The 144,179-nt window shown below is 38.8% G+C and overlaps 1 protein-coding gene across 2 annotated transcripts; it reads left to right on the top strand.

The window, feature by feature from the left end:
• The first annotated feature begins 47,978 nt into the window (after nucleotides 1–47,978).
• LOC131678490 (epidermal growth factor receptor) lies at nucleotides 47,979–143,542 on the top strand. Of its 2 annotated transcripts, none has more exons than XM_058958670.1 (8): nucleotides 47,979–49,134; nucleotides 137,781–138,200; nucleotides 138,260–138,560; nucleotides 138,628–139,135; nucleotides 139,195–139,366; nucleotides 139,435–139,567; nucleotides 139,638–139,945; nucleotides 140,511–143,542. In XM_058958670.1, exons 1-8 carry the CDS (start codon nucleotides 48,930–48,932, stop codon nucleotides 142,769–142,771), a joined length of 4,308 nt encoding a protein of 1,435 aa, XP_058814653.1. In that variant the 5' UTR covers nucleotides 47,979–48,929; the 3' UTR covers nucleotides 142,772–143,542. The 2 variants fall into 2 exon arrangements, with proteins under 2 accessions (XP_058814653.1, XP_058814652.1); XM_058958669.1 differs by having other exon boundaries at nucleotides 138,248–138,560.
• The last annotated feature ends 637 nt before the right edge of the window (nucleotides 143,543–144,179 follow it).

Genomic DNA, 144,179 nt, shown 5'->3' with positions numbered 1-144,179 from the left:
TTATCTATCTATTATTTTTCCTTGTTTGTTCCATATTTATTTTTTTGTTAATCTCTCTCCTTAAATTCTACCTCCATTGAATGGTCTTTTTGCTATTTTTAAAAAAAAATATTGCGTTTCTATTATGCTCTGCTGCTAGTATGTTTTCGCAATTTGCTCAAGTTTGTAATTGTGAGTTTTTTTTAATAATATTGTACCAATAAATAATTGAAGGACTCGCACAAATCAGTTTTTCCCGAAACCGAAAAAAGTCAGCTACACTATCAAGCAAATGAAATATTGTATTTTCAGCGCTGACAATGTTGTACCGCACCGACCTGGCCGAATGTGTTTTTCATTAAAGAATTCTAGGTGAAATTAGTCAGAAATGCGAACAAATCCATGCAATACCGACACCTGGATAAATTCGAATTAGGGGACGAACATAGCGTAGTTGGTAAATCGATTGTCTTGTACGCAGCTTACTTGGGTTCGGTTCCCAACCCCGCACATAAGGTTAGAAATTTTTCAAAGATATTTTTCTAACCACTAACTATAGAAAATAATAAAAAAAAATTCGAATTATTGGTAAATCGGTTCCTTTCAAAACTACTTCAAATGTCTTAGAGATATTTACAAGGTTTTGCGATTAAACTTTGGTCGACTCAAACTTGTCGCATGTCTTTGTACGATTTTCAAAAAATCTGAAAAACCCTCATTCGCTTGCATGCAGAAAGCTGCCACTTGTTTGATTTTGACATTTGCCCTTCATTCATAAAAGTGTCGTTCAGGCGAGATGCACAACACTGCGCAATTTAGCTCGATTTTGTTATCGCCTGAATCCAAACTACAGGCACACCGAATTAGCGAAAACGTTAAAAGTAGCGAAATCAACTCCCACCAGTATAATGTCAACCAAAAAGGAAAAGTGGGCGATTTTTTGAAGCATTTGAAGCTATCGAAGTTCACACAGAAATGTCTGGTTTGGCAGGCTTTCTGTGTTTGCGGTTTGAACAGTGACATTTTCATTGCAATCTAGCCATTCAACTAGAAAACTTACGTGAAAGAGTGCATGACAAAACGTTGCTAACCTTCATGAAGCAGCACGATCGTTTTATGCTATTTTGGCCGGATTTTGAATCTTGCCATTACGGAAAAAAGACATGTAGTTGTATGCCGCCAACAAAATTCAGGTGGCGCCCAAGGACAAGAACCCTCCCTACACACTAGAGCACGACCCAATCGAGGACTATAAGTCCATCGTCAAGTGGAAGAAGATGACCCAACACCTTTTAAGTAAATTGCCTGTGGCGAACATAGTCGAGGTCGCTCAACCGAAGGCTCAACTGAATTTTTTCTGTATTTTATACTAATTGAACTTACGAAAAAAAAGATTTTATAATAAAAAAATATGGGACAGTAGATGAGTAGTAAGCGTGAATGTCACTTAGCCCAGTGGGTCCGGGTTCAACTCCACCCGAGGTCGGTGAGATTTTCTGAGTTGAAAACTCTGTGTCACGTCTTCCTTCACAAGGGAAGTAGCGTCGTTGGTTTCGGTCCAAGTGTTGATGAACCGATATCTGGTTATACATTCACCTTTCTGGCGTTGGTCAGGGTGGACAGAGACCGACGAAAAATAAACGAAAAAAATGACAGTGTAATAATGTAAATTCTATTACAGTTCGGCCACAAAAGTTTATATGCACTAAACATAAAGCAGAGAACTATCTTTTCAATAGATTTCGAGTTTAACCGTTTCAGTGTTCGAAAAATCTACAATGATGGAAGGGGCCCCTATGCTGAAACCCCGGGCCCGTAATTTCTCTCTACAACCTTGAGTGACGGCTAAATATTTGCCTACAATACCACCAAACGAAAGCTATGATTGAACAACGATTTTCGGAGAGGTCATTCAGGCATCATATTTCATCCTCCGGCTAGCAATGACCGTCAAATGGACCGTCCAGTTTCGGCATCCCTGCAAAACCGAGAAGCAGCCGGGAAGCCTCCACACTCTTTTTTCCTCTCTATATTCCTCCCAATCACCCATGGTCACTGGGATCATTAATTTGAAGCGTGAAAACAGCATTTGCTGGTCTATAGAGGGCACATCAACCAACCAACCAACCACAGCCAGCCAGCCAACCCGATCTCAAAGCAGGCCGTGTCGGGCCTTTTAAAATATTGGCAGCAACAACAACAACAAAAAAATCATGCTGATTGGAAGCGATAAGAGTCCAGTTTTAATTAAGGTGGCTTGCTGCTATCGAAGCGTGTTATTTTTCGCTCGGTTTCAGAATTTGGCATGTGGCGAAAATGATCGCGCGTGAGGGTCGAATTACGCCAGCAGAGGAGCGAAAATTTATCAGCCTGCCATACACAGGATATTCGGAATCTCTGGCCGTCGGGTCGTGCGCAGTCACGCTGTGTGATGTACGATGTGCTATCGGCCAAAGGTGCGCAAATTTTCCAAACCGATTTGGGTGGAGTAACGGGATTCCAATAATTATAGGATTGCGCGCGGTTTTATGCTGAAAGTGTTGTGTCAGTCAGTTGTTTAGCACAGCAAATTTCTACGTACCGTCGTGGTGTCGCGTAAAGGTTCGCCAATATATGTATAGTAATTGTCAGGTGTGCACTGAGTGCTGACAACGTTTCATAACATCCGGCGCGGTTTGCTTGTTATTAGTTTTTTACTTGAAAATTGCAAAGCTTGCTCTCGCCTGGCCTGGTGTCGACGGTGTGTGGCGCGTTGCAAAGCGAAATGTTTTTATTTCTGCCCCGATCCAAATATTTCTTCAGTTTCTTCAGATACCCGCATGTTACCTACTTGAGATTCAGCACGAAATAGTGACTGTTATCAGTCGCTTGAGCTAAATCCTTTCTGGATCGTATAATTTTCCTCGCTTCGTTAGCGACTAATTAGTCTCAAGCAAGTGTTTATTTTACAGCACACTTCTTGTAATTGCCGTAACACCCTGGCTCTACCGTTCAGGTCTACTGGCGCGGCATGGAAGGAGTCACCAACAGAAAACCTTTTATTACTTGCTTCTTCCATCAGCAGCAAGGCTCCAAAATTTTCTCGTCACCTTATTCGCTACACCGGTTGTAAAAGTTTATGAACCCTACTTGCGAGTTTTTCTCCGAACTGCAGGATTCTTTGTTAGACAACTATTGTCGAGTTTGTAAAATTTGCATCTTCCACATTTGTCTCCGCAATAAAATCACCTGTTTCGTATAGTTTAATTGCACTATTATTACCCTACCTGTCGCTGTTTCCATCCTAAAGACATTTTCAATTGTCGTTACAGAACAAAACTTAAAAGCATCTGCTATTACTCGGAATGCAAACCGAACCCTCTATTTAGTAAAAAAAAATCACAATAGCCTTCCATCGCCGTCCAGCACCGTTTTTATTTGGCATCACAAAAAAGCAACTCAATTAGCCTAATTACACCGGTACATTTTTTTTTTGGAATGCTATTGTGTACATACTAAGTTGAGCAATTAAAAAGATACCGACCGATATTGGGACCCAGCGAGACGTTGCGTCGATGGAGAAATCGATACGAAATGCCTTTGGTCGTAGATTGGAGAGGTTTTTTGGAATGTTTGTTTTCGACTTGCGTACTAACCAGGATTAGTTAACTAATCTTATTCGTTTTCTTTTTTAATTTCAGGTAAGCGGTACATACAATTCTCGATGTTCTTCTTTGATGGTCAAATATCAAACACGCTAAGGTTACGTAAGTATCCTAATATTAAATGCGGTGATCGTCGAAAATTAGTTGTAGGAGACAGATAACTTTTGGATTTAGTTCAATGTACTTTTTTTCTTCCTTCCTGTGCGGAATTTAGTCGCTCGATGCAGCTCTAGAAGCTCTACTTTTACACTATTGTAATGTTAAAATTGGAGAAAAGTAGACAAAAATTAAAGTGTTTTGTACAGTCTAGCTTCTCATCTGGCGTATCACAAATTCTAGAAATTTCTCCCTGCAATTGATAATAGTAAAACAAGTTATCAATTCTTTTTGCCACTTTTTTACTTATCCACTACACAAATAGTATTGTTTTGGAGCCTTTGGTTGGTTTGGTTGCGCAGTGAAATAATTCCGACACAGGTAATGAATTACGAAAAAAGGCAATTTTGATCGACTTTAAGGGGTAATATACAAGGTTGTGGGAAAAAGTGAACTTAGTTCGGGTTTTTTGAACGGTTTTATACAAATTTTATTTGAAAAAAAAAAAAACGAAAGACAATTTGTTGGTAGTACCATCGAAAAAGAAAAAAACAAATTGAATAAAAAAATATAATAAATATTGTCGGAGTTATGGTCCCTTCCTCGAAGCGCGTTTTGTTTTCAGAGGCTTGCGTTGAACTCCAAAAAGTAACATATTGATGAAAAATGTATTGTGGTGTGCTTGAACGGTTCGGTATCCCAAAAAAAAAATCGATTAAAAAACTATTTTGACAAAAACAAAATCGTTCTTTGGGATGTTTAAAAATTAAAACAAAATGTTAGGAACAGAAAATGAAAAATGAAAAAGATGAAAATGAAACGGTTACGAAAAGATAAAATGGAGCATAATGCTTAGGAAGTGATTCAATTACAGCTACACAGCGTCTATAATTGTGTACCAATAACGTTTAACCACGATAGAAAACAAAATTGCCAAGAACAACATGCAACACGGCATTGAATGTGACAATGTTGAAGCCAGTAGACTGTAATATATGAATGATGAAAAATTTTAATTACGTCTACACGATTTAGCACCGCCCACTAAATTAGGTCACGTCAATAAAGGTATGTCAAAATACAGAGAAGTGGAAACCATTACGAAGGATACTTTTTCTTGGTTCTTGCAATGGCACAAAGTGGTTCCAAAGAGGGTTAAAAGTATTTACTGGTTTTCCGTTTATGTGCTTAGGTGTCTCTTTCAAAGTTTCATAAACTTGACAACGTATCTGAATCGGTTAGCCTTAGCACCAAAAATATTCAAGAGGGCCTTTGGATCCAAAATAGCAAGGTTGGTCCAAGCAATAAAAATACGTTTTCTTCAACAACCTTATGTAACATCTAACATTTCTGGTGACGGGCATAGCGTAGTTGGTAAATCGATTGCCTCGTACACAGCTCACCTGGGTTCGATTCCCAACCCCGCACATAGGGTTAGAGATTTCTCCCAAAAAAGATTTCTCTAACCCGAAAAGAGGCGAATGACCCTAAGGTTAAAACCTCGACAATCAAAATAAAAAATAACATTTCTTTGTTTTTAGTAAATCAAATCTGTTAACTTATTCTTCTAGTCCCTAGATGTAGCCTCATAACCTCTTCTTATCATTTAGTATAAATTTTTCTTCTTCCGGAGCTATGTTTAAATGAAATAATTTTTTTATTTGAATATTTAAGATGAGAAAAAAATATCCTCCTGGAAAGATTACTAGCATTGTACTTGGTTCATCTGCTAGAGCCAACCAATTTTCATATTAGGTTGACGAAATCGGATCAAAAAGCTGACGAGATAGGCGGTAGACAAAATCGGGGGCGGATGAAATTGGGTCATCACTGTAATTGTTAGGATCGTTGAAAATTGGTTGGATACAGACAACTTTCGGATTTTTTTTCCTCCATCTTGCTGTGTGGAACACAATCGTCGTTATGTTGTAGGTAGATGTCGAAGTTTTGTAGTGGAAAAAAGCATACAAAAATAGACAATTCATACAGTATACATTCTCATTCGCATGGAGCTCCGCTATAGCTATTTGAATAGTAAACAATACATTGTAACTACCGTTTTGTTACCTAATCACTGCACAAACAGTACAGTTGGAACATGACACATGTCAGGCCACTTTAATGATGTACTATGGAACAACACAATTTTGTTTGGTTTCAAGCAAACTCGTCTTGGACATTCCGTACATAAAGTTGAACAGTTATTAAAAGTGAACATGGAGCTTAATCTAGAGGAAGTACATACCGCTAAACCACGTCCGTAACTCAGACAGAAAACTTTATCATGAAGAATAACGTGATGCAGGGTGTCGAATACGATAGTAGTAAAACCAATATCCCTTATTTATGACGATAAAAATGAAGTTCGTATTCACGACTTAGCACGTCACACTAAATTATACCCCAGTAACAAAAAATCATTTCAAAATACGGATAAATTTGTTTACTTAGCGTATCAATGAGATACAAGTTTGTTAAAGTCGTTAAGATGCATGTTTTTAGGCTAAGCTCTGTCATCTTGCATGCTTATTTTATAATAACATTTTTTGTTTGTTTCAGTCTATTCTAAAAAAAATCGGAGAGATGGCTTTTTTGCCCTAGGCCCTGTTCCGAGGCTACCTGCCTGTCCAGGTTGATATCTCTCCAGGTACGAGTCAATGTTTTTCTTAGTCTTTCTGTACTCAACTGACGTTCAGTACAGGTCTTGGCCTGCATGACACGCAGCACTGAACATTCCGATGCATTTAAATCGGCAACATCACCTACGACGGGCGATGTTTCTGCAAATACTTCTGAGTGCGGATCCAGGTGTGGCACGGAACATCATCTAGTTGAAGTACCACGTTCGGCTTCGATCTATATTGCTCTTTAATCCACGGAAGGACATACTTAAAATGGAAATGTACACGGCTGTCTTCAATTTGACCACCGTATCCATATTTTTTTGCCATCCGTAACCACTAACACAACTACGGCTGGTCGTGGGTCATGTCCCGCAAGTACAGAAGTTCTGATTTCTGGCGAGATTTCAGTGAAATCGAATTCATTACACTCTCGTTTCTTGAATTTATGATTCACAAGATGTCGGTGTTAAGTCAGACCGGACTAAGTCGCAAAACATCAACAAATGAGATAATTATAGCATTGGATAAAAAATTTCATCAGCTTCATTCGACTCTTGTCAGATTTGAAATATGTAATAATAAACAAGAACTATGGCAAAAATTAATTTCCAATCATAATGTAAAGGATGCTGCGATTCAAACTTTAAACTCGTTTTTCTCGAAATCAATATTTTGTCACTTAGTCCGGTCTGACTTAACGCCGACCAAGTGTTAACCTGGCGTCTTCCTCGTGGATGGTGTTGGCTGTTGATTTGGCGATACGGAACGCAGCTGTTGCAGTTCTTATTAGTTTCAAATGATTCCATTGTTGAATGTGTATCGTGTTGGATTCCGATGATAAGATTTTCCTAGGGGGAGCTTCTCCTGTAAACGGGGTTTTTGCGACTTATTTTTGTACGTGGTGAAAAAAAACTATACACTGCCAAAGTATGATAAGTGAAACTTATCATAGTTATTATACTTTAGTAGACAAAACTACAGTGTAAATTCCATTATAAAATATTCAGTTATTCCTGAAATATGATTGCCCAAAGTGGAATCTGTCGCTTTTGCTGAGACAAAAAAGGTTAGTACTTTGTCCATCCTCAGGAATTTATCCTGGAACAAAAAGTGTTGTTTGTCTGTTCATAACTCCCCTGTAGAATGACGTTTGGGGTTTTTCAAAAAAGAAAAGAATTTTTATTATTTTTGTCGAATTTATTTTGAAAAAGTATAATATTTCATGCATTTTTCTTTATCAAAGAACTTTATTAATTTTTCTTTGATATGTGTAAAGCGTAATGGTAGCTCTTTGTGCTTTTGTATTATATGGACCGGTAGGAAGGAATAGTTCGATCTATCAGTCTTCTCACCACAAAACATCATTGGGAATGAAAAGAAAAATGTTCTCCTTTTATCCTTCGTAACGGTTTGCTTTTCTCAGTATTGCGGAATGATTTATTCATGGCTACTTCGACAGTAGGCGGAGTTTTTCGTTACCGACACAATCAAACAAGGAAGATTACCGTAAGGAGGGTTTGTAAAAGTGATTACAACTTTCTATCAGACGGGTTGACGTTAGTATATTGTTTTTGTTCGATTCAAATTCATGTGATTATTTATTTTTGGAGGAATCTTACAAGCTAAAATTTGAATTCGTGATAATCAGGACACGTTTAAAATATCTAAAATATCATTCATCATCGCAATCTTTTACTCTATCATTGCTTGTGGCCTGTACTTAAAAAAACACTTTCATAGCTTTAGATATTTCATGCGCAGTGCTAATGAATGCGATGAATGATAGATACGAACGCGAATGCATTGTGTATATCCATAATGAATATACTAACCTAATCGAAGACGCTACTGTGCTTATTTGACAATGTGTCCATGTGTCGTTATGAACGATGAGTCTTACAGGTAAGGAGTATCCAACGCACCATTTGAACATTACCGGACAAAAAAAGAACTCCCTCCAAAAAAACTTAGTGTGGCAAGCAGTATGCACAAGTAGCAAGAATAGGCTAACTTTAGTAGAGACGATCAACAAAGGAATTTATCATAAGGAGAGTTTCTAAAAATGATTGCAACCTACTATCAAAAGTTTGTACTTTTCTCTGGTCCGATTCGGCTGGATGTGATTATCTCAAAACAGTTTATTCTCCTAATACCAATGCGGCAATTATATTCTGATATTATAACCATACCTGAGTAGTTATAAGGGGCATCTAAGAGCGCAGACTGTCGTTAAGAAGCTGTGACATTCTTCTTTCCCATCAATCGATTGATCGGTTGCTAAATTGAAAAATAATAAAAGTTTACTCAAATAACTCATTTTGTCATTATTTTACTACTAACAAAATACAAACAATTCTATTATGATTGGCAAAAAAATTATTGGAGCTGACCATCTCGAAATTTTGAGGCGTTTAATTTTTCGATTGACCTTACAAACTATACTTTTTAAAGATTGTTTTAGGACTTGTGGATGTGTTAAAAAATTCTTATCTTGCGGACTAGAAAAAAAATTTGAGCTTAGGAAAATGGAATCGATATGTATGTACTTCCGGAATCATACTAACCCGTTAGATACAAATCTCTCAAAACGCCATAATCCAAACCGGTGAACAGTTGCAAATCCCTTTCGCTGGAATTATTGGACGATATGTTTACTTGCCCTATCAGTTCTTAAATCGCACCACCAATTTCGTTCCGCAAAAATCCCGCCAAGCGCACCGAAGCTAGAAGAAGCTTTCCCCAGTGGTAATCCAAGGTGACAAACAACGTGTGCAACCTTCTGGGACGACTGCGATAGCGCAAACTGTCGTAAGCAATTCCCCCACTCCACTTACGATTCCCACCAAGCTTCTACGTCAACTAATCTTCCGGTGAGCGTTTGTTGTGCCATTTAATCGAACTGCTTGCTCTAGCTCGCCGCCGCGGCCCGGTTTGTTTGGTTCGTAGCAATGGCAATATGTACGTACCTATATGCGCAAAGCCACTATGCAAATATTTGTGATTTATTTCTTCCAAGCCGCAGTCGCAGTTTGATAAAAAAAATGTGTGCTGTGATAAAAACACATTCTAGGCTCCCCTCCGGTTCTGGGACATGCATTAGAGGAATTGAATATAGCTAATACCATGACTGATGATTTTGCAATGGGTTAAAAAATGGTGTCCTAATGTAGTGGTACTGAGGTAAAGCCTAGCTGTGATGAGTTCGATTCCCAATTTGAAAGTTGAATCGTTGCACTGAGCTTACAATTACGATTTCTGTTGATAATAAGATCAAATTCCGCATCGAAATGTAGTATTCTAAGGCTTTGAACTGATAAATAAAGGCAGATCAGTGTCTCTAAATTATTGAGTGGTACAGCTGTGCTTGAGAAAAACAAAAATTCCCTAACTCTGCTGGTAGCTCCATAACGACGCTCGTCGGTGACGAATCCGGTTAATTGGCGTGTGGTAATTTGTTTGGTTAATCTTTCGCGGAATTGCCCGGTGGATTTCTCGTGACTTAATATTGGAAAGACATGTGGTGGTCGTCCGTGGGAACGTCACATTCGACCTTTATTTACTTTTATTGATTTTTTCGGATTCTGGTTCGGTAAATTTGTTTTCAATTATTGAAAGTACGCTTTATCTACGTGGAAAGTTTATGCATTACCATTCCGATCAAAAGGGGGCCGAAAATATTGCACAAGAGGATACAACACCTAACCTCCAAAAGTTGGATTTGAATGTTTCGTGTTCCACTCGTCAGTAACTGGCACCTACATGCTGACAGTTATGTATCCAAACAAAATCAAATTGGCGTCAATCACACATCAAATTGGCGTCAATTAGATACTAAATTCAAACATTTCATTAAGTTGGGTACTAGTTTAGATACAGCGTCTCACTAAACACCCAGTTGGTGCTAGTTACTGACGAGATGAATTCGAAACACAAAAATCAAATTTAATCATACTGTGTTAGAAAAATGGCAGCATGCACGTGAAAGGCATTCCCAAAAAATCACGTTTTCACTTCGATTTGGAGACGATGAATACTTTCAGTTTTTTACAATTTTTTAAATTTCCTTTGAATTTGCATAATTAAGGTTGTTTTTCATCATTTTCCTTCCAGCTTCCTTTTCCTTTTTCAATACGACTTTCTAACAATAATTATTTATACATGGAAATGGCCCTCTTATCTTGACTAATACAACAATACAGCAGAAGTTCTATAGCATACCATGGACACAAACTGGATGAGCGGGACATTCACTTAGATAGGATAAAGTTCATTCGTGAATTAGGAGGACCTCGTTATTTTGTAGCTTGCTAGATAAACACATAGGTAGTTTTGCTGACTTGATAATACAGTTTAGGTTAAAAACTATTGAAAATAACACCCCTTGCAGACCCCCAGATTTACGATTTCTTCACCCAAAAGACACAGAGGATGAAATACACCGATAAAACATTGAGCAGAATATACACATAAGTCGGAAAGATTTTAATGTTCATGCAATTTCGAAGCATGTATGAAATTTGTAAATAAAATGCGGGAACTAATTCTTAGAGTATTCAGAAATTAAATCCCATTTTTGGAATCTTTGATCTACTGCTCTTTTTGCTATTTGTTAACGGTAGCATCTTGCCACGCGTTGAGAAAAGCTGGGTTTTGTTTGGTTGTACTGTATATCTCGAATAAGCTAAGCATTGTCATATCCTATCCAAAGCAAGCAAATCACATTACTGACGACAAGTATTTTATAAAGGACTACCGTATCTACAGCCCCACTCACAAAGTAAAGATTGACTGCGTGATCGCTGACTAAGTTCAGTTGCAATTGTTTCAAAGCCGCTTTTGTCACATTATAGGGCTGAATTACTACCTTGCCATTAAAAGGCTTTTTACTGCTGTTGTCCATTCAACATGCTATTTACCAAAAAACAGTTTTTAAATAGAATTTTGAATGCTGATTACCGACAGTTAAGCATACAAAATGCTAAGATACTGCAAGAAACATATGGAAAGCCAGTAATATGCTACTTAACAGCATATAATAATGCTTAGAGGTTACCTGCGTGTGAAATGCTACAAAACGAGCCTATTGTGAGGAAAGTACACATGATCTATTACCTATTACCATGTTCAAGCAGTGACCAGATATTCTGAAGCGTTCCCTTAAAAACAACTGAAGAGAGCTACACCAATCACCACGAAAATGAACGAAATATTATAATTTTTTGGTTCAGGAAGAGTGCAACTCTAAAATCCTCTGGTTACTGCGCCTAAAATCTACAGGCAGTTGAGATTCCTCGAAAAGGTTAACAATTTTCTCTTGAAGAGCAACCAAATATAGCAGCTCGAGCAGGCGGAGATACAAAACTCGAGCGAACTGCCTCTGATCTTAATGAAACGAGAAGTTTCTAGCGCTTCCAGGAACACTAAAAACTCAAGTGGCATGACATTTCAACCACAGATTCAACTTGGCACAGGACTGAATGGGTTTATGTTGAGTACCGGCCCCTTTTTGTTATTGTGGAACTCTTCCCGACACGAAGGAGACTTCATTTCTCACGGTATGGCATGGAGTTATCTTCGCGATTCTTTTTATTTCGATTAAAGAAGTTTTAACTTTAGGATAATTCACTTCTTCTTTCGGGTTAAAAAAACTTAAGCAAAATCTCTACTACAAGCAATCTTATCAGAGTCAATAACGTATAATTCTCTGTCGTTGCAAATGACGTAGCTTTTTTACAATTCCTTTCACCATTTGGTTCCGTCCAGTGCGATTGCCATTGGAAATCTTCGCTCACTAGAGCAAGCGGTCCTTGAAACAGCCAACTTCGTGCTTCAGTAGATCCACGCATGGCAAACGTGAATCGTTGACTACACCGTCGATCTCAACTTTATTAGCTAGCATGTAGATACGGTAGTCTTTCATATAGGGTTTATCTGAAGTAACGTAATTTGTTTGCTCCGACCGAGTTCAATGTATGATTTTAAACAGGAAGGCGTAGTCTTCGATGACGGATCTTATTCGACTACCATTTTATCACCAGGTTGGGTTTTTTTTCTAAAACGGATTATTTTTGTGCGGGTTTGGAACCCGCCACGAAGTGATAATTTAAAGAATATGAAAGAAGAGACATAATTTACGGGCAATATATTAAATTGAAAGATAAGTCAAAGATCGATAAAGCAAAAATGTTTTCAGCTGTTCACTTAATGTTTAACACCCGCTGGTGTCCTAACACGATTTCGCTAGATTTTTAAAGCAGCGTGCGCTCAGTGCACTAGCGCGACTGCCAAAAGTTTAACTGAATGTAAAAGTGTAAAAACCTTTACCAGCAATAGATCATAAAAACATCTTTGTTTCACTCGCGTGTACAAAAACGTCAATAATGCCTGGGACATAATCGAAACATCGTGACGACGCTTGGACTGGCAATTCAAATCTAATGGTATGCAGAGTAGTCCACAACTCATCATCCAGGTCACAGTTCTTAAAAAATTGTCTCCTCAGTAATATACTGGTCTTCATATCAGTTATCCCGACACAAAACATGAGTTTAATTGAACACGACCAAGAGGCTGCGTAAAAAGTTTTCACCCTTGCAAAAACACTAAACCTTTTGAAATTTTAAAAATCAGATTCGTATTTATGATGCCAAATATTTCCGAATGTCATGAAATGTGGAGATTTGGTATAACTCCGAACGAAATTATTTTTGAAAAAAGCTGCCTTTCTGGAACTTATTTCTATTATTTATTCCTAAGACGTTTGACATCAAAAAAATTAAATGCATTTTTTTCAAACATTACTCAAAAAATTGCCAAGTCTTATAAAGGCAATCTTAAATCAAAAAATAAACAGAGACACAACTTCAGTTCCTTAGTGGAGAAAAATAGTCGGATTTTTATGGGAGTCGTAACGAAATTTCTGTAGCCAATTTAGTTATAGGTCTTGTGCCCTTTAGGCGCAAATATGCTTAATTTTCTACTGGGTGGAGTATAATAGTTTCACCCAATGTTTCCTCATGGAGAAATAAACCGTAATGGACAATATGAGAAAAAATATTATTGTTCAGCTCGGTTCAGCTTAACGCTGGTCAAATTAGGGACAAAAACTCTTATTGCTTTCTTCTTACTGCACAGTCAGATGGTGCGCAACGACCATTCGACTAGCGAACGATGAATGGATCACAAAAATGCATGTGGTCTTACATAACTTCCCAATATTCAATTAAGTCTCTTGGGTATTCAATATTTACGGCACTGCCTGTAACAAACTGGACAATTTCGGATTTCCGCGTTGCTTCCGAAAGATTTTATGAAAACCGGTTTTTTTTTTATTTAATTCGTTTATTTGACACGGCTCATAGCGGTAGCTTAACGGAGCCGTGGATCTTTTATACGTTTACAATACATGTAAAAATAAAAATAAGAAAACAACAACAAGAATTAATTAATTGGATCTCGTGCGCGCAACTTTTTATTGCGAGCGGAGACCTTTTTTCGCGAGGTCTGCTGGCAAACAGCGTCAGGGGGGTCATTCAATTCTCTCTTGTTTTTCACGTCCCGGTCGAAGCTGGCTTGGTGTCCGGGATCAGATGTTCTCCCTTGCTTCTTGCACTTATTGTTGACCATTGTAAATCCGTCGTCATTGTTACTGCATTCGTTGCCGATGTTGCTTACAGTTGCTTTTGGGGTGCTTGATGATTATTTTGCGGTAGTCATTATGGTCTGAACAGCTGCCACAAAATTGGCCACCGTTTGTGGTTCAGGCATTGGTATTGAAAACTCTGTTTTAGGTTGGTTTGCCGTAGATGAGTTGGCAATCGGTTGAGATGCATTTTCCTCTGCATCTTCCGCGCAAGGTTGTCCATGATGAGCTGTCTGATTACAATACTTGCACGTAGGAGTTTGCCCCTCATGGGTGCATAGCGTAGTTTGCATAATTGTAGTTCCGTGAGTATTGAGTTTTATTGCCAAGTAGGAGGGTGTAGGCCTTTCAACCCGCATCCTCACTACAAAAACGCTGTTAGGAGTACCCGGGAAGAAGTTTCTCCAAGTATCAGGTGTAACGAATTCTACTTCTCCGTATTGCGACATGCATTTTGCAATTGGCTCAGGAGGGGTACGAGGTGATAGGTCATATAACCTTACATCAATATAATCATTCTCAATGTATACGGGAATCTTAATTCCAACGTTGTCACTTTCAACCACGTGTTTTAAGTTGTTCTTCAAAACGAAACGCTCGGCTTGTGCTAACGTGTTGAATGATATTAACACTACATTGCGAAGATGATGATACTGAAGGTACAAGACTTCCGCAAGCCTAAGTTGCATTTTTACCTTCAGAAGGTATTCCACTTCACTAAAACTCGGTCGTTTTAAACAAAATTTAAAGTCAACGACCGCAGCGTTGGGTCGGAGTAGTGCTTTTTCGTCAACTTTACTCATGATGACAAGAATAATCCGATATTTCCTTTGTTCTCGAGACAATGCACACTAGATCGAGAGGCCTGTTGTTCACTTGGCTCGATTGTACGTCTGACTGCGGCAGAAGTAGAAAGTAGACTGAAAACCGGTTTTGCGTTGTTTATAAAAGTCAATACTTGAAAATTTAATATACAGCATAGTTGTAGATTTTTTCGACTGATGCAAACATTGGGTGATTCCGTTCAGTACAATGAAAGTTAGTAACGTTCAAAAACTCTCCCTTCTTTTTCTTTCGAAATTTTGAATAAATTGATGATACTTTAGTAATCTACTAAAGTACCCATGTAGTGCAATTAATAACTATAAGAACCACCTGGCTTTAACCCATCGTTCGGAACTCTAGTGTCAATATATATATGTATAAATTCATAGACCACTTTCGCAGCACCTTTTCGCGTTTGCCAGCTATAATTTAGTGGATTTTTCTGACGCCAACCCAAACATTTCGGAAACAGCGGGAGGTTGCAGATGGAAAAATGGATGCCGACGAAAACACATGTAGCTGGGAGATGATATATTCGATCGAAAAAGGTGACAATGGCTTATTCATCGTTTTATTGATTCTTGTCTGGCCGATTGTTGTGCTAATTTCATGGAAATGTGTTTTGTTTGTAAATTAGCTTTCGTTCGCATGGTGAGATAGCAGCGCTTTTCTAGTGATCAAAGCTACTTATTTTATAGCTTGGAGCACAGTCGTCTAGATAAATGCATAGCTTTTTTCATAAACAATTAGCGAGATTTCCGGTTTGATGTGTGAAAAATAAAAAAGTAGGAAGGTTAAGGCTTAATAGTTTTTGGCAAACGTCCAATAATTTCCCTATTAAAAAGCGGATAGTCTGACAACTGTGAAATTTGAGCTTTATTGATCAAATTTTAATTAGCCGAACAAACAAACCCCGAAAATTCACTACGTTTTAGTAAAACGCCGAAGTAAACAACAAAAAAACAACTCGTTTGTCATTCGATACCACCGTGGCGTGGCGGTCAGCGAGCGAACGAGCGAGCAAGCATAAGAACCCGGTATGGATCGGCCAATAATCGTAAGTCTCTGCAGCGATGATCGCCATTTCTGTCAAAAAAGCTGCGAATCATGCCGTGGCAAAAATTCAAGACTCAATTATAAATTCATCCAGCCGCTACCATTTCTGCTCGCTTCGTTTAGTTTTCTGTCTCGCTATCAGGTTAGGACCCGGGACACCGTTTGCTCGTCCTAGTGTAGAGCATATTTATGGATGGATATGCAACGTGACTTACAGCTTCTGGTTCGTCTGATCTAACAATATCATATGCTTCAGGATAAGAACCTATTTTTACGAGGGGTTTGTTTTTGTTTTTTAAATCTTAGAATTTGTAGCAATTTGCAAATCCGGCAAACTTATTCATTTGAATTAAATGACTTCTGACACGTTATTGATAAATTATTTTGTATGTCCTGCAATCGGACGCCAGCCCCTCGTTAAGATGACCCCCCGCTCCTCACTGACAGCGATCCGGACTCCGGACCGGCTTTTGCTTGTTTTTCATAAACTGACAAACGTAACATTTAGCAAGAAATCGTTACTCAAACCTTTTTGTTTGAGGAGCCGCCGCCGTCGCCGTCATCACGATATGAGGTCGTGAACGGCACACGGTTCCGGTGAAGAAGGTGCTCGCACCTTTTGGATGTGGTTAACCATTTTTGTGCGGTTTCCACCAGCCAGAACAGCAAAAACCAGCGCATGCTAATATTAATTTCGATACTTTACTGCCGTCTTCATCGTTCAGGCTAATGAATTAATGTGTGTATGTGTGTTAGCAGCCGGCCGGCAAACGTTTCCACTCAACTTGGGGGATTTGAGCTTTTTACTCCCCCTTTCGCCCTGCATTCCGAAGGAACTGCGCCGTATCAGCATTCATCCAGCGGCGGCTGCGGCTCTCACATCGTAAAAGTTTTATTTTATTAAAGTGTTGAAATAAATTCCGCCAAGAATTTTAATTACCGTTCTCTCTGACAGCACCACCGTCGGTCCGGGATTGTGGGACCGCTCCAAGAAAGCAGCCCCGCTGTTTGGGTCAGCTTTTAAATCCCGCACGGAGCGCATCTTAAATGATTCGCAATTGATAATGATGCCATTTTTGCATGGAGTTGGGATTAGAAGGGTCGTTTAAAATGAAAGCTAAATGGGAGTTTTTTTGTTTATTTTCTTAGATATGAAGAAAATGAAGGAAAGGTCAGAAATGTGGGAAGTCAAAACATCGAATGGTCGAAAAGTTGAAAATTGATACTTGGAGAGGTCTTTACGTCGAAGAACAAAACTACTCCAAATATTGTTGTACCGATTACAATTATCCAAACATCGTCATCACATGTCTAATGATCTTTATTTAGGTGCCCTGAATTGGATATACATTATCATGACTAAACAATTCGTGTGTTCAGAATCATGACCGAATGTATTCCACACATTCAGGTTGCACGATATTAAACTGTCAATCTTCCTTAATTGCACAAAGTCAGCTAACGCGGACTCTGACCTGAAGTCGACGAGCTCTCCCGGGTTCTCTGCTGAACACAATTTTAGCTAGTATCCCAGCTAGTTAGCTTCAGGCATTCGCGCTACATGCCCAGCCCACTGTAATCGGCCCTTCTTTAACGTCATTTGTACAGTTCGTGGGTCATGGGTCTTTACTGTTTCTCACAAAAAATCGCCAAAATCATATATGATGGGCTTGAAATATCCACAAATTCCTCCGAAGGCGTCGTTGACGATTTAGGCCTAATTAATAGATCGCATGATTTCGCAAAAACCACTGTACCGTGAGGTGATCCGAGACGCTACGCTTTCTGTCAAACAACACTCCCAAGTCACGAATAGAGTCCACTCTCTCGATCACGCGGTCTTGGAGCAAGTATTCATAATGACCTAGAGTAGGCGATAGCATAAAATTTATGATCGTACATTTAGCGTCGTTAACCATGTCATGTCATTCAACTGGCACTATTGTTCAATAATAACTGTCATCTTGAAGTGCAGCAGAGTCAAGATCAAAACGAAAAATCTCCAAATCGTCAGCGTCGAATAGTTTTCCAAAATTAATACGAGTACAGAAGTCGTTATTGCATAAAATGAAAATCAACGACTCTAGGTGATTTCCTTGAGCGACTCCGGCTGGTATACCAGACAAGCTAGCTAATGGAAGCATATCGACTAGACAGATAAGCTTGAAACTATCTAGTTCCCTACGGAGGAAATCATAGTCTCTGCAGTTTCAGAAGTTGTGAAGTAGTTTACCGAATGCTTTTGAAAGATCAAACTCTATTGCATCAGTTTGTGGACATTTCTCAACGGCGGAAATTAAGATGCTAGTCCACATCATCAAATTTGAAGTAGTGGATGGTTCGATCACAGAAATTCGTCTATAATGTGAGAGGTAGTCGCGCAAAGGATGTACGGAATGAAATTGCATGACTTTCACATAGTTGTAACTTTGTTTTCCATTGGGTGTTTTCCTTTTGACATTTTGAGTGAAATTAGTTCAATGTGTATTGGAAGTGGGCGTATCGTATTGGTAAATCGATTGCCTTGTACGCAGCGCACCTGGGTTCGAGTCCCGACCCCGCACATAGGGTTAGAAATTTTTCCTAAGAGATTTTTCTAACCCGAAGAGGCGAATGACCTTAAGGTTAAAACCTCTATAATTGAAAGAAAAAAAATGTATTGTTTACATCTTGTAAGTTTCACTAGTATTTGTGAAACTGTTTCGAAAATAGATTCGAAAGAACATCGGCGGCGTTAATGACAAGTTGGCATCTCCACTCTTCCTATCAGACACGTTTACATAATTAGGTTAAATGCCAAATCGTTTATTATGCGTAATAAATATAATAAACACAACGACAATGGTTTTTGATCCATCAGCGATCCAGAAGAAGAACTGATGGGAGAAGAGCAATACTGGCAAAGACCGACCACCATATGAGCGGTTCAACCTCGAAAGAGTGACGCAGAGTACTGAACTGCATAATTTTGAAGAAAGGATCAGGATTGCGATTTTACGAACTGTTAGCTTCCGATGGTCCTACAATTTCTGATAGAGTGAAATTCAGGAGTGTTGAAATGTTTACCACTGTTTAGGAAAGCAACAGTCGTACAAAGCTATTGTCAGACCATCATGAGACCTCAAGAAGTCACTTTTGGTGGTATTTGTCAATGTAGATTTGTAGCTAAACTTGTTCCAAATTTAATAAAAAACTGGCTTATTTTGATACATCTACAGATCGCTTGCCACACAAAAAACTTTTTGTGCAATTCGATAGCTTCATCCAAAATTTCCTACTTGAAACTTTGCGTTTTTAAATACGGTTTTCAAACCAAAGCTTTGACGTGGAAGTGCCGGTATATTAATATATGCTGTTACTTAGTGTAGAATTAGACTTAATTCTTTACGGCTATTGTACAACCGTCAGAAGATTAAAATGAATAAAGACAATAAATAAAATGAATAAAATAGCAAAATGAATAAAATGAATGAAATCAACAAAATGAATAAGATGAATAAAATTAACAAAATTAATAAAATAAATAAAATGATTAGAATGGATAAAATGATTAAAACGAATTTAATTTATAAAATGAATGAATTAAAAAACGAACGAAATTTGACTTACGTTTCATCACCCATAAGAATGCATCCGTTCAATTTAGCCAGATCGTTGTATACTATGTTGTATGTTTACTTAGTAGAGAAAAATTTAGGTTTTTCTCCCTTTTTCCACCTTATGTCAATTCGAGAAAAGATCTCTTTTTTAGTTTTTACAACGAATTTCAGGAGAAAGATCTTGTAAAAAAATTGGTTTACAGCTTTGTCAACCAAATGAATATAATTATTCGTTCGTATTCTGAAATACGATCAAGTAATAATTTTTTTTACAAGAATCCTGTTTTAAGGGGTATGCCCCCAATTCAACCCTTTCGAGAAAATTTGTTTTTGTAAATCATTATGAAGTCTGAAGGTATTTATCTAGTACATTGTAGCTTATTATATCAATATCATTGATGAAGAAAACAGATACCAGTAGTCCTTAGTGGCTTCCTTGAGGAACATCTTAAATAATTTCTGTGCATGATTTGTCAAATTCTTGACAAATTTCATTCTCCACGAATGTCAGGAAACCTATTTCCGAAACTCGAAATTACATTTTCCAAACCGTGCATCAGACAGTGTGCCCTCCCGTTACCATCCAGCTGGGGCCGCCCATGCTAACAACCTTTCGTTACTTTGATTTTTAGAAATTTTGATCAATCGACATGTTGACATTTTCGATATGTTGACAATTTGTCAAATTGGCGCGCGTATTTTAAAATCCAAAATGTCGCTTTTATAAAATATGCTTAATACATGTTATTGAAAATCCCCTGCAAATTCAGTGACTTCAATGACCGCGATAGTTCTTAAGCGATGAACCTAAATTGTTAATTCATTGTTGGAATTTTCAACAAAAGATATTCGCCATTTTATTTAAAATTACTGTGTTTTTTTCATTCTATCAAAATACACGAACTGATAAGCAGGATATTCTGTGCTCAGCTTCCGTCAAACTTTTTTCGCACTGGATTCTTATAAATTCCAATCTTTATTTTTACCTTTATCCGTAACTTTTTTAAAAATTTATTTTTTTTTTTATTCAAATCGTTTATTTGATAAGGCACGTTGCGTTAGCTTAAAGGTGCCAATTTTGTTTTGTTTTACATTTTAAATTGCTTAAAACTAGGGGATTACATATTGATTTTTTAAAAATGAAACTAATGCGATTTTATAGCTATCTTATATATCTACACAAGGGGATAATATTATTTTCATAAGATTAGGGGGGTCATTTAGTTTTTGTGGCAATATGGTTTGACATTTTTATCAGTGAGATTATTGGAGCAAATAATGTTTAACTAAGGGGGACAATTTTTTACGACTAACTTAAAACTAGGAATAACTAGAGGGCATGATTGAATTTTGTAAAGATTCGTAATTATAGTTATTTTTGTGGGTAGTAGAGTTGGGCATTTTCAACGAGATTATATAATATAATAGTTAAAGCTAGAAGAGACAAGAAGAGCTAAATGCTTCGTGATATATTGGGGGGGTAGGGGTTTTACTTCTGGGTATAAGAGTCAGGGGAGGGAGGGTAGACAAAGATGGCAGGGAGAGAAAATTATTTCAGTTTCAGGCATCGTGAGATCAACGGATGGATTACAAACTCGGGTGGCCTTCATCAGGGGAATCATGTACTGGGACGCCGGGTGGTCCTCCTCAAGATGGCAGGGGTTTTTCCAGACGATTTCGTAGAACGGCTCAGATGTGGACCGGCTACATTTCGAGTTAAGCGTGTTATGTTCGTGCCGCAGGTCCCGTGTTTGTTGGCTCATTCGATAGAGATGCTTTGATACAGGTGGAAGAGAGTTCTGAGAATGATAAGGAAAATAAGAAGGGGCAGTTAGACTTGTATGTTGATGGTTTTGAGGAACGTGTATATAAGGGACATATAGAGGACATCGCGGCTTGCCAGCATATCTCGAACCGGGACGTTGGTTGGTCTTCCTCGGGCCCGCAGGGTATCCATTAGCCGAGACCTGGCGGAACTGTACTCGGTGCACGCCCAGACAATGTGCTCGATGTCGTGATAGCCGTCGCCACAAGCGCAGATACCACTATCCACGAGCCCAATACGCCGGAGATGTGCATCCAGCGTGTAATGGTTTGCCATGAGTCGCGACATCACACGAATGAAGTCACGACCCACATCCATCCCCTTGAACCAAGGTTTCGTCGATACCTTAGGGATTATCGAATGTAGCCACCTTCCCAGCTCCCCACTGCTCCATGAAGTTTGCCAACTTTCGAGGGTTCTCTGATGAGTAATACTGAAAAATTCGCTGAAGCAAATTGGTCTTTCGTAAACGTCTCCTTCTAAGGCACCCATCTTAGCTAAGGAGTCTGCCTTCTCATTGCCCGGAATGGAGCAATGAGAAGGGACCCATACCAAGGTAATCTGGAAAGAGTTGTCAGATAAAGCACTCAGTAGCTCCCGTATTTTCCCCAAAAAATACGAGGAGTGCTTTCCATGTTTCATCGAGCGAATAGCGTCAATGGAACTGAGGCTATCCGAAACGATGAAGTAATGGCCTACGGGTAATGTTTCAATGACTCCAAGGGTATACTGAATGGCAGCTAGTTCTGCGGCGTAAACTGAAGCAGGGTCACTGAGTTTGTAGGAGGCGGTGAACTTTTGATTGAAAATACCGAAGCCAGTGGACCCTTCGAGGTTTGATCCGTCAGTATAAAACATCTTAGAACAGTCGACTTCTCGGAATTTATTATAAAAAATGTTTGGAACCACTTGTGGGCGTATGCGGTCCGGGATTCCACAAATCTCGTCTTTCATGGATGTGTCGAAGAAAACAGTAGATTCAGAAGTATTTATGAAATGCACACGGTTGGGATTGTAAGAAGAAGGGTTAATATTCTGCGCCATGTAGTCAAAGTACAGGGACATGAAACGGGTCTGAGAATTGAGCTCAACAAGCCTTTCGAAATTTTCAATCACGACCGGGTTCAAGATATCGCATCGAATGAGCAATCGATATGAGAGTTCCCAAAATCGATTTTTCAACGGGAGAACGCCCGACAGCACTTCGAGACTCATCGTATGGGTCGACTGCATGCACCCTAAGGCGATACGCAAACAACGATACTGAATTCTTTCGAGTTTGATGAAATGTATGTTCGCGGCGGAGCGAAAGCAGAAGCATCCGTATTCCATTACCGACAGTATCGTTGTTTGATACAACCTAATTAGGTCTCCTGGGTGGGCACCCCACCATGTTCCGGTTATTGTACGAAGAAAGTTGATCCTTTGCTGACATTTCTGTTTCAGATACCGAATATGGCATCCCCAAGTACCTTTCGAGTCGAACCAGACCCCTAGATATTTTACTGTGAAGACCTGAGCGATAGTTTGACCCATTGATAGAAGCTGTAGTTGTGCTGGTTCACGCTTCCTTGAAAATACAACTAGCTCAGTTTTCTCCGTGGAGAATTCGATGCCCAGCTTAATAGCCCAAGCAGACAAATTGTCCAAGGTATTCTGTAATGGTCCTTGTAGATCGACAGCTTTGGGTCCCGTAACAGACACCACGCCATCGTCTGCAAGTTGCCTTAACGTGCAGGAATTGTCAAGACATTCATCAATGTCGTTGACGTAGAAATTGTATAACAGGGGGCTTAGACATGAGCCCTGGGGAAGGCCCATGTAGCTAAATCGTGATGTCGATAAGTCACCATGCGAAAAATGCATGTGCTTTTCCGACAACAAGTTTAGTAAAAAGTTGTTTAAAGTCGCTGAAAGACCATGCTGGTGCAGCTTCTCTGAAAGAATGTTGATCGAAACTGAGTCAAAAGCCCCCTTAATATCTAGGAACACTGATGCCATCTGCTCTTTGCTAGCATAGGCCATTTGAATTTCAGTTGAGAGCAACGCAAGACAATCGTTCGTCCCTTTGCCTTTGCGAAAGCCAAATTGTGTATCTGACAGTAAGCCATTTGCTTCGACCCAATTGTCGAGGCGGAATAGGATCATTTTCTCGAACAACTTCCGGATACAGGATAGCATTGCGATCGGAAGGTACGAATTGTGGTCGGAGGCTGGTTTTCCTGGTTTTTGGATGGCGATGACCTTCACTTGTCTCCAATCGAGTGGGACAATGTTAGCCTCGAGAAACTTATTAAATAAGTTCAACAAGCGTCTCTTGGCAGAGTCAGGCAGATTCTTCAACAAGTTGAATTTGATTCTGTCTGGCCCCGGAGCTTTATTGTTACACGACAAGAGAGCAAGTGAGAACTCCACCATCGAAAAAGGTGTTTCGTTCGCGCTATCGTGAGGAGACGCGGCGCGGTAAATCTTCTGTGCCGGGGCGGAATCCGGACAAACCTTCTTGGCGAAATCGAATATCCAACGGTTTGAATATTCTGCACTCTCGTTAGTACTGTTTCGGTTTCGCAAACGCCGGGCCGTGCCCCAAAGAGTGCTCATCGATGTTTCTCTCGTTAGTCCGTCAACGAACCGGCGCCAGTAACTACGTTTCTTGGCTTTCATCAAACTCTTCATTCGCGTTTCTAACGTCGCATATTGTCGATAGCTAGCAGGTAACCCGTCGTCCCGGAAGGTCTTATACGCGGCGGCCTTCTCCGCGTACACGTCTGAGCACTCTTTGTCCCACCACGGATTAGGAGAGCGTTTTTGTATGTTCGCGCCGGGTACTGGCTTAGTCTGAGCTTGATTCGCGCTGTCGAGAATCAAGCCAGCCAAAAAGCTGTACTCTTCCTCCGGAGGAAGTTCTTGGGTAGATTCGATGTTGTCGGATATCGCGGCAGCATAGCTCTTCCAATCGATATTTCGTGTGAGGTCATACGAAATATTGATTGATTTCAATGGCCTTGAACCGTTATTGATTGAGACTACAATCGGCAGATGGTCGCTGCCGTGGGGATCAGGAATTACCTTCCACGTGCAATTTAACTGCAGCGATGTTGAGCAAAGGGACAAGTCTAAGGCGCTCGGGCGCGCTGGAGGAGCAGGAATCCGTGTCATTTCACCCGTGTTTAAAATTGTCAAATTGAAGTTATCGCAAAGATCCTGAATTAAGGAAGACCGGTTATCATCATAGAGGCAACCCCATGCTGTACCGTGAGAGTTAAAGTCTCCTAAAACTAGTCGCGGTGCTGGCAGGGATTCTAAGATGTCTTGTAGCCGTCGGTGCCCAACCGCGGTGTTGGGGGGAATATATATGGAAGCTATGCAAAGGCTTTTGCCTTTGGTTGTTACTTGACAAGCGACAACTTCAATACCTGTTATCGAGGGAAGGTTAATTCTGTAGAAGGAATAGCACTTTTTGATCCCCAAAAGCACTCCTCCATAGGGGGTGTCTCGATCCAGGCGAATAATATTAAAGTCGTGGAAGTTGAGTTCTATGTCGGAAGTTAACCAAGTTTCACATAATGCAAATGCATCGCAACTCAAATTATTTATTAAAATTTTGAAGGAATCGATTTTCGGGATGATACTTCTGCAATTCCACTGTAGAACAGTGATCAAATCTGTGACCTCGTTCGATGAGTTAGCCATCGAAGGATACAATCGCTGAGAGGAGGGGCCATTTAGCAGTCAACTGCTTCAAAAATGTTCTCACTGTAGGGAGAAAAGCTAACATAAGACTTTTAATAGGATCAGTAATATTGAAAGTTTTTATTATCCAGTCCACTATGTCCGAGAGTTTTATAATTCCAGTGCTGTGATTACTCTCGAACTGAAACAAAGGAACACTTGGGATTTTTGATGTTCCTGGAAGTGCTGGGAACTCCTTCTCCGAGCTTAATCCTCCGAGACCAGGAGCTAATTGCTTCGGTTTGGTTGCAACACTTCCAATAGATGTGACTTTCGGAGCCCCGTCAAGGGACACCTTCTGGCCTTTACAAGGAACTTTACGAGAGGAAATGTTCCTCCTCTTCCTATAAATTCTAGGCACCCTAGTAGATGTTCCCTCTTGTGGGTTACCAGCCTCGCCCTCGTCAGGAGGCAAGTGAGTATAGATGTTTGCTGAGGATGGTGGCGTAGCATTCTTTAACATTTCTGCGAAAGAATGTTTGGATAGTCCCGCAAGGGAACGTTTCAGTTTATCCCCGCGTAGTTTGTACGCGGGACATGCCGAGATATCATGCAGACTCTCCGCACAGTAAGGGCACTTTTCGGCTTGCCTACTGCACGAATCATCTAGATGATTCTCCCCGCATTTTCCACAGCGGGCCTTATTGCTACAATGGGTGGCTGTGTGACCCAGTTGTTTACACTTTGTGCAATTCATGACCCGCGGCACAAACAGACGCACAGGCAGACGAACCTTGTGCAAGAGGACGAAATTTGGCAAAGCGGTACCAGCGAAGGTCACCCGATAAGAGTTTGATTGGGGGTACGTTTTTGAACCATCCCCCGCAACTACTACTGAGTGCAAACGTTTGCACTCAAGTATTTTAACTGGCTGAAGTAAGCGGTCTCTGAATCGGCCAACCCCGTACTTCAGCAGGTCCTCGCACGTCAAACTCTCATCGGTTACGACGCCTTCGGATTGTACTCTTACAGCCGGAATATACACGTTATAATCCCGCGTAAAGTGCTCACAGCAAGCAATATCGTTTGCCTGCTTTGAGTTGGCTAGCAACACCCTTATCTTGTCCGAGCGGACCTTTGAAATTTCGGTCACAGCCGAGAACCGTTCCGTCAGGTCTCTAGAAATCTGAAGAAGATTCAGTGATTTAGTCTTGGGCCGAAAGAAGACCACAAATGGACCAGTTGAGAGTTCTGGATAGCATTTGGGCCGGGGGGGAGCCTTAGAAGTTGAACCCGATTCAACTTCCATTTGACCATCCGGAGAGGGAACCATAGAAAACGTCAACGCACGGGGTCAGCGCCCGCGCAGACGGAAGAAAGCAATAAATGTGTTACAAAAGACAAAAACCACTTAGCTTTAAACTGGTGTCCAACGACGAACCGATCCAGCTTATACAGCTGGCTATTGTTTAATCCTCACACGCGAACAAAAGACTGAGGACCGAACCGAACTGGCAAAATAACCTTGAATGCGGATTAACTCTATTCTTTATCGCCTCACACAGCACTACGGACTAGAAAAAACAACCTCTGTCTCGATGGAGAGCTCGAAAACGAATGATTTTTTTTTTTAAATTTAGTTCGGTAGTGTATTTCGTAGCCATTGGAGAACCGACGTATCGCGAAAACCGCCTGACAACATCCGACAAAAAATATGTTCAAATTTTGAAATCATTTTGAATTGTTTAGAAATGTCCCGTGAATTTCTGGAAAATCATTCCGCAAAACTCTGCAAACTATACGAAAGTTCTGCGTGCTTTAGAAAAATTGTACAAACTGGAGTGAAGTTATGCTAACTCGACCGAATTTCTGAGATCTTTAGAGAAGTTCTACAAACTTCATAAAAGTTTTTCAGTTGTAAAACTTATACTGCAAGCTTCAAAAAAGTTCCGTGAATGTTATGGAAGTTTTGTTAGTTTTAGATGAATTCTGCCAGCAATTGGAAAACTTCGACAAACTTTGAGGATTTTTTCCCTAAAGTTAGATTAGCAAAACATCTCTATGTACAGTTCTTTTAGATCGATAAAACATTTCTACAGTTCGCAGAACTTTGCTCAGCTTCGTAGAATTTTTTTGAAGTTCACAGAACTTTCCTATATTTTGAACAAATTGCTTATGATTTGCATTGCTCCATCTCAAAAGTTAGCTGAGTTTCCCTGAAATTCGCAGTTTTTCACTAAAATATATAGAACTTTCCTGAACTACCTGAAATGGAGGGTTTTAGGATTCCCCTTACATTTGAACAAATTTTTTGAAAGTCGTTGAACTTCCTCATAGTCCTAAAAAATTCTCATATCATATGTTCCTTAAAATTTGCGAAATTTTGATCAAATTTTGCAAACATTCAATAAAGTTTGCAAAATTGCCCTGCAAATAACTAAACATCCTAAAACTTTAGAAAAGTTATGCGATTACTCAAAATGTTCTGAAGTTCGAGGACCATCTTACCAACTTCTCTCAAGTCCGCAAAAACACCTGAATGATGTTTGGCTTATTTTTTAGAATTTCCCTGAAGTTTACAGACCTCCTGCAAAGTTCACAATACCCACGGTAGTTCACAATTTTTTTAATGATATAATCTAAAGTTCGTAGCTCACAGAACGTCCCTGTGGTTCGCAAATCTTTCCTGCAATTCGGTTTTTTTTTATTTTGATTATAGAGGTTTTAAGCTTAAAGTCATCCGTCTCTTTTTAGGTTAGAAAAATCTCTTTTGGAGAAATCTCTAACCTTATGTGGGGGTGTTATACAGTGTTATACAGTGAGCCTATTCTTGAAGTTACACATCGTCCTTATGGGTTCGTTCTGACCGTACTCGGTGCGCTGAAAGTCGAGTCTTAAAAAGTTACGTGATCTAAGGTTTCTGGGGGGTACGTTGATGTTGATTTGTGAGAGAATATCTGGGGCATCCTTTTGGTCAATCAATATTTTCCCAAAAAATACCGCTCTGAATGTATTTTGCTTTTTTTCCAGAGTATCCATATCGATCAGACGACAGCGATCAATGTATGGTGGTAGCTCTGTTGAGTTACGCCACGGCAAAGTTCTAAGAGCAAAGCGGAGGAATCTTGCTTGTACTGCTTCAATTCTGTTAGTCCAAATGCTCGTATAAGGACACCAAATGGCTGCGGAAGCTTCCAGGACAGACCGAACAAGTGAAAAATACAATGTCCGCAGACAATATGGATCAGTAAACTCGTTGACGATTCTTATTATGAAGCTAAAGTTTCTATTTGCCTGTGCTATAACGGAGAGTAATGGTTTCTGAATGTCAGTTGCGAGTCCAGGAGTACTCCAAGTAGTACTCTGAGCAATTGGCCGACGATGTTGTAGCTCCAGAAAATTGGATTTTTTCTGTGCGTGAACGATATTATAGAACATTTGGACGTGTATGAGTTTGCACCCTGGGGGTATAACATAGCAAACGTCGTAAGATAGTACACGCCCTCGAAAAGGTTGATTCAGAAGGGTCTAGGTAAGCATACCCGGAGGGGGTGCTCTTCCAAAAAAGTTCAGGTTGGTTGTCATCACCAAATAGTAGATGTGCCGTGTTGGGTTCAAAGGAAGTTGCGATGCCAAGTGCGGAGTCTATGTGCTTCTGAATATATTCCACATCACTTGCGGAATCGGGGGGAATAAATACAACACCAACACAGAGATTAGTATAGGGACCACGAATATTTACCCAGAGTTGTTCGAGATTGTGAGTGTCATTTTTGTGTTTGGATGAGAGTCGGTTGGAGACTGCAATGAGCACACCCCCACCACGTTTCTTCCTTGCACTATTAGGATCGCGATCATTACGATATACCGAGTACCTTGAGCCAAATAATTTGAGCGAGTTGATTTGATAATTCAGTCACATTTCGGTCAGAACAATAACATTATGATCAACATCTGAAGCAGCGACGAATAGCACATAATATTTTTGTGCGCAGCCCTCTCACGTTCTGGTAGTAGATTTTAAGATGTCCCTGCATGTTTCCTCCTGACGGTTGACCGGTGGTTGATCGAGTGGTGGTGGAAGCAAACGCCTGTATTTGGGGTGGGTTTTCAACGGGGGCAGCATCTGTATGTCCTACTTCCCCGAGCAAAAGAAAATAACTTAATGATAACAAATTGTATTCTATGGTTATCACTAGTTTGATAACTAAATTTGTTATCAATTTGGTTGATTTAACAGCCAACATAACAAAAATGATAATAAAGTTTTGTACCTTGGATATAAACATAATAATAAATTAAGTTATCATTGATTCCATATTAATAACAAATTGTGTTATGAATTTTATGTTATTGAATAATTCATCCAGTTATCATTTTCATAAAAATGCTTATTGATCATAACTGGTTGTTTAAGGTGTTAGTTGTTGATAACTTTATATCCTGTAGTAGTAATAGTAGCACTTGTAGTGTGCTATAAAACTAAAAAATGATACTTGGGTATAGCCGATTTACAAATCAATCTTAAGTGTCACCATAATTCTCGACTCACTCTTTATGTCACAATATTGCTTTCGACTTGGAAACTGGAGTAAAACCGTCAAACTGTAGAAATTCCTTAAGATTTTCAATACTGGCATCAAAAACTGCAGCGATAACAAATTCTGTTATGATCCAGTTATTCGCTAATTGTGAAGATGATAACATAATATCCAAATAATAACAATGATAACAAAACATGATAGTAATATAAAATCATTATGTTATCTGCCTTTGCTCGGGTCGGAAGGACATATACATTAATTGTGTTTACCTGAGATAACGGATACAGGAATTCCATGTCCTTCGAGTTGGTCTGACTTGTTTTGAGCGTAGTTATCTGACCGGAAAAGGTCGTTGCTGTGTCCTTCAAGTTCTGTGGTAGACGGATGGGTGTCGGTGACGAAGGCGACCTGATTACGTCTGTTGGCAGGCTGCAATAGTAGAACAAACTCAGGTGTGTGCAGTATCTCGAGTAGCTTCGGGAAGGCATATACCCTCCTTAGCTTTACCTGACCGGGAAAGGTCGCTACCATAACTTCCAGGATCCATGGCAAACAGATTGGAGTCGGTGACGGAGTCAAGCTGATTCCGTTCGTTGGCATACTGCGATTGTAGACTAAATTCAGGGCGGTCAGTGTCTCGAATAGCTTCGGGAGGACATATACCCTCCTCAGCTTTACCTGACCGGGGAAAGGTCGCTGCTATAACATCTAAGTTCCGTGGCAATCATATGGGCTTCGGTGGCGGAATCGAGCTGATTACATCGGTCGGAAAACTGTGCAGTTTCACCGTGTTGCAATAGTTGCTATGTACTGTAGTCGATGATGCGGCGTGACTGCCTAAGTCGAGTTCGATACAGGGGGCAGTTTAGTTTCAATAACTTCGCTGAAGTTTGCAGAGCCTCCTAGTTCCTTCCTGGAGCTCGTAGAGAATTCATTAAGCCTACAAAACTTTATAAAGCTTTCTTTAGGCTTGTATAACATTCCTGAAGTTAGTAGAACTTTACTTTAGCGATTGGCATTCTCATCAAATGGCACTCGGATATGATTGAACCACAGGGTGTTTTACGGAACTATAGAATGTTCGAAGTAAAGATGTAAAGGCCTGGCTTGGGTTTAAAAATTCGAAGATCGTCTTAAGTTTGAAATTTACAGGAGTTGTGAAAGATTGAATCGTTACAAAAAAATAAAAATCTAAAACAGTTCAGAAGCATTTCAACAGGCATAAATTTGAAATTTAACCCAAAATCGGCCCATTTTACAAAACATCAAAATTCACCACTAGCAGGGAGCGTTTTAGCAAATTCACTCCGAAAAAGAAGGTGGTCCTAATATCCTAGTCTTTCATTTAAGAAGCGAGCCCCATGACTTTTGTAGGACATGATGTTATATTGGGATACCCTAATGAGCATGCAGCGTGCCTCATATGATGAAAGAGGGAATGTAGTCCAAGTGAGTTGAAGAGAAATTGTTTTTGGATGCCGTGTTGTGTCCGGCGGGCTGAAATCTTTTTGCACTATTTCAGCCAAAAATAGAACCTCTGGGAACTGCTCCCATGTCGTAAGAGGCGACTAACAACATGCTAGGAGTTCCTAGGTCGAGGTATTGCTCCGTACCGAAGACTTAACCTGGACGGACATTAAGGTTTTACATCATAACCTTTATCCATTCTGTATTTAGTGAATCACTGACATATAGTCACTTTTTCTGATTAGCTATTCTCGATTGTGTACCAACGTTTTAAGTTTATATATTAGCCATAAAGGACTAAATCTAATTCTACACTAAGTAACAGCATATATTAATACACCGGCTCTTCCACGCCAAGGTTTAACTTCAAAAGCTTTGGTTTAAAAAAAGTAAACTTTCATGTAGAAAATTTATTGAATTGGCCTAAGATGGAGCTGTTGAATTGCACAAAATGTTTTTTATGTTGCAAGTGATCTGTAGATGTGTTAAATTAGTTTTTTTTATTAAATCTGGAACCGTCTACCGACAAATCTATATTTACGAATACCTCCAAAAGTGACTTCTTGAGCTCTCATGAAGGCCTGACACTATCTTTATAATACTTTTGCTTTCCTAAACAGTGATAAAAATCTCAATATTTCAGAACTTTACTTTTTCAGAAAATGTAGGGCCATCAGAAGCTAAAACTTCGTAAAGTCGTTCGAATTTGCGCCGCTCATATGGTAGTCGGCATTTGCTAGTATTGCTATTCTCCCATCCATTCTTCTTCTGGATCACCGAGGGATCCCCTGTCGTAGTGTTTATTATATTTCTTACGCATAATAAACCTGTCGTTTGCAATTGGTATTTAACCCAATTATGGGAACGTGTCTGATAGGGAGAGTGGAGATGCCAACTTGTCATTAACATTTCGCAGTGAATTTTTTCACATTCATTTGGGATATCTTTTATACATTTGTACGCTTTCTTTGTACTGCAAACTTTGGAAATGATTATTGTAGTGTTAATAAGAAGCATTACTCCCGGCTGTTCGGAGTTCAAATTTTTCGTTTCGAATTCTCGAAAATTGATCGCGAGTGACTTCGACTTTGCTAAGATCATATTGTCTATAGATGAATAAACCTCTATCATATTCCACGCGGCTTTATCCTTTCATTACGTCCCACGGAAGAATAATTTTTAAAATGCCTATTTGAATGGCTTCATATTTCTACTGGAGGTCGCACACCTGAAAACTTTGATCTAAAATGAAAAGACTCACGCGCTTACTTAGCTAAATCACAATATCTACCAAGATATATCCTGATTCATCTCCCTACCTACTAACACCAATCCTATCCTGTGACACTTGTGGATGATGCAGAGAATTCCTCGGTCATAATAGTCACAAGTGTTGAACTAACATTCCTTCCCATCCCAAAATTGACCTGCATGGGCGTGGCCATCTACGTTACTGATCATACTATAATCTTAGTCTCTTTAGGTTGCACGTTGAGTATGATGAACTACTCCCAAGTATCATACAATTGGTTCAATATGCAATTTCAACGGGCTCTGATCAATCACAGGAAACTCACGGGCGGTCAACTAAGCTAAGCTAAGCTGAATAGAAGGGAAATTGTTTTTGGACTGATTCAATGCGTTCTTCATGCAGGATGGTGTATGGGCTCTATGCTATACTGAAATATTGCAGAATTGAACTGATGTATGTATTGTATAGTGATTTAATTGTGTAAGGGTTTTCAAAATTATAGCTGGAGCGCTTAATGGAACCCATACTTTATTTACTATTGTATTCTAATGTTCAACAAATGAAATTTAGGAGACTAAGATTATGCCTAAATCTCGTATAATTTGACGTTTTTGTACAAGTGGGTTTCCTCAATATATGTATATTGATTAGGAATCAGAGTTTCTGCTGAAAGCTATTGACTTACATTTTTTATGTTGAGCTATAGTATTACACTACATGTGGAATAGATTGATTTTATTTTGGAATACTTCAGCGTCGTTCATATCTTGAACTTGTGCGATTACTCCTGGCTACTACTCCGTTAACGATCTGGCCTGGCTGAAGTTACACAGGGAATCAGTAGAAAATTATGCTTGGGAATGGCAAAACATCTTTCAATGTTCAACTCCTGGTAATCCTAAAGTGTTTTTCTTGATCAATACCGGCACCGGCGCGAACTTAGATCGCGGAAGGAAAGGGAAGGAATGTTAGTCCGATACTTGCTTTTGCTAAAGGCCGTGTATACTATTGCGCATTCCACAAGTATCACGGGAGGAGCAGCTATTTGTTAGTAAGTATAGAAAAGTTGGATTTCACATCTTCTTTACCGACGCCAGAGACTTCACTATCTGGACTAGATATCGATCCATCAACTCATGGACCGGGGACCAACGGCTTTACTTCCCTTCCGAAGGAAGACGTAACCACAGATTTTTTCACCACAGAAAAATCTCAACAACCTCGGTTGGGATTGAACCCAGACCAACTGGAATGAATGGCAGTCACGCTTACCAATCAACCACCGGCGCCATCTACTTCAGCGTCGTTCACATCTTATTTTCATTAAGAGCCGATTTCTTCACCCTCGCTTAACGCTTAAGCCAGGTTTAAACGTACTGGTGAACCTGGTTTAAAAGTTAAGCGAGGGTGAAGATCGGCCCTAAGAGTTTCTGAATATATAAGCACTTTTATACGTTTAAGTGTAACAGAAACGTCGTTTATGTACAAAATAAAAAGAAGAGGGCCCGAGTGGGAACCCTGGGAGACACCGGAGGTGAGTTGAACTCAATGTCATCTACAAAATTTTCGAATCATCTCACTAGTTTTATATTGAAATATTGACATATTTTTAAGTGAACATCGCATTCCAACTTCTCAAACACCATCTTATCGGGTTTCTTTGGACAATCTTTGTGCTATTTTGGTCGCTTGTTTTTCCGTTGAACATTCCGTAGACGACATAAATTCCGACGAATTAATGTTTGCTAATGATGATACGCGGAAAGGCTCCGAGCACAAAATGAACAATCTAAAGTGCCAAAAAATCAAATTACAATGTATCCCGCCCAATCTGAAGAAACCCGTCACGATGATAATCATCGATCATGCGCAATCCAACAAGTCACATTTAATTTTGTACCGCATTCATTCCACTACCACCAGCGTTTTGTTACTTTGAACTGACTGTATATTTCAACAACAGCCTCGTTTCTCGTACGGCGTATTTGATTTCACAGAATTTTGCATCGCAATTGCACTGCCAAGCTTGGCATTTCGCAAATGTTGTGTTTGTTTCAGCTGAACCAAGCAAAATATTGTCACTTGTACTAGCTTTTCATTTACCAGCGTCGAAGCAAATCTGTTTTTTTTTGCTTGCTCTGTAAATAGGTTAACTGAAATCCAAGGGTAAGCTTGATGGAATGTATAGGTTTAAAGTTTCGATTTTAAACGCAACAATTGCGTTTCGAAATCCATGTTTTGGTACCAGTTCCAAACTGTACAATCATCCCGCTTGTACCTATCTACGTCTCTTCTTTGTGCAAATCTGAGCACTTTCCCCCGCGCACACCTAGCCCTATTCCTAGCCCAATACCTATGCCATTATTCCAATCTCCTATGCTGTCCGATTGCATTCCAATCCAGGTGAAAAACACTATACCTTGCGTCCACCTTCACCTCTTGAAACCCAGATGATGATGATGATGATGTTGATGATGGAAGAGAGCAACCCCGCGCACACGAGCCAATGTACTTAAACGTGTTGTACGGTACATGATGCTGCTGCTGCTGCTCGGTTTACTGCCAGCCAGCCAGCCAGCCAAAGACCATCAACTCTAGAAAAGTGCCAAACGGGATAAGAAAAAGAAGGTAAAAGGCTGTACGGAAAACAAAAGCAAAACAACATAAACAAGACCTCGGCCGTACATATGCTTCGGATAGCGTCTCTGGGCGAAGTGGTGTAGCTGGCGAAGAGTGCATTGCAAAATGCAACGCGCAATGTTTTGAGCGCAGGACTCCTACGAACGCTGACGATAATGGGATTCTCGATTGTCACAGTTTTCGAATCAAGCACGATCGCATTATCGAAATTCTTGCTGTTCAATGTTTAAAACGATTTTGACTGACAAGTCAAAGTTTAGGTTTCCCTATTCCGAAAAAATTAAGATAGTAAGAGTTACAAAGCAAGTAACTTGCACACGAAAGTCGCTTTTCGAGAGCAACATTTGCTGATGGCTACAAAATACGAGAGATCGCCAAGTCTCTCGAAGTCCGCGCTCGATCACGATACCGCTGTTCTTCGGGGGCTTCTACAAGATAATCGAGGACCTCCAAGCAGTTGTATGTCCGTGTATGGGTGATCGCGGGTTAGCCGGCCATCATGCCGCTACTGTGCTTTTCGTTGCACACACGCATATGACGTTGGTAAAAAAACAGCTTAAGCTTGGTTAAAGACTCACCTCACAGGTGGAAGAGTGTGTGCGCTGGTGGCGTAGTTGTGGAAGACTCGCATCACCCACACAGTGACAAAACGCAACACTAAAGCTTTCCGTGCAACGTCTGTGGTGAAGAACCGCACGAGGCATTGGATTTGCCTCTCTCTGTGGTGTACCTGGCCTGAACCCGCGTGTCTACGTTGTACAACGCCGAGCGGTGGTTTTCTTAGCGCTGATCGAGTATAAGCTGTTTGGATAGTTTTTTTTGCTGGCTTAAGCCGTACAAATATTTCTTCGTGGCTTGGATCGGGGGAACAGGGTGAGCTTATGATTCTGTTGGTTTCACGTCGAAGCGTTGATGAGATTTGTTATTTTAATTTATTTTTAATTAACTAACTTAAAATACGTATTGTTCGTAAATATCGTCGAAATGCGTTACTTGAATTATTAAAATAAAAAGTATTACATACTTGATTCGAAGGGGATTGGGACGAATTCGAGCCTGGAAAGAAGAACACTCGGAGGTTGATAACAGTCTTTTTTCGTGTGTTTTGTACCTTAAAAGTTGTCCGATTTTGATGAAAACTTCACCTTAAGATAATTTTTTTGACTCTAAACTTTAAAGTTTCTAAAGTTTGGTTCACTGGTGCACCGACAATTCAAGCCGACGATTCGCTACGCACTACTCGGAATACTCCTTGACGGTGGATCTTTCTTACTCCGACGAAGAGTTCCTCGGCAGTGGAGGATGTTCTGCAACCGATGCTCCCCGTGTAGATACCGAGGTCGATCTTGCGATTCTGTGTAACTTCCAGTTTACAGGCGCCCCCATGACTATTTGCCGTTGCTACTTCACGATCTACTTGAAGTAGCCCCCGGCGATGGGCCTAGCTTACACCGACGGAGAAATTTCCCGACATCGAAAGATCTCTCGAAATCTATGCTGGTCGGTTAGGTACTGAGGTCAGTCCTGCCATTCCGAGTTCCGGTTCACATATGCCCCAACGACCTATCATCGACGATTTGTGCGCTCAGTCTAGTCTCCGGCGATGGATCTACCCTACTTCGGTCGCGTCCGATGGTCTCCTTTATCTCTCTTCAGCAGACTGACGTGTCGAGTGCCAAGGTCGCTCCGACGTTTCCAGTTGAAATGACACTTCCGGTTCATCGGTGCTTCGGCGATCCGAGGCCCTGTACTGTTACGTTACTGGTTGTTGCACCTCTTGCAACCCTGACATGATCTGAACGACTGTACTGTTCACCGCGTCCCATTTTTCTTCGTCCGCACACATTCTTTGGACAATATTGTTCATGTTGACGTCTTCGCCGACAATGGTTCTCATTTCGTTTTGCTCGTGCTCGAATCGCTGGCATTCGAAGACCACGTGCACAGGCGTTTCTTCTGCATCATCACACGCGATGCAAAACGGCGATTTTGCGTCTCCACGCCTGTTAAGATACATCTTGAAAGAGCCATGACCAAACAAGAACTGCGTCATGTGGAAGTTCACCGTGCACTCTGTTCTCCTACACAGACAGGCATGGAATTATCCAATGGGTCCATCTGTCGTTTTCAGCGTTATTCCACTAAAGTGGCCACTTGCCTAAAGTATCAGCTCGGACTCGCTTACAGACTTCGTGCTTCGATCCCTGTAACACTCTTCTTCAAGTAGAAGGTTTATGGGAATCGTTCCAGATATCACGTAGGCTGCCACTGACGAAATAGTTCGATACGCGCTAGAAACCCGCATAGCCATCAGCCTGGACGTGCTATTGCTGAGATGTCTTCCTCTTCGACCGCAGTTCCATCACCCATGCAGGTCCTAAGTATCTGAGCACCGCTTTGGAGACACTCGCCAGGTCGCTTTTTACTGCTGCTGATCGCCGAATTGTTGGGCATGATCCAAGATCACTTTTAAGGCCCTGCGCATGCGTGATCGATGTGGGTAATAATACTTCGCAGATCGTCTATCATCATTCCTAGTTGTCTAACTTCCCGCTTTGAGTCAATGATACAACACTCTCCGATCGAAATTCTCGCCTAGTGCACTGCCTTTCGGTTGTTTATCAAAACCATCTCGGTTTTGTGATGAACTAACGCCAGATTCTTCATGAAAGTTGTATTTTTTCCAAAGGGAAGAAAATTAATTAATCAATTTGGACGTAAGGGCAAATTGAAAAGTTGAATTTTAATGTTTCTTCTTCCACTCGTCAGTAACTAACATCAACTTGCTGACAATTAGACGATGTATCAAAACAAACACCAAATTGCCGCTTCTTCTTGCTTCTTCCACAGCATCCATCGCCTCTATAGCAAGTACTTCTACTTCCTCTAGTGATTCGCCGATCACTAGGAGCCCCACGTCGTCCGAAAAACCTACACAGTCTTCACGTCCCTGGGGAGGCTCAGCTTCAAAACTCCATCATACATAGCATTCCAAAGAGTTGGACCGAGCAGGAAACTCTGTGGACTGCCCGCTGTTAAGGGTACACTTCTTTTCCCGGCGTCAGTTTCGCAGATCAGTTGCCGGGTCTGAAAGTAGCTCTTCAGGATCCTACAGAGGTACTCGGGAACTCTCAGTCTGTGCAACGAATCGGCGATTGCAGCCCAACTAGCGCTGCTGAAGACATTTTTTACGTCCATCGTAACCACTCCGCTGTAACGGTTTCCTCTTCTCTTTTTCTTCTATGCACCCATCATAGTTTCCACGAGCGTTCATATGGCGTCCACAATGGATCTACTTTCCGAAAGCTGAACTGCATATCGGATAGGCCATTCTCTCCCGTCGTGGATGTTGTAAGCATGTTAAGGATTACTATTTCAAGCTTAATTCAATGGGCATATCGGCCTGTATGCTGAAGGATCTCCAGAGGGTTTACCTTGCGTCGCCAACAACACCAGCTTTAGTCACTTCCAGATGTCGGGGAAGTTACCATGGTCGATACACTTTTGCAACGCGGTCCTTAACATATCCAAGTTCGTTGGGATTACTGTTTTCAGAGCCACGTTGGGGATACCATCTAGTCGCGGGGTCATCTTGGTTCTCAAGGCTTTTGCCACCACTATCGGTTCCTCATTGGTCACCTGAGCTTCTTCTACGTAGTCTGAACCCCGTACGTCGTGGATAGCCATCCACGTTCAAGCTGTGGAAATAGCGCTTCTACAAAGACTCATTCTCTCCGGGCACCTATCCGCTGGTACTGTCGATCAACTTATCTTCACCATGGCAACTCTATAAATCTCGTCCACCACCGAGGTGCGTACCATCTGGTGTAGAAGGTTCCGGCGGTTACAAAGCCTTCATCTGCGTGATAAGCTCCTTCCTGAAATAGATATCTTCCCGTCATCCAAATCGCTGCTGATTTTGCGTTATCTAATATCCAATTTCCATCGCTGGTCTGGATAAGGTATGACTCCGAGATGATAGCTTCATCGCATTTAGACTCTGTCACAGATAGCCGCAGCAAGTGTTGTGCTTTGTCGCAGTGGTTGAGGTTGCTTTGCATTACCTCCACTGTAACTTCGTTGCAGTCGCCTGTTTGAAGGCCGGACATCGCGGGCCTCCTGTAACGTGGTTGTCACTTTCTTTGTTTGCACAGAACAGACATCACGGAACCTGTCGGGAGTTTTTGCATAGTGGTCTTATTTCCGCACCTTCTGCATGATTTGCCCCTATCAGGTCCACTGCACTGAGAGACACTCAGTGAACATTCCGAGCAGCTAACTTTGATCTTCCCGGTTTTTAGTGGCTTGTTTGCTGTTTCGACTGGAAGCCTAACCGAAGCCACTTGCGTACCGAAAGGTCCCTTTCTCATTCGGATCGTCATCTTCTCTTCTCCAAGCTCGCACTACTGTTTCAGAGCCTCTCTTAGCTTTTCTTCCGGACATACTTCATCCAGGTCATTTACATTACAGTTCCACCGCTCCACCTATGGCATTCTCGATGAGCTCTTTATAAGCAGAGCTGTTTGACTTAGGAGCCTTTTTAAATTCCAACACCATCTCTCCGGTATGAGTGCGCATGCTTTTCTCAACGCCTGTGCCCAGTTCCTTGAGTGCCGGGTTTATCCGCATTGCTCGCAGTACCTTCTCGTACGAGTCATCATTAGCTCAGACTATGAATGTTTCGTCCCTTGAAGAGTTTTCGCCCTTCAGATCCATCCTTGTTCGCTTTCCGTCTTGTGCTGTCGACGACTTCCCAGGTAGTGTTTTACCCACGTTAGTGGTTCGCTACGTATGTATGTTTTTATAGCAAAAAGCTTCGAAAACCTGGCCTGTAGCGTATTTGCACTATGCGGGGCTCACGACTCACTCTCGTGTCTAACCACTAAAACACTCCTTACTTTTTTTTTCGCCATTCTTCCCCACGAAACTAAATCAAAGTATTACTTCATGCTGGACGCATTTTTGTGCTTTATTCGCACCTCTTTCTTCTGCTTTATCTTGGAGCCTTTAGTTCCCAGCCTTATCACAATCCACTCGGATAGTCCCCGGTGGTGAACTCACCCTACTCCGACTGAGAGTTCCGCCATGGAGGAATTTCTCCCAACATCGATACCCGCTTCCTTGAGCCGTTTAACTCCCAACTTTTTCGAGATCTACTCGGATATTATCGGGCGATGAACTACCCAAGAGTTCCCTGGTAGCGGAATTTCTCTCTGTAGCGATATATGTTTTGTGAGCCAATCAGCTCCCATTTTTGCCACGATATAGTCGGATAGTCCACGGTGGTGAATCTACACTACTGTGAATTCCCCTGCGGTAGATTTATCCCGATCCCAATGTTTTCGTAAGCCATGTAGCTCCCAGCTTCGTCCCGATCTACTCCATCCTGGCTCCATCCTCAATGGGCCAGGCAGTAGGTGTCGAGGTCTGTTTAGTGATTCTGGGTGGAGCGTAGCTTCCGGTTTACTGGCTCCCCAACGACCCGCTGCTGGTTGTTCGACACGGCCTACTAGATCTAGTCCCCAGCGGCGGATGTAGCCTACTTACGAACTGCCCGGTAGGGTGTCGAGGTCGGTCCGGTGATTCCGATCAAACCTGACGTCCGGTTCCGACGATCCGAAATCGCTCATACGTGGCGTACTATTCAACTATCTGAACCAGCGGAGAGCTCCCCGGGGCCGATTTTCCCGCCAAAACGGATATGTTGCTTCGCGGCGACTTTCTAGTCGACGACGCTACTTTATTTGTCCCTTCGCCATTTTCTCTGCAGCTCGGAGAGTATATGCTCGTCATGGTACATCTCTTCGACGATATTAGGGCATTCGAAGACCACGTGTTCCAGAGTCTCTTGCACGTTTACGCACTTCGGGCAAAGGGGTTACGAAGCATGCCCAAACCGATGTAGGTACTTCCGGAAGCATTCGTGCCTGGTCAAATACTGCGTCAAATGGAAATTCACCTCGCTTCCTATGCACCCAAGCCAGCTGGTCTACCTTCCTTTCTCCGCGTTGTCCCACTCTTGCTATCAAACGAGTCCGATCTAACCCTTCTTGCAATTAGTGTATTCCTTCGCTGGTAGCATTCCACGTCTTCAACCAGAGCAGATTGGAAGCATCCCGACAATGAAGCATACCGCCTCTGACGATATCGTTCTGTACGCGCTCGCGACGATAACAGCCATTAGGTGGAACGTGCTTGTCAACTTCGTCCAGCTCCGCTTTGAGTTCAGCACGGCAGCTCAGGTTGGTACACCATACCTCAGTATTGAGAATTAAACACCTGTTAGGAGGCATCTCATGCTGCATCTTGCTCCTCCGATGTTCGGCATGATCCTTGCCAATACGTCGATCGTCGACTATCACACCCAGATGCCTCAACGCACGTATGGATGGAATTAAGTGTCCGTCGACGCTGATCACGACACGCTGAAATTTTTTTTTCGGTTGCTGACCAGCACTAGCACCATCTTGTGGTGCGCCAGCTGCAACTTGACATCAGCCATCCAGGTTTCCACGATCTGCAAAGCCGATGATCTCAACTCCCATGGGCAGTTGTAGTGTTAACATTCCGTTGAACATTATATTCCAGAGCGTTGGGTAGAGTAAGGAGCCCTGAGGTACTCCCACCTTGACCCGTTCCCCATGTTCGTCTAATAGACCAGTAACGAAGTACCTTTTCAGAAGCTTGTATAAATAGTCCGGGAGTCGCATTCTGTACATCGCTACGGCTATAGATACTCAGCTAACACTATTGAAGGTTTTTTTCACGTCGATCGTTACCACGGAGCGATTACCCCAACTCCTTTGCTTCGACGCTTTCTCCGCGCTCGCAATGACTGTGCGGATGGCGTCTACCGTTGAGATCTCTTTCCGGTATCCGAACTATCTCTGTGATAGTCCGTTCTCATTTTCAGCGTAGTTCGTCAACCAACTGAGGATGACCCTTTATAGAAGTTTACGAAGAGTATCTAGCAACCATACAAATCGATACGATGCACTGGGACGTCTCTGGTTTTGGTAGCATCTTTCATCTATCCGGAAAGTAGCCATTGTTCAGGCATTTCTGTAGGACTATCCAGAACATGTCAGGAAATACTAGGATCGCGATCTTCAGTGCCACGTTCGCGATACCGTCCGGACCGGTAGCTTTCTTCACTTTTAGCCATTTTGCCACTTTTAGAAGCTCGTTTTTGGGGACTCGATTGTCACCAGCATTTCCACCGTCTGCAACAACGTATAGCGACTAGTTCGTGTTTCGGGAAAAGCCCCTCCACGATAATTTTTAGTGCGTCAGCGCACATTTCGTCGTTGGACTCTTGATCTTGGCCATCACAACGCGGAAGGTATTACTCCAAAAATTAGTGTCTGCTACTCTGAACACCGCCTTATAGCAGGTAGACTTACTAAGCACTATCTCGCGTTCGAAAGCGGCCCCAGCCGCCCGGGATGTCAACTTACACTCTTCTCTGACTGCCTTAGATTTTGCTCTCTGAACGCGTCTTCTGGATTTTAAGCAGGCAGCATGAAGGATGCTCCATCTTATATTGGTGTATAGGGGGGGGGGGGTGGTAATGGTGTTTCCGTGAGGGGGACAAATCTTGACGTTTCTAGCATTTCAAAGATATTTAGCATTAACAATACCAATTCGATTTCTGAAAATTCCTTTCCTCCCCCCGCGGAACATTTTTCAGATCCTGATTATATGGGATCCAGAACCGTCGTAAGTGGCCAATGTTATCAAAGTAATTTCGGTCAGTCAATAGTGATCAAGAACTGCAAATTCAAGTAATTTTGTATTCATTTTATTGAGTTTTGCATCATCTTGATATCATGGTGGTGCTAGTTTATATGGGGATTTACTGTGTGGCCGCACTCTTCAACCCGTAACTCTGGAAGTAGAACTCCGATCCACAAAAAATATAGTATTCAAAAACAACATCGATCAGTTTCGAGTTCTCGAAACCAGGCGTAAAATTTCACTAACTATGGCTACATTTCTCATAGAGCGCCAAAGGGAATGTAATTCAATGTGTCTTATTACAAAAATAATACAGTAACGACCCGTTTTATTAGTCTCTTGATGTATTTTAGGCTGACAAAATGGGGACATTGACAGAATCGGGAAATAGCTTTTTCTGTCTTTTTAATAAACCAAAGCTGTTAATCTCCAGACAGAGCCTCACAGTCCTTTCTGATTGTTTGATATAAATTTTCCTTAAAGGTGTGTTCCAGAACAAAACTTTAAAAAAAAATATTATATTGCTATATTCCGCATTTTTAAGATAAGCAAAATATGCTCGAGAAAGAATTTACTCGAATATAACTTGGTCCGTTTAGTAGTCCGGATGTTCATGTGAGGATGAAAAATCGGGGGATGTTACAATCGAGTCTTCACTGTATTCAGTACTTCGTTTTCAAAATGGCGGCAATCATCAAGTTCTAATTGCCATCCCCTTTCAAATGTCACCCATATTGATGATAATTTTCACCCTTTTGTGGTAAAACACCATCTTTCTTTTCAAAATGGTGTCAATCATCAATTCTTGTATTCTTTTGACCACCCCTTCTCAAATGACACCAACATTGACAATGACTTGCAGAGTTTTGTGATAAATAATTTCAGAGCCATTCTCTTAGTATAAAAATGGAATATTTCTTTTCTCAAAGTAAAAATAGAATATTTTTATAACCCATTTTTGTGTTAAACTAGTTTATCCCATTTTTTGCTGTTACTGGTACTTAAACCGATTCTACTTTTAATTAATCGTAAATCGTATTTGTTCAAAGAGTTTTTTACCCACTTTTCCTTTCATATATGGTAAATAGCATGAAATTAATATTTCTAGATCTAGAGAAAATTGTAAGAACTAACTGAACCAGTAGAGAAACGGTCCTGCTTGGCCTGGACAAAAATCGACATTCTCGCAGAGTTGTTGCAGCCCATACCCCAGAAAATTTGTTAGATATTTTTGTTGTTACTGAAAACCTGAGGCAAAGTCCTTCTGACACTTTCAGATGAAGTGTTATATCAAGTTTTCTTGAGTTTGCATTGGATGGGTAGTAGAAGGGTTCCTTCGAGACTGTTCTGGGGTTTTTTTTCCAACCTGAAACGGTTAGGCTAGATATCTAACTGCCCCCAATTACGTATAAACGCCTCTGGTGCAAAAACACTCAATTTTTAGATTACACAAAACCTTTCCCAATCTGGTAGATTACAGAAAACCTCATTGATAAATAAAATACTATGTATCTCACTAGTAAAATTGTCTGTGTAAAGGGATTTTTAGACTGGTTTCTTATATATCCATGTCATTTGGATATTCATGTAAAATCATAAATATTGTTATACAAAAATTTCTGGGGTAAAATGGATTGAACGAATTTGTAAATAAGGATACAACACCTAACGTAGAAAAGTTAGATGTGTGTGTGTTTCGAATTCATCTCATCAGTAACTAGTACCAAATTGGCACCAGTTAGACACTAATTCCAAACAGTTACACAGCTTGTGTGAACGCCTGAAGCACCTGGCTGGCTCCGGTGTGCTGATGAAAAAACAAAAATGAGCTCTTGTTTTTGGCATGCTTCTGTGCGTGTTTCCACACACATCACTTGAGATCAGCTGTAGACATTCACACAAGATGTGTGATTACTTGGATCTAGTGTGTAACTGGTGCCAAGTTGGTGCTAGTTACTGAGGAGATCAATTCGAAACACAAAACTTCAGCTTTTCTACGAAAATATTGTTGTCTTTTAATACTATTTACACGCATTACAGTATTAAGTTATAATTTTCCTGAAAATTTTATTTTAATTTGTCTCTCATTTCGTCAAATTTTGGTGAACCTTTCATTGTTTTATGCTATTCGGAAGACGCAATCTTGCTTTTTAAAATACACCAATAATCAATTAATTTCGGTCTTTACTCACCACTCCCTTTTAAATGACACCCATGTTCATGATGATTTGCTCTGTTTTGTGGTAATCGGAAGCCGCCATCATGGTTTTCAAAATGGCGTCAAAAATCACTTTCTGTATTCTATTGACCACCCCCTTTCTTTTTTTGGTTTTTAGTAACAGGAAGCCGCCATCTTGTTTTCGGAAACGGCGCCAAATTCTGTTTTCTACTGTCCATCTTCTTCCAAATGGCATCCATATTTATGATGGTTTTCACGATTTCTTCGAATTGAAAGCCGCCATATTGGGTTTTAAAACGGCGTCAATCATTAATTTTCGGGTTTTGCTGACCACCTCTTTTCTAATGATACCCATATTGATGATGGTTTTCACTATTTTGTGGTAACTGGAAACCGTCTTCTTGGTTTTCAATATGGCGTCAGTCATCAATTTCCGGCTTTTGCTGGCCATCCTCTTTAGCAGCCCTTAACATGTTCAATATTTTTGTCAATACACAGTCTTGACGATATTGCTTCAGTACGTCACTCCCATTTGAATGCACATCGTCAATACAACTCTTTTCCACTACACGTACAATACGTTTGTCAATACTCTCTAGTATTGACAAAAATATTGAGTGTGTATGGTCCGCTTTTCAAATGACACCCATATTGATAATGGTTTTCACTGGTTTGTTGTAACTGGAAGCCACCATCTTGGAGTTCAAAAGGGCGTCAAATGTCCCCATTTGATTCCTTCCTGAACCTGTGCCAGAATGGCGATAAGTCGAGAGAGCTGTAGGACCGTATGATCGAAAGAACTACGCATTTCATATAAATTTAGAAAAGTATGTACATTTTTTAGGTTCTCCTGGGACAGTTTCCCGGTGCCCAAGATTGATCCAATTCATGTCTATTGTGAAGGATCGATGGAAAATAGTCATATGTAATGCATTTCAAAAAATGATTATTTTAATTTATAAGACGTTTCTTCAAAACTCGCCCGTCACCCACTAGAATGCTGGATATACCCAACGGAAATTATTTCCGGATTAATTCTAAATCCTTAACCCTTTCATGCCCAACTTTTTTCTAGTGTATGTAGGATTGTAAAACTATTTTTCCTTGAAACGGTTAGGTCAAGAAACACGAAAAGTCATTTTTCATAAAGATAGTTGTTTCCTTCGCAGTGCTGGAAGCTGCTCAATTTTTACCTTCCAATGCTCAATACAATTCTCCTAGAATATTAACAATAGTCCACTTGCGTGGAAAACGTAGCCAAAGGCACTCTAAATTGATAATTTTGATCGGTTTTCTATAATATTGCAACATAACGAAGATCTATGAAGAATTCATTTTTCGTCGTCAACGGAAACTGTCCCTGGCATCACTGCTCCATTGGAACCCCATAAGACTAACTGCAATAACTTCAGTACTAGAGCTGATCCTTGTAACTGTTAGTACTCAAATGAAAGGCAATAGTCACATTTATAGGCCTTACTTGTTTTTGTGAGGAAATCTTGCCTCAATCAAAAGTTATAGCTGTATTCAAACGTTGTTGTCCACAAACAACATGGGCATGAATGGGTTAAAGACGAAATGAGAGCAAAACTAAAATAAAATTTTCAGAAATACAGTAAGGTTCCGTTTTTGTCATGCTCTATTTTTGGCAACAAAAAAGTTACGTTTTTAACGGAGTAGCAACTACGGGCGATCTCTTATGCTTTGCAAAAAAATTCTGTTTTTGGCAACAAATGGGTTCCGTGTTTGGCAACATTGTTGTTGTACATAGTTTAATTTAAATTTAAGGCACAAATCCCCGACTATGTACGGGGAACGTGCAATTTGAGCCAATATATTATGATTCCTGATAGTAAATCTTAAAAAAAAATGTTATACACATTTTGATGTAGTAATTGGTATCACTTTTGACTTTATTTTCAAACATGAGAGTCATATTTACTAAATTTTATGGGTGTGGCCATATTGAATAAAATTTAAATTTTCTGATTCCTTTCTATCATTTCATTCCATTTCACATAATCTTATATAATTAATATTCTTGGAACATTTATGATGTAACAAATTGAAAAAAAAAAGCTTCTTTTTTCACGGTTTCAGTTTTGGCAACTGAAAAAAATATTGTGGCCAAAAACGGAATCCTACTGTATTATAATCTGGTACTGGATATTTTTTGGATTCTTTGGAAAAAAAAGTTTCTAAAAATATTGTATCAGATTTTGAATTAAACTTAATTTTTTTTTTAATTTTCTTTCATTTTCAAGTTTTTATATGAAACCTTTCACAGAGTGCTCGAACTCTATCAGATTTAAAAAAATTTCGATCACTTCGAAAAAGTTGAATAGGTTATAGGTTGAATAGGTTGAATTTATATATAATTTATATTAAAATAACTGCCACCCTAATATGCATCCATGTATGCATATACGCATGCACGACGCATTTCACGTGTACTTTTCATGTTAAACCGAACTGTGGCATTTTACAGTGTACCTTAAAAACACCTTTAATATTCCTTGGCATCTAGTCTACCAAGAAAACATTAGCAGAGTTTAATCGGAAGCCTAGTTCAATAGAACAGCGATTTGCATTGGAAGTAGCATGGACCACCTTTTCCTCCGCACCCTGTACACGACCAGAAATCTCTTCAGTCCCTAGCCACACTCAGGCGGCTTTCCTTACTGCCGTGCAACCCACCTCCCTCCCCCACCAGATTCCCTTCCTACCAACGTGTCCCACAAAGACGACACACACGGGGTCCCGAAAGGTATTTTTCAACGTGTGCTTTCCATTTCCAGTTCGTATCTTATTACACCTTGCCTCATTCCACACCCTTCTCAGCGGTACTTGTGCACAGTCTGACCTGTCCGTCCAACCGCCCCCCCCCCCCCCCGCCATCCTCCCGCACGGCCCAGCATGCACACACAAGCTCTGTCTCTCTCACCTGCGTAACTGGATCGACTTGGACCAACACTAGCACAGAACGAACCACACCACCTTCGGGGGTTTTAAGTTTTCTTTCGTCGTGATCTTGGAGGAGAGTGGGCTCCTGCCTGATCAACTCACGACAACGTCGATGAACCGGAGACCCGGCGGTGTATTGGTGTTATATTTTCTTGTGTTACTGCCACAGCAAAATAGTCTTTTTCTTGTGTCAAGTTTCCTCGGAGAAGTTCGCGCAAACATTTAGCGCTGTTTAGCTTTTAGTACGAGTTACAATGTTAGATGGTGCGCAGGCGCGTCCGGATTGTTCGCTGCGCTTCCGATTGTTCTATTGTTTTTGTTTTGCTTCCGTTTATTGGTGATGCGTAGTGATCTGCCATGTTTCGGAGAAGGAAAATTTTCGCGCCGGACCGTTAGAGAGTGATTGGGTAAAAAAATCGTGAAGTCGTGATTATTTGTGTTGAAAATTTGCGCGATCTTCTAAAAAAAAAAAGGGTTGGAAGATCGAGCATCAAAACCAGAGCAATAATAACAGTGATACCTTCGTTCATTAAAACAAATGACGAATCGATTGGGCCGAACAAACGACTGATCGCGGGTTTTGTTTGGAACGTGTATTATCGGATCAGTGCATGTACGAGGCGTAATAATCGCTCCGCCAGTTGTTGGTCGTGCTTGTGTGGAAATAAAAAAAGGTCGTAAAATCAGAATCGCTTGAGTGACACGTTTAGAGCGGCTGCCCTTACCAGCAGCAGCAGTAGTAGTGGCAGCGACAAGGAAAGCGCATACGGGCAATTTTAGTGGAAGGGCACAGCTCTGAACCCGGGGATCATCGGGTGGAATCAACTAACCCGATCGACTGTGCGGTATGGCCGTGGTGTGACCAATTGGATGTTTATGTTAGCATTCGCCGTGGCCAACGCTTCAGTGATTACTTGGAAGAGTGTTGCGGTAGCGAGTATTGGTCAAAACACAGAGATGTGTAAATAATTCGTGATATTTCCTTCTAAAGTCAGAGTGCGAAAAAATCAGCTAAAAAGAGGTTATTGCGTCATACGGGTGTTAATTCGAAGAAGTGGTCGTTCACGATCTTTCCGCGTGTCTGGGGGCCAGTCTTCGGCCAGAAATTAGTAGCGAATTAATATGAGTTCTCGTGGAAGCAGCTAGAACTGTTCCAGCGGCGCGGATCGAGTGATGCGGACAGTATGAAAGGATACAACACGAGTTTAGCAGCGGGTTTGCTGCTGCCAACGATTCTGGTCATAACTGTGCTAGCCACGATATCCCACGCCCGGGAACGGACACCTGGCTACGAAGCGTACCGGAATCGGCAGCAGCGACTCCAGATGGAGCGGGAAGCCCAGCTCAAGCGGCTGGAGGAAAAGAATTCCGAGTTCGTCAAAGGCAAAAGTAAGTCCCCGTCTTGTTCTGGGAAAGGATACATTTTTTTATCAAAACAGTAAAAGCGAACAAACAGAACTGTTTAGCTATTTACTCAATCAACGTTTTTTTTCTTCAATAAAATAAAATGAAACTTGTGTCAACAAAAACACTTCTTATCACGGCGCGAAACCTGTGTGTCCCCTAAATCCTACCACTTTCCCGCCGCCACCGTGCCCAAATCGAGCCCGCTCGCGGCAGAGTGGATTTCGGCAGATCCGTCCGGCCCAGGCGAGACCGGTTGAACTGTTGTTTGTTCAGAAACTTACCTCATATCGGAGAGGGTAAACAAAAGCATATATTTTTTTGTTAAGGCAAACAAACTTCTTGGTTGCCATCGGTCGTACGTCGTCCGCGGCGATTGCACGCACGTAGGTACACGCTAAGAAAAAATTTAAATTTGACGTGAACAAAATTGCGACGTATTCTTCTGTCGGATAATGACATTTGACATGACATGTAAAATAAAATATTTGTTTCTTTAGACGTAAAACTTGGCTCAACAAGTTTTTTGTACATGTTCATGTAAATTCAAGCGACGCTCTTTTACGTGTATCTTGTGAGACGCATTTTTTTAGAGTGTACGGAAGATGGTAAACATACTGTGCCGAGAATTCAACGTACATCGGTAACGTAAATTCCGATGAAATGCCAATACAATCGATAGCGTTCAGGAGTAGTTGGGCAACGTGTAGCACACCGTTATCGTGCGTAAGCTGGAAGTTGGAAACGACCAGCAGCGGGCCTGTGGTCGGTCACTTTTCTGGCATGAACGGAGGAGCTCCGCTTGCTGGCGGGAATCGACCGTTGGTGTGTTTGTAGGGGATGGTGGGGTAGTATTGTTGAATGGGTTCGGTTCAGAGTCTGATGGAATGGGAACAAGAACGAGGCTGTTCATCGAAAATTTTAAATATGATTTCTTTCGTTAGATTTTCTATACTTCTACTTGTACAAGTATAATACCTGAATAATGCAATAATTGAATCCAGGATATCTTAATTATCTCGCCATCGTAATCATTTGTTACAAAATTAGATTGGCATTTATCCAACCATTTCATACTAGTGCAGGGAAGAAACTAGAACATTAGTTGTTCACATTGTTTGTCAATAATGGTTTACATAGCATACTACACGTGAAAATATATTTTTTCTATTAAAGTTCGACTCAAAAGAAACTCGGTCTCCGGTTGAAGAGTTGTTTCCAGAGCGCTGTAATTATTTAATCAATTTCGGAGTTGGGTTTGAGTCAAATAAACTACAAACCCGTTGCTGAATTTTAATGTTCCGTTTCGACAAACTGTGCTCAAAGCCATTTTTTTTTGCTTCTGATAATTCTTAGAAAGGAGCCATTAACTTTATAAAGTCCAGATAGAGAAGAATTCATTGATTCACGACAGTAATCCCACAATCACTATCACTTCCCTGCAAAGTATAGCGAGCAGAAAAAAAATCGCCATCCCACAATGGATTTTTCGCCAAAAACGTGCGAAAAATTATTAACGGTAAAGCGTACAGCAGTTATGTCTTCTAGGATTTTTTATGACGATCCAAGACCTTCATTTTGATGATATAGTTATAGTGATTAATTGCTCCTGAAGTGAAGTATTTGCCACATTTTTTTAAACTATGAAGAATAAGATGAAGTCTTCAGAAATGTTAGAGAACTTGTTTTTGTGAACATCTTTACTGAAGGCCAAAAATCTCTATTTATAGAACACTCGAAGTTATTGAACGTTGTTTGTGTATGACCGCTTGAAACCTTTTTTTTCAATATAACTAATTAAGTATTGTAGAAAAAGCTTGTAGTATGTTCCAGAAAGTTGTTCGTCTTGTCAAGATACAAGATACATCTTTCTTGAAGATATCATTGGTCTCTTGCAACTAATAAGTTATTGGGTAATTTTTGGCAAAATTTACAAAAATTTAAAAAATTATAATTTTTAAACGGGGAAAAACGGTCAGTCATTTCTAGTTGAAATTAGAAATGCTACATCAATATTATAAAAGTCACAAGAGTTCACTTGTTTCTCGTTGTCTCCAGTAGAGTTACAGTTCAGTCTTCCCAAATGAACATCGAACACCATGTTCGCTCTAGTTCTGTGCTCATCCTACACCATCATTTCGTGTGCAAACTCGAACGCGCTAATGCGTACCAAAACACGAGCACATGTTCGTCTGCACAACCGAACCTCATGTACGTACGCGGTGTTCGTACACACAGGTTCTTGATACTAGTTTTCTCTTTCTGTCACCCATCATCACTAGCATTGACTCATTCGGTTTTGTATGTGCCTTTCTTATGTACGCACACGGTGTACGTACACAGTGTTTAAACCTAAGTTTGCACATCGTTCGCTTGGGTGCGGTGTTCGATGCTAACCTGCACACAAAGGCAAAGCATGTTTGAGGTTGAACGCGTGCACGAAACTTTGTACACAGGTGCACACTTGTCGATGTTCATGGGAAGACTGGTTACAGATAATTTGAAAAAACTATTTTTTTTTAAATATCCAATATTTTCGAAAATACTCGACATATGAAAAATTATGCGTAAATAAAAATTGTGTATTTTGACGATTGAAATAACTTCGTAGAATATATAAAACCTGTAGGAATGATAATTAAAAAGATATTTAAAAAAATATCGATAAAATTAGTTGTCATGTAAGCCAAACCCATATTCGATTCGTAGCTAACAAGGCGACTGCAATTTGATCTTTCTTAGCACCTCTTAATAGCATCGAAACATGAGTAAATCAAACTTGCTAAAAATCGAATGCCCAGATGCCTTATTAGCAACGAATCGAATACGGGTTTGGCTTGCGTGACGAAATCTTTTTTTTTTCGATTAGACGTATAGTGATCAAAGAAAGGCATTGCATTTTCTTCTTTCGATTAATTAAAATGTTAATTAATTAAGAAACGGTTATTATTTGTTAAAGTATGCATGCATAGCTCAGTGCACCAGCTAAACGAGTTACATTAAACGTCTGTCGATACCTACAACAAAAAATCTTCCCTAGCAACAATTTGTTGAATAGAAGACTATTATTTCTATTTCAGCAACAAAGTAAGGAAGGATCGAAAATGAATTTACCACTTGAGGAATAACAGAATATCTGCACCCAAAACGAATCAGCGGGAGGGCTAATGCTTCTGTTTTTTTACTTCCGCACTGTGACCGTAAAGCTCCTAAATGATTCGTTAGTGTTCAATAGAGTGTGACTCAAATATATGGAAAAATATAAAATTTTGCTCCGAGCAACTTTCTTGGTTCCATTTAGACCAGTGGTTTTCAACCGGGGGTGAATTCACCCCCAGAGGTAAATTGGATGATTGTTGGGGGTGAATTATGCGGGACAAATTTTAACTTGTTATCCAAACATTCCCGTCGGGTATTTGTCTTTATATATTGTGCCAGTATGTCAAGAATTGAGATGCTCACTGAGAGTGCCCTGGAATAGGTTTCTTATTGTAAAATTGTGGCATTCATCTAATTGAAAATCTTTTTTACAGGGTTATAGGGTTACCACCTTTGGTAAGATTTTCACCCGGAAATTTTTATTGACCTGGAATAGGTTTTTATAGAATCACTTTGAACCTATCTGACCTACCTGCTGAGTTTAAATTAGACAAGTATAAACTCTTTCATTCTTTTTGCGACTCGTCGAAGTATGAATCACCAATATTGACTCACATTGACCGTTTGTTGTTTTGTTTTGGGAAAGCATGATGCACACCACTATTTTGAGCTTTTCTTATTAGCTGTAAATTTATCGCGTTGGTAAACCGTATTGTCCATTTAGTAGGTGTTAAATTTCACTTCCCTGGCTATCGAAAAAAAAAAATCCAAAAGCACCGGCCACTCACGCTGTGGAGGAGCAGCCGAACAACCATTGCTCTCTGCCACAGCTAAGTACCGTGAAGCAGGCAGGAAAGCGGTAGCATCTGTGAAGCGCACTGCGGTGTCTTCCGAAATTTTTGCTTGGCACAAAATATTCGGTTATTCGTCACCACAGTCGCAAGGAAGGTTCCAACAAAGTAACAATTTTTTTCTACCTGTCCAACAGTTAAGGTCCGCGTCTGGAGTAGTCAACATTAACACCGGAGAAACTTATTTTAACATATTGAGTTAAAATTATTCATCGTATCACTATATTCGGAAAAATAGACGCAAAACCCGGAGGCCATGAGATACTCTCCAAAAACTGGAGTCTCCGGGTCAAACCCGGAGGGGTAGCAACCCTACAGGGTAATGGTGGTAAACAGTTTTCAGAAAGGGGTACATCATGGGGATCAATATTCGGAAAGGGGTACATGGAGCGAAGAAGGTTGAAAACCACTGATTTAGACACTAGAATATCTGTGAATTTTTTTTTTCGTATGGGGAAATCGACAGTTTTTACGGCATTTAATTAGCAAGGGACTGGAAGGTGAAGTATATTTTTCAATATTTAGAGCCATAGTACTCAAGGGAGAGCAAGGTGTTGAAGGGAGAAAGTTTAGAAAAGCGTGGAAGGATCATATATGCAAGCTTAGAGCTCACCGGCGACTTAACCTTTTGTCTGCTACCGTAGGAGTCAGGGTCTTTTGGCATTAGAAATGCGAATCACCTGAGTCTACGGCATGTCCGGACAAGCGTAAAGTAACTTGTTACTTCATGCTGTCGGAACCGACAAAAAGTTAAGTCACGGTAAACTTCCACACTAAGCATTTGCGACGTTGAAACTCATTGAATGAGCCAGTTTTGTTTGTTCCCTCACCAATTGCCTGCCTGAGTGATTTTATTTTATCGACTATTGTGACTGTCTCAGCGTCTGTAATATATGGTCACATGTGTTGCTGATTTGCACGGTGTCGGCAGCTTTCACCCAAAGCTGCGACGATGGATCCCCATCACGGTAAGTTCTATTTTTACCATTTTTTTTTGTTAACCATTTTTGTTAACGACCTATTGAGTCAATTTGTCAACAGTCAATAGGTCGTTAACAAAAATGGTTAACAAAAAAAATGGTAAAAAAAGGGAAATCGACTTTTACAAAAAAGGTTCTTCCAAGAGTCGCCCATTGCCCTCTTAAGGGGGTCCTTTTATATAATTGTGCAAAAAAACCTAATGTTTGATATTTTTTTAAGAAGTAAAATGACTTAGACATGTGCGCTATTCTGTAAAATGTTTATTAAGGTCTATAAAATAAAAATATTCGAGTGTAAGGTGCCAAAAATGGCGTCCAAAATGGCGGCTCCAGCAAAAGGTGTTTTGAAAACCGATCTCATCTGCGGGCACGATACAAGTCGCAATTCGTCGTCTACAAGTAGCAAACCAAAACGATCTTGCAGATTACATTCCGTAGAGACGCCCGATCCTAAAAAAACATGAAAAAATCGACATAGAAACAAAATGGCGGCCACTTGAAAAAAAGTATCGTTTTTTCGTATGATTTTTCCACTTTGGCCGGGTGTAAAGAATCGTTATTGACCAAAGTATTGCGATTTTGTAGGTTACATCGCCCGAGAATGTTGTCTTCTTTTAGGCGGGCAAAATCCGAAGTTGATTGGTTGAGTGGTTCAAAAACGAGAATGCCCGCAGATTCGAAAAATCTTGTTCCGAGAAAGCCGCCATTTTTGACACCATACACTCGAAAAATTTTATTTTATAGATAAAGCCTTAGTAAACATTTTGCAGAATAGTGCACATATCTAAGTCATTTTACTGCTTCAAAAAAATATTTAAACATTAGGTACTTTTTGCCACAATTATATTTGACATAAATCGACGTGTAATTTTTATAAAAAGTTTGCCAAGGAAACAAAGTGTCGAAGACTGCGAAACGAATTGACGATTGTCGAAAAAGTTATTAAGCAAAAACCGACTGATGCTCTGAAGATTAATAAAAATTTCAATTTTCATGGCATCACTGCTTCTGACGGTCGATTTATATACACTATTATTAACAATCTGTCATTGTGTGCCCAAAAAGCCTCGACTTAACACTCAAAATTCTTATGAAGTGACCAAACTGTTCAGATCGTTGATTAAGACACAATAAGAGAAAGTCAAAACAAAATTGCGTATTATTGGACAGGCAGTGTTGCTAGATAAAATTTAATTTTTTATCAATTGTCAATCAGTTTTTGCTTAATAACTTTTTCCATAAGTGTCAGATCGTTTCGTGGTCTTCGAAACTTTATTTCTTCGTCAAAATTCCTATAAAAAATACATAATGATTTATTTTTAGGAAGACATGGGCGATTCCCGGAGAAATTATTATGTGAAAATCACTTTTCCCATGCGAAATCCCATGTAAACTTTAAACAGTTGGTGCAAAAATATAGTTTCACTGATCGAGCTAAGAATTTGCACAGTTGTTCTAGGACCCAAATGGTACTCGAAGGTTGCTCGGAGCTAGAATCTACTTTTTATCCCAACCTAGTTCAACCATCCTCTTACTTGAGCAAAATACAATATCGAACCCCATAGCCACACGTTATTGGCTACACAATGTAGAGATAATTTGAATAACACATATCATCGTCTCCATGCTGTCCCACTAGTGATCGTTCCTTTCGTTTCGTTTCACTCGAAGAGCTAGTAATCATGTGTCGATATGGCCTAGGCTGTAAAGAGGCGTTTTTAACAAGTAGATGTTTGTTGGTTCTAGACCTTATGCAAACCGATAGTATTTTTTTTCTAGTTAGGCTTAGTTTCCAACACATTAATACAAACGGGATATTAATTAAGATGGGAAATTGGTACAAAATGCGTCAGTGATGGTGATGAAAGGCTAGCAGCGGAGAGGCAAACGAAATCATGACATTCATCAAGAAAGTGAAAATTATATATGTTATATTAAGACTCAACCTGCGTGTGCCGTCATAGCACGGATAGAAAAGAGGTGTTTTTTGCGAATAGATGTTTGTCGGCTCTGATCTAGTAATTTGATGGCCGGATTTTTTTTTTCAGAAGTTTAAGGTAATGAGTTATCTATAGCAGCGGAGAAGAGAATGGACCAAAACAAAATACAGAGCAGCGATAACAAGTATGCGTATGAAGGGTGAGCTGGAATGAAAGGTGTAGAAGAAAGGGAATCGTTGTTTGCTTCGTGAGCATCAAATTGATACGAAATCAAATACTAACCAAGCCTTTTTATATGTGAGTATGTGCTATCGATTTTTGTATTGAGAGCATTATGCTCACCTCAAGCTGTATAAAAAGAGAAAGTGTGAGCACACTGTTTTGGGTATAGATTTCAAGGATTGCAAGATGCGACCATCTATTAGCAAAATGCAATGTTTAATCAAAGACAGAATGTGGCTTTTCGCTGAGTTAGAAGTCGACTGTGTCAAGTTTCATGACATCAACAACGTTCAAGTTCTCGTGTTCAAGAAGTAAACGGAATATTTTGTAAGCGTTCTACTGAAGTTCCCGCAGTCTAAAAACGAATGCATCGAAAATGAAAAATTGCTTTTAATATTCTTAATGCATCAAAAAACACCCCGCTCTTCCCTATCTAAGTTTTATTCACAGAAACTGTCACGATTATGATGCATTGATGCATCCATATCAGAATCCAACAGATAAAGAAGCTAACACGAGTATTGCCTTCATTTTTATCGCCCCAAACAGTGACTAACGGAGGTCACTATTCGAGTGCTTTTGGTAAAGCGTGTAACCAAATGCTTAATGCAATATTATGAGTATGTAATTGATGTTGATTTAATGCTATCCAATGACTTTTAATGCAACTGGAACAAATATATTTCATTTTTATCGTGAAATTGCATTTCCACAAAAAATGTGTGCCGATTGGTTTGCAGCTTTGAAATACGCAATTGCCAGTATTTGCATTTTTATACTTAATCCTGTCAGTACTTCGGCTGGCCTGAACCTTCACCTGACTTTCAGCTTGGGTCGTCAAACTTTATCGCTGTACAAGACACTCATCAAGTTGACTGCAGCTGACCATAAAAAAATTCAAACTTCTCAGAAGCTGCACATTTTAATGATTCATTTCACGATTTCTCGTGAAATTACACTCAAAGTTGCCACCAGCAGTATCAATCAAACATCATCGGCGAATCTCGCACCATTCCCGTTCACCTTATTTTTACGGCTTAAACCCGCTAAATCGCTCTCCCGCCCGAACCCCATCAGAAAGGAAGGTTAATTCATTTGGCATTAATCATCACAGCGACCACCACAGACCCCGAACTCCTTGCGAGAGCCTCGAGCACGCCAAATTCCTCGCACACACTGCGATCACCGTGACCAACCACGTCCTAACGCAAAACAACCGTTTGAATCGCTGCTATTGACTGGTTTGCGGTTTTGCGACTGGTAGACCAACGCACCGGTGTGAGGGTATTTGTGAAAAAATCCGATCGTCATGCTTCAACCTAAGCATCTGATGGTGATGCTGACTGGGAAGCAAAATATAGACCGTAACAACAACAACAACAACATTCAAAATGACGACGACAACGACGATGGTCAAAGCGACGAAGCAAAATTCATAAAAAACAACATTCCGAGGTCAGCAGCAAACCAGTGGCGAATGGTCTGTTTTGGGATGGTAGTCTACAAACGAGAGAGTGAGTGAGGGAGGCGAAAATCCGCGTAAGGCACGATACCACATTTTGCGAGCGTTGGTCACTACGCTGTGATCAGGGATCGCGAATGGTGACCGGTCTTAGATTTGAGCTGATTGTCTGATGTAATTGAAAAGATATGCCTATTGGGGTCAATTGGAGTGGTTGTTTACCTGGCCTAGACTTTTCAACTACCGAATATTCATCTGAACGAGAAATCCTACAGTTGCTCATTTTGCAAACACGGTTATACCAGCTCCTTCAACCGAAGATCGTCACAAACAAAAAACAACAACCAACAAGATCAACTTATTAACCTGTAACCGAAGCTGATCCCACTCTCTTTTATTACTCGTCCCGAAAGAAGATTAATACGCACCCAACACAACCTTCAGTGCAAATGGAACGGACTCGGTACTTGCAGCCTCCGTACAGGCAGGTACCTGAAACATCGATGAATTGCTAAGAAGACACTGCCTGGACTGCCTGCGGTCACGGAGAGAAGATTTCGAAAAGGCCGAACGGTATCTAGATGCAGCCTGCCAGTAATGAGACTTTAGTAGCGCCCAACGAAGCTACACTTCCAATATCCAAGTAGCACAAAGCTCACGTTCCTCGTAAGACAAAGAAACTCAGACAAAAGCTCCATTGTGGCGATGCGGGTACATATGGCGGCTGAGTCCTTCCTTTTCGGCAGACTTTCGGCGGGGGAACCTTTTTGGGGTCCTGAGCGAGCATCGAAGATCACGCTTGCCCGATAGCTATTTTCCACCATTCCCGTTCCTCCCCCCATCCGGCATTGTTTTGCATGACCGCGCGAGAGGTTGCCTGCCACATCAGCAGTTCACCGCAATCCGCGCTCCAATACGTGCGAATCGTGTTTAATCATGAAGATTATGTTTTATTCGAAAGGTAACAAAAGCTCCTCAGTTGGTTCGCTCGCGAATTATTTGGCCACGGCCGCGGCCGGGACTTGCTTGCTGCCGTGACTGGCGACTGGCGGAAGTGATGGCGAAAGGGAAGCCTCGAGATGCCAGATAAATTATAGGGACCGTGATGTTTGGTGTGTGTGTCTGTGTGTGTACCTTGGGCCCTGGGTCCGAGAGTCAGAGACTCCAGCGGGTTTGCGTGCGAACTCTATAATTCTAGAGTGGCTCAGTTCGGTGCAACTTTGCTCCGAGGAACTTTCGGCCGGGTTGATCGTGCTTCGCTCCAGATTAATGATACAAATTGGAAAGAAGGGAAGGAAAAAAAATAAAGGTTCCGAGAAAAAGTGGCTCATTGTGTTTTTGGATCTGCTTTTGTTTCTGGTTGCAGGGGAGTCATTTTTTATTGCATCTGGGATGGACACAATATGGGAGATGGCTGCGAGGATGATTCTCAACTGCTGATATCGGACACTGCGGACGTGCGAGAGTCCGTGGTGCACTGGGTCTGCGCGGAATAGTGAGAAACCGGGAATTATCCTACGATCCGATGCGAGGGTTATGGGGGCTGTAAAATGCTAAAATCAAATTATGCTAATAGTTTGAGCAATTTAGAATGCTAATAAGGATCAGTTGGCGCTATTGCCATAAATGGCAATTTGGTGGCATGTAATCTCAATTTTTATAACTGGCCTTATATGCAACCTTTTCCCGTTAGACTGATAGGGCCAGTCTCTAAATTAATGTGAGAAAATATGTTTTGAATTTCTAATCATTTTTACATTCATTTCAAGAAAAAAAGTTTTGAGATTTTTCGGTAGATTAGAATTGTGCCGCCAGACATTCGGGCAGCTTTTTCGTCATATCAGGCCACAGTGACATTTTTATTAACATAGCACATAATAATCCATCATTCCTTATCACTATTTTTACTGCCTACTTCCTTGCATGCGGTACTCAAAACAGACGGGGGAAATGAACTCACATTCGAAAACTTGCCTACAAAGGTGCGATTCATAGTTTCAGATAATATTAGGTAGATTGATTTCTGTTTCACTCTATCATTGAAAATCGGATTCGTAAATAAACAAAATGTTAGTCGATCGGCTGCTGAAGTGAAGGCAACTTGTACTTTAACCCCTTTATGCCCATGTTGTTTATAAACAACAACGTTTTTAAATAGCTAAAACTCTTTGTTTTGACAAGAATTGTTTACAAAAATAAGTAAGACTGATAACTGAGACTGTTATCTTTCATTTGAACACTATCAGATAACAGTATTTTCTGTAGAACTGAAGTTATTGGAATAATACTGATTGGATTTCGTTGAAGCAGTGCTGCTAGGAACAGATTCAGTTAACGGTGAAAAATAATGTTTTGATATAACTTGGAAATTATTGAAAACTGACAGAACCCATCAATTTAGAAAGCCTTTGACTATCATTTCCAAACTATTGTAAATATGTAAATGTAAATAGAAGAATTGTATTGAGCTAAGAACCGTAAAAATTGAGCGGCTTGGAACACTGCGAGAGAAGCACATAATCTTTATCAGAATGTGCTTGAAAAAGTTGGATATGAAAGGGTCAACGTTTTATTGAGAAATCATCGAAAATTTTCAAAACTCGAATGTCATTGGTAACATCGTCACAAAACACGATTATCAGCATTTTTACTATGTTCTAGACGCTTGTCTAGATTGATTTTCACAAAAAAAGTCAACGATACCATTTTCAAAGATTTTATACTAACATAATTAGAAAATGGGTGGGTAATGTCAGAGCCATAACCAAAGTGAAGTGGAATACACTTTAGGCTGTTCATTTGAAAGCAGCAATTGTTTCTATTTTCTAAAGGATTGTGTTATACTCAGATAGATTTAGATAAACCCCGTTGAAGATGGTCTCCATTTATCTATTACAAAAATCATAACTCCTTGCTACGGTTTTAATTACCAATCCATAATGGCGGTCGATTTAGTATTGTTCATAATGTTGGAACGGCCCATAGTCTAGTTTATTCGTAAGCTTGATATCAATATCCATTAGGAATGTTTCAACGTAGGATGAATTGTTCCTACTTTGCAGATAGCGTAAATGACTATTGTCAAATTAAGCTATTGACATATACGAACAGGACGATATTGGTCGCCATTATGGTACGTACGGAATTGAAAAGCAGCTGCCATTTGGAGCGACAAACGAATGCAGTATTTTGTACGGTTACCGAGTGATTTCTTTTACTAACATCAAATCAAGATTAACACGTGAAAAGAGCCTCTCTGCGTTTACTTTCTCTTTCGATTATCATAGCTTCATCATAAAACTTTCCAACATTTTTTCAGTGTATAACAAAATACTCTGATTTCGCAAAGCGTATTATGCTAAGAGTTAAGCAGCAAAGGTAAAAGCGGCCGAGTAATTGACGGAAGAGAAAGTAAACAGAGAGAGATTCTCATTTGCACTTACGCCCTTTTCACATGTTGGTCTAGAAATTACCTTTTCAGGATTACCCTATGAGAATCCAATGAATTCAATTCCGATGTATATAGAAAACCGAAATAAAAGATTTACATACAATCTTTCAGAAGATAGTACAAATTTCTTCATTCGAATCAACAGCTTAAAGAGTATTCTACTTCACTACGGTTATGTCTCTCACAAGTCACAATACTTACTAGAGTGACAAGAACAAAATCATCCCCATCGGCCTACCTTCGAGTCAATTTCTAGTCCCTCCAGGAGAGCTGGAACCAAATTTGAAACAAATTGAACAAGTCTAGCTACCGGATCAACGTGCTTGAAGGTTGTATGAAATTATTCGACGATTTAAAAACCCACCACCTCGTATTTTCATCGCTAGGTGACACTGTATTAATTAGATTATCACTGAAAGCGGAAGTGAAAAAGATAATTTAATTGTCTACAAGGCAATCTGACTACAAGGCAATCTGACGTTTTTAGAAAAAGTTATTAAACTTTTAACTCTCTTGTATTCACTTATAGCGATAATCTGATTCATACAGTACCATCTAGCGGTGAGAATGGGAGCTAGTGAGTTTTCTCCATGTAATCTGTCGAAAAATTACTTAGAAACTTCAGACACGTTGGTCCGGCAGCTAGATTTGTCTCATTTGCTTTAAATTTCGAGAAAGCTTTCCTGGTGGGACTAGAAATCGACTAAGGGGTGGGCCGATTGAGTTTTCAAAAATTCATTATTTTTCTGGATAGCTTATACCCATTATTTTTTTATTTTATAGTTAAGACGGGCTCGTCAATCTTTTGAAAAAGTCTCTCAGTTTTGTTATAAATGTTGACAATAAATATCTAGGAAAAATCGTCTTCGCTGTTTTATTGAGCATGTCCGGTAAATTCCCAAAAAAAAATTCGGTTTACAAATGGGAATAACTATTTTGTTGTTTATAAGAGATAAATAATTGTTTTGATATGATACGCCAATGAATAAGTGCTTTTTTCATTACAGAGGGATTAACCTTAGGGTCGTTCGCCTCTTTTTCGGGTTGGAAAAACTTCTTCCTTCAATTCATCACGCGAATTTAAATTCCATCGCAAACACGTATCAGGAACACGATTCTTTGGATGAACTACAAGGAAAAGGAAAAAACCTGAAACGGAAGTGATATCACTAATTAGGAAGAATAAATCAATAAATTGGCCAATAAATCGAGAACGAGTGTCGGAACGAACCAACACACAGTTGCATAAATCCGAACTTAAGTCTATACAGGGTGTTTGGTTCATGGTTAAGAACCTCTCGGGGGGTGATATACTGTCATATTTGGAGAAAAAAATTGTTATACACATACCATCAAATCTCAACCGTTACAGAGTTACTGAACTTTATGTGTAAAAAACTTATTTGTCTTAAAATACCTATAACTCAAAACATATACTTTGTATTTCAAATATTTTAGGTCCACTGGGAAGGTGAGAAAATTTCGCATAGAGTGATGCCCTCACATGTTTCAGCTAATGAGTTTAAGTAGCCTTTTCAAAGTAATTTAGTGAAAATTAAACAATTTTAATCGATTTTTCGTTCATTTCTTGAAAATCCTAATAGTTAACCTCATCATTTTAATAATCCAGATTGTTAGTCTTGAAGAGCTGCATAATTCGTTCTTTGACATGATGCACTTACCTGTTCTTATTTTCATGAGTTTGGGTTATTCAGCTTGGATATTTTTATCTCATTTTCACTAATACCAGCTCTAATTGAAAAAGTATGGCACTTATTGTACTTTTTTTTCTTTTTATTTGAAAGCCAGGAAAATTTTACAGAGAAAAATGTATTAATACCTTTCAGTTAAGTGAATTTAGTATTCTTTTAGAAGTAAATTAGTTTAAAGTTAGTGCTATTATTAGCATTTTCGTTAATTTTCTTAAAATAGTAAATAATAAACATCACCATTATTATCATGGAAATAATACATCTCAGCAGGTTCTACAGTTCTTTCTTTGACTCCATTCAATTATCTCTTTTGGTTTCGACGCAAAATCGTTTTTATCACATCGTTTCATGTGCAAACATAACGATTTCGAACCCACTACATTTGTGGCGAGGCCATGCTGTGTTAACTATTAAATAGCAGCAAAATGAAAAGAGATATAGACAAAGTGTCAAATAAAAAGTTATAGAGAACATTAAGAGACATCAAATAAACAATAGCAACGATAAATTTTGTTGATTAATAATTAGAATAATCAAAAAACTCCAAAAAACACAAATTTTGAGTTATTTCGTTAGTAAAAAATCATTTAGTACACTTAACTAAAAGATATTTGTACATACACTGATATGACATTTTCTCAGCTTTCCAATAAAATCTTGTAAATAACGATATAAAGCATATTTTTCAGATTAGAGCCTTTTAAGCACTTGCAAGTCGGTTACAGGAAAAGTATAGTAATGAAATTACAAAGAAATGAGAAGAGATAGGAATATTTCGTCCAAGAGCAAATTATGAATCGTCCTAAAACCCAACTTTTGGATAATGGATATTGCTATAATCATACTTCATTATTTCGAGAAAATTAGCAAAAACCTCCTCAAAACACTAACTTTTAACTACTTTACAGCTAAAAGGTAATTAAAACTAATTAACTAAAAGATATGAGAACACCATTGAATACGAAATTTTCTCACCTTTCGAATGTAACTAAAAGGTTTAAAATACAAAGTATACTTTTAAAGTTAGAGGTATTTTAAGACAAATAAGTTTTTTACACAAAAAGTTCAATAACTCTGTATCGGTTGAGATTTGATGGTATGTGTAAAACAATTTTTTTCTCCAAATATGACAGTCTATCACCCCCCGAGAGGTTCTTAACCATGAACAAAACACCTTGTATATGAAGGTGGCGCGTGTGTGCGCGGTGTAGCATGTGCAATGCAATCAAGCTCTATATTAACATCATAAATGCATGCATGCGAAGCTGAAATAGAGTATTATCACTTGCTCTGTATATGAAGCTGTATATAAAGCTGATATAACGCGTACATGCTTTAAGGATATGTAAATCATGTATGCTTTACATATGAATTCAGTGCCATTATAGAGCAAATATGAAAACGATATAATGCTATCGTAATGCTGTGTGCTTATTCCTTATACAATTCCCCTTGAAATTTATATTCGGCAAAATTCATTTCATTCGAACATATGCAATATAGCCTAGGCAGCAAAAGCAGCGCACTTGCCGTGTAAGCCGAGGGTAAGGTAACTTTGTTCGAGATTTACTAAAGGTAATTTTCATAAAGCTTTGTTTATATCGTGTGAAAACGAAATTCCGATAAGGATATTTATTACACTGCATTAGAAAGGGAATCAATTACTGTTCTCAACAGGATTTTAATATTTTTTTCCCTTTTTGTTCATCATACCGAAAAGGAAACATTAAAATCGATGCAAAACCATTGCAGAAAATGACTATCAATTCAAGCGTTCTAATAGCATGAGTAGTGCCAAAATCAGGCTTCCAAATTTGATATTTGTGCACTTGTGCTATATAATAGCATTACTAACGCAGGAACGGGCTGTCAACTTCTGCACAGTAATAGCACAATATTTTGCCTTTTCTGGCATAATACCGGCATTATATCAGAATAAAGGGCTTATTGGCTCTTTAAGACGGCGCTATATTTAGATCTAAAGCAGATATTAAGCTACGTTGTAATGCTTATTGGCTACTTGGGTAACTCCAATTTTCGTTTTGTGAAGAAACAATTGCTTTTATAGCTTACGTTTTTTTCGGCAAAATTATCTATTGAATAAATTATCGAGAAGAATCACCAAAAATAGGTTTCTAGTTGGTTTAATGATTGTTACGGTATCTGTTTGTCATGATATTTTTTTTTTCAAATGTGAATTTCTAATGTCATAACAAAAACGACTCACGCCATGGCACTATACTAATTCGAAAGCTTTAAATTTTCTCTTTTAAATGAGCCTATGCTAGTTTTGCGAAAAAATTCGAATAGCACTCAAAATCACAAAAAACTGTCAATGGAGACGCATGGTTTTTACTGAATTTAATAATAATTTTGAATGTTCCACATTATAGCTAGAAAAATGACAAAAATACACGTACAACTTTCAAATAACATTGAAAGGATGATCTACAAGCCTTTTTGGTAGTGAACGAAAGAGAGGAACCGCGTGGAAAGAGAGGAGCCGAATGGAAAGAGTGGGTTCTTAGATGAAGAAAGTATTGTAGAAATTTCAGCAAATATTTCAACCTTTCGAAATATGTCATTGAATGTTTCTGAAACTACTTCAGGATAACTTACGCAGTAGCTGTCAGATTTAGTAAACACAGCTTAGTTCACAAATACTTCTTATTAGTCATTTGATACCACTGTTTTGATAAGAATTCGTATTGTATTGATTCATCTTAGGGGTATGTGATATAACCCAAACAACATAAAATCATGTTTGAATTAACTACATGGGCAAAAATGCACATTAAAGTACCTTTTTTTTGTAAAATGTGAAAAAGCGTCATAAGATTCTTAAATACATTTTATTTGAACTAGTATGAAAAAATATTTGTTAACATCCCTACTGATTAGTATTTTTCATATCAAGTAACCCAGAAATGAATTCAACGCTCCTAAAAGATTCAATCACATTTTATTTGAACCTTTAAAATTAATTAATCATTTTTAAAATACCCTATTGATATGTAAATTAATTCATTTAGACATTTAAAACAAATTCAGCGTATCATATTTATTACTGAAAAAATCATTTAATCCGTAAAGACAAAATATTTATTTTTGAGCCACCCTAATTACTAATGAAGTTGATTTCAAATATATTTAAACAGGAATTCAGAACCCAAATATTTCTATGAAAAATATGAACCTTTGCGATGAAGTTATTTTATTTTTGCCACCCTAACGTGTAATAAAGGTTTTTTTTCCTAATGTCAAAAACGATTCAGCGCACACATATTACTAAACAAAAATTCTAAGAAAAATTTAGACAAAATATTTATTATTAATGTCTAATTTTTAATAAACATTTTTGAGCCAACCTATTGAAAAGTAAATATATATTCTCATTATGTTTTAATACCAAAAACGAGCTATACGTACCAAAATTACAAAAAAAACTTGTTTTAATCCACCTAGTGGTGCAATTGTGTCTTTCTCTTTTGTCCAAACTACGATTCCGTGGCCGGTTATGTTCAGTATAATGGTGGAAATGTATATTACATATTCAGTACGATTTGCACATACATACAATGGATCGACAGCCACGAACTTGAGAAGCTATGTGTCGACGCTGAAACACTTGAAACCAATGGCGGATCCAGGAGGAGGAATCGTGGGGTCCGGACCCCGCCAAAAATTTTCAACTAGTTAAGAATTTTAATTTTAATTAGATTCAATTTTTAAGTAGTTCCATACTCAAAATCATTTCAAACCAAATTTTTCACTGGATTTTATTAAATGCAGTTATTGAGTATTACGTAGTGTGTTCATTTCTAAATCGAAATTCCAGACTATGAAAGTTTATTCTGGAGGCGCTAGGAAATTTTATTCAGTGGGGGCCTTGATGGAGGAAAAGGGGTTTAGGGAAGGGTGGTGTGTGATGTGTGGGGGGGAGTGCTTACCCCTCACCGCCAACCCCTAGCTACGCTCATGTTAAAATACAGAAAACCAAAATTAGTAAAAAAAAATGGCCGGGATTAAGTTGACGATGTTCAGAGGATTGCATAACCTTTCTATAGGAGAAAGGTAAAAACATGTCATTTTAACCAAAACGACAACGGTTTGACTTTAGTCCACCTTTTGTTCTAAGCGTAGCCATTGTACAACGTAACAAGACACGGAAAAACCTGAAAATCTTTAAAAAGCAGAAAAACGCCAATCGAAGTACAGAATAAAGGCAACGTACTGCAACAAGGTCCTAGCAATTGCATTCGCAGGTTTTTTTCATTCTGCTAAACGACGAAACCTATGTGAAACAGATCTCAAAAATCCTTCCGAGAGCACAATGTTATACAGCCGTCATAGGAGAGTATGTAAATGATGCGGACAGGTCGATTCAAGTGAAGAAAGTGCTCGTATAGCAAGCAATTCGTTCCTGCAGTTTGAGGCCAACCATTTTTACACAACCTACAAAACCACAAAAAATTCTGTAATCTATCGATCTGTGAGAAATACAGTATCCTGCACTATTTTGACCGATTTTATGGCCGATGCACTAGGCCAAAACAGCTCTCGATTGGCTCATAAAAAAGACTATAGTTGAGAAAGATATCGCACCACCAAATTATCCTTAGCCTCAGCCCATCGAACGTTACTGGGCGATTGTGAAGAAGAGTCTCCACAATCGACTGGCTAAATAGTTGATACTATGAAGAAATTTTAAAAAATGTGCTATGAAGGGGCTTCAAAAATATGCCGAAGCCCCGAAAAAATGTGATGAAACACTTGTCCGGAAGTTAATAAAAATCTTTCGATCAAAATTTCGTGAATTCGTTCAGGAATAATGATTCGACTGGTTTTTGCTGCCAGCCAAATTCCTTATGCGAGCCACCGTTCTATGTCGTCTAAATGGGCGGTGCTTACGATGCAATAGTATGCTCACTCGATGGTCGAATTGTACGGATCAATGCATTAGCACAACTGACCCGGCGATCTTTTATGTAAAAATAAAAAAAAACAACAACAACATTATTTTCAATTATCTTGCTGGCGCAGTTTGTTACTGCGTGTCGAAAATTTTTCCTTGATGATGCAGATTGAAGGACATTCGGTCTGCCTTCTCTCGCGTTATCGAATTCGTCCATGTCGTCGTCGGCACTACTTTGTCGCTGTTCGCAGTCGAGTGTTCTTTTTTTCTTCTTGCTCTTATGTAAAACCATTGTACAAGCTAGTCAGGTCCATTTATCTTTGGTTCATCGTCAACTGCGGTGGAAGGTTTCCAATACCTCGAACTAGGATGTGGCGAAAAACCTGTGAAAGCTGAACTGAACACAGGTTACCGAGTAAGTAGACGGCCCTACCGATGCCTCAAATACAAACAGTGTGAAGAACTCGGGCCCATAAGCTGTATGACAAATCGCTCTCAAGCAAATCGTGGCGCTTTAATACTACAAGGCTTCTGCTCGCGACAAAGTTTCTAGAAGGTCAGGTTCTTGCAGTTCACGAAAAAAATTGGAATTTGGCAAGGGATTTATTCCTGCGGCAAGAAAACGAGCTTTTTGTGACGGATATGACTATGAATTCGGGAGTATTTCAAACCTTCATTATGTCCCACGATGATTCAGTTACGTTCTGGCCAAATCTAGCCAAAACCGAATTGGTGGCAGTAGCTTGCCAAGTATGTGCTGGCTGATGGCATCGACAGAAATTCATTAATCTTAAAAATTACAATAATCTTTGATTTTAGTTCACAACAAGAGGCCGCTGGCTTGTAGTTTTCGGAACAGACGGAAATCGCCATTTCGAATTTCACCCAGATGCTGATTTTTACGGAGTGTTCAATAATGAACGTATTTAACCATCAAAACGCGCCTTCTTATCACTCCAGAAAAAAATTATCAAAAGAAAAAAACTCTTCTTAAGAAAAGTTTTACCCATTTTGATTACTTTTACAGTGTGTGAATGCAAAGAACAATGTGTCATTTTACTGCTGAACTAAACTATACCGTAGCGGTTGATGCTAAATATTGTCGTACCCATTCGTCTGTTAGTAACGATCAAGATCCCTGAGTACAAGTGGGGTGACAAAGATTTCGCAATAAAGAGAGGTGGGATCAATTTCGTTTGAGATTTAAAAGAACCTTTAACCAGATGTTTTCAACGATATTCGAGTGATGAGAAAATGTCAAGTCCGAAACCAATAACTTACTACCTGACCACACGAACTCAAATTATAAGTACCTACTATTGCTCAGACAAAGCTGCGTACATGAGATCACCGTGAGTCAATACTGAAAGCATATCACAATGTACGATCAATATCAGTACAGTACAGAGCACTTTTAAAATATTAGCATTTTAAAGTAGGGGGAAGCAAATATCCTTTTACCAAAAAAGCTTCTGTCTGAATAAGGAGGGCACGTGTACCCCTCACGGTGTCTCTCCTTGTAGCCGCCGATTCAAAACAGTGATAAAGTCTCTCAAAACACATTTTCACAAGTTTCATTGGATACTAAGAGGAGGACTTTTCTCTTTTTACCATTGCATTACTCAGTTATGAAAACACAGTCTCTTTAAGGTGGCTGTATTCGCTTTAGACAATAAGTTAATCAGCATAAAAAATGTGGATCACTGTACCCAAAGTTCCAAATCAAATATTTTTTGCCAGATCCGAAAAAAAATCCGTTCAAATTTTGTTAATTTTTTCTTCAAGAATCAAACTCCACAATTCGTAGTGAACGGTGTTATAGCTTGTACGCAATACAACTTGCGTACAAGCTTTTTGGTATTTAATGGCATGGTACGACGAATAACATTGAATTGTCAGAAAGCATCATCATTGCCGTACGAGTTGTTATCTATAACCTAATAGACCGAGGAAACTTTATTGTGAAACGAGAAGTTAACCAGGAATTTTTCGACTCAAGTTTTCATTCCTTAACTAGATCTAAGGATTTGATGCAGGAAAATAAATAAAAATTAGTGATAATGTCCGGTCATTTCAAAGCACCCGGTCAGCAAACGATGTTCGATTACTGTTTTTCTGCTGTTTTCCTTATTGAGACTCTTACACCAGTCACGGAAACTCCAAAAAGAAAGGTTTGTCGAATTGCCTCTTATATCCCAGCTCTCAGTTCCAATCTTGACTCTAGCTTCACACGCGATTTCGGCCCATAGTGGTCGTGATCCGAAATTCACCCAGTTCACTCGGAAGCATGTAATACTCTGGCATACCGCAGCATTTACCTTGTACGAACCGATCGGAAATCGTGAGTGCCGTCAAGTACCACCAAAGTAGAGTAGAACTCGCGCTCGTGAATGCCCGCCACTTAGCGCCACGTAAAACTAGTATCCAATTATCAACCAGCCCAGGAGGTAATGGCAGGGTACCTGCCGAACCAAAAAAAATCCTTTGAAAACTTTCCAACATCCAACAACTAGTGCGCTAGCAACCGTAGTTCGATCAAACGCCTAATTGCATGTTGATGCGCCGACGACGACGACGACGATCCAGGGACGATCACGAACTCACGACTTTCCCTTCTCCGATTCCTTCCTGGACAGTCCCGGCAGATTCCACGCTCCAACTTACTCACCTTCGCTCGCCCGATCGGTCCCAAGCAAAACCGAGCGGACGCTGGACGCATCACCGAGGTCACCGTTGATTGAAAGCTGTCAAATTTCTCCTCAAAAACGTGATTTACTGATGGACACCCGGCCCAACCCAGCTCAGCTCAGCTCTATTCAATAGACTTGTGATGATAAAGCAAATCTCTTTCGCTGTCGATGCCGAAGGAGACGCGGGACTGGTGAGGACAGGAAAAGGTTCTGAAAAATAATCGCCAACAATCAGCAGACCTTGCTTATTGCCTGGTAGCCGTAGTTACGTCGAGACTTGCGCGATTGGATGACGATTGGAAAAATAGCGTTCTTTTTATGCAGGTAATTGCTTTTCAAACGAGCAAGTAAATAACAATTACACATTTTACCTTCCGTCGCGCCAGCTTCGCGGGAGATGCGACCGTCCTACCTTATTCTTCGTGATGGGATCACAACCGAATCATCGATAAACGCTGATAGTGCTGCTGGAACAGCTGCGCACCACACCAGGAAGACCTTTGCTACTGGCGGCGCGATGGAGAATATATCAGAGAAAACAGAAAAACTCGTTCCTGGCGCCTGACTGCTTTGCGCGATGACAATTACGCGCGTTGCGAACTGAATTCATTAAAACCGGCACGAGCTCACCTGGGCCGATCAGGCTCCTCCTCGGTGCAACGAAGCAACAAAATCACGCTGCCGGTTTTAGATTTTTTTGGGGACCTCAATGTCCTCGGCTGTAATTAATAATGGCGACATGTAATCTGAATGGGGTGATAATTATAATTAGTGGATCCGCCGGGAGTATGTGGTAGTGGTACGGTCATTAATTTTTATGCTTTATCGGGCGTGCATCTCGGCTGTCCTGACTTTCATGCCGAGAATAATGGTCAAGGAAACGCTGGGCTGCATATAGTGCTCATTATGCGGTGGTGCTGTTCTGCACAAGAAAGGCATAAGACACCTCAAGTGGACAGGATAGGGCAAGAAGGCACGGCACGAAATCGGAACAGGGCACGAATGGTTGGCGCGTCTTGCCTGCGGCTATGAGGGAGAGTTTTCGGTCTCAAGTATCACGATGGAGCAGCAAGATTGTGCAGTAAATCTTTCCGCTTAATGGATGTTGGACCTTTTTGCTGCGGTGGCTGCTATGGTCATTGACTTTACCGCACTTTATTTGCAACATTCTATTATATGGTGAATTTCGCACACAAAAACGGTTACCCAAACCAGGTATGAGTCTCTCTCTTTGATTGCGGTCAGCTTGAACGCCAACTCATTGCCACGATTCAAATTAGAAGAAATGCCAAATATAAATCTCATCCCAGAAACATCATCCTATAACCAAAAGAGAAAGAGATAAAAAATCACTTTGGCTGCCACCGACCTCCAGTTTGCCCGTTGGAACTCCAGAAAAGGTAGTGGGGTCAGCGGGAGGTACCTCTATCTATTCGCTTCTCGCGTGTAAATGCTTTTAAAACATAAATATAATGTTCGGAATATTAAAATCATTTCTGATGATCTGTTCATCTAGTTCGTTTTCGGTTTCTGCAGCATCATCGTGTTCTCCGGTTGGTCTTCTCGCCACACTCAGCCTGCAACCAGATCCCCGTTGGGTAGTGCTATTGTATACACAGCATATTTTCGCCTGCACTCCATCCACACGAGCATGAAACCCACACAAGCGCGAGCCTGAAGTTTTTGTTTTGAACCCAAAGCTTGGCGGTGTTGGTGCATAGCTGTACAACTATTTACCACTCTGCCGCCACGCCAGGTAAGCTTTCGAAAGGACAGGTTCCTCCCTGGCTGACTGACTGAGGCTGGCACGGTGTGTTGGTGCGAAGTGGACGAGCTTCGAACCCAATAATGGTGTATAGTCTTTTTAGCCGCGATCAGTTTTCTTCCTTCTGTTTTGATGGAACTCCTTCTTCAGCCCGTCCGTTTCTCCCGAGCCAGCAGCGATCTATTCGAACAAAAAAAACCTAAAAGGAATAGAATAAAAGGTAAATGTTACCTTTTTATGTCTGGCTTCTACGAAGCAGACTCTTGACTTTCTGCTTCGCAAGAAGAGGCAGCAGAAGAAAACTGTATGTTTTGAAAATTATACAGTTCTCCACGCGGAGCCTCGTCTAGGGGGTAACGACTGGTTCAACCCCGACACCCGGAGCATCGTAAAATGTGTGAATGTGCTACGAATGCCTCGACCCTAATTGCTGACTCGCTCGAGATTTAACACTAGGTCGTTAAATTTCTCGCACGAGGTCAGCCCTTCACGGACGCCATAAATCTCACCGGATCCACGTAACAGAGCGCGGATCGTGTACGACCAACAAGAAGCATCGGTTACGATCTGTATCCAAAACTCATCGGTTCCCCTCGCCAGGCGGCGCGGATCGAGGCTGCTGGCAGTGGTAAGCGCCAGCGTGAAAAATGAGCAACCGGAGGCTAAGCGCTGACTCGCGTAATTAGAGCCATTTGGTGGCGGTGCATTCTGGCCGATTCTGGGTAGCTGCAGTTCGTAAGCCGGATAGATCACCGGCAGCATCGTCATCGGCGCGGGACAGGCTGAGCTGATTGCAATCGATGCAATTTTATGCTGTGCGCTGCTGCAAAATTGTAATGATTATAATTTTCTTCGGCAAGCTGCCGCGACTAATCCGCGATAGGGGGCGGTGCGGCAGAGTCTTGCATTCGATCTAGATGAAGCTGTACCGATTGAAGGACTTGGAAGTTGGTTTAACGTATCCACGCTGACAGCTAGGAGATTGAATCAGAGAGTGAAATTCCACAAATGTCAGCCATTAAATGAATGACGATGAAACGACGGAGGTTTGCTCGCTGTGAGTAGCTAGCTGTCAGATTTCTATGCGGAATGGAATGTTACGCAGGAGCATATCGTGGTATGAAATCTTCGTGTTACGAGCGGATAATGACTAATTGGAAAAATGTTTGGATCGATTGCGGGTAACGGCAATGATAGCGATTTTTGTTTTATTTTTTTACTATCTTCAAGTAACGAACTTTATAAATAATCAATTTAATTGTTTGAGATTTCTTGAATGGTTTTTGAGCCAGTGAAAATTTTAACTTAAACTTACCCATTTTATGAGAAACCATTCATAAATAATGTCACGCTTTTTTGGTGGTATCCAACGGGGAAAACTAATCGAAATGGTGTATGAAGCGAAAGCAACTATGCGAAAAAATTCCCTGAGAGGCAGGATTAGAACCCGCAACCCTTGAGACTTCGGCTCAATGCAATAACCCTTATATATACCTCCAAAAAGTCTTAAATAAGGTATTGGCACTTACGTCAAAAACCAAATAAATGAATTATTAGTTTAATGTCACGCTATTAGAGGGAGAGAGTTTTACAAATTGTTACATTTTGTGAGATATGAGGGGGGAGTAAGCTGAAATGACGTAGCATGTTTTATTGATAGAAAGAAAAATCAAAAACAATTGACGTGACGTCCTACAGACATGAAGGTTAGAAAACGAAAAATAATGACAATTTGAGACTTGGAAGAGGGGGTCAATTTTTGCTTGATATGACTTATGAACGGTCCCTTAGGTGGGATATATTAATGAAGTGAGTTCTGGGTTCATTGTACACTCCCAAACGGCTTAACCGATTTCCGTAAAAATTTACACACAGTAGGTATTTGGTATGGGGCGTGTTTGTGTGCTATTAGTTGGAGATTATCTGCCCGCCAGATGGCGCTTTGGAACAAATTGTGTTTTCCTCCTATTTCGCAGAGTGTCGCAGCAACGCGCGATGGGTATTAGCTAGTGATTTATATCCAAGGTTTTTAGTCATTAGTCGTTGGATTGAGAAGTCGTTGTTGGAGCATTTTTAATCATTTATCTACTTCTCTTTCTTCCGTGCAGGTGAGCGAGACAGTTTTGTCACATTCCCAAGTTCTTTTATATAGAACGCTGTTCTTTCCGACACATTTACCGACCGAACTGTCTCCTTTACGCTTGCTCCGCCGCGCAATAAAACAACAACGACTGACCGCTGATTGCTGTTTTATTTCGACAATATTTGTATTTACTCAACACTGTTTGTTTATATGTGACAGAATAAGCTTTTCAGTGCAGCCAAATATTTCTGAAGCATGTTCCGCAAGCATGAGAAATTTATAATTGAAACTTAGTGCCAAAATTCGGCAATCACCCTTTATATTTTTGCGTTATCGGGTTGGAAATACGTGCAGCAATTATATATTCAATTTCGTATAATGTACGACTAGCATACTGTCGATTAAAGTTAAAGTTATTGAAAAATAGCAAGCCAAGACATACGCTGTTCAAAATTTACATTTTTATTGAACGTTATGGTATTTTTCTTTTTATTTTCTAAAGAAACCTGGTAGTCTTTTTGTCGTGTAATACAAACATGATAGAGAAGATAATCCAACTGAAAACTTATTTTTAACAAAACTCCATACGGAACTCTTACGCTTATATAAGTAAAAATGACGGAATGGTTTGAATGTAAGCAATAACTATTTATCTGCATTATGACTGATCCGAACCATACGACCGGCGAGCGAGCATACTATTACGTTTGAACGCACTGCCCTTTTGAACGTCTTAGAACGGTAGCGCGCATAACAAAATAGCCTGTTTGCTAATTGTGACGTGCTGAACGGAAGCCATTTTCGACGAACAGAATCACTTGGTGCTCTTGGTACACCTTTTGTCGGTTTAGATTCTTCGGTTATCTCGGGTAAAATTTAACCAAGCACTGACGACTTTTTGATTTATGCCGTTTTTGCTTGAAGCGAAACTGAGTCAGTTTCTAACACCAACTGCTGTCGAAATATATGAACTGACAGCGGTTGGGGTTAGAACCGGACTCAGTTTCGAGTTCAAGCAAAAACGCCATTAAATAACTTGGAACTGATCTAGATCAGCGCCATAGAAAGAAACTGTTTTCAATATATGTTTCGATGACACAAAACGTGTGTAGGTGGAGCCGTATGGCAATACATGATCGATACTCTTAAAAATTAATTTTGGTTATTTTTAATATCATAAATCACTTTAAAAAATATTTTATCATCTTTTTAACAGAAATAATTGTTTATCAGTTTTTCCTTTTGATAGAAGCTTCCTAGTAAAAACCTTTCTTCTGTAACGTTGTTTGTCTAGATATTGTCGACATATCGTCGCTGTTGTGCTATCTTATGACAAGCGCCATTTAGCACATTTCGAGAAAAACGATTTTTAAATTTTGAGATTGAGTAACTTGAAACTTATAAATGGTATAAACTATTCAAATAATACAATTGATGATTCTATCTATTCTGTATTAATCTCTCAAATATTACGAATATCGGTTGACAATGTTGCGAGTTTTCACTATAATTGTCAGCAAAAGTCGCACTCACACGTGTCATAGGTGTGTATTGATGACAAAATTTGTATGGCGTGTCATAATCGTGCATGGAAAATTTTCCATAGAAAAAAATCATCAATTTTTAACTTTTATTCATATCTTTGGCTTATTTGGTCTATAAACAATCGGTGAGATGCATATTGAAGGAAATGAGTCAGGGAATCTAGAAAAAATAGTTATTTTTGGTTACAGTGTTGCCAAATATGCTACATTTCCAGTTTAAAACTTAAATTGCATTTTTCTCACAATTCGTGCATTTTTATTTTGAAAATGATTGTGTTATTGTGTTTCTCAGATAGTTTTACATATAAAAACATCTTTTACATCAAAATAATTTAAGCCAATTCCTAGACACAGTCATTTGAAGTAAAAAATTAAAAATTTCTTAGCACGTTTCTCGCTATATCTCAGTAACCAAGTGGAATGTCAAAATTCTGTAAACGCCACTTTGTAGAGATTTTTCAGACAAGTAATATGGCATATCTAAATCAGTTTACCCCAAAATGGCATTTGTCATAAGATAGCACAACAGCGACTAATATGTTTAGAAGAGACTCATAGTCCATAATGTAAGTAGATTGCGTTGTGTGATATTCCATGAAAAATACGAGCGACATGATAGAAGAATGGTGTCTTCGTAGAAGTTTTAGACAATGGTATTATGAGCAACTCATCCGAAGGTATTAACTATGTAGATCCTAAAAATTTTTAGATAATAAGATTTTTTGAAAAATAACTACAGTTAATATTCACCCATAACGAACAGTATAGAATTATTCTACATTCTTCATCCGCAATCCCTTACAATTTTTTTTTATCAAATCTACGTCAATATCTACAATAATAAAGCTACTAGCTAAAAATCTATAATAATAAGCTAAGCATCAAATATTGATAATTTGAAACTAGACATTTCTCGTGAAAAAACAAAGGTTTCGTGTATTTCAAACGTCAGTAGAAAAAAGCCCCCAGTTCCCAAAACCGAAGTTGTCAGAATATTACTGAGTTTTACCTAAGATACTTTCTTGGAGACATCACCTCCAGGATACATACCCAGAGCGCTAAAGGTTTCGTTACCCAGAGCGCTAAAGGTTCCAGGGTTACAAACACAGTGCTTAAATAATTCAATTGCGATTTCTTACCGACCGCGATGTACATCTTAAACTAGCTAAAATTCAGCTCTTTTCCTTGCTGTGTGGAATGCTTTTTATGTGTTCTGCAGCCTGTTGTGGCTAAGAGTATGCAAACGCGATGCACACATGATATTTTTCGATGTACTAGGTTGGTTCGGTTTTGGATTGAAACTTTCAATTTCAAAGCGGAATTATTGAATTCATCGATCGTGTGATGGAATATAGTATTTTTATGTTTCAATTAATTCTTCAATTTCTGGGTAGCCCGGGAGATTTCCGGGTAACCTGGGAGGTTTCCGGGTAACCCGGAAGAATTTGTTAAAATTTCTAATTTCCAGATCTCATCCGGTGCGGAAATATATCGATACCCATGTTGATGATAGATTTCACTCTTTTGTGGTTACCGGAAACCGCCATCTTGAATTTCAAAATTACCTCAATCATCAATTCCCATCATCTGTTGACCAGTCCCATTCAGATGAAACTCATATAGATAGTTGTTTTTTACTATTTTGTTGGATTTCAAAATCGTCAATTTCCGCCCTCTCCTGACCACCACCTTTCAATTGACATCCATATCGATGGAGGTTTCTGCTGTTTTGTGGTAACCGAAAGCCGCCATCTTGGATTTCCAAATGGCCTCAATCATCAATTCACATCATCTGCTGACCATTCCCATTCGAATGAAGCTCATATTGATAGTTGTTCTCACTGTTTTGTTGTAATCGGTAGCCGCCATCTTGGATTTCAAAAAGGCATCAGTCGTCAATTTCCATCATCTGCTGATCAGTCGCTGTCAACTGACACCCATATTGATGGATACTTTTACTGTTTTGTGGTTACCAGAAGCGGCCATTTTGGATTTCAGAATGGCCTCAATCAATTGAATAACAAATCACAAAATCACAGGCCATAATGATGATTGCCAAAGCAGCATCAAGTACCACAGCATCAACAACCAACACCATCGGTGAGAGAATTATTGCCAATGACGACGAGTTTGGAGATCCGTAGGACCCCGTCTTCGTGATCTTTAAACGAGATCAGAAATGTCCACCAATGTACCTGTCACACTTAACTGTATTCTTACTGTACTCTTAACCTCAAACTGCGCAATTATATTCAAATTAAATGTCGTACAAGCTAAATTTGCGTAAATCTGTCGCCAACCTGTTCGAACGACTCAGTACAAAAGAAATTCTTCAAAGACAACTATTTTTTATACTTTGTGACAAAAAGCCACATAATAATTGACAAAAAGCAACGTAATTTAAAAAACGTCGACGAACAGCCAAATATACAACTGAACAACTCAAAAGTACCAATTTGCTGCCGTACACTCCACCGTAAACATTATGCGAATTTTAAATGTATAATCATTTCTCGAGTAACAATTGAGGTTTTATGGCGATATTGAAGTATCTCTAAAAACTTAAATTGTACTTGTAGAGTGCTATAAAACTTAAATTTTTACTTGGGTTTGGATGTTTATGCTTTCGCAGTACATCAAACTGATAATATTTAGACTGCTAGCAATGGATTTCTCGAATCAAGCGAAGGTTAAAAGAAATCGATGATGCCGTCCAAAATCTAATTCGGGATGATCGTCGCAGACTGGAATTGTAACCAACTAAAATGCGATAAATTGGTTATTGAATTTATGTTTCGGCTTCGACTCATCAGAATCCGACACTAACTTAGTAAAAACACTATCGACGTTTGCGAAAAAACTCCTAGTTATACGTGATGTCCCGCAAGACAAGGAGTTCTGATGAAGCCGATGAGAACTAATGAAGTCGAACCATTGTTTGGCTTAGCATACCAATGCAATATGCACTATGCTATATTTGTGCGTAGTGGAGAAAAAAATCTGGTGCTTGCTTAGTCCTGTCACTAAGTTAATGTCGGATTCTGATGAAACCAAAATCGAAACACAAATTCTATAGTTATAGGTTCTGCTCTTAACGCGCTAATGTGATTTAAAACAATTTTCTTCTTAGTGGAGAAAAAATAGTTCGAATCTAAATTTTTCTGCACTAAGAAGAAATATAGCACAGTAAAATGCATTACTTTAAAAAACAAAATTTATTAAATAAACTCTTTTAATTTTACTTATTTTTCAATGTAGTTTAATTTTACACGGATTTTTTTTTAGTGTGTTTAATGTTTTTTAATCTTTATGCAAAGCAATTCAGAAAATTCTGTAAAAGGTCTCGTAAGCGACATTGTGGAAATACATCGAAAAATTAACAAGGCGAACTACATCGAAGACCCGTTTTTATCAGCCCTTTTGGTGTAACTTTGCTTGACAAAATGGAGGCAATGACAAAACATATTTATTTATTTTCTTTTTTAAACCGAAGCTGTGAAAATATTTAACATTATTCCGTATACATAGTTTCATAACTCTGGCTGGTTAACGAAATTGGGGGTCGAAAAGCTGACAAAATTAGGGGCTGATAGAAACGCTTTTCACTGTACTGGAATCATTCCCGTCACCCAGATTTTATTTGGGGGGGGGGTATACAACTTTGAATGCATAATTGAATTAATTCTGATGACTTGATAGTCACTAAAAATTGAACGAAATTTTGATAGATTTTTAGTAAAAACAAATGACAAAAAACGAAAAAATCCTGACAATGTATTCTCAGATATTTGAAAAGCTGTAACATTTCGTAGAGATATTCATTTTGAATGTGATTACGCTAAGTGTTATTACTATGTATAATCCATAACGAACCCCAAATAAAAAATCATGAAGCGATGATTCGCTGTTCAATCGTCAGAACGTATCGTTGGTCTCCGAGTCAACGTTCTCACGAGTAGGGGAGAGGGGGTAACAATGAAACACATTTTTTATACGATTTAATTTTGATGATAATACATGTTATTTGTGTACCCAAAAGTGATACATAGTTTCACTCTGTTGTTAACTAATACATATATTTTTTCCAGCTGGTAAAATTCACGGAAAATAACTTTTTTTGGGTAATACACAGTCGGTGGTAAAATGTACCAGTGAGCCCCATGGGTAGGAACTATGAAACACGATGTCGTCTGCAGTGAAATATTCTACTTGCAAATTTCATTCTTTTGTTTTGACGAATAAAGATCCTAAAGCTTCCTATTAAAGTTATTTTGAGACGCAAATCGTTTGTTTACGCAAGATATCACTATATCATCGCGTAATATCGGACCACCATATATGCATATAAGATGCAATCCTGAAAGAAGCGATAATTTCTACAAAACTTGCCTAAATTGACAAACTTTCCATTTAATGAGTTCTATTTATTGTGGAAAATCGGAACCCATTCACATTTTAATATGAATCACAAAAACAAAAAAATTTCACTGTTACCCATATATCATCGTTTCACAGTTACCCAATGGGTCTATTTATAAAGATTGTCAAACTACACAGAACCATGACAAGTTACCAAAAAACTTTGTTCGCGGCAAATGTTGAGCATAAAATTTGCTACAAATAACAGTAGAATAAACATTTATCTGGTGAACGGTAACTCATTAAAATGGAATGATTTTTATTGCAAATTTACTCTGACTGCTATAAAACAAACAAATATCCATTAAAAGAGATAGAGTTATCTGAAGTCTTCCAAAATATAGTAACACGTGTAAAGAATTAGAAACCATGAAATATGAGGGAATGAGACGATTATGTTCATGCATTATGATTTTATTGCGATTGTTTCATAGTTCCTGCTGATCCACCGTTACCTTCTCTCCCCTAGCCTACGGATATTTGTGGACAAGTGAGCAACCAAATACTGAAGAGATGAAATCGAAATTTTAATCACAACTTACTATATTAAAGATGCAATCAGTTGCCACATTTTAGGCGCTCTCCGTAAATGTCGATTGATGTAGTTTTGCAGTTTTCAATTGGCAATTCTAGAGAGCTGGTCAACTGCTGCTGCTAGTTGAACATCTAGTTCCTCGTGTGAGCGTAGTCCGAGAGCGGAAAATTGGAAGCGAAAGTTGATAGGTTAATGATTTATTGACTTATGTATTATGGTTTTTTTGTGTAATTTAAATTTTTAGAATAAATTTTTATTTTGTGAAAAGGCACACAAAATTTTTTTCAGTGTTTATTTTTCTCGTTCGAACTGTAACTCTGAGATAGTTTTACGGTATAAAATACGGTAATCTAACAAAAAAAATTATTGCATGCCAAAACGTTTACTCCCTTTTGAAAAATTGCCCTTGTATCAAATTGTTGTAATTGTCAGAGAAAATCATCTAGATTCATAAACCGAACACAACTGCAAAGTTTTGCTCGAATCGGCGATGGTCTTATTTTGTGGTCAGCCGGTTTCTCATGGAATCCTTCTTTCCCAAAGTCATGGAAAAGCTAAGTTGTTTAGTTTAGTTGCATAGTGTTAAAATTATCACTACACTTGCGTTCTGGACCACCGTGTCTTGTCGGAAATATTTTTGCGGCATAGTCCGTGAATTTTCCGTTTATTTTGGTACTGGCTCAACTCTCGTACGCTCGATCGAAGTACAAAAGCATACACACCAAAAAATAATGAAATTTAAACGACATGTAAATCAATACGAGTGCAAACATATAAAACTTGAATCAAAAATTTGATTGAAAATTAAGTTGAATTCGATGCACTCAATAGGAGCATCAAAAATAATTAATAGAATTTTACACTTTTGTACGTTTGATATTACATGTCGTTTATTTTACAGCAATATTGGATTAAAAATACATTAAAGTGTATTGGCATCCCGTAAAATTATAACAAAATTCGTTGAAGAAAGCACAACAAGTTGCGTGTATTTGTGGTGGAACTAAACTTTACATTTATATTCATGCTCCAAATATGTGCATTAAATTAAATTTAAAATTACACAATGGTTTTTTTCTGTGTAGTACAATTTCTGCTCGAGAAGCAGATTGGGGTCCCAAAGCACAGAACTTCTGATTTTCTGATACCACGTAGTGAAATCAGGTTTTCAAGCCAATGTGATAAAATATACTGGTAAATGTTGGTTTTTTCCCTAATGCAAAACCGATACTCGAAAAATGAGCTTGGACCAATGTTCAGAGCTTTATTCAGTAGGTTGTCTCAGATGAAGCGTTTGTTAATTACAATCCATAAACAACGCCTCGTACATCACCGAGTAGCAAGCAGCCGACCCCTGTAATAAACTGTGGAGGCGCTTAGTCCGGCACAATAAACCAAGCCACCTTTCGACTGTACCTGTTCGAGGCACGAATTTATTGCCAGTGGTCGGAACAAAGAAACCGTGCTCCCATGTAAATCGATTATTCACCACCCCTGCTTATTAATACATCACATCAACATATTGTCAAAGAAGTGTGTCTCCAATAAGGATGCCCACTGCTGAAGCTGATCCCCCTCGAGCGGGTAAATCAAGTATCGGTGGTCAGCAAATCACTGGCGTCTTATATAATTGAAGAGCTTTTCAGTGTACTAACCACAAAGCTAGAAGCTGGCAAGGAAGTGGCACTACGTTATACTCGGATTACCGCACCGTACATGGTTATCTGATTTCCATAATATATAAGCCAAACACTATCATCACTGCCCTCCCCCCTTTGAACGGTTGAGGTTATGAGAAGCGGTGCGTTTGTAGCAACAGCAGGCAGTTGTACGAGGGAAAACTCCCACGCTTTCGCTGCTTTTGCTATGCCTACCGGTACTAATGAATTGTGTGTTGAAAAAAAAGCAACATGTGCCTGGAAGCTTCTTTTGTTACTACTACTACTACTACGAGTCAAGCTTGTAATTGCATACCGTTCTGAACCATCCCACAACCGAAAACAAAAACAATAAAATTTTAGTTATTCCACTCGTGTCGCGTCTACAATCTACGACAACGCACGGTGCAGACAGTCGTTCTAGAACCAGATGGCGACATCATTCTGCAACGATCTACCCGCTAGGGGCCACACACTGATTGCAGACGACATTTGTTCTTCCATCGATCGGAGCGACAAGTGAATGTCGTCTGTCGTTTACCTAATACGGAAAGGTTCTTATTTTATATGCTTTCTGATTTGCATTTCTAGTGACATCGAGCGGTTGATAAGCGACGAACCTCCTGAATTATTCTCGCAAATAGTTCACGCAGTGGTTCCAGTATATGTATTCGCATATCACAACACACACCTTTGTTTATTTACCACGATAACCGCGGCAGCGGCAGTCTTTGCGGAGCGAGCGAGTGTATTGCCAAGTGCGTGGGCGATTGTTTGGAGTTTCGCTTTCCGTTGGCGCGTACGATCGACGGCAAACTTGTTTTGCTCGCGTGCCACCCAATCCACAAACCACCCACATCCGTGCACGAGTGTTGCTCGCTTGCTTGCGCGCCTCTGCAAACCGCCTCGCATACCCCCCCTCGTGGGTGCAGGCCAAATGGGAGACAATAGTGTGAAGTGTGATGTTGGAGCAGACCGCGCTTTGCTGCACGTCTTATGACGAAAAGGGTTTTGACTAACGTTCGGGGACTGAAATCGTAGCTCTTGGCTCGACGTCATTGCAGAAGATAAAGAATCCGCTACACCCCAGCAGAACCGCTACGACAATGCGCTCTTGTTTGTCACGGGTTTTTCTGTGTTTCATTTTCACTTCGAAAACATAAAAAAGGTACGATTATTAATTTTATCTCAAAAGGACGGGATCGTGTCTGTTGTTGTCTTCGCCCACCCAAGTACCTTTCCTGCTGTTGAACACAACTGGAGACCCTCGTCCGTCGATTTTAAAGTTCATGTTTTGATTGAGTTTTGGGAGTCAAAAAAAAGCATAAAGCACATCTGTGGCGCGTGGTCTTTTGGTTCATAGCGCAGAAGAAAGAAATCAGTTTCCATTTGCGCACAGCTGTTTTTTAGGCTACCTGATGGAAAAAATACTAAATTAGTTCATCGTTTAAATCACGATTCTTCGTTAGTAGGTACGCGTGTTTCTGCGTTTTTTGCCTCTAATAACTAGCTATATTGAAAAGCTACTGCTGGTGTTCCAAAATAATTTACAAACAAATTGATTTGTTTTCCAGCAACAAACTAAAATACTCTTCCAATTGGCCCACGAACGTTTTCGGCCCTGCCCGGCTGCAAGTAAATTTGTGAGATTTTAATTTTCTCCCGTGTGTCTGTTCCCCCATTTCCATCCAGCCTAGGACCAAAGGCATCGTTATAATAATTTGATCGCTGGCTAGCTTCAGCTCCGCATCCCAGCTCCGTGGCAGTGGTTGCAGTGGATAGACCAAACGTTAAAAAAAGACATTTGAATATTTCACCTCTAGCTGTGAGAGCGAGCAGTTTACTGACGGGGATCAATTATGTATTTAAATTAAATTATGCGTTTGATTCCTTTTTTTCCCAGTTCTTATTGGTTGGGTTTTTTTCTTTTATTTATGTGAATGAATCGACTGATGACATGGCAGCTGGGGCCATTCTTTTGTGGTTGTCCCAGCGAGAGTTTTTTGTTTGTATCGAACGAACTAATCAGCAGGAGCAGGTTGTTCGGTTGGACCCCTTTTCTGTGGGGGCGGGCGTCTTAATTGTGTGCATTGAATCGAGTTGGAATTCAATTGTTCTGAAGTTCACCTCACCACAGGTGCAGAATATTTCCACAAACAACCAGTCATTAGAAAATCTTAACTTCCGTACCAACGGGGACATCATTCGCAACCACTGCATGAGTACTTTATTTATTTCTTTATTTCGGCAAACATATGTAGACTACAAAAATGATTTTACAATGTTTAGTCACTAGGAAAAAAATGGTTCCCAAATTCGTGAATAAAGTGCCATGAATTCTGGAACAATTAAGTTCTAACGTTACGAAAATAAGACCGTGAACAAAAACCACGTCTTTTATAATTATGTTTAATTTACTTAGTGGATATATTAGTTTTCGTTTTGTCAACTTCAGTCGCGGTTTACGCCATGTTATTATCAAATCGATTTTCTGTACACGAATTAGCTCACAAACGTTATGAACATTACTCATAAAAACAAAGGTTTGCTCGTGGTTTTGTTCATAGATTTAGAAACATGATTCAGATCATACGACGCGAACTAATTCATGATTTATTACATGAACATGATCTAGTTTTTGTGGTTGTGAATGAGTTCACAAAATCAACAAACATTTTCTCGTAAACTATTTCATGAAACTCGGAATATTGTTCATGAATCGTGAACTAGTTCCATGATATCCGTTCTCGTGAAATAGTTTGCAACATCATAAAATATTATTCATGTATTCGTGAACCGGTGCATGATTCCTAGTGTATTCGTGACAAATCACTATTCGTGCTCGTGAAATAGTTAACAAAATTATGAAATAATATTCATGTATTCGTGAACCGGTGCATGATTCCTAGTGTATTCGTGACAAATCACTATTCGTGCTCGTGAAATAGTTAACAAAATTATGAAATAATATTCATGTATTCGTGAACTAGTTCATGACTCCTAGTATAATAGCGAAGATTACATATTAATAAGGTTAAAGCGCCTCTATTGTAAGAAGATAGGATGTAACAGTGTATATGTGTGTATATCACTGTGGGAAGTGCCACCTTTACCCGCAAGGGGCGTTGCTGTTACTGTCCCCATATTCTGGAAAAAGTTGCCAGTCCTCTTGATATGCAGTCTTCGATAATATTCGTGCTCGTGAAATAGTTGACAAAGTCGGAAAATATTCGTATACGTGAACTGATTCATGATTCCTAGCGAATTAGTCACGACTGACTATTCGCAAAATCATAAAATATTACTTATGTATTCTGGAAGTGGTTCATTATTCCTAGTACATTAGTCAATTCGTGCTTGTTAATTAGTTCATAAAATCATAAAATTTTATTCACGGATCTGGATCATGATTCCTAGTACTTGTTTCACGATCTATTCTGAGTGCTTGTGATGTTTATAAGATATCCTCAATCATGTTCAATTCCATACACCTCTGAACATGGCCATGAAATTTTCACGTGAACTATTTCACAAAATTTGAGTTTTTCATGAAATAGTTATATCCAGCTTATAGCGCCTAAAACTAGGTGAAAGTAGCAGCACTATTAGGAACTCGAACAGCGTTATTTATTTGAAAAGCTTCAATGGTATGCTCGGACACAAACCGAAAACTTCGCTGAGCACCAAAAAACATTATAGATCCACAAATCGTGTCCGTGATACAGTTCACAAACGAATACCGCAAATCAGTCACACTTTCATGATCCAGTACTCCACCTGTCAAATTCGAAGGTGAGTTCAACAATAAAATATTACGGTAACGTGCGTATGATTTATGAAACTTGTGACTAAGATCCTGAAATCATGAACAAAAATCACACTACTCGAGACTGTAATATCAAAAATAGTGATTAAGATGCTGAAATCATGAACACATATCACAACACGTATAACTAAAATATCACGATAACGTGCATAGATATTTCGGAAATCGTGACTAAGATCCTGAAACCATTAGCATAAATCACACTACTTTACCAGGAAAATTCGATACGAAACATATGAATAAAATATCACGATTACGAGAATACAAATTTCGAAAATCGGGACTAATGTCCCGAAATCATGAACATAAATCGCCCATAAAAATCCGATATTAAACTCACGAATAAAATGTCACGATAACGTGATCATAAATTACGAAAAATGTCCCAAAAAAATGTAGCATCAAATCATTTAGGCAGAAAGTATTTATATTCTTTAAACCGAATATCGCCCAATTTTCCATTCTTTATTTCATGAGCTGTTCTCTACTGAAAATAGTTTCCAGCACAATAGCGACTTATGTGTATGTATTATCGGATTTAAACACACCGGCTATTTTCGTAATTTTTAAATGCAATTGACATTGATTTAAAACCCGGGGTATTGTGCCAGTTACAGTCATATTTGTATAGTAACCACACCCATTTAAGCATTTTAGAGAGGGTCTGCTATTTCTATTTAGTGCATTAGCTTGAATAGGACAACGAGAAGTGTGACACTCGATTTGATGCTTTGCCTGTCTTTATCACGGGAGTTAACAAGTTTAATCTGTATTTTATTAGTTCGAAATTTTGACACGGCTGAATGCATTAGATTAACGATACCGTGGGCTTCTTATATATTCACCGAATGAGGCTTTTAATGGCCACTTTGCTGATAAATGATGCCAGATCATGTAGTCGAACCAATTTTTTGTTAATGTGCAAACACGGAATAAAATAATAGTAATTGTTTTCGTTTTCGTGTACAAATTGCCATGCAGTCTGTAACAATCACCTCTTAATGTAGCTTGAGCTTGAGCTTGTGCGTACACCCCTGGCTGCTACTCCGTTATCGATCTGGACTAGCTGAAGCTGCACAGAGAATCAGTAGATAATTATGCTTGGGAGTAGCGAAACAATTCTTTCAATGTGCAACTCCTGGTAATCCTAAAGTGTTTATTGGTCAATACCGGCGCCGGCCAGGCCCGAACGTAGATCGCGAAAGGAAAGGGAAGGGATGTTAGTCCGATACTTGCTTTTGCTAAAGGCCGTATATACTACTGCGCACTCCACAAGTATCACGGGAGGAGGAATTTGTTTGTAAGTATAGAAATTGGATTCTACTTCTTCTTTACCGACGCCAGAGAGGTGACTCTACTATCTGGTCTAGATTATCGATCCATCAACTCATGGATCGAGGACCAACGGCTTTACTTCCCTTCCGAAGGAAGACGTGACCACAGATTTTTCACCTCAAAAAAATCTCACTAAACTACCGGCGCCGCCAGTAACAATCACCTCTTAATATATTACAAAAACAGGACCCTAAACGAAGATCATGTGTTTTATGGTTTCTTTAGGCAACACATGAAAAAATCTAAACCGAATTTCTAAAAATCGGGAGTGACCGGCTGTACGAAGCAACTTACTGCGTGATTGTTGGGATCTTCTGGGTGGAAGAAGAAACACCTTTGGATTGGTTGGATGGCCGTATGCTTTTTCTTGAAGTCAAACTCGAGTTTATTATATAAATCAAGGCATAACGATCCTCAATACCACCTACCTCTCGTGTTTTCAGCGTCATCAAACCGGGTTTCGAGAAGGTCGATCAACGTCAAATTCCGGATAAATTCCGAAAATACAATTTGCGGACTCACTACCCGTTGGTGAATTTCAATGCAGCGACCGATTCAGTGAAACGAAACGAACTGTGACAGATAAAGCTTGATGCGTGGCGTCAAATAGAATAGAAAAGACACCAGGCGGTTTTGTGACATTAGATGGATTAAGGGGTTTTACCACTGTAGAAATTAAAAAAAACGAAATTTTGGTTTAAAATGTGCTTTAGCATCCAAAAAATGATATACCAAAGAAATGGAAGACGACAATAATAGCTGAATGTTTGAATTTTCAATCGTGCCGTAACGCCTCCTATGTATAACGCGAGCGTATTGAAAACTTTAGCCGCGTTTTCATCGAAATCACATTTTTGGAGCTGACCGTAAGCGTAACTCCAACAAATCGCTGCGAAATTTTTAATCGTTGTGACATTTTCACACTACATTAAAAATTTATTTGTCCAGCGATGTACGTAAGATTTTAATTGTTTATTGCCTATTTTTTTCAATAAACCATTTTGTGCCGATTTTTATAACATTTTCAGCGTTTTTTCCACTAAACAGGGCGCCATTTCGCGTAAGATCAAAATATCGAAAACTAAAATCCTACGATGCTTACTATCATTATAAGGAATCACGAGATCACCCCTCTCTTAGGTTGATGGGTTTGACATCATCAAGCATATTTGTACATCAGTTTGCATGACGTCTCGATAGTGGCGCATCGAGGACACCGAGAGGGCTTATGGGCATTTTTGTTTTGTTTTGTGTTTTTTCATACTCTGCACCAGCCCAAACTAACGGCCAGCCAACAGCCTGTGCACACTAGCGTGACCGACTGGCGTGACGACGTTGATTGACTTTTGCTGGTGGTCCGTGTTTGCAAATATTGTTCCGCAGCTTAATAGTCGACTTCATCATCGTGCACAGGCTAATGAAAGAACTGTGTGAGTAGAAGCCTATTAGTGTTAATGTAGTAATGATTGTAGTTTTTAGCACTAGTGTACAATTGTTATGTTCTAGTCGTATGTCTATCAGTGTATGTGTTCGTCTGAGTGTTTGCGACAGCGGGGTCAGGATATGGATTCAGAACTGGCGCATATGATAGAATAGTGGGTAATCCCTCTTGGATTCGTTGGTCTTTTCTTGCCGGTATTCAATTCGTGTATTTGATTCGATTCGTTCGGGAGGATTGTATTGGATACATTAAAGTAGGATTAATTTACCGACTCACTTGAATCAGCCATTCCCGGTCAGCATAGCATGATAAAATTGTAACAGAATGCAATTGTCGTTAATGGAAAATAAATATCATTTTCTGGCATTCAGACGAGTTCATGTAGTTTGATTGCATGTTTCATGTGCTCTTTTCTTCCACTTCATTAGTCTGTTTTGGTTGTACTTCTATTAGTTTGCTTTTCCACTACTCTTGTGTATCGGTAAATTTATACACTTCTAATTAATCTCTATGTATCTATTTTCATTCGGCATATTATGTTTATTTTTATTACTATATTTTAAATAAGATTCATACTCTAACACAACCAATTGCCTATTCTCTCATATACACTCACAATCTCTCCCATTCCAAATGTACAAACGCTCGTGGCCTTCGCGATAACACAAACCTGCTTACAAACGCGAAAATGAAATTGCTTGATGATAATGGTCCTACCTCATACTCTCACAAAGGTGTGAGCTGAACGATTTATCTTAAAAATAATTATTATTTTGATTCATAACAGAACTAGTTTACAAAAAAAAACGGACTGGTTCATTTTGCAGACATAGCCTTTCCTTCAAAAAAAACGTAACCAGATACATTTCGAATATTTCACTAACAACCAGGGTCCATCAAGAAAATTTCTATTCCGGGAAGATACTTGATTGAATCGAGAATTGAACCCCATAGCTTACCAGCCCAGTAGCAATGCAGAGTCCGGTCGAGTTATATCATTGCAATCATTCACACATGCTTACGCCCGCGATAACGCAATAAAACACCCCGGTTATTGAGTGAACGTTTTAGCAACTATAAATTTACAAACCTGATCTCAACCATTAACCCATTGCTCGTGCGAGCATCGGTAACGTCCGGAAATCTCTTCGCACCTAGCAGTCTAGACTCATGAGTTCAGCTGGATCAATACAAAAAAATTACGATAATTTTCACTAGACAACACATTCCATGACGACATGAGCGGCTACTCTAGTGATATGAGGAAACTTACTTTCTTCTAGAACCTGTATCATACACTAAAAACAACGCACGGTCCGCGCGCGATCATTCAAAAATTCACGCGGATATGCGAGTGACCACTTGGTTATTAAATCGAATTTATACACGCGAAGTTACATGCACACTAGCGCAAGCGACAAAAGCGTTAACATGCAAACGCTCGAGGCCTTCTCGATCATCCACGCACACCTACGCCCGCGATCTTGCAAACAGAATAACACTCCGGTGGCTAAGTGAATGTTTAAGCACTTATAAATCTACAAACGCAGTCTTAAGAATGAACCTTCAAACGCCCGTGTTCGCGCGATCATGAATCGATTAGATTCGGAAGTCCACACTCTCGGCCCTAGCAGTCTGGTCCATGTCTTCAGTTGGATCAATAAAAAAATAACGCTTATATCCACTAGACAACACGTTCCATAGCGACATGACCGGGAACTTTAGTGATATTGAAGACCTCGCTCTCTTCTAGCATCTCAACTGTACACCGAAAATTAAGTGCCAAATTCATGGTCCGCGCGCGATCGTCCAATAACACACGCAACTGTGCAAATGGACACATGATTATAATAACGAATTTATACACGTAAAGTTACATGCACACTAGCCCACGCGACATACAAACGCCCACGCGACCGAACACGTTAACGTATAAACGCTCTAGCGCTTCGCGATGATACATGATACTGATCTTAACGTTGAGCACATATGTCGGTTGCTAAGCATTGCGTGTATCCAATGCGTGATATATGAAGGTACTCCATGACCTCGGTCTGCTTCCAAAATAAATGGGTTTGAAGGACACATTGTCAAAGGCACCTAAAATATCGCGAAAAACTCCTAAACTTGATTGCTTTTTGTGAAAAAGCTTTATCAATATTGTAGACAACATTGTGTAACAGGATGGTAGTAAATTCCCTACGATCGCATCTATCTGGACCGTACACTCAATATCACAACCAGAATAACGGCCCGCTGTAATTGGTCTTAAACAGTGTTTTAGTGGGTGGCATTTCCCATCTCGTCTGCAATTATTAATTTGAGTGATTCTGGCGGAGAGCCTTTCCGAGACCCTAGCTCTACAACTCCAATCGGACATCTCTCGAAAAAATTTAGAAAACGGTTTGCAAACCAAATTCAAAAATTCCAACAAAAGTGACGCATAAAGTCACAGCAGCCATCGAGCTACCTGTTCCCATTTGAAAACTGTGCGTACTCCAAACCAAACCGACTGTGGCTTAAAATTAATCTACTTAAATGAAACCCGATACAACGCATAAGGCAGCGCCCCAAGGAATTATAATCCCAGCACGGTGTTCGGCTCGTGAAGCTTAAACTTGTTATTCTTCTTTTGCGTCCACTTCTCTAACTGGAAAAGGCCTCCCTTGGCGATGAATTTGGGCAGGCTGATTATCGCGTGGCCGAATCTATGTTTGAAATTTTTCTGATAGAAGATAAAAATATCAACTGCCGCCAGCTTCGCATATTAAATATTTATGCGCTAGCAGTCTTTATGTGCTATTTCGGTAAACGAAATTCTTTTAGCAATGCGACCCGGAAGTTGCTTTCATTCTTAACCTACTTGAAGGTCACAATTTCCTCCCATTGAATATAATTTCGACAGCAGCTCACAGGAAGTTTCGATGGCCACCATTTTCAATGGACTATGATAAGAGCATGTGTTTTTTTGATCTTCGACCGTCATAAAACCGAAAACATTCATACTTCCGATAAAATCAGAAAACAAGTCGCCGCCCGTTTAGTGTACCCTAAATGAAACCAAAAAAAAAAAAAATCGAACAGCACAAACAAAACGAGCAAACATGTAGATCGAAAACAAATGGAAAGGAAATGAGACATCCTTTTGGACCCTGTCCGACGATGGCGACGGCGGCGGTTGGGGTTAGTCGCTTATGTACCTGGGTGACGACCGACGCCGCGTCGGTGCGATGATTATTGATAAAACAAAACAAAAAAATAAGTGCACATCAGTTGATCGTCACAGGAACCAGTATACTTTAATTGCAGCAGCAAAGCAACGGTACTACTGGAACCCAGAGGGAGTGGTTTCCTGTTTCCTTTCCTGTACGGTTCGTCCGGAATGCCGACACACGATTGGCGCCTGATAGCGATGCAATGAGATGCTCGCGTCAATTGCATGTACCTACAGATATGACAGATCCGTATGAATATACATACCATGGGGCAACCTTGGCATATCGATAATGACTTGGGCAGCCTGCCGGTGTGTTATTATTTATATCCGGAGTTTGAATTGTACGGTAGCCGCGCGTCGGCGATGGTAGATCGATTGCGCGCTGCTGCTTGGAAGTGGTTCGACAAGACACTGAAGTGGTCAGAAATTCGAGTCACCCCTTTCTCTCCGGGCGGTGGACGGACACCCAGCAATATAAACCTGCTGCTGCGGCTGCTGCAGGACAAGGGAGGCAAATAATTAGCGACTGGTTCTAGTATGCGGGGACCAGATTGAGCTGTAATTACATCAATTTGAAATATCACTCCGGCTTTTCAGTGAAAAGGCTTCGAGTGGAATGTAAATTGCAGTGCCAAATAGCCCCAGCTTGAGCGGGCTGCGGGTGCCACATGTGATGTGTTTGTGTGCTTGTTATTATCACTGTTTTTTCATTTCATTTCATTTCGCCAACAAATGGCAAATGTGAAAAGATTAACTGCGATGGTTGCTGCTGCTGACGCAGTCGCTGTCAAGGCTCGAGAAATGCAAAATCACTTTGCGAGCAAAAAGTAAAACTTCTCTCTAATCACTTGAAACTCCGGTAGCTCGCACCGGTCATGACGGAACCACCGGAGAACCGGCATTTGCGGTTGGAATGTGGTGTTTAGCAGATTTTGTGAAACGGCAAAAATATAGCACGAGTATCGTTATGATTCAAGTTGCTGGAATTTTTCAACGAGTAATTATACAGCCTACCGTTTCTCCATTTTCTGGGCCGATTTCAAGTGCGCTACCAGTGTTTCAGCAATTGTGTTCTTCTCGAGGACCTCCTCTCGTTCATCGGCAATGCCGGACGGATAATAAGATGCCTGATGTTATTTTTTAAGCCATTCTAGGAATTCCGACGATGAACAGCATGACAGAATGGAGAATGAGCTAAGACAAACGGGCAATCCAATCAGACACCACCGACTGGCCCGTGTCAATTTAATTTGCATATTCGCACATGCCTTCGTGCCTAAGTGGTGACACGATACAAAAGGCGGTTTCTTCTAGTTTAGCTGCTACTCCTACAGGCGACTAGCGAAGGTGCTAGTTTCTGAAAATCGATACTAGGTATTACGATGTAACTTCGAACGATTCGAGTGATGCTGTGCGAGGAACTCGGACCGACAGTAGTGATTCAGAAGTACGCACTTGGCTGAATTAAGTTTGCGACCGTGAGATTATACCGTGCTGAGAAGTTCGAAGATGATTGTTAACCTTCACACGGTAATAAAATGATATGTATGTAGTGAACTTCAGACCAGTTTTAAAGTCGCCAAAAGCTTACGTTTTACGACAGCAATAACGTATGGCACTGCACATGATTAATGCAGTTTCAATTTTGCCTGGAACAATCACAGCCGCGAATAAATAAGAAAAAAAATCGAACCTGCTAATCACCACCAATAAAACCGTCCCGACAATAATAATAACAATAATTTGCGATGAAAGATGTTCAGCATTTTTCATCGAACCAGAGTCCGCATCGAAATGCCTATGTCTTCCAGGGGGGAACACTGTTAAAATTTGGTCTCTGACTTCAAAGGGCCCCGAAGATATTATTTGCGCGCTCGCGCTGGTGTTGTTGGCCTTCGATTACGGGCCTTCGAGAGAACACGAATCAATGCAATCGGTCGGTTCCCTGACGAAGAGGGGACCCACAGAGTCCAATTCTGCGTTGCGATGGTGTGTACCGGGCGGAAAAATCAATAAATTCCTTTCGGTACTTTTTCTTGCTTTCCCCGGCCGACCGACCGACCAGGCAGGGAACGCCGTTCGAAGAGCGAAAGCTCGCTTGGGAAGACCATTTGGAAGCAATGTTTAAATGATGTTAATCGTTTTCATTTCTTCTTTGTGTGCTCTGCGCGTTCTGCACTGCACTGCATTCCTCAGGCTGCATGGAATGGCATCGACAGTTGGGACCATTTTCAGAGTTTTGGTGTTGTTCGAATTTCGAATCTTTCTCCTGCTTGTTAGAACTAAAGTAAAGTTCTTTACCTGCGCGTGCGTTGATCCTGTCCCTTGTTCTTTTGAATAGCTCTGTCAATATGCTAGGTTAAGCGAACCACTATAAACGATTGTCCCACAAATATTTTGATGATTGTTTCAACCAAATTAAGCCTAAATTTATTCCCACTGCCAGTTATAACTATTCCCAACCAAAGTCAAGCCCTGTCGTAATGCTCGTTCCCTCTCACGCAGTGGAAATATTTTTCGGCTGCCACCATTTTCCGCTGCAGCAATGCAGTGATGCTCGTATCGTTTTTTTTATTTCTTCTGTGTCTGCTCGGATCGGTATCTCTTTCCAATTAATATCGATTCGAACCCTTTTGCTGGGCGAGCAAACACAACCCCGCACCATGCCGCATTTATTGTCCACTTGTCATTTTGGGGTTTGACTCTTGTCGAAACGGCCCGGAACGATCGTAATCGGCTTGGAAAGTTATTTACTTACACGGCGAGGAGGGAAGGAGAGAATGGGCGAACGAAAGAAAAAAAAATGGATTGTCCACTTTGTGGGTGATTGGAAAATCGACGCAAAGTGGAATTGTTGGAATACTGCCGGGCGATTCCGATGGTGAAGGAGATTTTTTTATTTGTTTCAAAGAACTAATCGTCTCTTTATACTTCTACCGAACGACCTGCTAATGAGAGGACGACAAGATTTGGCAGGAATTTGGTGGCCTTTTGTGCTCCCTGGTAACGGAGCACTTTGTGCGCTGTCGATTGATCCTTGCTGGGGCTAGTGGAAGGGGATGGATTATAACTCGTGTTTCGGAAAGGAAAAAGAAGTTAGCCAAACTGGTGAAGCTTAAATCGTTGGTCACGAATATTTAAGTGATTCTTTCAACGGGGAGAGAATGTTCTAATGGTGCTGCGAATTCGTACAGGAAAATTTGACGTTGGCTTCGTCGTATTTTAAACCTTAAAACATGTACCAATTTTAACTTTTAGGATCTAAATGAGTATATTGAAAATTTCGAAACACAATATTAACTGTTCAAAAGTCGTTAATAATATGTTGCGTAACCAAGTACTGGTTATCTCTCCTTCATGTAACAACATAGAATGAAGAAGAAAATGTCTGCTATATGAAATAAAAAGAAGCAAATTAAAGAGTTGTGTGCAACATGCTAGCAGGATGACATTAAAATGCAGAAATTTTCACGAGCGATGATATCCTTATAGTACATTTTTGGTGTAGAACCGGTCTGATCGGCATTTATTCCCTAGACCACCCCCCACCCCCGTCAACCCAAATTTTAACTAGGACGAATTAGCGCATGGGCGCCATTTAAACACCTTTATAATACGAAAATAATTATTTGGTATAATTTAGTATCATTATTATTATTATTGGTCGTAATGCATTCTTACCTTGCGTTTCCATAATTTACCTTGACGTTGATATTTACCGCGTATTACTAATCTCCTTTCTAGATTTCCGATTTGATGTTTTTCCTCGTTGTTAGTCCTTTTTCCGTTCTGTTAGTAAGCTCCTTCTGTGTCCACGATTTCATGAATTATTCCGCTCGTACATAAGAGAGATTAGTAGATACGAATTTTTTTTCTTTAATGAATATTTCTTTTATGGGACTGTAGATGTGAATTCTTCTAGAATGTTTGAGTTGATTTGTACCCAGTTGTTAATATGGCAACTGGTTGATAGTATGAATTCATATATACATACACATTTACACATATTTTTTTGTAACGGACTTGATAAGCTTATGATGAAACTAGATGGTTAAAACCATTTATTTTTTTTTTACATTTTAACGACATTCAATTAGCTAGAGATTACTGGGTAGGGAAAGTTGGGAAAATTAGAGCCATAGTACTAATGTGAGAGCAAGGATGTGAAGTATACAGATCGGAAAACTAGAAGTGGCAGGGTCATTAGAACAGGCTTAATATCTTACGGGTTTAACCTTTGTCTTCTGCTGGTGAGGGTCGAGCTTAGGCAGCATAACTACGAATCACTCGAGTTCACCAGCATGTCTCTTGGCATAGACAGACTTGTTTATCTTTACCGTGAGAACCGAATGTCGTTAAAATGAAAAAAAATGTGACTAACATAGTGGAAATAAAAAAGGAAAAAAATAAACCATTTAGAAATCCAAGATGGCATCTGGTTGGGCATGGGTGTTTTTGAAATGGGTTCGACAAATAAATGATGAAGATGGTAGTTTGGTGCCATTTTGGAATCCAAGATGGCGACAACCAGTTGAGCGAAATTTTGTAAAACCAGTACCTAAAAGATATTTTTGAAATGGGCTTGACGAGTAGATGACGGAAATCGATGAGTGGCGTCATTTTGAAGACCAAGGAAGCAACTTCCGGTTGAGCAGTATTTTCAATAACCATCATTAATCACTCGATCTATATCTACTCTATAATTGTCCCATTCCGAAAATGTCTATATTGTTAGTGTTATAGAGAATTCATTTAATCCAGGATTCACCATCTTGGATTTCAAAATAGCTTAAAGCATCGATTTTCGTCATGTACTCGTTAACCGCATTCCGAAAATACCCAACTTTTATCAGCAGCAGTTATCTAAGAATATGTCAAATTGTATACAGGTTCACTGTACTTTACTATACGTACTCAACAGTAAATGGAGGTTTCCAGTTGTAAAATTTCAAAGTATTTACAAGCAACGGAAATATCACTCGGTAGTTTTCAACCTAATAAATATATCCTAGAGAAGGTATAGAAAATCTGTCCAAATACTGTTGCAATAAATAGTGATCCCACTACGCAGATAAGATTAGCTTTTCTAGGCAATTCCTACTGTCGGCTGTGTGGAGCTCAAATTGCTTTTGATTAGAAAACTTAGGATACTCTCGGTAGTCAGCTACCCAGAGTTTAAAAACAACCAAAAACTAAACAAGATTCTTGTTCGAGTGATCATGTACTCGAAGATTAACTAAACAACCACCTAATAAACTACGCTTTACAGGTCGCATCGCTTGTTTGGAGCGAATCTTAGACCTTACACCCTTCCAAACTACCAACTCCGCGACACCTATGGAAGAGCCTGGTGAATCGTCTATCTTCCGTTAAGTGAGTAGAGCATCAACACTTCCTGTCTACCTTTTCCTTTATCCTTCCTCCTGATCGATGGAGAAAGGGGCGGCCGGCAGTGATAGCTATCGTGCTGTTGAGGTTTGGTATGAAATCCTACTTACCATTTCCTAAGCAAATCTTATTAGATAATCAGCAGTCAAACATGATAAAGTCAGTGTGCAATCCGCCAAAATCATCGTCACAAAGCAACGCAACGCAAAGTATTTACAAGAAACGGTAAATAATGAAAAACACATTTTTTTAGAAACCTTGTGTGCCGACATAATTAGTTTGTGACACCACAACTGTTTTCAGTTAGCTGTTTAATCGATCAGTAGCTAAGAGCAAACTCCGATTTAGTACCTACAAAATTATATTTCATTTGCCTTCCGCATAAATCGCTTCGAATGGCAAGAATTGTGGTTTCCTGACAAGTGGAAAAGGCAGTAGCCAGCAAGTAGACGTGGTGTACGTAAAGGAGCCAAGGAGTACAAAAGAGAGGATTGGACAAACCGTGCTGTCGCATTAGGCTGCTACCGAATTGAACTCGAGATGGGGTAGACGTGAGAAACCAAACTGTGGACACCATGTTGATTTATTATTAAAAATGGGGTTCCTAATATTTACCAGCTTCGAATTCAAAAAAGTAGCGCCACTTATAAGTAATTGAATCTGAAGGCGTTTCAAATCTCAGAATCAACAAAAATAAATATTCTGCTTAAAGGTGAAATATGTAATCGTACAAAGTAAGTGACATGTTGAACATGCTTTATTGATCATGCGTTAGCATACTAAATCTGATTAATAAAACCATAAATTCATGAACTTTTCACCAGCCACCCAATTTTTTTGAAGAAAAATATTCGAGTACACTCAAGTTTTTTTTTACGCGGTTTTTTTTTTGCGCGGTATTTTTTTACGCGGTTTTTTTTTTACGCGGATTTTGAAATTTACGCGGTTTTCATTTACGCGGATTTTGAAATTTACGCGGTTTTCATTTACGCGGTTTTTGAAATTTACGCGGTTTTCATTTACGCGGTTTTTGAAATTTACGCGGTTTTCATTTACGCGGATTTTGGAATTTACGCGGTATTCATCAATGAGGTTCCCTTTACCGCGAATTCTTAAATTTAAGTGGTCTTCATTTACGCGGATTTTGAAATTTACGCGGTTTTCATTTACGCGGATTTTGAAATTTACGCGGTTTTCATTTACGCGGATTTTGAAATTTACGCGGTTTTCATTTACGCGGATTTTGAAATTTACGCGGTTTTCATTTACGCGGTTTTCATTTACGCGGCTCGTATCCCCCGCGTAAAAAAAAACCTGAGTGTACTGGTATTTTACTGGTGCTACTGTTACTGATGGTGCCAGTACCGCTGTACCGATTCTCCCCAAAAATGATCGGTACTAGAAACCCTACTCTGGACAGCATGACAACAATTCCTTATTCATTGTCCCCGTTATCGTCGTAATTTCCAAACCATTATGAACCGTTATTCCAAACACTTTTTACACGAGTTCAGCAACTGGTTTTTTTCCTCCATTTGATGGACATGATTTGAATAAAGTGCCCCCGCCCATTTGTGTACTTATTTTTCCCGTCCCGATTGCTGTGCGTCCGAGGAGACGAGCAAGGTAGACATACGAAAAAAATTACATGTGCTCACGCCTCAATCTATCGATTTAATTGAAACAAATTACTAAGCAAATAAAAGCCATTGACTTTCGTCAATGTACGTATCCATAATCATCCAAAATAGCTCAACGGGCACGGTCGAAGGCAGAGGGTGTGGTTCTTCGCACATCGCGCGTGGATCCCGAATCGTCACCAACCGGCAACAATTTGTCCATCTCGATCTGACGTGTTACATTACGTTCGCCACAATCATCCGAACGTGATTAATGGTCTCAAAGATACGAACACCGGTTCCACCAGCATCGGCATGAGACTGCTCACTAAAATGTGCAAGATATTCGATAATTTTTCATGCTGTCCAAGTCCTAATGTCCGTCGCCCGTTTGGGGACAAAAAATTAAAATGTCAATAAAACAAAATTAGCCACCGGCCTGGTCGGAGGTTGCTGGTGGTGAGGGACAAAAACAAAACGTTTCTCGGAATATTTTAATCTCAATCGTCGCTGCTGTTTGTTTGTTATTTTGGAACGCCGAATCTCCTCTGTTAGTTTCACTTATCAAAGCTTACCCAGCCAGCCAAGCCGGGAACCGGTTCCACGCGCAGAACCGAAACGGTATACGCGTATACTGAATTAATTATCACTAATGCCACTTTATCCTAATAGCTCATGGGACATAAAGTTTATAGAAATGAGTTTTTCTTCCCGCTGAAGAATTGTCCTCGAAATTCCAACCTCCGACGACGGAGAAACAATTTTTAATTAGTCGAAAAAGTTCCTGTTTCCTCGCTTCGTAAACGGAGAAACTCTAACCAGTGAGAAAAAATTCTTGGAAATTATACTATTAAAAGAATTATGACAAACGCAGGTGAGTGAGACTGAACGAGACGCAGAGAAGCGACAAATGCGGGTTGCTGTGTTGTAAAATGATCTTCTCTTTGGTTTTTCTGGAAGAAGATGTAGCCTCAGTTCAGAGAGATTTTTTTCAAACCTGCATGATTAAACGCATTGAAATTTGGTTCATGCTCAAATGGAACTGCTTTTGCAGTTGAAACAACCTTGTTCATATTTGTTTTTTTTTTATTAAACTTGAGGTCTGATGCTACTCGGAAAAACAAGTTTCGGTGTCGATCAAAAACCAATTAAAAACCCCACTCCAGGTAGGATGGTTTGAATGCATAAACTGCCGTACCAAAAAAGTTTCAAAACACATTTTTTTAACAATGAAATCCTTAAACGCGAGCGAATTCGAGCCACATAATGATAAATTATTTAACCACCCCCCCCCCACATCTTTCCAACCTATGTGGTTAGATCAAGTGCGAAGGGGAGCTGAAAATTTTCACCGTTCAAAATTCAGTTCCAATATAATCGTATTCATTTATCATCGAAGGTCGGTTGGTTGGTCCGAAAATGGCTCGCATGACGGGTAGCGAGTGGAGCTATTAAGGTCTCTCTCTCTCTCTCTCTCTCTCTCTCCATCTTACGAGAGTGGAGTGGTGGCACTAAACTAAACGAATCTGACCGAAGAATAACCCAAAACGGGTTCCTTCTACACAAAATTCCCTGCCTATTCAGGGCAAACAAAAAATAATAATGATAAAACTTTTCTAAAGAAGTTATTTCGACTGCAGAGCAAATGGTTGGTTATGATTTTTCCCCTTCTTCGTTCCGCTACGGGATAAATCTAGTTGGTTGAAGCTATGAATCTACTTCAGAACACTTGCGCGCAAGAAGTCAAGAACAGAAACAGTTCCGTTTATGTTACTTCAAACTCCAACTGAAGACCAGCACAGCCGGAGGAATTTCCAGAACAGATCAGCCCCAAGAATGATGAATTGGATGTAAAGCACTCTTGAAAGAAAAACCGAAAAAAAGCTCATCTCTCGCCCGGTTGGTTATGAGACGATAGAAGGATGTTACAATCGTGAGCGGTGACGAGAGGCAAACCGCCGCGCCGTGGCGGCAGCGAATCACTCTCGAAGCAAACGCCAAACCAAACAACAAACAACACTCACTCACTCACTCACCTCAAGATGATCGATGGCATATGGTGAATGTGGTTGATCTTTTGTTTCTGGAATTTATTGCCGCAGCACCGGGATGACCAGTTCGCGGCTGCCGTTAAACCGCGAATACCACTGACTGGCCACAGAACGTGACAATGTAAGCAAAGAATCATCACCAGCAACAGCAGCAGCAGCAAGGCAGGTAGGGTTTCTGTGAGAAAATGTTTTGGCCGCTCAAGAAATGACGACGTTCCGTGGAATTAATCATATTTTGCGGGAACCGGACGAGTCCGTTTGATTTTTGGGTCATGCTTGAATGTGCGGTAAATTGTTTTGGGAGCTTTAAAAATGTTATTTTTGAAGACGTAAAAGCTGGGATCTGTTGTTATTTATAGCTTGCTAGAATTAGTGGCGTAGTGGGGTTTTGATGAAAATCGATGTTTTTTCGAAAATGCTAGAATTCGATGCAACTTTAATAAAATAGTCTACAAACAAGAAGAATCAATATACAATAGCTTTCAAAGCTTTATATATAACTTTATTTTATATGTTTTAAAAATCAAAGAAGATGCACTTTTAAAGTGGAATAAATGTTCAACAACTTTTATTACGGTTAAAATAACATAATTCCGAATCCGTAATCTTTGTAGGTTTAAGAGCATCGTGTATTCTAATATAATAATATAATAATGAATTCTGGAAGTTATTATGGTGAAAAAATAGTAAGAGACAACGTATCTTTAATAAAGTTGTTAAGAATACTTCTTAAAACAACTTTGTTGAAGGTATGTAGCTTATCGAGCTATAAACAATATTGACGCAATTTTCTTAAATCAAATTTTCTCCAAAAAACTATTTATTTCAAGATTCATGAACTCATGCCTTCGATAAATGTGAACTGTATTGTTTGTAAACAACAGGAGAGATTTATCGGATGGAGCAATATTAGAATTACTTATTTGAAAGGTTTTCTTATTTGAAATAGCACTCTCGAAAACTTTACTGAAGACATTAAGTCACTTGCTCATCTTTCGGCACATGATTGAAAATAATACGGATACGATCAGTTTATGAACGCCCAAATCGGTTTTTATTGGAGTCTTCATCTACAGGTATTTTATATGATACTGATATAATTTGACAACTATGGGATCCCGACCACGAGCTCTACAAGTTAAAGGATCCCATTTCCACAATTTTTCAAGTCTCCGTGCTGCTTACAATAACTGATCGGACAATTATTATCTTTTAATTTAAATCTTTAATAATTTTAATTTAATTTAATTATTTTTTTTAAATACCTCTGTCCCATCCCAAAGGACCAAAGGAGTGACATTAACCTTCTTAGCAAAGTCACTCCCAACGATTTATTATACATATCCCCTTCAAACTGAAACGGTCGGTACGGTTGTCCTCGATTCTTCCTCCTTTAAGATTCAAAACAATTCGGTAATTAAATTATTCATTAAATGAATAATTTTATTGCCGTCTATTTTTGAAACATCTTCAAACCCAACTCTGCACAGTAGGCCTCGCCGATTTAATATTTGCGACATATAAAAATATGCTTCAAATATTAATATTGACAAGAAAAACACTACAGAATAACTGCAGTGTTTTCCAGGATGCTTTTCAATACTGGCTGTGTAAGGGTTAGAATAGAATAGAATAGAAAATTTAATTATTTTTTTTAACTCCTGGCTACGCCAACGGCTAGAATCATTTAAAAAGGTATGGATTTTGAATGGTTGTTGTTATATTTAAAGTTATTTGAGATTTTCGACAAAGATGTAGGCAATAAAATTATCTTTCGTATTCTCACTTTCGGTGGCACTCTCATGCGTTCAGTGCCACCTAGCGGATAAATCGCAAGCTAGTGGGGTTATCGAAAATTCCCATACAAACTTGTCGGAGTTAACTCAAATTTGGAGCTGATAATCGTGATGGGTCTAGGAATCGACTCAGAGAAGAATCGAAAGGGATTCATTTTTTCTTGTCCTTCTAGTACCCTTGCATAAAGACAGTACATCAACATCTTACACCAGTCGTGAAAAGGCAAGAACTAGAAGGAAGCAGAACCATCCGACCGCGAGTACCAAGTTGGGTACTTTCATTCAAAACGTAATCAGAAATTTGATCACTACGTTATATTTCTTCTTAGTATAGCGAAATTTAGGTAAAAACTATTTGTTCTTCACTAAGGAGAAAATTGTTTAATACCATATTTGTCCGTGAAGAGCACAAAACATATAACTAAATTAATTATGGATATTGCGTTTCGACTTCGTTTCATCAGAATCCAACACTAACTTAATGACAGGACTAAGATAGTGCCGGATTGATTAAAAAAAACTACAAGCCCTAAGAGTGAATCCAGAACTGTTCCTTAGTTTTTTAATTCGATGGGAGTTTTCCAAGTCAAAAGCATTTACCACATCAAAAACAAATGCAGAAACTACAGAACAAGTAGCCAGAATTTTGTTTCTGGGAGGGGCTTACAAATTTATTGACAAAATATATTGATTCCATTGATTTGAGATAGTCACTAGAAACGGAATAAAATTTTGAAAAGTTCTTTGTAAAAAAATTCCAAAACTAAGACAATGCACAAACAAGACTACAGTACATCAACGAATCATTGGTTTTTGATTTGATTTTTAGTCTTTGTATATTTGTTACAAATTACTAGTTACTCTAATTACAACATTGGTTATTCAAAATTTCGAAGTATTCAAAGACTAACCGAATATTATTAATTAAGAATACATAAACGTGAAGTCCAAGTTTACCGTTCCAGAAAATGTTGCTCAAAATTTGCTGGACTGGCAGGCGATTTGATGATGTGGAGCAATGGTTAAACTCCTATTTTCTGCCTCAATTACCAGTTGATGGCATCATACTAACTCAATTTTGCTAGGTGATGCTAGGTTGTAGCTGTTGTGCTATCTTATGACAAACACCATTAACTAAAAAAACTAAACTGAGTTAGATATGCCACATTACTTGTCTAAAAAATCTTTACAAAGTGGCGTGTTCAAACTTTTAATATTCTATTTAATTACTGAGATATAGCGAGAAACGCGCTGATTTTTTTTAATTTTTTGCTTCGAACGACTCTGTCTGAGGATTGGCTCAAGTTATCTTGATGTATAAAATGTTTTTATGTATAAAACTATCTAAGAAAAACAATGGCATAATCATTTTCGAAACAAAAATATACGAATTCCAAGAAAAATGCAATTTAAGTTTTAAACTGGAAATATAGCATGTTTGGCAACACTGTAAACAAAAATAACTATTTTTTCCAGATACCCTGTCTCATTTCCTTCAAAATGCATCTCATCGTTTGTTTATAGACCAAGTGAAGCCAAAGATATGAATAAAAGTTAATAATTGATGCTTTTTTCTATGGAATGCACGATTACGATACGCCGTACAAGCTTTGTCCCCGATCAGAATGAAATAAAAAGATTATAACAGAACACAATTTTTGTAACATATTGTGTTATAAATTAGGTCTCGTTAGTAGTTAAAATAACAGAAATTTATAACAAGTAACAATGCGAGATATAGTTTTGAACTATTTCTGTTATGTGTTTCTGACCGGGTCATCAACACCTATGACACGTGTGAGTGCGACTTTTGCTTACATTTTTAGTAGAAACTCGCAATATAGTCAAGCGATCTTCGTAATACTTGAGAGATTACAACAGAATAGATAGAAGCATCAATTGTCTTCTTTGAATTGTTTGTACCATTCATAAGTTTCAAGATATTCAATCTCAAACTTTAAAAATTGTTTTTCTCGGAATGTGCTAAATGGCACTTGTCATAATATAGCACAACAGCGACGAGGTATTCTTGAGTACGTGCCAACGAGAAGACGCTAAATTGGATCCATGAAACTTTACACGCAGTTGCTCATCAAATGGTGTTCCACGGTTATGAAGACCGAAACCTATGTCAAGTTTATCTACATAGATAGGAACATATCAAGTTTACTCTTCCAGAGAATGTTTGAACGTAGAAAAAGTCGAAATTTGACCTAAATCTTCTGGTCTGGCAGGCAATTTGTAGATGCGGACAAAAGATTCAACCACTATTTTGTGCCTCTATTACCAATTTGTGGCACCACGCGAACTTTGCGCTAGCTCAATTTCATAATATTTTCAATTTCAAGTAAACTACATTCAAGCTTCACACAATGTGTTCGGAAAAATAGTTCAGACAAGTGAGGTTCCAGAAGTCCTTATTTTTATGAATTGGTTACTTTTTATATTACTGAACATACGAATTAAAAATATCACTGACTGATTTTTCTAGTACAGAATGTCAAGAAAAATGTTATTGCGTTAAAACGACATAATTCAACCAATAAACCCATAAACCAATAAAGTTTTTGCTAAAACCTTGTATTATATTCGAGTTTTTGCGTTTAGGCTTCTATAAAATTTCTACTTTATTATTATACAAATCGTTTATTTGACTCGGTTCAATTCTTCTCTTAGTTAAACGAAGCCGTGGGTCTTTTGCATATTTCCATGATGTAAACAATAAAAATAATAAAACGAATTTTATGGTCATTCGACAGATCTCGTGTGAGCGACTAGCCATTGTTTATGGAGACCTGTTTATGAGGTGGAGAAATATTTTTCCTCACCAATAGCGTTTTGGGGGTCGTTAATTTCTTTCTCTCGGTCTTGTACAATTCCGTGTCATCATTGCACTTGTTCCCTTTACGACCGCGAACATTCGATTTCTTACTTGTTTTTTGCAGTTACTGGTCACGAGTACGAACTTTCTCAATTATGGTACTGGCTATTGATTTTGTAGTACTTGATGCAGCTTTTGCCGTTGTCAATATTGTCCGAACTATTTCCACAAATTTTGCAATTGTATGCGGTTCAAATAATGATACTAGAGACTGTGAAGTAGAATTTACTTCCATATATACGCTGTTTGTAGCAGTTTCTGAGCAGGATCGTTCGTAATGTGCCGTATTTTCACAGAACTGCCACGTTTTAGTTTGTTCGTGATATAAGCAAAGAATTCTCTTTGTAATTTTAATATCGGCATATGTTTTTACTGCATGGTGAGGTAGAAAGAAATGGGTCGGTCTGGAGTGGTAGAACGCGACTTCCGTAAGCATGAGCTCCATTTTCACTTTTCAGTAAATATTTCACATCACGAATGATCGGTCTTATACAATAAGATCGGCAGTCAATAGCTTTGGTCGGAGCACCACTTCTTGTTTCTGCTACTAACTCATCTCGACCGATCACCACGGCAAGAATTAAAGTGACAGTTTATTTTACTCTTCAGACAGAGCACACAATATAAACGTTATTGTTTTTTTATTGCTTCGCACTGGCTCAGACAGAAACATAAAGCACATTGAACTTCATGACTGGTGTCTGCGGTAGTTGGAAATGGCAATATTCTTCAACATTTTCTCATTAATTTGTTCAAAGCAAACAAAATACAAATTTCTTAAGAGTCGCCGAAAACCAGAATTTTTTGAAAATTTTCGGAGGGAGCTTTGGCCTTCCAGCACCCTTCTTTCTCTGGGTGCCTGCCTGTTTTTGTCCAACCAGCAACATTTTCTAAACCGTAATAACAAAAACTGCAGCACCAACGAGATTTCAGGAATCGAAAGAGATGGTTTAACGACCGTAATAAAGGTATATAAGCCATTAAGAAATAACAAGCAACCTATATTGATCCACCTAGTGGTGCAATACACTTACACTTGGTATGTATATATAAGAGCACGACTGCCACGAACCTGATGAGCAACATGTCAACGCTGACACACTTGAAACGAACAAAAAGTTAATGAGCTTAAACAAACAATTTTTAATTAGCATAATCAACATGAGCTCAATGGTGTCTTCATGTTAACATATTTTGAAATGCCGGGTGGTGAAGGAAGGTGGGGGGGAGATAATTAGTGGGAGGATGGAGGGAACCACCTAACTTAGTTTGGTTAAAAGAGTAGATGAATAGAATGTGGTTGTAAGGTAGGTCTGCGAGGGAGGGAGGAAGGGGAGAGGCAGGATAGGAGTGGGGGGATAGGGGGTGCAATTGTATATTATATCCTTCATTTGTGACTAGGCTAGTGAAAATTGGTTCCTGGAATATGCTTGGAATCCTGGACTTCCTGAATTATCGATAGTTGACAATATATTTCAAGAATCATTGATTCGCTATCAATGAGCTAGGCCTGCGAATCGAAGTAATTTGTGTTTATTTCAATATATTTTTAACCATTGAGGGGATCATTCACTTTCCATTGACTTAACTTTCTTATTTTGAATTAAAATTGAAGGGTATTTTCATCAGAAAAAATTCTAATAACAGTTTTGTTAGCATTGAATAGCAAGGATTCAAAACTTCATACTGATTTTAGGCCATTCCTTAGATTCATGGTTTCAGGATTGATAAAAGTTACACTCCTCAATTCGCAGCTATAAATTGCTGCCAAACTCTCATGTTTTTCCATCACTTCTGTTCCGCCCGGGAGATCTCAGCGAAAGCCATTAAAAGAGAGCTATGCATACTTCCGAAGTGTCAAACGAAGATCAAATCACACTTTTTAGCCCCCCCCCCCCTCATACCATGAAAATAACGCATTGAACGAAGAATACTAATGTTTCTTGAAGCTTCATTCAGTAAAATGACAACAGAAACATTGATCACGATCGTAATTGTTTTTCAATTACTGTGCATTTCAACTAGTAACTTGGAACCAGACTTCCCAAATGAACATCGAACACCGTGTTCGCTCTAGTTCTGTGCTCATCTGAACCCACATTTCGTATGCAAACTCGAACGCGCTAATGCGTACCAAAACACGTACACATGTTCGTCTGCACAACCGAACCCCATGTACGTACGCGGTGTTCGTACACACAGGTTCTTGGCACTAGTTTTCGCTTTCTATCACTCATCATCACTAGTGTTGACTCATTCTGTTTTGTGTGTGCCTTTTTTGTGTAGGCACATGGTGTACGTACACGGTGTTTAAACCTAAGTTTGCACATCGTTCGCTTGGGTTCGGTGTTCGAGGAGAACCTGTACACAAACGCAAAGAAAGTTTTAACTCGTGCACGAAATTTTGTACACAGGTGCAAATTTATCGATGTTCATGGGAAGACTTTGGAACCATGGTAAGTAAACAGTGCAAAGTTCATTTCGATGCAATATTTAAAGGCGATCGAAAACAATGAACGCTCACGATCACATGTCGTGGAGGGTACTAAAGAACGATGGGTTATTCATTCGATGAAAAATCATCGTATTTGCGAGGTTAGTTCATTGGTTTCAACGCTTTCTGGGTGGCGACGACGCGAAATAAACAGTTTTTCGATAGTGGCTTCAAAGATTTTTTCGTGCGAAACCCATTATAATAACGAGAAATAAATACAGGGTAAAGTGCCTATTTTCACCATACTAAGGAGGGTGTCTCACTGATTCATTAATTATTCCGCCTACAAACAACAGCATGCGTAAAAATTGGCATCAACAACTTTGCTTCGTTGTTAAGAACCAAGATAATAACACAAATGCGCTGAAAACTGAAATTCTAGCGCAATGAAAACTCGAATCAAGTGCCCCAATTGTTACGCTACCATTTGATTCAATGCATCGAACAAATATGGCAGACGCTGCTCTAACCAACGACCTCAAATGGCTAAGGTGATAATAGAAACATGGCGATAATAGGCTCATCACTCTACAACTTACCGCGAATGTTTTTCCGGTGAAAATATCTTGAAATTGTCTTCCTTTTTCTAACACATAAGCAATTAATCATTATTACGGCTTTGCGAAACAAGCAAAGAATCATGTTTTGGCGAATAGTTTTAGGAGTGATTAAACAAGCATGCTATAGTTCTAGAAGAAGGGATTACCCAACGATATGGCCAATTTTTTTTACTGGTCACAAAACCCATAAGGGGTCATTTGAGTTACCATGAGAAAACAGACAATTTGTGTTATTTGATGTACAAAAGTTACTTACCGACCTGTGGCCATCACTATGTTGTATGAAAAAAACGGGCTCTCAGTGAACTGTGCAGCAGCAGCAGCAGCAAGTGAAAGTATTTATTTCCAGCGGCATCAAACAGCATAATTTTTCATTACATACATGGCTGTGTGAGTCTGGGTTTACATTGGCAGAGAAAACAATGACGGAAAGTGCTCAACAGAGATGATCGATTCGTTTTGCGAAATCATTTCCGAAAAAAAACTTAGATCTGCCCAGAGCTTTTTACAGCAGTTGGTGTTCCAACGACAATCGACTTTGGGTGGTCGACCGACCAGCTATCAACTCCTCTAATTTCAGTCGTGATTTATGGTGCATTCAAGACGCTTATCGAACTCTCAAAAACCCATTTCGATAATATAATTTACATAAGTATCATTTTTCTCCCAGCTTTTCAGGGTGGGAACAAGTCTTCCACGGTCTGATTTATGGCTCTTCTACTGGGGGTGGGGGTGGTGGGGGGATTTATGACTCTTCCAGGGGGGACTTTATCAAGCGTTCCGTTGCACACGCACAATTAACCATAATTGAATGTGGGCACCGGATTTGTTGCGGATCTTTGAACTGGCTTTAATGGAGCGACAATAAATAAACACACTAATCGGATTAGTTAGCCAACAGCTCGCTATGTATGCATTGGTGGGATGGGTACTCCAACAAATCTATTGTTTATGGCATTTAAAGGTGACCGATGCATTGATTTCCCAAAAAAAAACGAAGCAACTCTCAAAGGTGTCCTTCACCGTTGGTCGGTTGATTGATTCCGAATTGACTCCTTCAAATCTGCCTAACACTGGGTGACAAGCGGAAAAGAGGTGAATTTATTAAAGGAGAAAAAATATCGCCCACTTTTAAACTGGGTGAAGCATGATGCCTACATTGTAGCAAAAAGTGGCCACTACACAAACTGCGTTCAGAGTGGCCCAGCCCGGCAGGCTGACTGGCTGGCATGGCTGTCCAGCAGCATAACAATAATTCAATTTGGAACCTCTTTTCTGCGCAGCTCTACAGCACCTAGGGTAGGAGCTGACTTATGGTTCGGGTGGCTGAATAGTTTTAATTCGGTCATTAAATCACACTTTAGCTGCCCGCTCGTCAGAGGCGCGCGTTAGCTCGGAACGAGACAGTTGTGCTGTTGTTTTGTGATAGATTCGGATTCCATTGCGGACGAGGGTTCCTGTCTCAGCCAAGCGTTGAAATCGTTCGTGTTTCTGTGGCAACATGGGGGGAAATTGATAAAAGAGTGGTTTTCTTTTCTAGGTTCTTTGCTACTACGCATGTTGTCCGAGGAAATTTTACCTTTTTAAGTTCGCAGAGCCATTTGAAGATGAAGGGGGTGATTAAATCCCCAGCGGGTCTGGAGGAGACTTAACCATATTAATCGCTGCGAGAGAAATCACTGGGACACATCGTTTTAGGTACCTCCGTTCTGGTCTTAACAATGAGTTTGTAATATTAACCCTTTATGCCCATGTTGTTTATAAACAACAACGCTTTTAAACAGCTATAACTTTTGGTTTAGGCAAGTATTGCATCCAAAAACAAGTAAGGCTAATAAATGTCAAAATCTGCCAAGTGTTCAAACAATTTTTTGTCGGTCGAGGTTTTTCTGTCAAATTTTTTATGGGTTCACAACGGTGAATAATAAATACAATTTGAACAGTTTTTCGAAATTCGCATTATTTTCAGAGTTATGGCTGTTTACTTTTTTCCACATGAGTTTGGATTTTAATAATAATAGAATAAATTCGTATTCTCACGATTGGTAGCATCGATTCTTCTCATTTTTTCATCAGTTGAAAGTTATGAGCTGTTCTTCCAATTATAATTTTGCATGATGAGTAAAAACGTTTACTTCAAAAGTTATTAACAATTTTTAAAAATAAATTTCAAAAATAGACTCAATAAAAATACCATATTCAGACAAATGTGAAAAAAATCAATCGAATTTAATCTACCAAACAGGATATGTCTCACACTTCACAAAAAATTATTTCGCAGCGTATCATTGCGCGCTGAGAAGAGCTACGGCTCATACCGAAATAAAACGAAAATACCACAATCGCTACCATTTCAGACTGTTCGCTGCACGCTCAAAGAGGCATGGGCTGCACGACAAGCGCGATAGGCACGGCGTTAGATGCGCGTCAATAGAAAAACGCACCAAAAGAATAACTTTTGTCCTGTTGAAAGTTTTCATATTTTTATTACATATGATTTCTTATGAAATATACAACAATATTAGGCCGAAATAGAATTGAAAATCGATTGAGAAGTCACCACTATTTCAACTTATTTTTAAACATTGTTAATAACTCTTGCAGTAAACTTTTTTCCTCGTCATGTAAAATTTTAATTGAAAGAATACCTCATCCCTTTCAACTGGTGAAAAAATGAGAAGGATCGATGCTACCAATCGTGGGAAATTAAATAAAATACAAACTCATGTTAAAAAAGTAAATAGCCATAACTCTGAAAATATTTCGAATTTCGAGAAAACTGCACAAATTGTATTTATTATTCACCATTGTGAACCAATGAAACAAAAAATACAGAAAAATCTTGACCGACGAAAAATTGTTTGCACACTTGGCAGATTTTGACTCTATTACAGTTATAAGTATCAGCTCTAAAACTGAAGTTAGTCGAAAAATGAAATTTTGGTTTATCTTCGTTTTTCCAATAAACAGTCTTCCCATGAACAGTTTGCACCCGTGTACAAAATTTCGTGCACGCGTTCAACCTCAAACATGCTATGCATTTGTGTACAGGTTCGCATCGAACATCGAACCCAAGCGAACAATGTGCAAACTTAGGTATAACAACACCGTGTACGTACACCGTGTGCGTACATAAGAAAGGCACACACAAAACAGAATGAGTCAATGCTAGTGATGATGGATGAGAGAAGGAGAAAACTAGTATCAAAAACCTGTGTGTACGAACACCGCGTACGTACATGAGGTTCGGTTGTGCAGACGAACATGTGCTCGTGTTTTGGTACGCATTAGCGCGTTCGAGTTTGCACACGAAATGATGGTGTAGGATGAGCACAGAACTAGAGCGAACATGGTGTTCGATGTTTATTTGGGAAGACTGCCAATAAAGATAAAACTTAAGCATCTTCTTTCACTGCGATGGAAACATTTATCTTTATGAAAAAAGGTTGTTCATGTTTCTTGACCCCTCCATTTTCAAGGAAAAATATTTTTGGACCGTTATGTGCACGAGACAAACGTTGGTCATGAAAGGGTTAATATGAGCTCATTTATCGAATTCAACTCGAGTATAAAAACTAAGATAAAAGCTAGCCCCAGCCAGGAAGGATTTTTAAGAAACTCTAGGGTCATAAGACTACACGGGAAAAATCCGATTATCAACTTATGAAAAAATCACGATATGAAAGCTGAACAACTTACGAAAAACCTGACCAAGTTTCTGTAATTATGAACAATAAATTCGTATTCTAGTTTTATTAAAATTGAGTGAAGAATAATAGAGATGTATGAACGAAAAAATGATAAAATTTAATATGAATGACAAACGGCCTTATAATCCCAACTTCTCGTATTCGGAGTTCAAAAGGGTTCCGTTCGATTTTTGAGATTTTTTTCATTTTAGAAAAACTGCAAAATATGTATGATTCGCAGAAAATAAAATTGTAGAAAATAGGGGATTTTGGGGACAAAATGACCCAGTACCCCACTTTTACGTGTTTTTCGAGAAACAGAAATATCTCCATTCAAATTGTAATTTTCTGAGTGCTATTTCAAAAGTTATAGCATTTAATATATGTTTTCTCCATATTTTATCATAGCACCCATTTAAAAAAATTTCAAGCGAAGTGGGCGGGAGTCTAGAATTGTCCTAATGATGTGAAATTTAGCATCTGCGCTTTGTCTTCGAAAAGTAAAAAAAAAAAAATTGCGATGCCCCAATGTTATAATTGAACCTGGTTCGATCGGAGTTGGTTGTAGAGCATTGATAACTTATATTCATATAGCTACAAATATTTGAATCATTAAAAATCGTATATTTGCTCACATTTAATCGTAATTTACTTCGATCAATGTCGGATTAACAACATAATAAAGTCCTTGTGGTCGTTCCTATGTGTGGACATAGTCAGTATGCAGCATGAACATATGTACATCTTCGATATACAGCATAATGACTTCAAAAAGTTAGATACGACTAAATATATCAAAACATATAAGAAAACCGATTTTGTGAAATAACTTGCGACTTATCTCATATCTTTGAAATGAGATTACTGCATTTATGGCGAACAGAGTATCTCTACTTGAAGACATATGATTACGAAATATTGCCACACTTGTAATAATTAAAATAGTTCCGAGTAGTCAGTCCTGCTCCATAATCCAAACGTCACATGTTCGAATCCGGTCCTAATATCAAGGGTGTTATCTGTGGTTGGTTTGGCATCAGTTCGTTTTTCCTTCCAAGAGCCCGCTTTTTTCGTATAGTTGTTATGCTGAAAATGAGTGATGTGCCTAATTACTGTTTTTAACATGATCTTCTTTACCGACGAATCGGAGTTAATTGTATATGGTGTTCCAGAATCGTATACAAGTTATGGATATCGTATATGATATGAGATTATTTCGCATATCCAATCGTAAATACATACATCCTCTAAAATCATTTTCATACTAGAAATTATCGCGCTTAACAGGCATATTGTTGTCAGAAATCGTTAATTTCAATTGCTATGTATGTATATCGCATCCAGTTTGGTACGCATATCGTGGCTGTTGTGCTATCTTATGACAAGCGCCATTTTGCACATTTCGAGAAAAACTATTTTTAAAGTTTGAGATTGAATATCTTGAAACCTATAAATGGTACAAACAATTCAAAGAAGACAATTAATGCTTCTATCTATTCTGTATTAATCTCTCAAATATTACGAAGATCGGTTGACTATGTTACGAGTTTTTACTATAAATGTAAACAAAAGTCGCACTCACACGTGTCATAAGCGTGTATTGATGACAAAATTTGTATGGCGTGTCTTAATCGTGCATGGAAAATTTTCCATAGAAAAAAATCATCAATTATTAACTTTTATTCATATCTTTGGCTTCATTTGGTCTATAAACAACCGGTGCGATGCATTTTGAAGAAAATGAGTCAGGGAATCTAGAAAAAATAGTTATTTTTGGTTACAGTGTTGCCAAATATGCTATATTTCCAGTTGAAAACTTAAACTGTATTTTTCTCACAATTTGCGTATTTTTCTTTTGAAAATGATTATGCCATTGTGTTTCGCAGATAGTTTTACACATAAAAACACCTTATACATCAAGATAACTTGAGCCAATCCCCAGACACAGTCATTTGAAGCAAAAAATTAACAATTTCTCAGCACGTTTCTCGCTATATCTCAGTAACCAAGCAGAATGTCGAAATTCTGAAAACGCCACTTTGTAGAGATTTTTTTGACAAGTAATGTAGCATATCTAACTCAGTTTACCCCAAAATGGCGTTTGTCATAAGATAGCACAACAGCGACGATATGCCGATTTTCTGAATTTTGTGCGACTTTTTAGTGGGATATAAACACGTATTATTCAGTTGCAACTTGTAGTTGGACCATCAAAAGGCTGGCTGGGTAAAAAAAGTCAAAACTTTGCCGTATCGGTTCAAATAGGACGGTTTCATGTAATTTTGGTACGTTGAATTCGTTTTTGATATGAAAACATTAAAAATACACATTCACTATTCATTAGGGTGTCTCAAAAATATCTATTTTATCGAAACTGTTCTTAAAATGTTTGTATATTAATTTTTGAGCGCTAAATCGTTATTGGTATAAACGCTTGTTGAAAAACCTTCATTATTCATTAGGGTGGCTCAAAAATAATAATTTTGTTGTGAAGGGTCATAATTTCTTTTAAAGAAATTTTTGCACGCTGAATTGCTTTTTTGGTTTTGAAACATATTAAAAAATACTACTTATTAGGGTGGCTCAAAACTAAGTATTGCATCCTTATGAGTCAAATAATGTTTTTAATAGTAATTATGGTAAGCTGAATTTATTTTCAAACGAATTGATTTACACCTCATTACGGTTAGTTTTTATGGATCAAATAATCATTTATTATTCATTATTCTGATACTTGATATTAAAACTACATTTTCTTTAATTTTTAAAACAAAACTTTCGAACGTGTTAGTGGAATATTTAATTACATTTACTAATCAACAGGCTGGGTAACGATTTTTTTTTTCTCAGGTGTGTTTTTAAGTAACTAAGGTCGCTTGTTTCATATCTTACATAAAACGTAAGTTAAAAACCTTTTTTTTTGCGTATATGGTTCATTTAAAAATGATCTTATTTTAGCTGGGTAATATCGCTTACCTTGAAGATACTATATAAATTCTGATCAAAATAGTTTTACGAAAAGATAAGAACTCATCTGTGTTCATTCAATTTTACAGTTTCTGCTTAAGTTATCAATAAACAGCTCGAGAAACTTTTAATGTTAGTGTATTAGATTGAAAATATTTGAATTTTGAACATGCTGAATACCTTTGCCATATAAGAAACCACTCTCTCCACTCGACTCCTCTCTCTTGATCGCTAGTAAAACCCTCGTAGATCATGCTCTCAATTCTATTTGAAAGTTGTGCATATATTCGTGTCATTATTCTAGCTATAAAGTGATTAATCAAATTTAATGTCAGTAATAACCATGCGTCTCCACTCACAGTTTTTTTTTAATTTTGAATGCTTGTTGCAAGTTTTCGCAAAACTAGCATAAACCTGTTTTAAAGCGAAAACTAAAAGCTTTCGAATGACTATAGTGCGATAGCGGGCATTCATGGGCGTTGTTGTTATCGTATAAAAAGTTTGAGTTCAATAAAAGTTCATAACAAACAGTTGTCTAAACAATAATTAAACCAACTAGCAACTTACTTTCTGTGATTTTACGATGTAATTTAATCCCATGGATAATTTTGGTGGAAAAATGCAATGCATAAAATCAACCGTTTCTTCGGTAAATGAAAATAACCGCATGTAGTTCGTAAGATCAAAATATGCAAAAAACACCTGAGTTAGGCCCTTCAAGAAGTTGTCAAAAATTCATTTGACATCCAAATCTTGCAAAAATGTCTCCGATAGCTCAGCTGATACAAGAAAAACAACGTAACCTTCATATATGGACGTAAGTCAGGACTCGTCCCACAGTGGCAAGGTCAGTCGTGACTATTATACTAGGAATTAGGAACCAGTTCACGTTTTCATGAATAGGATTTCATGATTTTGTGAACTATTTTATGAGCTCGGATTATCAGTCTAATTCGGAATCATGAATCAATTCACGATTAAATGAATAATATTTTTTGCCTATTTACTATTATGCCATAAATAATGAACCAGTTCGCGAATGCATAAATAATATTTTTCGATTTTGTGAACTATTTCACGAGCACGGATATTGAATCTAGACTAATATATTATGAATATTTAACTAGTTCGACTTGATAGAAAGAGTTCATGAATAATATTCCGAGTTTCGTGAAATAGCTCATGAGAAAATATTGTTTGATTTTGTTAACTATTTCACAGCCACATAAACCACCATTATGTTCAAGATGTAATAAATCATTAATTAGTTCACGTCGTATAGTGGGACTATGAATAATGTTCCTAAATCTATGAATAAAATCACGAGATCCACCATTGGTTTTATGAACAATATTCATAAAGTCGTGAACTACATCGCGAACAGAAATTCGATTTGGTAATGACATGGCGGAAACCGTGATTGAAGATCATCAAAACAAAAACAAATATCTTCACTAATAAAAGCGTTATGTTGGCGTTACTGAAAAGAAAATTTAACATAATTATAAAACACATGATTTTAGTTCATGGTCCTGCTTTCGTAACGTTAAAACGTGATTATTTCAGAATTCATGGTACTTTATTCAAGATTTTTGTAACAATTTTATCCGGCTAACCATGCACTTGCTCTGTACACTAAGAATCGACTGCGAGATTCCTTGAAACAGAAAGTTAAGGTCTGGTTTGTGGGGGTAATGTCTGCGTGTGGTACCTATTATTGGCGGCGTAGTCATTAATGTTTAACCACAAACACCTCGAAGTGGAATTATCCATCAACAAATAACGTAGGATGTCATATAAACCACGCCTGCAAAAAAATCCTAAGTCAACTAATCAAACTCATCCCAACGGAACGCAGCATCAATCGCCAAACAAAGCGAACCAAACTTACCCGAACGCTGTCCAAACGAAAGCGAGTGTTTAATTTCTGGAGTACCGTCTCAATGCCGCCCGGTTCCAATTTAGCGCTTTGTTTACTACGACCTCATTTGGTCAACAGGCCTGTACGTGTACCCACACGCCATCCTTTACCGTCGCCACCAGTTAGTTCACTACCAGCAACCTCTAGCCTCAGCCTGCTTGTAGAGTTTCACTACGATGATGATGTATCGCAAGGCAATCGCGTGGCGTCTGTCAAAACTTCACTGAATGGCTCATTTACCGAGACACCACCCTGACGATTGTACGACGACGACGACGACGGCGGCGGCGGCGGCAGCAACAACGGCACGAGTAGGTGGGTGAGTGAGTGAATGTGGGCAGCCAAATTTTACAATCCCATAACACGAAATGTTGATGCGTGGGATTTTCTCAATCCGGGCGGAACCAGCCCCGCGAGTTTTGGGCCTACGTGTAGCACCGAAATGCTTTTACCACCTTGCGAGAATTGGTTTTGATCCGGCGATGATCGGGAGGGCGCTAGCATGTATCGGGTCAACTAGACCGCGCGATGCGGAAACAACCGGAATGTCGCAAGATTGATGATTAAGACGATTATCGAAATTGTACCGACGCCACCGTCGCCTTCGTCGTCGTCGTTTGCCGATATGCAGAAATAAGTGGATGAAATGAAAATGTAGTCCACTCTGCCGCACCGACCGGCCACTTCGAGTAGATGATTAGTATTAATTTATGTAATCTTACTGCAAAAGACACTTTACAGCGACCCGACTGAATCCGCTGGACTATTATCATGAGACCACCAGACTTTCCTGCTTCTGCCGATGTCGATGCCTAAGCTGACATGTGACAGGAGAAAGGAGAAAAAGAGCAATTTATCAGAAATTTATAAAAAATCAAACCACTTCACCAGCTGGCTGGCTGGTTGGCTTGTTGGGGACAGATGAAAAGCTGATTGTTTTTCTTGTTAATGGTGCCCGTTAGAGGCTGCAGTTGAATTCCGCGTGCGATCGAGGATAAACTCGACTAGAATAGCAATATCAGGCACGTGCCAGACGCTGGGACGATCATGAATCTTAAATTGCCTCAGTAATATATTCTCGTTTTCAGAAAGTTGACTGAATGATGTCGAATTATTATAAAAATGACTTAAACGCGCGCAAATGACGAACCCTGGAGAGCTTATCTTGCAATGCCTGGAATATATCTTCGTGTTTTTCTTAATATCACCGGTCACCCTAGTCTTGTGTGCATTTTTTTTTCTTGTTTTCCCTCGAGTGCACAACCGCAATCACTGAAGGACGTCACTGCTGCCATTAATTATCACGCTGAACGAATCGTTCGCACGCGCTGACCGTCTTGGAGCTACCAATCAACACCGCTGCCAGTCCGACTCGGACCATCTTTTGCAGTTGTCTACGGGGACTACTATGGAGGTCGGTGGTTGTTTGTGGTTTATAATCTAATACGACACGTGCGATGGAGACGGTTTCCTAGAGCAAGCCGCTGCATGCACTGGACATCCCCAGGGAAACCTTGCGGATGGGTAAATTGTATGGCAGTTGACAGGAATGAAATAAGTTGGTTTGATATCATAGTTTTTGTTGTAGAACCATCTTGCGCGGTACTGCCATCGCAATAATAAAATGAATGTGGCGTTACCATGTCATATGTCGTTAAGCAACACCTTGAATAAAAGCACGGTAACTAGATACTCAACAAGCTGCTCGACTCTTCACAAACTGCAACTCTATGATCTCCTGTTTCAATCTCTCTTCGCTGCACACGAGAAGAGAAAGCGCTACTACAAACTACCTCCTTAGCTTGTCACTTGGACTTGGACAATAATCTCCGCGAACATTCTTCAGCGTGACGACAACGACGACGACGACGGCCGTTTGTTCAATTCTTGTTAAATGTTTTATTTATCTAAGCTAACTGGGCAGGTACTAGTGACAGCCACCATGCTTCGGACCTAGGAGTATAGGGTACCGAACAACAGCTCCGACGCGGTACAGCGTAAAATGTATAACTTAATAACTAGCTTTTTTCCAACCGTTGACTGTTCCTCGGAGCTGTCGTGTCTATCAGCTTCGGTACGCGCAGCACGTCTGTTATATGAATTTATAATGAATGCTACGAGGGATGAGTGGTGAATATCAATTCCAGGGGACCCAAAGGACCCGTGCGTGGCATGACGGCTGCCGATCCGGCAGCTAGAAGTTTTGGCCATGTTTGGAACGGGTGTTTAGCAAAATAATGGCGCGACCGATTTGGTATGTAACACACATGTTTGTTGGTGTAATATTGACGGATCTCATTTCGCTGCTGATGACGGTTTATTACACGTGGAACGTGAGGGGGATTGCTAGATTAGTTTTTCGACACCTGGGGCTTTGGGGGTTTCTCCCACGGAATGGGATCATTAGCAAGTGGAAGTGTGTTTATTCGTCTGTTTTTTGTGCGGGTTTCATAGTTTATGATGTGCAATATAGTGGAGCAATGACTGGTGGTAGCATGAATGGCAGTATAGCACCATTTCGTGACTAGCAACAATTTCTTCGATTTTATCGAAATTCAAAGCAAGTTCTTCGCGACAGATGACTTTTTCGGAATGAATAATGAACAGTAAAACTTGACTCCTATCATGTCCAGTGTTCGAATTTCTCGCTCATTTTCACGTCAAGCTATATATCAAGCATCTTATTCTTCCCTAGCGGTTAGGCAACAAATTCAAAATTTCTGGGCGAACCGCAAGTAGAGGATCTAATCGAACATTAAAGAATATTCCAAAATCTTTCTATTCGACGACTATAGTCAAAATTCCGGTGAACTGCCGTAATTGCCGCCCGACAGCGAGTGTAGTATTTTTTGTAAAATCATCAAAAAGCAAAAAAAAGCTCTGTTTTGACGTCTTTTATCTTTTTCCCGAAAGTATCTTTTTTAAGAAAAGGGTTCTCATTCAAGATATTCAGAAATTTGATTATTTTTACATTTTTTGAAAGGTATAATTGTCTACTATATTGCGATAAACTGGTTTTCCGATCCGGGCATCAGATCAGATTTCTACAGGCCATTGTTTGGGACGCTCTCAGCTCGAGACGCACGCCTCAGGTAGAAACTTTTTCATGGCATTATGCACGTTCTCAGAATGTAAAGCCCTGTACATGTGTACAGGTCTCGAGAACGTATTGCACGGCTTGATGTGTAGAGGCATCGCAGACTAATCGTGAGTTATCAAATAACCGCATAAAACGGTGTAAAACGAAAAATGTTGTCCGCCATATTGGAATGGCCATTTTTATTTTTTTGATTTTGATACATACAGGGTGTTTGGTTAACGATTAAGAACCTCTCGAGGGGTGATTGACTGTCATATTTGGAGAAAAAAATCGTTCTACACATACTATCAAATCTCAACCGTTACAGAGTTATTGAGCTTTTTGTGTAAAAAACTTATTTATCTTAAAATACCTCTAACTCGAAAAGTATACTTCGTATTTTAAATCATTTAGTTCCATTGGAAAGGCATGAAAATTTCCTATTGAATAGTGTTCTCATATCTTTCATTTAATTAGTTTTAATTACCTTTTAGTTGCGAAGTAGTTGGTGTTTTTAATGAGGTTTTTGTTAATTTTCTCATAATAATGAATTATGATTATAGCAATATTTATTATCCAAAAGCTGGGTTTTGGGACGATTCATAATTTGTTCTTCAATTTCATATCTCTATCTCTTCTTGTTTCTTTGTAATTTCTCTTCTTGTTTCTTTGTAATTTCATCACTAAACTTTTCCTGTAATCGATTTGCCTTTGCTTAAAAGACTCTAATCTAAAAAATATGCTTTATATAATTATTTCCAAGGCTTCATTGGAAAGCTGAGAACATTTCCTTTCGATGTATGTACAAATATCTTTTAGTTAAGGGAACTAAATTAATTTTTACTAGTATAACAACTTAAAATTATCGTTTTTTGGAGAGTTTTGTAATTATTCTAATTATTATTCAACTAACTGTATCGTTAATATTGTTCATTTGGTGCCCCTCAACGTTCTCTAGAACTTTTTATTTGACACTTTGTCCCTATCGCTTTTCATTTCGCTGCAATTTAATAGCTAACACAGCATGACCTCATCACAAATGTAGTGGGTTCGAAATCGTTGTTTTTGCATATGAAACGAGGTGATAAAAATGATTTTGCTTCGAAACTAAAAGAGATAATTGAAGGGAGTCAAACAAAGAATTGTAGATCTTGCTGAGATGCATTAATCCCATTATAATAATGATGATGTTTATTATTTACTATTTTAGGAAAATAATTTTTATGCTAATAATAACACTAACTTTAAACTAATTAAGTTCTAAAAGAATACTAAATTCACTTAACTGAAAGGTATTAATACATTTTTCTCTGCAAAATTTTTCTGGATTTCGAATAAAAATAAGAAAAAGTACAATAAGTGCTATACTTTTTCAATAAGAGCTACTATTAGTCAAAATTGGATAAAAATATCCAAGTTCAGTAACCCAAACACATGAAAACAAGAAAAGATAAGTGTATCATGTCAAAGAACAAATTATGCAGCTCTTCAAGCCTAACAATCCTAATTATTAAAATGATGATGTTAACTACTAGGATTTTCGTGAAATAAATGAAAAATCGATCAAAATTGTTAAATTTTAAATAAATTACTTTAAACATGTTACTTAACCTCATTAGCTGAAACACGTAAGGACATAATTCAATGGGAAATTTTCTCACCTATCCATTGGATCTAAAAAATTTGAAATACAAAGTGTACTTTTTGAGTTAGAGCTATTTTAAGACAACTAAGTTTTTAACACAAAAAGTTCAATAGCTTAGTAACGGTTGAGATTTGATGGTATGTGTAGAACAATTTTTTTCTCCCAATATGAGATTGACTGTCATATTAACCATGAACCAAACACCCTGTATGAATTCAAATTCGTGTTGAGCTTGAGCTTGAGCTTGTGCGACCACCCCTGGCTGCTACTCCGTTATCGATCTGGACTAGCTGAAGTTGCACAGGGAATTAGTAGACAATTATGCTTGGGAGTAGCGAAACATTTTTCAATGTGCAACTCCTGGTAAAGTGTTTATTGATCAATACCGGCGCCGGCTAGGCCCGAACGTAGAAAGGGAAGGAATGGTTAGTCCGATACTTGCTTTTGCTAGAGGCCGTATATACTACTGCGCACTCCACAAGTATCACGGGAGGAGGATATTTGTTAGTAAGTATAGAAATTACATGCTACTTCTTCTTTACCGACGCCAGAGAGGTGACTTCCACTATCTTGAACTAGATATCGATCCATCAACTCATGGACCGGGGACCAACGGCTCTACTTCCCTTCCGAAGGAAGGCGTGACCACAGATTTTTTCACCTCAGAAAAATCTCAACGACCTCGGCTGGAATTGAACCCAGGTCAACTGGAACGAGTGGCGGTCACGCTTACTACTTAACCACTGACGCCGTTTTTGAATTCGTGTTTATAACTCACAAAATCTTTCTTCTCCGATTTGGCTGAAATACCACTTTTTAGTGGGGTCCACCATATTAGATCAGCCATTTTGAATTCAAAATTAGCGTAATTGTTACAAAATATTGAAATTCTTTCAGGAATAATTAATCGAAAGTCAAAAACGCGCCTATCTCAAAACATGAATTTTCAAATCAGCGTACAATCTCACTTGAAAATATTCCATTTTAAAGACTTCAACTTTTGACCTCTCGAAAGACAACCTTTTTCATTGGAGGAACAGCCCCTAAAAGCTACAATTTTTTATTATTTCGATTATAGAGGTTCTAACCTTAACGTCATTCGCCTCTTCGGGTTAGAAAAATCACTTAAGAAAAATATCCCCTATGCGCGGGGTTGGGAATCGCACCCACGAGAGCTGCGTACAAAGCAATCGATTTACCATCTACGTTATGCCCGCCCCCTACAAATTCTTTGTATTCACTATTATCAGTGAGTCTAGTCTTTTCTACACATGTACAGCCAATACATGTAGGGATCCTGGAAAATTGCAGGCGTTCGCCGACATTTTTTCTTGTCAAATCACTATTTTTAGTGAAGTCTTAAAATGGAAAAAAGGCTAATAAATCAATCTCAAAATTTTAGATCGCACCATTACGTCAAATGTGAAATTTTTTATCCATTCTTAGATCTTATTGTTAGTTTTGTGCTTCATATCGATCCTGAGGCAGCAGGCCGTACGCCCTTTTTCGAATTCCACGCCCACCTAACCTTAGACAGAATGTCCACAGGGTGCCATTTTGTTTTTTTTTCGTCTTGAATAAAATTATAAATGAAAACGAAAATATAAGCTTTTTGAATCCTAAAACTCTTTTCTTCTATGTTTTTTCATTGGCCCACAAAAATCCATTTTTTGTTTCCTTTTTGGTCATTTGAATGGGAACCTCCCCTTAAACATTTTATATTTTCTTTACCAATTTTCAATAACTAAAAATGAGACCATTACATAAAGAGTGTTGCTTTACTGGTGTTTTAGAGGCAGAACTAAACCGATTTTGAATATCTTAGTAAGAAATTACTTCCACGTGATTCAAATAATTCGATTTAAACACCTTTTGTAAAATACGTAATTAATGTGTAAGGCTGGAATTTAGAGTTCTATCAGGTGGGAAATACACGACACACAGGAACAGCGAGCGATTGACAAGTTTCACTGATAGCCACACTTGATCGAAGCTCGCCTACCACGACCATCATTGATCAATCGGGTTTGTATGCCATGGTGATAAGCACACCACCACCCGATTTCTTATAGCTGTTGGGGGCGTTGTGATCACAGCGTGTGTAAATTTACTTCTAAGACCAAATTTACCAAATTTATTTCACTTCAAAGTGAAAATTTAACCAGAGTTGATGTATTTACCCCTTGGAATGAGCATTACGTTCATCCGTGAGTTAGATGTTGGATGGTATATTAAAACAAAGATCTACTTAAGCAAATCGCTCTTTTAGGTGGATAGATGTGAAAAAAGTTACCGGTCAAAAGTCATAATTGTTAGTTTGAAAATTCAGCTACATTTTTTGGTGCCGTAAAAGGTTCATTTGCACCACTCAATTGCAGCGCTAGGCGACGATTTGCAAACCTCTACGTTTTTCCATCCTTTTAGAATGTAGGGGTAATTCGGACCTCCCTACGGGGCAATTCAGACCGTCATTTTTTTTTTTAATTTTTTTCACAATGGAATTATGTTTACCTATGAATTAGTTACAAGAGACACTCCTTGAGTAGCAAAATAAATAAATTGCTTTACAAAAAATTAATCTGGTATGTCACAGCTGTCGATTGGCGGCTCATGTAGTTTCTTCGCTGTGGCGTGTGCAATGGTGTGCGCAGCCGCAAGCCGCTGAACGGTGGTTGATGGAATAGGGGATCCGAATAGCCCCGTACGCTCATATCGCACAAAAGTGGTGACGTCTCGAAAATATCTCTGTTTTCACCCAAACAAAAATCATTCCATAAAATAGGAGCCTCAAGCTTTCCAAAACACTTACCTTTTATTTTTTCACTTTTATTTGTTGCTTTAATCACGATTTTTCCATTATAATGATTTTTATTTTGAGAATGGCAAAACAACGAAACACGTTGTATCTCTTTTCTACAAAGAACAAAGAACCAACTTCAGCTCTCAAAATGAATGCTTCAGAATAGCAATTCCACGAATATATACGAATATATACGATAGTCACAAACTTTTGCTATTTTCTGGGAAATCTAGGGGGTCCGAATTACACCCACTGTCCTAATAGCTCCTGGTCCCCCTATAATTCATATTCATATTATACTCGTGAAGCAACGAGCGCAACTTTATTTTAAAATCCCAACATTCTAATGCCAATTTGACTTTTACAAGGTTATACTGGTAATGGCGAAAAAAAATATCAGTTGCAATATTTGTAATAAGGTTGTAAGGAATTAAAATATCCTGTAATAGGGTGTTGAGCCCATTTTCGCCATGTTTCTATTATCACCCTACCCATTTGAAGCCGTTGGTTAGAGCAGTGTCTGCCATCTTTGTTCAACGCATTGAGTCAAATGGTAGTGCAACAATAGGGGCACTCGCTTCGTTGCGCTCAAACACGAGAATTTTACTGTTTTCAGCGCTTTTGTGTTATTATATTGGTTCTTAACAACGAAGCAAAGCTGTGGATGTCAATTTTTTCGCATTCCATTGATTGTAGGCCGAGAAATTAATGAATTAGTGAGGCACCCTGCTTAGTATAGTGAAAATAGGCACTTTACCCTATATACAAATAATATCAATAATTTCTTCGTATTCATGGCAACTGTCACGACTCACATCTATCAAGCTATTTCTCTATCCATTTTCTTATTCAGTTTGTTTATTTGAGAAGACACGGTACCATTACAGCTTAAAGGAGCCAATTATTGCTTTTTAATATTTTCAATTTCCTTAAACTAGGGGATTGCAATAAGGGATTTTTAAAACCACATTTAAAAACTAAAGAGAGATTTTTAGACCATCTTAAGATGAGTGACAATTATATACTATTTAAACTAGAAGTTCAAATTACATGGAGGATCATTATTAAGACTACGGGGTGGGTAATTGAATATAAATACTATATAGTTTTGAGAAATTTTAATTTAAAGCAAGAGAAAAAGATTCAATTTCCCTTGTAGTTTAAAGGAAAGGAAACATATTCCAATTCAGTTTTTTATGACGAAGGCCAATTTGATACACATTTTCAGGACGAGTTGGCGCCACAAAAGCTGTACAGGGAACTTGTGAGAACGGGAAAATGAGAAAGAGAGCGGCTAAATTCATATATTGATTAATTTTAGAAGGAGATAGATGCGGGAGATATAAGGCAGTTCATGGCTTGCCATAACATCTCGAACTGGGACGTTGAGTGGTACTCCTTGACCCCGAAGGGCATCCATTAGCTGAGACCTGGCGGAACTGTACTCGGTGCATGCCCAGACAATGTGTTCGATGTTGTGATAGCCGTCGCCACAAGCTCCAACACCACTATCCACGAACCCAATACGACGAAGATGTGTATCTAGCGTGTAATGGTTTGCTATGAGTCGGGACATCACACGAATGAAGGCACGACCCTCATCCATCCCCTTGAACCAAGGTTTCGTCGATACCATCGGGGCTATCGAATGTAGCCACCTTCCTAATTCACCTTTGGGTTCTTTGAAGAGTAATTCTGAAAAATTCGTTGAAGCAAACTGGTCTTTCATAAATGTCACCACTTTCTAGAGCTTCAGGTAGCCCGCCTTCTCATTGCCAGGAATGGAGCAGAAGAAGGGACCCAATCCAAGATTGTCTGGAAAAATTTGTTAATTAATGCACCGGTAGCTCCCGCACTTACCCCAAAAAATACGAGGATTGCTTTCCATGTTTTATCGAACGAATAGCTTCAATGGGACTGAGGCTTTCGAAAACGATGAAGTAAAGACATGAACTTAGAAAGAATTTAAAATAGAAACTATTTCAAAATTTCTCAAGAAGCTAAAAAATTTCGGGTCCGGTCCCCAAGACCTGGATCCGCCACTGAACGGAAGAGAAAGAGAGATTTGAAGTCCTGGGAAATTTGCAAAATGCTTGCATAATGAGAACACTGTAACCAATTAATGTTTAAACTCTGCTTTTCCCTGAAGATGAATCGATAGCCGTTCGAAACGTTGCACTATGGGAAGGCATGTGACCAAAAAATCGAAAATTACATCAACTACAATTTTATTCAATTCTATACTGTGTGTTTATATATACTATCATTAAGGATATAATAACCCTTGGGTATCTCAGAGAAATATTCGACTTAACTGGGTACTAGGGATGAAGATGAAAATTATGAAATGCGGAGTGTGTTTTTTAAACTTTTCCTTTCTACTGAATTTTGAATGAAATTGCAGTCACATTTGGTAGTCTTTTTCGTGGTATTCGTTTGTATAGGACTCATTAGTCCATATCTCCGCAACGAGAATTCCGAATAGAACAATTTGCAAGCGATAAGAGTGACTGGAAGGAGACTGCATTGTAATCCACTGAATCCACCGCTTTTATGCTATTTATGACAATATCATAATCGCCAACATAGCCTGTACACTTCACACTCTTTTCTATTTTCTTGAACGCAAATGAATACTTTGAAACATTTACCACCTGTCTCGTTCGCGAATAGCATTCTCTATCTGTCGCTCTCTTTTTAAGCGATTTGAAAGAACACGTCACCTAAACTCAATTTACTATTTCCAATAATGCGTTGAACTACTGGACCTGTAAATTCTATCCTGTACAAAATTACTTTTTTTTGAGGGATCTGTGACCAAAAAGACAGCCTAGAATTCTAAAACGAATTGACTGCTCAACTTTCCTGATAACTAATTAAGGTCCATCAATAAAGTAGAAACACCAGATAATCTTAAACGACGTCGTTAAGAAAAGGAGAACGAAAACGAAATGGTGAAAACTGAAAAGAATAGAAAGTACATGGAATATTAATTAGCAATTCTTTAAATATTGGGATTTTACCAAACATTTCAAAATTTTCTGAATGGTTCTAAAATTCTCAGTTAAACTCAGCTGGAAATGAACCGGGATTCTGGCTGGTTCCAGTTCGTATTCCGGCTCCAGTGACACAACTACAATTTGTTTTATGTGTTTATTTTATTCAAATTATTTTCTTCAATTTCATTCTATAAATTCATTTTTTTTAATTTATACATTTGATGGATTTGTTTATTTTGTTTCGTTTAGTTTGGTTTGTTTGTTAATTTTGAATATATGACTAATTTTAAATATATGACCATTTCATTTTTTTCATTTATTCGATTCAGTATTTTTTTTATTAATTTGAGTTTATCTTATTTTATCTTTTCTATCCGTTTCATTCCTTGGATTCATTCTAACCAGTTTATTAATTTCGTGATTTTTGTTCCTATATTTCATTTAACTTATTTTATTTATTCGTTTCATTTCATGCATTTTATTAATTTTTTGCAGTTTATGGAGCTTATTCAGTTTTTTTTCAATTTAATAATCTGACTATTCTTTTTCCGCCATTCATTTTATTCAATTCATCCAAATTATTAATTTGACATAAATTAATTTATTCTATGAATTTTATAACTGTTTTACGCCGCTTAATTTTTCATTTTAATCATTGAATTCATTCAATTCTGTTATTTTGTTCTTCTTCTTATTCGTTTTACCAATTCTATGTATTTTGTTTATTTTATTCATTTTGTTTTTTCCGTATTATTTGTTTCATGTTTTATTTATTTTAGTTACCTTTTTATTTTATTTATTTTATTTATTTTATTTATTTTATTCATTTTATTTATTTTATTTATTTTATTTATTTTATCTATTTTATTTATTTTATTTAGTTTATTTATTTTATTTATTTCAGTTTTATTATTGAATAAACTGAATAATTTAAGTCATTTTGTTCAGTTTATTCATGCTATTAATTTTATTAATTTTGATAACTTTATTATTTTTTCCAGTTCATACATTTTATTTAGTTTCTTCATTTTGCTCATTTTATTGATTCTGTTTAGTCATTTCTTTTATGATGCATACAGAACTCGAAGCTGTAAACATGTCAACCATTGGCGTAGCCTGCAAACTTGCGTTAAATAAAACTTTTCTACTGGATGTGATTCCGAAAATATCAGTCTTTCGAAATCTGCGATCGACCACAAATAATAATGGACTAAATATCCAACTATACAACTCCAAATTCACTCCTACTTAGCAGAGGGCAAAGAATTCTTCACATTTCCTTTCGATCATGTCCATGTGAGCCTGCCTAGTCCTAGTTTTCCGTTCTAAGTTTATAACTGATTCGCTCTAGAATACCTATCCGTCTTTCAATTTCATTGCTTTCGTTTCTCTTAGTCTCAAATTTGCCGAAAATAGCCAACAAAATCGATACAGTAGAACCTTGCGGCAATTAAAACATAGTAACAAATTCACAAATAGCAGACAATATTGGACAATTTTGGAGTATTCCTATTGCTAATGCTAACTAAATCTCCAAACCTGTGCGAAGCTCCAACGTAGCTGAATTGAAATATGAGCCAATTGTAACATAATATGAATACGTCAGATATCTATAATCATTTGAAATTTGCGTAGTAGGACCACACGATGATCTTAGCTATAAACAAGGAGACAACTTGTGATTTTATTATTTATTTCAATGGAACTGAATTTGAAAATTCCACCTTTAGCCAACCTCCAATCAACAGAATGTTCTACCTAAATTCCAGTCACCATTAATACGAACAACTGACAATTCAAGTCCTCTAGTCGCAGTCAAAAACGACTGGCAGCTTAAATGTCACTTGTAATTGAAGCTCGCTCGACCAACGGACAACCCTCATTTGATTTCCTTTCAATTAGTCGCCCCACCCTCACTTCTGCTCAATCCAGCCGATTGCTTCGAATTCTCCTAACCGGACAGTCGGACAATGGCAATTCAAAACCAAATCCATTCTAAAGTCTCACCGAACGGCGACAGCCTTCATACTGAGCAACCTTTCAGACCCACCCACTGATACGTCACCCGGTTCGGGTTAGTAGCCACGAATTCAGAAGCACTTTACGCCCGAAAATGGTGGCTTAACTTGAGCTGGTCATCAATTACGGAAAAATGTTTAGAAGCGTGATCGAAAGATCGCGTTTTTGAGTACCTGCCACAGCTTGCCAAGTATAAGCGTTTATCATTTCCGCGTGAGTCCTTCTACTAGCGGGCGGTGGAACCTCCAGCAAGCTCACCTAAAAATATTTTAATTTAATTACACGTTTTTAGGACCTGCCCCCTGCCCCGACACTGACTCTCGATAAACAATAATGATAGGGTTACTGACGATTTGCTTCTAAGCCCGAACAGTCCGGGGCACAAATGATCAAATACCGAAACAAATCTCTCCTCCGCTACTCGACTACTGACCGATCACCAAACACTTCTGCTGGTGGCTGCTGCATGCCAACTACGAGACGGGATACGAATTAGGCGAAATGCTTATTTTTGTTTTCTTCACTTCACCCGCCGTGCCATTCAGTTTCTATTTTGTCTTCTCCCGCTAGAGTTCATGTGAGGGGAAAGAACCCCCAACGGAACTGTTCGACGCGTTCATAGCCATATAATTTGACCTTCTTTAGATTTGCTCATGATTGATTTCGAGTCTTAACTTTTGCTTAAGTGTTTTCTTGGAGTCTCTTTCGCATTAACTTCGCTGACTGCCCAAGTTCGTGTGCTTAGATTATCGTTTTCTGCTTCGTTTTATTAGCGATTAGCACTCGATTTCGACGAAATGGTTTATTCCGGCGGCGAACGGGTAAATTTATCCAGAAGCGAGTTTGAACCGTTTAAGCTTGAAGTCAGGTTGTAAGAACATATCAAATATTTCTCGGAAATGGTCTGGTCAATTACTGGTGGCATATTTTTTTTGCTTCAGTGGTGACTTCAATAGATCCTCCCACATCTTGAACTTTTGATCATAGAAAACGATGCGTTTCTAATCGCAATCATATGTTGTTCGCTGCCCACAACCGCCCAAAACCATCTGGTGTCCGCCGATCGGTTGAGGCAATTTTATCTTCTCCATCAAAAGTGACCCTCTTTCGAAATTCCCGCGTTAGTCTGCGCTGCCGAGCTGCACCGGTTGGTTGGCCCCAGGCGATCACTCTGATTTTATTGATCATCCGCTATTTCTCATTAGCATATCCGCGGCTTCGACGAACGACATTTCAGCGCGTTCCGTTGTATAACTGAAGTACACTAAAATTTCGTTCCAATTCGAATAACGAGAAATGTTACCGCGCCTCGGTAAAAGATACCGTTGATAACTAATCGATTTTCGAGTCGTCAAAACAAATTGTACAAACGAAACGAGAGCAAATAATATCAATCAATTGGTTTCTGTAATTGCGAAAGAAATAAACCAAGACGGTAAATATCGCTATACCGTCCCATAGTTTGCGGGCGTAAGCTTGTAATTATCGACCATTAAATGGCACATTCCTCGCAGCTTTTACTAGCTGTCATTTCTGCCGAGGGCGGTCACTCGGTAGCACTCTTAATTGCGCATATGTATTTCGATAATTTTTATTGGGAAACCGATGATTGCCTTACCTTTGCTGATCTAACCAGTGTTCCCAGATAATAAATTAGCACCGAGAAGTGTGTCTTCGCGGTACCTTTGTACATGGATTAGCGTTAAAGTCACCCGTCTTCGAAAGTTTATGAATTTTTGGATTAATCCCTAAATTTTTGGAGTTCAGCAGTCACAAATCTTGAGCGTTTTTTCAAAGACATATCTACAATGAGTAACTCTCATTGTTTACTTTCTCTTCTGTTAATAATTAAGTCGTTTTAACATTTATCGCTCAACTCATTGCATAATATGCTAGTCAAAACAACGTCTTTCGATCTGTACTGTAAAATAAGTGAAAAGTGCTATATTGACGCCGTAATGATCGAAAGAAAAAGTAAACAAAGGGTCACTCTTGAAAAATAGGTCGTTTTGAATAAGAGCTCTAAAAATATACAATCTCATTGATTGTTTCGTTTCATTAGCTTACAAATTTTTAAAAATTGTGGCATCCTCAACATCTTTTTATCATTACCGTGAAATGGCTCACTGAAATCGAAAATTCTGTAGAACAAAAAAATTATGGAAAAGATTTGGCAGCACTGCGAAAAAAACCGCTTCTCGCAATTTAAAAAATGTATCTTTACTTCATGTCAAATGTCCACTGTGCACTTTGCCGAGTTCGATGATTATTATATGAATTTGTTGATCCATCGATTAGTCCTACACCATGTTTTGATTTCAACTACTATTTATTCACTAATTATACATTTAAAATAATTGTAAATCGCTGCACTTTTTTGTTTGGCTCAATGACATGCAATTTATCAAAATAGTTTCAGAGTTCGGTGCCGAATCTAGGCCCAACCAATCCCGCAACAAGTCGAATCTCTGGTTGGAATGTTGAGTCAGTTGAGATTTTGGTGTTCCTGGAAGCGCTAATTTAATAACAAACTTCTTAGACAAGAGTCTGTTTGCTTCGGCTTTGTGTTAGAGGAAAAATTCAGCCTTTATGAGGAAACACATCTACTTATAGTTTTTTGGAGCAGTAAGGGATGTCCGCACAAGGGAAACTCTTCCAAGAGCCAAGAGATCATAACGACAACTGAACAGACAGACGAACCTTCTCGAACAAGACGTAAATAGGCAAAGCAGTCTCACTACTAAAGGTTAACACGAGTTTGAAGGGACATACAATGTAGCCCCTTTCTGTGCAATTGCCATTTAAAATTTTGGCTAGCTGGAGCAAAGAGTTTTTCATACAGCTAACCCCATGCTTCAGTAGATCCATCCATGATAAGCTTGAATCAGTGACTACACCATCGATCTGAAGATTGTGGGCGGGTATGTAGACATGGTAGTGTTTCATAAAATACTTATCGTCAATAATGTCATTTTCTTGCTTTAGGTAAGATATCACAATTCTGGGGGAACTTTCGAGATAACTACTACTCAGTAGATGATCTTTAATCTGAAAAAGCATTAGATATAGTCCGACTGAGTTCAATGTGTATGATTTGAAAGGGCAACCGGAGTCTTCGATGACGAATCTTGTTCGACATCCATTTCACCATCAGCTGGGTCTTTTTCACGAGTAATTATTTAATTATACAAATCTTCGTAAATTTTACAAATCTTACAAAATGTTGTAAATTTAACAAAATTTCGTAAATTGTTCAAAATTTCGCAAAGCGCACAAGATTTCGCAAATGTGAAAATCTTTGTGAATTGTGCAAATCATCGTAAATTTTAGAAAATTTAACGAATTTTAAAAAAATTAGTAAATTTTACAAAAAATTTTAAATTTTGCAAAATTTAGTGAATTGTTCAAAATTTCGTAAATTGCGCCAAATTTCGTGAATTGCACCAAATTTCGTAAATTGTACCAAATTTCGTAAATTGTGCCAAATTTCGTGAATTGCACCAAATTTCGTAAATTGTACCAAATTTCGTAAATTGTGCAAAATTTCGTAGATTACAGAAAATTTCGAAAATTTTACAAAATGTCACAAATCGTACAAAATTTTATAAAATATAATAATAATTTCGAGAATTTTACAAAATTTCGTAAAGTTTACAAAATTTCGTCAAATACAAAATTTCGTAAATTTTACAAAAGCGTATAAATCGTTATTCACAAGATTTTGTAAAATTCGCAATATTTTGAAAAATTCACAAAATTTTGTAAAATTCACCAAATTTATGCAATTTACGAAATTTTGTTTGGTTTACGCAATTTTGTACAATTCACAATTTTTATTTACAATTACAAAATTTCGTAAATCGTGCAAAATTTTGTAAAATAAGCAAAATTAAAATTAATAAATAAGTTCTACAAAAATTTTGCAAATTGTGCAAAATGTGGTAAGCATTACAAAATGTCGCAAATCGTTGTGGTAAGTTTTACAAAAATCGTAAATTTTACAAAATTTCGTAAATTTTACTAATTTACTTAAATTACTAAATTTCGCAAATTTTACAAAAGTGCGTCAATTTTCCAAAATTTCATAAATTTTGTAAATTGTAAAAAAAAATGTTAAATTTACAAAATTGCAAAATCCACGAAATTTAGTAAAGTTTACAAAATTTGTGAATTTTGTAAATTGTACAACATTCCGCGAATGGCACAAAATTTCGCAATTTGTGCAAAATTTAGTATATTCCATAATATTTCGTCGATTGCACAAAATTTTGGAAACCGCACAAAATTTCGCTAATTGTGCAAAATTGCGCAAATATTCCAAAATGTCGCAAATTGCACAAAATTGCACATAGTTTCCAAAATTTTACAAAATTCCGTGAATCTAACAAAATTTCGTAAATTTTACAGAAGTGCGTAAATTTTACAAAATTTTGTGAATTGTGATTTTCAAAGCTTTATAAAATTCACAAAATGATTACAAATTTACGAAATTTTGTAAAATTTATGATTTTTTGCGCAATTTACGAAATTTTGTTCAATCGACAATTTTTTTCAATTACAAAATTTCGAAAACTGTTCAAAATTTCGTAAATCGCACAAAATTTCATAAATTATAAAAATTTTCGTAAATTTTACAAGCTTTCGAAAATTTTACAAAATTTTGTAAATTGCGAAAAATTAGGTAAATTGTAGAAATTACTTAACTGTACAAAATTTCGTAAGCTGTACAAAATTTCGCAAATTGCGCAAATTTTTTTAAATTCTTCAAAATGTCGCAAATCGTACAGTTTTACAAAATTTCGTAAATTTTACAAAATTTCATGAATTACTAAATTTCGTAAATTTTAAACAAGTGCGTCAATTTTACTTCAGCAAATTTTTCAAAATTTTGTTAACCGAAATTTTGTTTTTTAATTCACGAAATTTTGCAAAATTTATAAAATTATGGAAGATTTACAAAATTTTGCGAAACTCACGAAATTTTTAAGTTCTATAAATTTAGCAAAATATCATTAAATTTTTTTTTAAATTTGCAAAGCTTTGCAAAATTGTGAAATTTTGTATAATTTACAAAATTTTGCAAAATTTAAAAAAAATCGTAGATTTTACAAAATTTCGTTCATCGTAAAATCGTATTTTTTTGTAAAATTCACGATTTTTTTTTCAAATTGACAGACAGTTTCGTAATTTTATAAGATTTGGTAATATTTTCAAAATCGCAAAATCCAAGAAATTTTGCAAAATTTATAAAATTTTGTAAAATTTACGTTGTTTTTAAATTTCACAAAATTTTGTAAATTACACATAATTTCAAAATTTAGCAAAATCTCGTAAATTTTCCAAAAATTTGAAAAAATTTCGTTAATTGTACAAAATTTTGTAAATTGTGCAGTATTTCGTAAATTGAACGAAATTTCGTAGACTGTACAACATTTTGTAAATCTTGCTAAATTTTCTAAATTTTGCAAAATGGAGATTTTAGGATCTTGTAAAATTTACGAAATTTTGCAAAATTTACGAAATGTTGCATTTTGTAAAATTTACGAAATTTTGTTAAATTGCAGAATTTTGTAAATTTTACAAAAGTTCAAAAGTTTTGCAAAATTTCGTGAATTACTGAACATTGTAAATTTTACAACAGTGCGTAAATTTTACAAAATTTCGTAAAAATTATACAAAATTTCATAAATTTCACAAAATTTTGAAAATTTTATACCATTTTGAAAAATTTACAAAATGTTGGAAAATTCACGAATTTTTTCAAATTCTGCAAAATTTTATGAATCACAGAAAATTTCAAAATTTTGTAAATTTTCCAAAAATTTAAAAATTTTACAAAATTTCATAAATTTTACCAGATTTTGATAATTGTTCAACATTTCGTAAACTGTAAAAAATTTCGTAAATTGTGCCATATTTCGTAAATTGTACAAAATTTCGTATATTGTGGAAAATATGTCGTAAATTGCACAAAAATTTGCAAATTTTACGAAATTTCGCCCATTGCACAAAATTTTATAAATTGTTCAAAATGTTGTAAATCCTACAAAATTTCGTAAATTGCACAAAATTTCGCAAATTATGCAAAATTTCGTAAATCGCACAAAACTTTGTAAATTGTATTAAATTTCGTTAATTTCACAAAATTTCAAAAAAAATCCTAAATTTTACAAAATTTTGTATATTTTACTTATTTTTACAAAAATATATGAATTATTCAAAGTTTTGTAAACTGTGCAAAGTTTTGTAAAACTTAAAATTAGTAAAATTCACTAAATTTCGCAAAATTTACAAAATGGATAATTTACAAAATTTCGTAAAATTCAGAAAGTTTTATGAAATTCAAAATTTCGTAAATTTTTCAAAAAGTTGAAAAAATTTCGTTAATTGTACAAAATTTTGTAAATTGTGCAAAATTTCGTGAATTGTGCAATATTTCGTGAATGGAACGAAATTTCGTACACTGTACAACATTTGGAAATCATGCTGAATTTTATAAATTTTGCGAAATGCGGATTTTAGGATCTTGTAAAATTTACGAAATTTTGTTAAAATTTACGAAATGTTACATTTTGTAAAATTAACAAAATTTTGTTATATTGCAGAATTTTGTAAATTTTACAAAAGTTCATAAGTTTTGCAAAATTTCGTGAATTACTGAACATTGTAAATTTTACAACAGTGCGTTAATTTTACAAAATTTCGTAAAAATTATACAAAATTTCGTAAATTTTACAAAATTTTGAAAATTTTATAACATTTTGCAAGATTTACAAAATGTTGGAAAATTTACGAATTTTTTCAAATTCTGCAAAATTTTATGAATCACAGAAAATTTCAAAATTTTGCCTAACTTCGTTAATTTTTCAAAAATTTAAAAAATTTACAAAATTTCATAAATTTCACCAGATTTTGATAATTGTTCAACATTTCGAAAGCTGCACAAAATTTCGTGAATTGTGCCATATTTCGTAAACTGTACAAAATTTCGCATATTGTGGAAATTGCACAAAAATTTGCAAATTTTACGGAATTTCGCCCATTGCACAAAATTTCATAAATTGTTCAAAATTTTGTGAATGCTACAAAATTTCGTAAATTGCTCAAAATTTCGTGCAAAACTTTGTAAATTGTATCGAATTTCGTTAATTTTACAAAATATTACAAAGTTTTGTATATTTTACCTATTTTTACAAAAAAAATTAAATTATTCAAAGTTTTGTAAACTGTGCAAAGTTTTGTAAAACTTGAAATGAGTAAAATTCACTAAATTTCGTAAAATTTACAAAATGTATAATTTACAAAATTTTGTAAAATTCAGGAAATTTTATAAAATTTACTAATTTTTGCACAATTTACAAAATTTTGTAGAAACGATTTACGAATTTTGAGCAATTCACGAAATTTTGTAAAATTTACAAAATTTTGTTCAATTTACGAAATTATGGAAAATTCATAAAATTTTGTGAGTGATGCCCCGATTCTTTGGGGATAGACTCGTGCATGTAACAACATTAGTTCTAGTATTTATAATCACATTTACTACAACATTTTCTCTTCCTCTACCTTCCTTTCCAGTCTGCATCGGTACGAACGGTCGCATGTCGGTTCCGTCAAATCGCGAGTACCACTACAAAAACCTGCGCGATCGGTACACCAACTGTACCTACGTGGATGGCAACCTGGAGATCACCTGGATCCAGAACACGTCCTACGATCTCGGTTTCCTGCAGCACATCCGGGAGGTGACCGGTTACGTGCTGATCAGCCACGTGGACATCCCGCAGGTCATACTACCCCGGCTGCAGATCATCCGTGGCCGGACGACGTTCAAGCTGAACAAGTGGGAGGATGAGTTCGGTCTGTTTGTGTCGTTCTCGCAGATGAACACGCTGGAGATGCCTGCGCTGCGGGATATTCTCAGCGGGTCGGCCGGTATCTTCAACAACTACAATCTGTGTCACGTGAAAACCATCAACTGGGAGGAAGTTCTTTCGGGTAAGTTTCGCCGAACGGTGTAAGACCAGTCACGAACTAATTTGTAGTTTCTTCACTAGACTCGAAAGCCCACTACCGGTACACGTACAACTTCACCTCGCCCGAACGAGACTGCCCGCCGTGTCACCATAGCTGCGAGGCGGGATGCTGGGGTGAAGGAGCTCACAACTGTCAAAAGTTCAGCAAGCTGAACTGTTCTCCTCAGTGTTCGCAGGGGCGCTGCTTCGGTTCGAAACCCCGAGAGTGCTGCCATCTGTTCTGTGCCGGCGGTTGCACTGGTCCTACTCAAAAAGACTGCTTAGCTTGTAAGAATTTCTATGACGATGGCGTATGCAAGCAGGAATGTCCACCCATGCAAAGGTAAGCCCTATCCCGTGCCTTCAATCCCAGCTGATTCGCTAACTGTTTACCTCTCTTCAACCAACAGGTACAACCCAACCAATTACCTCTGGGAGCCTAATCCAGAGGGCAAATATGCCTACGGTGCGACCTGTGTTCGCAATTGCCCGGAGCATCTACTCAAGGATAATGGAGCGTGCGTACGGACCTGTCCACCGAACAAGACAGCTCTCAACGGTGAATGCGTACCGTGCAGTGGAGCTTGCCCGAAAACCTGCCAGGGTGAAGGAATCGTACACTCAGGAAATATCGATAAGTACAAAGACTGCACAGTCATCGAGGGATCACTGGAAATCTTGGATCAGACATTCGACGGGTACCAGCAGGTGTTTTCGAACTTCTCGTTTGGACCGCGCTACCTAAAAATACATCCTGATCGGTTAGAGGTGTTCTCCACACTAAAGGAGATCAGCGGATTCATCAACATTCAGGGATATCACGCGGATTTTAAGAATCTATCCTACTTTAGACACCTAGAAGTGGTTGGTGGCCGTCAGCTGAAGGAGAATCTGTTTGCGTCCGTGTATATTGTGAAGGTAGTTTTTGAACAAAAAAAAGTGATTCGGAAATCATTAATTCACTGTTCCATTTGCAGACGTCCCTCCGTTCTCTTGAGCTGAAATCGCTTAAACGAGTCAACTCCGGCGCCATCGTCATTCTGGAGAACGATCACCTGTGCTATGCACAGGGAATCGACTGGTCCAAAATCAAGAAGTCTGCCGACCATGAAAGTGTGATCATGTCCAACCGGAACACCACCGTCTGTCGTAAGTATTGTGATTCGCTACACATTGGGCAAAAAGATAACATTTGTCTTTTTGTTTCATTCTCACAGAAAAAGAAGGAATGTTCTGCGATGAGCAGTGTACCGGCGCTGGCTGTTGGGGAAAAGGACCGGAGCAGTGTTTGGAATGTAAAAATTTCGTCTACAAGGGCAAGTGTCTCGATAGCTGCAAGAGTCTACCGAAGTAAGTATCTCCGCGCAATTGTCCAAAATAGAAGTACTGAACTAACACGCTCATCATTTTTCATTGCCAGAATCTACCAAGTCAACTCCAAAACCTGCGGAGACTGCCACCAGGAGTGTTCGGATTCCTGCTACGGTCCGAACGCGGACAACTGCGGATCGTGTGTGAACGTGAAGGATGGCAAATTTTGCGTTTCGGAATGTCCCATCACCAAGTACAATCTGAACGGAACGTGTGTTTCGTGCCACAAGACCTGTCTGGGATGTACCGGACCGAGGGACACAATCGCAGCCGGTGGTTGCATCTCGTGTGACCGTGCGATCATGCGCGGGGACGGTACCGTGGAACGGTGTCTGATGAAGGATGAACCTTGTCCAGGTGAGAGTTGGTCTTTTTGCAATCAATTTTCTATTTCGTTGAAAAGAAACTTTCCTGTGCTGTATCCTGGTTGTGGAAAAAGTCTTATTTTGATTCATACAAAGACTTTCCTCCTGAATATTTTTCGTGGGATGAAATTCGGAGGATTCACGCCATCTGGTACGAATATGGAAATAACCCCCACTGTATCCAACATTCGCTTGACACAGCAAAGGAAAGATCCAAGATAATTCATTCGCAGCTGGCTTCTTTTGTCCCCTTCAGCCGCTCGACACGGAGGTTCACTTTGACTTAGGAACATCTGTTTCTGTCTTCTCCGACAGTAAATCAGAAATTTAGTAGAGCAATTCATGGATAAGATACTAAAATATCAATATGGAAGCTGTGTTACTAATGATTAGAAAGTCAAAAAATCACTTGAATGTTTAGTCATATATGTTTATTGAAAATAAAAATAAAAATCGGTTTTCCTTGTTCTTCCAACGAACAATTTTCCTTGCAGTAAACCACTCCGACCACCCGCACTAATACCCATCTTTCCGCTCTCGGTTCTTTTTCCCCACAGACGGCTACTACAGCGAACGCGTCGAACAGGACGAAGGCCCCCTGAAGCAACTGTCCGGCAAGTCGGTTTGCCGCAAGTGTCACCCGCGCTGCAAGAAATGCACCCAGTACGGATTCCACGAGCAGGTATGCCAGGAGTGCGCCAGCTACAAACGGGGCGAACAGTGCGAGGACGAGTGCCCGATCGATCATTACGTGAACGAGGAAACGCGCGAGTGCCTGCCCTGTCATTCGGAGTGCCGCGGCTGTCGGGGTTCGGGTGAAGATCAGTGCGTTGACTGTCGCAATTTGAAGCTGTACGACGGTGAACCGATCGATAACTCCACCGCATTCAATTGTACCTCGAGCTGTCCGGCGAGTCACCCATACAAGCACTTCCCGCTGGAAACTAGCAAAATAGGACCCTACTGTTCGACGGATCAGGTTCAAAGTGGCTTCCGGTTGGAGGCTTCCACGGCTCCGATTTATCTACTGATAGCACTGGTTATCACGGTGTTATCCGCCGTTGCGGCTTGTATGCTCTTTTTGTACTGCAAACAGAAGAACAAGAAGGAAGCTGTCAAAATGACGATGGCTTTGGCTGGTTGTGAAGATTCCGAACCTCTTCGGCCGACCAATGTGGGACCAAATTTGACCAAGTTGAGGATCATCAAAGAAGCGGAAATTCGTCGGGGAGGCGTTCTAGGAATGGGAGCTTTCGGGCGGGTATTCAAAGGGGTTTGGATGCCAGAAGGTGAGAGTGTTAAGGTTCCGGTTGCGATCAAAATTCTGATCGAGATGTCCGGAGCCGAATCAAGCAAAGAATTTATGGATGAGGCTTACATTATGGCTTCGGTAGAGCATCCGCATTTATTGAAGCTGCTGGCTGTTTGCATGACCTCGCAGTTGATGTTGATTACGCAGCTTATGCCGCTCGGCTGTCTGCTTGAGTATGTTCGAAACAATAAGGACAAAATTGGATCGAAGGCTTTGTTGAACTGGTCTACACAGATTGCTCGCGGCATGGCTTACCTAGAAGAGCGAAGGTTAGTTCACCGTGATCTCGCTGCTCGAAACGTTTTGGTTCACAATCCGTCGTGCGTTAAGATCACTGATTTCGGGCTGGCTAAATTGCTCGACTATGACTCGGATGAGTACCGTGCGGCAGGTGGAAAGATGCCAATCAAATGGTTAGCACTGGAGAGCATTCGTCACCGCGTGTTTACTAGTAAGAGCGATGTATGGTCGTTCGGTGTTACTATCTGGGAACTGCTGACGTACGGAGCCAGACCATGGGAAAATGTCCCGGCGAAGAATGTTCCTCAACTGATCGAAAATGGCGAAAGACTTCTTCAACCATCCGGTTGCAGTTTGGATATCTATTGCATTCTTCTAGCTTGCTGGATGGTGGATGCAGATGCCCGACCAACGTTTAAGAGTTTGGCAGACGGTTTCGCGGACATGGCAAGGGATCCAGGCCGGTACCTGATGATCCCAGGAGATAAATTTATGAGACTGCCGTCCTACACCAATCAGGACGAAAAAGATTTGATCCGCACACTTGCCCCAGCGGCAGATCTTCCAGGTACGATTATCGAAGCTGAGGAATACCTTCAACCGAAGACGAGACCAGTCCTCATGCTTCCGCCTAACTCAATGGAACCATCCGAGGAAAAGCCAAAATCCTTACGCTATAGCAAAAATTCACTCAAACCGGACGGCGATTCGGACAGCAATGCCCGCGAAGTCGGTGTGGGTGGTATCCGACTGAATCTGCCATTAGACGAAGATGACTATCTGATGCCAACTTGCCAAAGTCAAGCACCGTCGGTACCCGGTTACATGGATTTGATCGGTGTCCCCGCTAGTGTTGACAATCCAGAGTACCTGATGGGATCGACCGGTAGCAATGTGAGTACCGGGCTTCCAACTCCACCTCCAGTGGGCCCGAGTGCCAGTGGCATCTGCATCATCTCCTCCAGTCCCCTTACTAGCTTACCTCCAAGCATCAACGGCACCGTTAACATAGGCACAAACAATCCTAACACTACCACCACCACCATCAACAACAACAACAACACTGTTATGAACAATGCCAACAAAGCAGATACTATTCAATTACAACAGCATACCACCCTTCATGAACCCCAAGCCGCACCACCAACACAAACCCTCGGTATTCCGCTTTCCCCTACGGAAACGGAAACCACCTCCGAACATGAATACTACAACGATCTACAACGAGAGTTGATACCGCTGCACCGAAACGAAACAACAGTGTAATCGCACCTGTCCTGTGTATATTCACGCGAGGGTTCAAATTGTACAGAACTGACTCTTAGCTATTAGCAAAAAATAGGTAATTCCAACCCAATCAAGAGAATGCAAATGCAACGAACAAAGTGTACTCCAACATGCGTTAGCAATTTTAACTTACAAACGTTCAAATATTGTTCTTATCAATTGTGCCTTCAAAACAATATGTATTGTGTAAAAGTAATAGTGGATAGGTGATAGTGGAAAATAAGGATCATATCGTGCGTGCCTTTATCGAGTAATCGGTCACGTGTCCGGTACCCTGCATTGTGCGAGAAAACGTTCCAAGGCATAGCTAGGGTGGACACATGTCAATTGTACATAACTATATACGTATATAGCAGAAGGTGAACATATTTAAACTGATATAGCTAGAAACAACTGGATAGCTGGTACTTATTATATGGCTTAGTAGGCTGTTAGAATGGTTTTGAATAATTTCAAACATTGATACGAAGGAAAAGAGTGTGAGACAAGTACAATGAAATTTATTGACAAAAGCAGGACTTGTACTGTCAAGCAGAATGCAGTCAGCGTGTTATGATTGCATGATCAAAATTTAAAAAAAAATCTTTATTTTATATATTTCATAAAAACACCTGTGATATTACCTTTAATCGAATGTCAACCTTTGTATAACAGTTTTGTTTCAATGACTACGGTTCAAAATATGGCAATAGCATGTAGCCGTTAGGAAAATATTTGATTTCATGCAAAAAAAAAATAAAACTAAACTAACGACAGCGTCAATGCTTAGAACACAACGAATATTTTAATATTTACTCAACCGGTACTTCTCAAAACATAAACAAGAAACGAATGCACTAACGCCAACTTACATCGATGCAAACGATACTTTAGGAATCTCTCCTCATATATTAGCAGCAGCAAGCTTCGTTGGACTTTTGTTTTCCGTCACCGCGGAACGCGTACTATTCATATGACGTAAAAATTGTAGCACTACTGTAAATATGTAAGCAAAACCTACCTGTTCTATGTACATAACAAATTGTAATTTCCTAATTAATTTCCTATCAAAAAAAAACAGAAAAAAGCAATATGCGATATAGTTGATCCGCTACAAACAATCGTTCGTTTGTCTCGGTTAGCAGATTGTACAATAATTTTCAAAATTTAGACTCTAAAAGAATGTAGGATTACGCGATTATAGAATAAGTATAAAAACTGGAAATGTTACATTGTGCCATGTTTCGTATATGAACGAAACACAAAAAAATGTCTGAAACTCAGTTCAGCAAAATCATCCGGCTGGATAAGTGTAAGCTATAATATTGACTTATGAAACCAATCTGAAAGGCTATAGGAATCATAAGAATAAATAACGAAAGGCACATCTGTTCTGCGCAGTTAAAGT

Source organism: Topomyia yanbarensis, chromosome 2, assembly GCF_030247195.1.
Source record: "Topomyia yanbarensis strain Yona2022 chromosome 2, ASM3024719v1, whole genome shotgun sequence".
NCBI lineage: Eukaryota > Metazoa > Arthropoda > Insecta > Diptera > Culicidae > Topomyia > Topomyia yanbarensis.
The sequence above is the reverse complement of the archived record's forward strand: the minus strand, read 5'-3'. Positions and strand labels throughout refer to the sequence as shown.

Coding starts and splice junctions, on each gene's coding strand:
- LOC131678490 (XM_058958669.1), top strand. CDS start 48,930: ATGAAAGGATACAACACGAGTTTAGCAGCGGGTTTGCTGCTGCCAACG. Junction 49,135..137,780: donor CGAGTTCGTCAAAGGCAAAA/GTAAGTCCCCGT, acceptor CTTCCTTTCCAG/TCTGCATCGGTACGAACGGT. Junction 139,946..140,510: donor GAAGGATGAACCTTGTCCAG/GTGAGAGTTGGT, acceptor TTTTCCCCACAG/ACGGCTACTACAGCGAACGC.